Genomic DNA, 142289 nt, shown 5'->3' with positions numbered 1-142289 from the left:
CACACACAATCTCTCCAGCCTTTTCCCCCACTCCTCTTCTGTTAGTCCCATCCTTTCCCCTCCATCTTCATCACCACTCCCCTCCATCACATTATCACCTTCTATTCTGAGTGGTCTCTTCATATTCACAGGCCTCCATTCTCTGCAGTCAGCAGGGACTGCTGAAAACACAAGCCTGACCATTTCGCTAGTAGATTTAAATCCTTCCATGGCTCCTCATTGCTCTCAATATAAAGTCTAAAATTCTTCCCACAACTGGGAAGGCCCTGGACAGCCTGGCCTGCCAACATCTCCAGGCCCCTTCCCTTGCTTTCTGTACCTGTCCCTCATACTCATCAAGCTCCTGCTAACCCTGGGCCACCCACATCTTGCTGTTCCCTCTTTCTGGAACACTCTTCTCTTCCCTCTTTGCCTAGTTGACACCTATTTGTCCTTCCAATCCACAATTCAGTGGGAACTTCCTCTACAAAGCCTTCCCTGACCTCTCTGGTGAGTCCAAACCTCTCTAGTAGAAGCTGCAAAGGTCTGCTCTTTTGGGCTTCCCTGGTGGCACAGTGGTTGAGAATCCGCCTGCCAATGCAGGGGACACGGGTTCGTGCCCCGGTCTGGGAAGATCCCACATGCCGCGGAGCGGCTGGGCCCGTGAGCCATGGCCGCTGAGCCTGCGCGTCCGGAGCCTGTGCTCTGCAAAGGGAGAGGCCACAACAGTGAGAGGCCCGCATACCGCAAAAAGGAAAAAAAAAAAAAAAAAGAGGTAACATAGCTCTTCACTGTACTTATTTCCACGTCACAAAGACTCGGGCTGTTTCTGTTTCTGATCACCATCATGTCCAAAAAGCACAGCAGAGTGCCCAGTCCAGAATCCGGCCTCAGTAAATGCATGTTAAAGGAATGAATGAAAGAAATGAGTACAATCTGCTCAACTGGATTGCTTTTCCCACAGATGCTTTCTCGTCTCCCCGCCTCTGCTCACTCATGTCACTACACTTGATATGCTTTCTTGCCAACTCTGTTTCCTATAAATCCAACCCATCCCTGGCAGACCCTGCCAAGTAATCTTGCCCAACATGTGAGCCTGCAGTGGCTTCCACCTCCTTTCCTCCCCTTGTCCCACCACAAGCATCTAAGTTTGTATGACTTCTTTCTGATTGTGAAAATAATGTGTGCACATTGTAGACCTTTTAGATAATGTAGATAATGCAGAAAATATAAAAGAAAAAACTGAAAACATTTCAAACACCACTCCCCATGATAATTGCTACTTTTATTCTTTTCCCATACATCATCATGGAAAATGTTTAAACCTCACACAAATCAATCTCATTTTTTTAAAAAAAGTTCAGACAAGTTCAAAAACTTGCTCAAGATCACACAGAAATGGTAAAAACAGAACCAAGATGAGGAGACCAGCCTCCAGCCTCCCCTTGCTCTCACCATCCCTCCCAACCCGTCTCCCTCTCCATCTCCTCCTACTCCTCTTATATCACAGCTTACTCCCTTGAAACCCAAAGCCAAACTCCCTCTGACACCGTCCCTTTAATCCAGCAATTCCACTTGAAGGATAGTCACTTTGTACAGTGGTAGGAGACCAGTAACAAACTAAATGTACATCAATACTGGTTTAACAAGTAACAGTACATCTTCACAATTGGACACTATGCTGTTGTTCTAAAGAACAGGGGAGATCTTCATGTATTACTCTGGAATAATCTCTAAAATAATTTGTTAAATTAAAAAACTAAGATGTGGAACAATGTGTATAGTTTGCTATCATTTGTGAATGTAGAAAATATTTCTACAATGTGTATGTACAATATTTCCACACACAAAAATGACACCAGTAGTTACTTCTGGAAAGGAGAATATAGGAATTGAAAGGTAAGAAGGGACATAATTTTCACCTTATATCCACGTATAATGTTTATCTTTTTACCATACCCATGCCTTTAGTAAGTAAAAAAACAAAAACAAAAACAAAATTTTCCAGACTTTTTCTGATCATCCCCCGAGCCCATCTTCACTCTATTATGTAAAGGTGTGTGTGTACCTCCTGGGGACATAGGTGTGCCCTGCTCCCCTCTTCTGATGGGGACCTCCCAAATGAGGCTCACACATGGACCATTTTCAGAGATGGAAGACCTTGTCTCTTCCACCAGAAGAGCAGGAATCTGCAGTCTCTTGAAGGCCAAGGACTTTCATTCTAGCCCTGGCTCTGCCACTCACTAGCTGTGTAACCTTGGACAAGTCATTGGACCTCTCCGAGAGCAAGTTCTGTCTCCTCTATCAGCCAGGTGAAGAGTTCTCCATCAGCCCCCTAACTTCCAGATTTTCAAACAGTCTGTCCCTTCTGCCTATAAAATACTGCTCCCTTCCCTGTCTTGGTAGCTCCTACCCATCCTTCAAGACTCAGCTCTCATAACACTCCTAGAGGAAAACCTCTCTAATCTCTTAGTCAAGGAGACTAAACTTTGTCACAAGCCCCATCACACTTGCTCAGCATGACTTGTTCAGTGTTTCCCTTCTCAGTTAGAGTACAAGCTCCCTGAGGACAGAAACCATGCTGTGCTTATCACACCTAGCACAGTGCGCCTGCCACATGGTTTGGGCTAAGTAAATATTTGCTCTGAGAGTAAATGGACATTGCCCTTGTCCAGACCCTCCCCCCCACCCCCATCCTACATCCTGATAAGACTTTAGCAGCCTTCCCAAGCCACTCCAGGAAGAGGGGTGTCAATGGGGATCAGGCCACCCCATTGCCATCCCCTAAAGCCTCTCTGCCCACCTAGGGCATCAGAGCCTGAGCTCTTCCCCACCAGCACATCCACAGCCTCCTGTAGGAACAAACTCCTGTAGGATCCAGCCTGTTTAGGCCTATCCTCCAGGGCAGGGCCCCACCTAGGCCAAGGCAAGGGCCCAGACCCATTCCCTGCCCCCAGCCCAGCCAGAGAACTCGGTGGTCCAGCCCAGCCGGGCGGGCCCGGCCCATCAATCGTGCTCCCAGGGGTACAAACCAATTTCTCTTGCTTTTCCGAGCCCGTCTCCCTGGCGGAGCCTGGAGGAGCCTTCAATCGCATTAATCCCAGCCTGGCTGCGGTGACGAAGACGGATTTCTCCACCAAACGATCCATTTGTATCTCTCGTGCACTCACTTGGTTTTTTTTCTGTGCGGATGTTCAAAATATCATGAAAAAGGCGTTAGTCGGCTAGCTGTGGCGTAGCGAAATAATAGAGTGATCCGGCAATGCGCTCCTGACCTTGCAGGACAGCTAATCCATCCGCACATCTATCTTAATTATTCCCGGTTACAAAAGAGAAACTCCACCATCCATTCATTCCAGGCTGGCAATTCCATTTTCCACCCCCACTCACGCCCCATCCTTTCCCCACCATTCCCCTAGCCATATAGGCCCATTCACCAGTGCTACAACAGACTCTCCCCATGGCAGCCCAGTCTAGCCAGGCCTGAGCCCAGCCGGTGGCAGCCCAGCCCCTAGCCCGCTGCTCCATGAGATTAGAAGAGAGGCACTCTGGCTCCCTTCCCCAGAACTCTGACACCCCTCCATTGGAGGAAGGCTAGCTACCAACGGGATTAAGGTACAGCCAGGACACACACACACACACACACACACACACACACACACACCACACACACACTGATACCCTCACAAAGGCAGCCATAGACTCAATCTCATCCAGACTCTGATATTCAGGCCACCTCTCACACAGACACCAGCAGACAAGCCCACCCCCTCCCCACCCCACCCCAGGCCATTTTAGCTCTCCTGCTACCCTGGCACAGACGCTAGGACAGATGCTAGGATGGGCATTTTGACTAAGGGCAAGCTCCATAGAGGATGTCTTGGTCTGTCTGTCTCCCACCCCCAAAGCCAAAGACCCCACCCACTATATCATCTCAGTCTACTCATTACAATGCAATACAACCTGGGCAGCTGGAGGAGCAAGGTGTAGTATGAGAGGGGAAGAAAACAAAAGGGGAGGAGTGAGGAGAAAGAGTTTGAGCAGAGATCCTGCAAGTGGGACAGAAAGGAAGAAGGGAAGGGAGTTTGGAGTGGTGTCAGGAGAAGGTCCTTGAAATGGTATGTGGTTTGTGTAACACAATTTGAGCTAATGGTACCAGATTCACTTTGGGGATGCCTGCGCCAGTCTCTAAAGCCCTTTCTAATTCTACTCCTTAATGTACAATTTTCAGATCCCTCATTCTAATGATTTTAATGCAATCAGCAAAACTAGGCATGTAATTGTCTTGGCTCTGTGTTTGGCTACGGTAGCTCCTGGGAACCCTGGCTCCCAGTTCCCAGGCCCTCCTCCGCCAGTCCTTCCCTCCCTTCCCTTTCACCCCTCCCTTCAGCCTCAGTCAACAAGTCCTACTGAGACTTCTTCAGCTCTCAGGGCTGTGAGAGAAACAGAAGGAGGAGTTTCAGTTCCCGGCCTCATGAAGCCCAGATCGGACTGAGGGAAGGCCACAGGGCATCTAGGCCAGAACTGGGCAATGGGGACTGTCTGCTGGCCCAGCCTGGCTAGATTGGTGGGGTTAGAGAAGGAGGAAGGCTTCCTGCAATAGCTCCGTGGCCTCTCCCTCCCCTTCCCAGAAGCAGCAGGCAGCCTGGGCTGGGCCTGGGGGGTGGTGTGCAGGGGAAGGACCATTTGTCCTGAGACAATGGCAGGGAAGGGGTCTCCAAGCGCTGTTGAGAGCCAATTTGTAGTGGTGACGGCCGAGGTTGCTCCAAAGGCTGGGAACAGCTGGAGCTCTGGGTGACTGATGGCTGGGCCCAGGAGAGGGGCCATTGGTCTGGCAGACACAAAGGGCCCGATGGTGCGCGGGTGGGGCCCGTCAAAATCATTAAGTGCCGAAGATGGGAGCCCCAGACTTCAGATGGGACCAGTGAGTCGGGGGAAAGAGGTCAGGAGCCTGCCCCTCCCTCCCTGCAGCCCCTCCTCCACCCTCCATCCCTGCTTTGGAAACTCAGCCACCCACACCTCCATTATCATCTTATTTGCATAGACACCCCACCCCCAGCCTTCCAGGTCCGTGGTCTTACTCCATTTAGAGTCCAGGTTTCAGTCCTATTTGAGCAGCTCTGGCTCTGGGGCCAACCTGGGCCTGGCTGAGCCTCCCCGATCCTCTTTGGAGGACTCGTCCACCCTCAGGCACTGCATTCGCTAGCCAGTGGCCTCATCCACTTATCAGGGAACATGACATCCTTAATTCAACGCCAGGAAAGACCTCCCTCCATTCCAAAGGGAAGAAACCGAGGCCCTGGGTGGTGACTTCTCTCGCTTCTCCCTCCACGTGGGAAATGCTTCCCCCACTCGACCTTCCCCAAGGGGGAGGGAGGGGCAGTGACACTCGAGAAACCCGTCCCCTCCCCATCCTCCAGCCCCGTCCCCGCTCTGCGGCGCTCCCGGCAGGGGAGGGAAGCAGTGACCCGGCCAGGTGGTGATGATGCGGCCGGCCGCGCTGGTCACTCTTGGCCGCTCCCCGCGCGCAGCCCGACCCCCCTCGCATGGGTCACGGCGCCGGCAAAACTCCCTGACACAGAAACGCCTCGGGGCCTGCTCGTGTCGGGAACAATCCTCCGCCTGATGGGAAGCGACAGCCCGGCTCCGCCTCCCTCCGCTCCCTTCCCTCCCGCGGCTCCTCCCCTGCGCCTCGCTCACCCGCCCGCTGCGGGCCCAGCACTGTCCGGCTGGGAGCCCAGCAGGTGCCCCCGGCCCCCTCACCCCAGCTAGACAAGTCGTCACCCAGCCCTCCCGTGCGTCCTGGGGTGGGGAAAAAGGAAGAGGAGAAGCGTCTCCCTCGCTGCGGCCTCAGGGCCTCAGATCCCGGGTGAGGGTATTGGGGACCAGAGGGGCCCGGGAGAGGAACATGGCTGGGGCCAAGCAGGCAGCCGAACAGTTTGCATTGCACGCCTCCGCTTCTGCTTTCACCATGTTCACATAAAGACTGGAAAGAAATATACCAACTTGTAGAGGGGGTCTCCCTGGGTGTAAATTGACAGGTGGGTTTTCCTTTCTTTTTCCTTATCTATATCTCCTGAGTTTCCTTTGTCTTTGTCTGTGCGTGTTTGCAATAAATATATCATGTGTGACACTCTCCCCCCAGGGGTATAACGGCCACACCAGGGCAGAGAGGTTGTTGGAGGGAAGCTCTGTCCCAGACCCCAGGCCCTGGCACTGATTCCGCCACAGGGAGGGAAGCTAGTGCACTCTGGAAGGGCTGTGGGTGAATGACCCCTCACTGGGGGATCCTGCCCCTCCTCCCACTTTCCCTGCAGAGGCTGAGGGTACGTGGAGAGGGGCGCTGGCTGTGGGAGACAGGCCCAGATGTACAAAAGGAGTCTCTCAGCATTTCCTCACACATGGACACTCAGGGACACTCAGGGGTACGCTGACATGCTGGCACACACCCACACACACTCACACATGCATTCACATATGTATAAACGTATCCTTGCAGTCATGGCCACACACCCAAGAATGCACTCACGCACAGGTAGGCGCTCACAGAAGCACCTGTGGCCCTGCTGTACTCACACAGTCAGCCTGCCCTCGAAGTCCCTGCCAAACACCACCCAGTCCTGGCCTCCTGCCCACATCCTTCCTCCAGCTCAGACCCTTCGGGGACTGAAGGCCTCGTTCACTTCACATGCCCTCATTCATCCTTCTCCAGCTGTTTTGCTGCTTACCTCAGCCCAACCTGCTGCCCGCCATCGGGGTCTCCTCTCCCTCTCCCCTAAGCTCTTACTTCTTGGTGCTGAGCTGCAAGGCCCCTCCTGCCTTCCACCTATGCAGTGATGACCTGCCCAGCCCCACCACAGAGCCTTCCTCCTCCTCCACTCCTACTCCTCCCACCTCACTCCTACCCATCCTTTGTGCCCTAGCCTGGGGCCCAGATTCCCCGGAAGCCTCCCCTCCTGAAGACTGGCTCCCCCCTGGGACTCCTATCCCCTGACTTTACCCCTCACTCAGGTGACATTCCTTTTGCACCTTCACCTTTGATTCTCTCTTCATGGTTGTGAATCCTGTGAGCTCCTACAAAACAGGGGCAGATCCTGACTTCATCTTGCACTCCCCTTACCCCACACACCTGCCTAGCAGTCCCTCAGCCGTATTCCTTGATGAACGAATGAATGAGTTTAAGGATGTGTGTCAACATGGCTTGTCTTGGTGTTGAGTGTGACCGTGTGTGAATGAAGAGGGGGTGGGAGCAGAGGCAGCTACATGGGGTAAGTGCCACCGCCTGGTCCCTCTGCTTAAGTACGAACAACCACTGCACTCCTCCCAACTACCCTACCTGGGAGGTGTCCATTTTATAAAGAATCAGAGGCTCAGAGAGGTTACATTATTTCTAAAGGGCACAAGGCTGGGAGTGGAAGACTCTAAGGCCAAGGATACTAGCTGCGCCTACCTCCTTCCTCACGGCCCAGGCTAGTGCAGTGGCAGGGGGTGAAGCTGCTTTCTGATAACCATGATGCCCCCCCAAACCTCTCCAGAATGAGGGGGGCCTCTGGTCCCCTCTCCACCATAGGCCCTAAGTCTCTTTCTTCCCAAGCCCTTTCTTCAGTCCTAATTCCCCTTTCCACCCTCTCTGTTATATAATCTCTGCCCAAGATAACCATCTCCTCAGTGTTCCCTGAACACATTTCCAGGAGCAAGAAAACAAGGACTACAGTCTTGGTTCCATCCCTGACTAGCTTGTGGCCTTGAGCAAATCACTAGTCACAAATTTACTCTGGCTTGGGTCTCCCCGATTGTGTGGAGTGGGATGGGGCTTGTGTAGGTGCTGTCTCAGGTTCCCTGCAGTGTCCGCAATCTGGGCTCCAGTCCCTGGGGACAGGAGGGCAAGAACCAGCCAGCATCTTACCCACCCTGGTCCCCCCCCAGGCCCCCAAAGGGGTTTGGGCTGAAAGAAGGCTGGAAAATGCTGTGAATTAATTACCATTAGACCTCCGGCCGCTGTTCATCTCTGTAAACAAACATTTTAATATGCAGTAATTAATTACATCTGCCACACCAACACTCCTCTCATTCATCCTTCTTCAGCTTTTCTTCTGCTCACCCTGAACCAACCTCCTCCTCCCAGCTGGGGCCTGAGAACCCAGGCAGGGCCCCTCCCACCATCTCCCCAGCCTTCTCCCCGCCCCCCGCCACCAGATGCAGGTGCTCACATCTGCCCTCCTACTCTGCAGCTTTTGTTCCTTTTTCTATTTCTCTAACACTTGTCTGTCTTTCTGACAGCCCTTTGTCTCTAGTTCTCTCTGCCTGGATTTCCCTCCACAACAAAGTTTAATGCCAGGGACACATTCTGGGAGAGAGAGGGAAATGAGGAAGCCAGAGAGAGGAAAATGAGGAAGTCAGTGGATCTGCCCTAGGTGCCTCAGCACATGAGCACATGTTTCAAATCCTTGGTGGTCCAGGACCAGGCTGATTTACAGGGATTATCCAAAAGCCAAAACAGACCCTGTTCCAGAGGTAGCCCTCCCGGCCCTAAGAGCTCCTAAGGGTCTTCCTGTCCCTGTCTCTTCTGTCTCACTCCCAGCCTCCATAGCAGCTCAGTGTGAAAAATAGAGAGGACACATCCACCCAGCTGAGCAATTACTCTTCATAATTACTTTTCACCGTCTCCAAGGGCCAGGAGTACCACCACCACTGGATCCACCTTCGGCGCCCCAGCCCTCCTCGGCCTGCCTACCTCCCAGGGGTAGGCAGCCTGGTACGGTGGGAGTGTGGGCGGCGCCCCCAGCCCGTGGTAGGGAGCGTACCCCATTTCAGGGAGGTTCATTCTGCCCTGCCTGGAGTCTGGGTGGGAGCCTGGGAACCAACACTGGATCAGAGGCGAGAACCCCAGATGAGAATGAGACGAGGGGGGCCAGCTGCCCAGGGTTCGGAGCGACAGGAAGGGTGGGAAGAGGACCGAAGGTCCGAGCGGTCCGGCCCAGGCGGCCCGCCCCTGGGGACCCGGGAGCGGAGTGGGCGGGGTAGGGCGGGCGCCACCAGGCGTGGCGCAGGGAACCGAGCAGAATGAAATGCAGATGCAAAACGTGCTCGTAAGAGTTTCCTCTCTCTCCCCATCTGCCAAAGCCGAGATTTTAATCTTTAATCCATGAGCAATCAGCGAGCAGCGGCGAATGGCACATTACAGATGTTTTACTGTCGCCGGCGCTCTCAGCTTCCGCGCTCCGCACAGGCGCGCGGGGCGCCCCCGCCCCTCTTCGCCTTGCCAGCTCACACCCCTCCCCCTCAGGCCCCTCTTCCCCTCCCCCCACCCCCCAGGTCGTGGTTTAAAGATATTCCCTCACCTGCCTGCTCCTGGTCCGAGGTGGAGCTGGGAACGGGGTGCAAGGCCGTTAACCCTTGCTAGCGGAGCTGGGGCTCCGCTGGTGACGCAGGGGCACTGGCGAGGAGTGGGCAGCCTTCAGTATTGCGTTGAGGCGAATTCCCCGCCAGGTCCAAATTGGAGACGCGAGGAGCGGGGCATCGAGTGCCCTGCTGGCTGAGCTGTCCCACCTCCAGTCCCATTCCCCGACCCCACCTCAGGGGCCGCTCGCGGCTCCTGCGATTAGCGCTCCAGATGTTCGGCTGCGCTGGGGCTATTTCCAGATGTAGCGCATCTCTGTTTTCACGTGTGGGACCATGCTTCCCTCTGCATGATGAGGAAGGAGAGTACCTCGTGCTCCCATCTGGGAGTCTCTAGGGAAATCTGACGGGGTGGCTTCTTGAAGACCAGCTGAAATAACCTCATATCGGTTGGGGGACTAGTGCCCTCTGTCAAATGGGAGTAGGAGTCCCTCCCGCTTCTTGGGAGCTTGAGCTGGAGGAGGAAGATGAGAAGCTCCGGAGTCCTTATCCAGCCCTGAGGCCAATTTGTTCCCGCCAGCTTCTAAAGGATCACCGAAAGCCACGGGAATGTGACTCTGCCTCCAGCTCAGAAATCCTTAGCAGTGATCCCAGTTTGCAAGTTGTGCGATTATTTGACTAATATCTGTGACTTCCCAGTAGCCCATAAGTTCCGTGAGGCCGAGGACTGTGTTGTTACTTATTGCGTTCCCGCGGTCTAGCACTGGGCCTCAGTAGGTGCTCACAGTGGATGCTCAATACATATTTGCTGACTGAATGAAGGCATTCATGTGGTCTGCTGTAGTCTTGGATAATATTTTCTTGTGCCATTATCACTGAAGACAGGCCCTTCACCCCATGCTCCTAAGCATGCACACACAATCCACCTCTGTGGAGACTCTTCCCAAACTGCAGGCCTTGTCTTTCTAGAAAACAGCCCATTTCTTCCCCTACCTCCATGGCGGGTCTTTCCCATTAGACAGAAGAGGACCCCAGAGCAAGATATGTCTGACACTAAGCTAGGGCTTCTTTGGCCAGCTGCCTTCTCCCTCCAGGCCCCAGAAGCTAGGACCCTCTGACTTAGCCTTCCCGTGACTCTTGGACATCCTCTCTCTGCCCCCAGCTGACCCCTTCTGTCTGCATGACCACAGACACCATAACCCTCTCTGATATTCCTGTTCCCTAGTGGTTCCAAACATACCCCCAAGTCCCAACACAGCCCCAACCTAGTCCAAAGCCCTGTTTCACTAAGCACGGTCCATCCCATCACCGAATCTCCCCACCCTCCATCCCAAATGGTTTCTGGTCTCCCGAGAAGAAAAAAGGGAAGGATGTGGAGACTGGAAATGCAGAGGATAAAGAGGTGGAAAAGAGAAAAGCCTGCGAGGAAACCTAGACGACTGGAAGAACAGGGGCAGAGAAGGAAGGGCACAGAGAACGGAAGAAGAGCGCCTTAGAAATAGAGGGCAGAGGCAGACGTAAAGACAGAAGAGGCAGGGCTTCCCTGGTGGCGCAGTGGTTGAGAATCCGCCTGCCAATGCAGGGGACACGGGTTCGTGCCCCGGTCCGGGAAGATCCCACATGCCGCGGAGTGGCTGGGCCCGTGAGCCATGGCCACTGAGCCTGCGCTCCGCAACGGGAGAGGCCACAACAGTGTGAGGCCCGCATACCGGAAAAAAAAAAAAAAAAAAAGACAGAAGAGGCAGAAACAGTGATTGGCAGAAGCAGCCTACGAGGCCCAGACGGACAGACAGAAAGAGGGATAGAAAAGAGGGAGGGTGCGCTAGGCCTGAAGAGTGGAGACTCGCACTCCGGAGCCGGAGCCGGAGCAGCAGCGTCGGGGAGGGAGACACCAAGGGGCGAGGGTCCGGGGTGGGGCGAACCGCCGCGAGCCCGGTCCTGCCCTAGCCGGGCGCCGCCTGTCGGAGCCGCCCCGGGCCTAGGCCGCAGGGCCCACAGGCGGGCGGCCCTGAGAAGCGGCGGCGAGGGAAGCCGGAGTGAGAGGCAGCCGAGCCGCATGTGTGTTTTTATTATTATTATTTCTGATTAAAGAGGAATTCATCTCGTATCTGCCTCCTGCCAGGGGCCCAGGCGCCGCCATTGGGGTTAACGGTGCGGAAGAATACAAAAAAATTTCATTGAGGAGGATTATAAAAGTTACTAGCTGGAACATTAACAGAAGAGTAACTTGTAAAAAATGCAATATTACAATATTCACAAGGACGGCAGAGCGTGGTAAAGCTATAAAATTCAACATTAAACTCTTCCACAGCCTAGATAACCTAGTTAACAGACATGGTTTTGGAACTACTTTTCTGTTGGGGCTGAGGCATAGGAGCCGGGGGGCTGATGCATAGGAGCCGGGGGGCTGATCACACCTCGGTAGCCGCGGGAGGGGGCGGGGCAGCCTTGGGATAGCCCCACCCTTTCCCAGCCTCAGCCTCCTCCCCAGGAAAATGGGGATAACAGCCCCCATCAAGTGTTGGGGAGTGCCTAAGGAAGCACCTCAAAACGTCTGATGGGGCTGTACACTTGTGAGGTTATTTTTGTGTGTGAAGTGCTAATTAAAGCAGACAATTCACCATGGATTTAGTCATGCTGAATAGGACATACATTTCTGTAACTGCAAGATGCGCATATAAAATATATTAAGAAAGGATTGTACGTGTGCGTGAATGTATACATTCCAGGTGGGCTATGTGTGCATGTGCAGGATGTGTGTACCCAGGGCCTCTGTAGATAATGTATGCATGGTATGTAAATATGTATGTAGGTAGGGTATGCAGAGCATAGAGCTTTGGGGTTCAGAGTGTGTGTGTTCATAATACGTGTATATGCCTAGTGAGACTCTATGTAGGGTTTGTATGCATAGAATCTAGGTGCAGGTAAGAAATGTGTCTAGACAGGATAGCTATTTGCTGAGTATACGTGAGTGCATGGTGTATTCATGTATGGGATATGTATGCTATCACAGGCACATAAAGTGTCTTTTTGCAAGACGTGTTTTAAAGAAGATATATGTTTGATTGGTTCGGTGGGCATGCATGTGCAAGGTATATATATCACAGGGCATTATGTGGTTGTGAACACAGGATGTTTGTGTGTGCAAATAGCATAGAAAGTAGGCTCTGTATGGGATAGTATGCATAAATGCATACTTTATATGTGTATGTGTATATGTGTGCAGTATGAGTGCATGTGAGCAGAGGGGATGTCTGTGAATGTGTGTGTCCAGGTATTTTTTGTATATTCAAGTACCTATAGAGTGTATGTATGTGAGCAGAGTACATATATGTGAAGGACATGTGCATGTGTATGTTACATGTGTGTGAAAAATACATAGACATTATGTGAGATGTCTGAGTATGTGAAGTGTCTGTGGATGTCACAGAGCATCTGCTTCTATTAGGCCCCCAGATCCTTGTAGTGTGGTGGTTAAGAACACAGGCTTTGGAGACAGGCTGTTTGGGATTGAATTATGGCTTTGTCATGTACTAAGTATAAGACCCTGGGCAAACTTAACTTCCGGTTGCCTTAGCTTCCCCATCTACAGAATGGTAATAGTGATATCACCTACTTCACAGAGTTGCTATTGGGATTAGATGAGTTAATACTCGCTGTCGTAGGAAGAATAATGGCTGCCCCCCCCAATTCTAATCCCCCAAACTTATGATTATGTTACCTTACATGGCAAAAGAGATTTTGAAGATGTGATCATGTTAAGGATCTTGACATGAGAAGATTATCCTGGATTATTGGAGTATGCCCAATGTCATGACAAGGGTCCTTATAAGAGGGAAGCAGGAGCATCAGTCAAAGAAGATGTGAGGACAGAAGGAGAGATCAGAGTGATGTGGCCACGAGCTAAGGAATGTGGGTGACTTCTAGAAACTGGAAAAGGTAGGGAAACTATTTCTCCCCTAGAGCCTCCAGAAGGAACACAGCCTGCTGATCCATTTTAGACTTTGAACTCAAGAAATGTAAGCTAATAAATGTGTTGGGTTAAGCCACTAAATCTGTGGTAATTTGTTCCAGCAGCAATAGGAAACTAACATGCTTGTAAAAGTATGTACAAAAGTGCCAAGTACATAGCATGTATATTATAAGTATTTGTTAAATAAATTCCTTGGAGGCAATGCTTGAGGCCCTAGGCAAGGCCTAGTTTCTCAGTTGCCAGATTTGCCATCCACATCTAAGGCTGCCTCTGGCTACCCTGGATCCTCCAAGATTCTGGATCCTGCCAGAGCCTGTGTTTTGCCATCATAACTATGGACACAACTTGGGGGGTGGAGGGAATGTTCCTTCAATACCTGACTGCTTCTTCTTCCTTTATCATGCACTGTGGGTGGAGCTAGCTAGCACATGCATTTAGGCCTGTGGCTGAGGGGATTCAGGGGACAGGTTGAGAATCTGCAGACCTTCCCATTTACTTGCTCTTTGGACCAATCTTGGTAGGACAGCGTTGTCGTGGGGAAAGGGAAACTTGTGTGGGAAGCCGGTGCCTGAAGAGCCAGTGGAGTATATACATGGTCTTGTGCACAGAGAGCTACACTAGATCTCTGGTCACACTTGGCCACAATTTTAGCCATACAACTCAAGCCACCAATGGGGGGAGTTCTTGCTCAAAGGACACGGCTCTTCCCCTAGCTCTCTGCTTCTTTTGCTCTCTTCCTCCACCTCCAGCTTTGGGCCCCTGGGGAATGATCCTCCCATGGTTCCCAGATGGGCACAGGAACTCTCGAGACATTGCCACGAGATGATGGAATAAGTGGATTAATTTGTACCACATATACTTTTCATTCTTACAAGTATGTGCATGTGTGTGTGTGTGTGTGTGTGTGTGTGTGTGTGTGTGATGTGTGACCCTCAGTTTCCTCATCCACACAAAGGGAATAGTAATCCTTTCCTGCCTTCCTCACTGGATGTTAAGAAACTTGAAAGAGAACGTGCTCTACAATCACTTGGTATTGTCAGTGCCTGGGCCCTGGAACCAGACACACATTTACCTGGAGAGAAGAGGCAACTCCAGCCACTCTTGGGCACGGGGCAGTGCCAAGGTATAAGTGGGAAGGGCAAGTCACAAGGAACCTGAAGGACCATTGCTAGCAGTTAGATATCCATTTCTTCTCACCACAGAAGATAACAGAGGAAGTCTGTCCCCCGAGGACACCTGCTTCAGGGCTGTGCAGATGTGTTTAAGCAAACAAATGTGTCCATAGCTCCACACTTGTAGGGGTCAGTGTACGCTCATGGCAGGCCCCAGGGAGGTGTGACAGAGCTTTCTGTGGATGAGCCCACCCAGGGTACAAAAATAGGATGGGGAGTTCTCTTTGTACACTGAGGTAGTTAAGCACAGAAATCTGGAGTTAGAATACCCAGGCAGGGAGCTCAGCTCCACCACTTCTGGCCAGTGTAATTCTGGGAGCTTAGTTAACTTCGCTGCCTCAGCTCCCTCATCTACAAAATGGAATAATAATGATGTCTAATTCATAAGGTTGTTGTGAGGATTAAATGAGACATGAAATATTTATCACAGTGCCTGGCATATAACAAGTTCCCAATAAACACTGTTGTTGACAGCGATGATGTTATTGGCATCATCGTTCCTCCCCTCTTCTTTGAGGAGGTGGTGTGGTGTTGTAGCCTGTGAGCCAGAGGGACCTGGTTAGAATCGAAACTCCACTGCTAACCAGTTATATAAACTTCACCAGCTGTGCAACTTTAAGCCTCAGCTTCTTCATCTGTATAATAGGGTCAGTAATATCTACCTCAAAGGGACACCCCATGAGGATCAGAGTTGATAAATATGTGGCCCCAAAGCCATAGCTGGCCTTTAGCTAGGTTTGCTCGGCCTACACTGTAAATACATAGCTCATGCAGTTAATGAAAAAGTGAAAACATGCCAAAGGGTATACAGGGAAAAATAAGTCTTCCTTCCACCCCTGCCCTCTTCCTTGAGGCAACTACTATTTCCAGTTTTTGCATATCTTTCCAGAGCTAGTCTGTACAGGAACCATGTGTGTATGTATATATGTGTGCCTCTTTTTCTTTCAATAAATGGTAACTTATACATTGTTCCATGCCTTATTTTTTTACTTGGTTCACCTTGGAGATCTCTCCTTATCTATATATGAAGACTCACTTCATTCTTGGTTAAGGCTGTGTAGTATTCCATTGAACAGATGTACCATATGTCATTTAACCAGGCTCCTAATAGTGGACATTTAGATTACTTCTAATCTGCAAACAAAACTGCAGTGACTATCCTTACACAGTCATCATTTGCTCATCTGCCTGGTCACGTGCTTTTAAAAAAAATTTTAGATAGTTTCCAATGAATTTCAAAGAAAAAACAAGATTCCTCATTACTCTTAAAAACTCAGACAACTAGCCATCACTGGCCCCCACTTTTGCATGACAATCCTATCCTTTAGAGAGAACTTTGCCCTCTCCAGTTGCCCCAGAACCCCCCTCCCTGCTGTCTTCCCAGCCATTTCTGCCCCACAGGCATTTGTGTTTAGGAACCCCTGGTAAGACTCATGATATGGTGTATGGAAATAGTGTCTGGTAGCTGAGAAATGCTATTGTTACTCTTTCATGGGGAATTACTCCTCTATAGATTTTTTTGAATGGGCCTGTCTTAGGAGCACAGGTTCTTACATTCACACATGTGTGGGTGGGTGGCCTTCTTGTTGCATGTGGGGAACTAGTGGTCCAAACAGGAAGAGAAGCCATGCTCAGAGGCTCCTTGCTCACACTCACCAGCCTTCCACAGCTCTGGAAGGAGGGAGGAAGTTCCTTCACATAGATCCTGTTTCATTTAACGAAATGAAGACTAACCTGCCTGTGAGAACTGTGCTGGCCAGTACAGTAGCCATTCGCCACATTTAAATTAAATAATTAAATAAAATGAAAGTTAATTTTTTTTTTTTTGGCTGCACCTTGTGGCTTGTGGGATCTTAGTTTGCCAACCAGGGATCGAACCGGGGCCCTCTGCCGTGAAAGTGCGGAGTCCTAACTACTGGACCACCAGGGAATTTCCTGAATAAATAAATGAAATTTAAAATCAGCTCCTCAGTCACATTTGCCACACTTCAAATGTTCAACTGCCACATGTGGCTAGTGGCCACCATCTTGAAGTACAGATATAGAACATTTGCACTATCACAGAAAGTTCTGTTGGACAGCACTGCTCTAGACTGTAATCTCCATGGAGGCAGGGGCTGAGTATCTCTTGTCCACAATTGTGATCTCATGCCAAGCTCAGAGCTGACACAGAGAAGGCACTCAGTAATGGTTGTTGAATTAATGACTGAGGAATGAATGACTCAAACAACCAATGACCCACAGGGGATACAGCCACAGGCTTCTCCACAGCACCCCACTGAGGCAGGTTTTTGAGAGGAAACTGAGGATGCTCTAGGTCACAGGGGACCTCAATGTAATGCTGGAGCCTGGCTGTTTCCAGGTAGGCCAACAGGGTCACCCCCAGGACTGAGGCCTAGAAAGGAAGCAGTCACCCATGGATGGTTATTTGAGTCAGAAACCTGTGTTCTAAACATTCCTGCTGTCACTTTTGTTGAGGTCTCCGTCCTTAGAATCTAAACAAAAGCCCCTTCTGAAATGCCCCAGTGTCTGTGGGCCCGAACTGGGGAGATCTCATTAATGCCTTGGGGTCAGGGCAGAGCACTTCCAGTAGCTAGATGGGGCAGCTGAGTCCTCCCCCACCCAAGCCAGAAGGTGTTCCAGAGGCTGTGGGGTTTAGGCTGTGCCTAAACCTCCAGTGTACATATGTGCTGAGAGAGAGGAGGGAGAACACAGGAGCTGAGAACCTGGGTAAGAGGACAGGAGAGGACAATGTGTACACCTGTGTGTTTAGAATGTGTGTGAATTCCTGAACTTATGTGTGTCTGTATGTATTGGGAGCCATGTGTGTGGTAGGGAGCTGTGTATGTATTGGGGGGCTGTGTGTAGAATGAGGGGGGCTTTATGTACAGAGAGATCGGCTACATGAGCATGGTTAGGAGGCTGTGTGTGGAGTGTGTATTGAGGGCTATGTGTTGGGGGCTGTTTGTGGTGTGTGGTAGGGGCCTTGCGTGTATTAGGGGGTGTATGTGGTGGGGGGATGAGTGTATTGGGGGCCGTGTGTGTGGTGTGAGGGGGCTGTGTGTGCGCATGTGTGCGGTGTGTGTAGTGTGTGTGGCTGTGTATGGGTTGTGGGCTGTGCGGGTATTTGTACTGTGTGATGGGCATGGGCATGTCTCTCCTGTAGCCCTGCTTCGCTTCCTCACGCTCCTGGATGTGGGCCCGAGTTGACCCCTGGAATCAATCTGGGGAGCCCCACTGTGAAACACCTTCTCCATCCATGAGAGGAGGCTTCAGCTGTTGTCACAAACGGCCTTTCCTGCGTCTTGGTTCTGGCAGGGCAATGGGATGCTGGGTGGGGAGAAAGCAAAGACCCAGAGAGACAGACAGAAGTGGAGACAGAGAGAAAGATAGGAAGAGAAGGAAGACCTGACCAGGTCCCGGAGACCCGGTGGGAGACACGGGGTGGATGGAGGGGGGGCGTGGAGAGCGTAAGTGAGCTGGGGGGAGGGGAAAAGCAGAGAGACAGTGGTCAAAGGCCAGAGCGAGAGATGAGAGGGAGAAGAGAGAGAGAGAGGGATGAGAGAGAGATTGATGCGGAGTGGGGAGAAAAGAGCGGTGGGGGAAAGCAGAGACATTGGATCAAAGGCCAGAGACCGGGCCCGCTTTGTGTGGGGGAGAGGGAAGAAGGGGCGAGGGGAGGGGGCCCGGCGGGGGAATTGCCAGGCGGGAGCTCGGGCGCTGTGAGCCGCATGGCTCCCCGGGGAGACGGCAGACACTTGGCGGAGATGTTACTCCGGAGTTGGAGACGATGATAAATATGATAATTTGTATAAAATCTGAATGGGTCTTGTTTTCAGGGAGAATGCCTCGGATGATGAATGGGTCCGGCTCTCAGATAGATGGCTGATAAAAAGTGTATTGGATTGTTGAGAGCGATTTTAATTCTCATTCTCTACCTGCAGATGCCGCGGCCGCCGCGCTCGGCCTCCTCCTCCCTCCTGCTCAGGCGCAGGGCGGCCGGCGGCCCGGCCGGCCTCAGCGGCTCAGGAGGCTTCTGAAATGACTCTAATTACAGAGTTATTAATTTTAAGAGGAGGGTGAGCAGGGGGTTTATGATTATTAATCGAGTGCCGGCTCTCGGCGGGCGGGGCGGGCCGGGCCGCGGGCAAGCGCGCTCTGAGAGCGGAGGACGGGCAGGTCCCGGGGCAGCTCCAAGCCCGGAGGGCTCCGCGGCGGCGGCGGCCAGGCCCACCTCGCACACCGGCTGGGGCTTCAGAGGATTCTGAGCGCAGTCCGCACCGCTCATCTCCACCCCCAATCCGACCAGCGGTCCAACCTCTAGCCCTGGCCCGTGCGCCTGCGCAGCCGAGCGCCCGGCTCTCTGCCGGGGAGACAAGTGGGTCCACCGCCCCAGGCCCACGAGGCGCGGCTCTGCCGCAGGAAGCGCACCCTCCCAGCTCCCAGTTCCCAGAGGTGTCAAGGAGTGCCCGTGAACCCCAAGCCTGTGACTGACGCAGTGAGGGCTCCTTTAAAGACATACACTAACAATAGCATTTATGGGAGACCCTACATGTCAGGAGCTGTGCTGAGTGCTTTAATGCTTTAATTTCCCCGTGCAGAATGGATGAGTCTCCCCACTTCTCAGAGGAGGAAACTAAGACTTAGAGAGTAATTTGTCCATGCACCCCTCCCCTCCCCAGACAACTTCCCTAGATCAAGGGTGGGGAAGGAGGAAGGGGGCAGCAAGAGAGAAAGTTCCTCTCTCTAATTCATATCCGTCCAGTCACCTTCATCCCTAGTGTCTGCTCTAAGTGATTTGGCATATTGCCTAATACATTGTCCATCTTGGAGGAAGATGTTCAAAAGACTAGGCTGCAAACTGGGAAGGCAGACACCTAAAAGAAGTCTATAAATGGTTGTGCTCCACGGGTGCTGGCACTTTGGGAATTATATCTGCCTGACCACCGAGACTATTTTAAAGAACTCACAGGTCATTTAGAAGAGGCCATTTGGTGTATTAGGTGGGGAATTGGCTAAATTCCAGTAAAAAAATGAGACCCCCTCCAAACAAAAGGCCCAGACCTCCTCCCCATACACACAACATTCATTTCTGCCTCACTCTTCCTAGATGGGTTAAAGATAGTTCCCACATACCTGAATCATTCCAGAGCTTCTTCAACTCTCATCTTTTGGCAAAGGTAACTCCTGCCCTAAGAGGGAAAAGACAGACCTCTGTGGGCCTAGGGAAAGGAGAGACTGTAGGGTGGTTCCAGCATATAGGAGAGGGCGATTCTCTGGCCACAGTGAGGTCAATTCTGAGGTTCCTGTCACAGGGCCTGTTGTGTGGACCCAGAGGAGCCAGTAGAGAGGATGGGCTCATGAGTAGGACCCTCCATATTCCTCTGTAGTTCTCAGGGCACCTTGATGGGGGGCCATATGGGACAACCCAAGTCAGGCCTGTGACGGGAGGGCATCAGGTTCAGTCCAGGGAATTCTTGTCTGTGTCTGGTGTTGAGGATCAGGATCCACAGAGGCCCCATCAGAGGCTGAGCCCAGCTGGGGTGAAGCATGGAGGAGAGCCTCACACCCCATATTGAGGCTGCAGGCCTGAAAGCTGGAAAAGCCTGAGGGCCCATGGGAAGGGACAAGGCCTGGTTGGAAAACTCTTAAGGTGGGGCTCCCAGCTTTCTGCAAGGCTGGTTGAGGGTTGGTGTACTTGCAGCCTCACAGAATTGGCTGGCCTGGTCACAGAAGCCAACTGTGAGTTTCCAGATTCAGAGACCCTGAGCAGAGAAGAAGGAAGAGCATAGAGATGGTGAAAGGGGACTGGTGTGAGGATCTGGAAGAGAAAGGGGAGAAAGCCTTCTGGGTTTCACCAGCTGGATGCCCTGAAGGAATCTTCTCAGACCCATTCAACTTCTGAGCCACAACTAGTGTCCCTTTTCCCTCTGACTCCCCTCTGGGCACCAGGAATATTTAGCATAGCATGTGCTTAGGAGTGTAGGTTATGGAGGCAGTATCTGGGTACAGATCCTACCTTTGCCACCTACTCGCTGTGTGATTGTGGACACGTGACTAAAACTCTCTGTGCCTCAGTTTCATCATCTTTAAAATAGGGTTAGTAATAAATAGTAGTCAGAATGAATGAAATTAATATATGTGAAGCATGTAAAACAATGCCTGACATGCAGTAAGCCCTCAGACATGTTAGTTGTTTTTATTATTAACCTTGCTCCAATGGGGCACCTGGCCTTCCCTCTGGATCAACAACTTCCCCGGAGTATCTTTATATTACTGCTCCTTCTCTTTCTCTGACACCCTGTGACTCTGCAGGAGACAATGCTCAATGAGTGCATGCAGAGACATCTGGGCCTGGGGTGGGCATCTATGTATCAGTGGTTACTACACCCCATATTTAATACCACCCAATAATTCCATAAGGCAAAATTCTATCCTTGTTTTATACCTGTGGACACTCAGGCACAGGGAGTTTAAGGGATGTGCCCAAGATCACAAAACTGGTATGTTTTGGAACTGAGAAAGGGGGGTGGGTCTACCTCAGGATGACCTGGCTCCATTTTTCACTCTTGGGTGCTGCCTTCTTTGTCTTGGGGTTAGTGAGAAATTTTCCTCTTCTGTAGTGTGCATGAGGCTGCCTGCTAAGGGTGCATGAGATGAGGAGAAAAAAGTTGCCTCCAGACATGATACATGGGGTTTCCACTTCTGCAATCGCTAATGGGGAAGAGTTTACAAGGGGAGGGGAGGGGTCAGAGTTGAGACTGAAGTTACCTAGAGATCTAAACAGACCTTAATTTATCATCTCACCCCACAGCACACACACACACACACACACACACACACACACGCACACGCATACACACACACACACCCCTCCAATCTGTGCCTGAATCCTGACCATACTGCCTCCATCTCTCACATCTACCCTCTCTTCTCTACCTCTCCTAGATGTTTTTCTTCCGAGACCTCTTCTCTTCTATGGCTGAGACTGTTTTCCCAGTTTCTGCTGCTCTCTCTACCTCCAGCTCACTGTCTACACTTGCAGAGTGGTCTTTCCCCTCCAAATCAGATCTTTTCTCTTCCTTGCTTAAAATCCTCCAATGACATCCCATGGCCTAAAGGAGAAAATCAAAACTCCTTAGCAAAAGTGCTCCTTGATCTAGGCCCTGCCTACCTCCCAGCATTATTCCCCTTGCCTCAACTCTCACATCCATATTGGCCTCACAGAATCCTTCGCGGTTTCCCAACTAGGTGGGTTGCTGCCCCCTCCCCATGCCTTTGCTCCTCATCTCCTTCTGCCTGGGAATATTTCACCGAGGTATCCCTGCATCTAGTGTACATTTCATCATCTTTCAAGACCTCATCCTCTTTATGAAGCATTCTCTGACACTCCCTGGGTCTCAATCACCCTTCCAGTCCATATCTTGACACCTTCTGGAGTTTCTTGGCAAAGCTTTCTCTTTGCCACCAGGTAATATCCTCCTTAAAAGCGGGGCCAGTGTCAGATATACCTCTATAACTGTAATAGGGAAGAACAAATCTGACTCCATATTAGATCTGTTTCTTTTACATCAACCTTTGTATTCTACTGCTTTTGCTTTGAGTTAAGAATGTTGCCTATAGCCTGAAATATACAAGATAGCCCGTTCTCAAGGCTCTGCTCTTTAAGAGTATAACACTTTTCCATTAATATGGAGATTTTTTAAGTTGCAGAACAGAGAATAACGCCTTTCTTGTTGGAGGCTTACAGGGAACTGACCTACATGGAGAGCTGCAAGAACAAAGGATTCCAACACCAAGAAATTTGCAACAACCAGCCACGCCCCTCCCTCACCTGGCCTTTAAAAATGCTTTGCTGAAACCCTTTGGGGAGTTCAGGGTTTAGGGGGTGGGATATGAGTCACCCTTTCTCCTTGCATGGCCCTGCAATAAACCTTTCTCTGCTCCAAACTCCAACGTCTTGGTGTTGTTTGGCCTCGCTGTGTGTTGGGCCCATGAACTTTGGTTAAGTAACATAACCCCAGTGTCCATCACAGAGCAGGCCCAGGCGTACTGACTGACTGACCAGTGCCCTCCCACCTGAGCCAGCTTGTTCACTGCCTCCCTGCCTTCTGCAGCCCAAAGGATTCTGGTCTAGGCATCAGTTTCTCCTGTCTCTGTGCAAAAGTAGGAATTGCCTGAGTTGCCCCTTTTCTTCCTGTAGGTATTTTACCCCCCACTCCTCTAGTCCAGCTCTGTGGCTGACCAGGCCAGACAAGGCAGGAGGGAGGGGTAGAAGCCGGGAGGAAGAGCAAAGTGGGTTGGGCCACATTGACCCAGAAGTCCCAAAGGTTGGAAATTTTCCAGGCTCTTGTCATCCCAGGGTCTGCCTGGTAGGCAGGAAAGCCTTCCTCTCCTCAACCTTGGTCCCACGGGCACAGAGGCCTTTTGGGGTCTCAGTCTCCAGCCCAGCATCCTGGGTGCGCCAGAGCACGGGGGCTTGAAATGAGTGAGACCTGGGAGGGAGAGCTCCCTCCTTTGTACACGCAGAGACCTCGTCAGACCCAAGGGGTGATGCCCCTTAACACCCTTGCTCTGCCTTTCCCTCCAGTCCGCATTTCCACTCTTCATTTCTCTCTGCTTCTCTTCTGCACGGCTCCTGTCCCCTCCCCCGCTTCTTTATCTTCTTCCCTCTCCTCCTCCCCACCCTCTGGCCTGAGCAGTCCAGTGCCTGCCGTGCCTGGCCCCTAGAGCGAGCCGAACCTGCGCCGCGCCTCTCGGTCACCGCGGGGAGGCGGTTCAGGAAATGCGCCCTCCGCTGGCGTCGGGTCGCGGTTCTTGCTGAGTTACTTTTTTCTCGCAGCTGTGCCCCAGCGCGCCCGCCTGGGCGCTAGGAATCTGTAAGCGAGGGATGTTCTCTGAGACCCTGCTGAAGGCGGAGCGGGGGATGTGGTTCTAGCTACCGGAAAGCTGGGGGCTCTGCGCTAATCAGCCAAAGCCTGTCCTCCCCGGGTTCTTGCCTCCCTTCGCGCTGGGGCAGGAAGTTCCAGGGGCCCAGTGCGCGCCCAAGAAAGAGCCGTGCGCCTTTTATTTACCCATCTCCTCCCCGCCATGGATCCAGGATGACATCCCACACAAAAAGTCCATTGCTCCCAGGGGCAGATACTCCTGTGCGCTTCGCGCCCTGGAACTTCAACTTGGAGTCTGGTTCTGCGCCGACACGGCCTAGAGCGCGGAGTGCGCAGACTGCGCTCCTCGCCCGGGCCTCCCGGGTCTTCCGCCCTTGAGCGTGAGCCCTGGCCGCCGCGGGGCGCGCTTCCACTGCTGAGCCTCGCAGGGGAGTTTTTGTAGATCAACAAAAGAGTTTGCTCTTTTGAGTTTCTTTTATTTTCTTTATTCTTTTGCCCCCTCCTTCTTAGTCTCCCTCCTTGCTCTTCTTTCGTCCCTAACTTCCCTTTTCCCTTTCTTTTCGTTCGCTTTTCTTTCTCACTGTCTCTGACCCGCTTCTCTCCGTCTTTTTCTGGATCTCCCGCTTCTATTCTGGCCCCCTCTCCGCCTCTGAGTCCCTGTCTTTCTTTGGGTCTCCCTTCCCGGACCCTTCGCTGCCCCTGCGCTAGGGTTGCGCCATCTTCCTGCATCATTTTTCCTGACTCGGCCGCCTCTTTCTCACTTTTTCTTTCTCCCGGCGGCCCCAGTCTGGCGGGCTCGGGTCCGGCTCCCCCGCCGCCGCCGCAGTGATTTATTCGCCTCACCCGGCGGAATCAGGTGCTGAACTGCGCCCCGGAACGAGGGAACAGATTTCTCCCAGGAAGGGTTTTGTGAACTAAACGATGCTAATTACGGGGTGGGGGACGCGCCGCCCCAGGAGGGGAGGCGCTCAGGGCCCAGCGCGCCGGGCGAGGGGAGAGGCCGGGGCCCGGCAGCAGCCCTCCCAGGCCGCCTCCCCTGCGCCTCTTGTCCCAGCATTCGCCTTTCCCTGGGAACTTTCCCGTCCGAGTTAACTATTAACCGCCGGCGAGAGGCAATTTTCTTCGGAATTTCAGCGATTTCCTTTTCGCGGTGGAGGCAGATTAACATGCAAATGGTGAGATGCTCGGCTTGAGCCTGCGCGCGGGTGAGGATGCCTCTGCCCCTCCAAGCAGTGTCCTTCGCGACGGCGGAAAACTACAGCGGAGCCACCCCACTCCCCCGCCCGTGCCTGGGCACGAAGCCATGACCGAGCCACTGCCCGGCCGGTGCCCGGGGTGAAGGTGGAAAAAGCCGAGCGGCTTGTGCTTGGGGGCGGGGTTGAGGGGGGAACTTAACCGGGCACGGCCACCCGAGGATCCCGCGACCCTACACAGCCTGGTCCCTACTCGGAGCCCAGCACGCGGCGACGCCCTTGGAGGGGTTGGCAAACTCGGGGGAAAGCCCTTTCCCGCCTGCAGAACTTCCAGACTGTCCCTCAATTCCTCCCCCTTTGCCACTGCCGAGCACCCCCAACACACACACACCCTGCTCTGGCTTGTGCTCGCTGCAAACTTTGTCAAACTTGAGCCACTGGGCACAGACTCCTCGCCTTTTCCTCCTTTCCTCTTGCCCGTCCGGCTCTTCTTGAAGCAGGACAGGAGGGATTTCTGGGCCTCCGGACTTGAGCGAGGACAGTTTGGGAAAGTCCAGGCCTCGCCCGGATGGGACGTTAGCCCCTGACCGCCCGCCAGGCCGCCGGACACCCAACGCGCTCGACGGCAGAAGGCTGGTGATCGCCGCGGCCAGGCTTCGCGAGGCTTGGCAGGGCCCTGGCGGATAGCCCCGCCGCTGCCCAGGCCGGGCCTTCCGGGGCGCCGGGCCCGGCCCCTCACTACTGCGGGCCGCGCTGGGCTTGGAGGCCCCAGTTCAGGGCTGCCTGCCGCTCGCCGAGCCGTCCTCTGCACTCTCAGCCTTTCTAGCTTACTTCCCTCCAGCCCTCGCCCCGGGTTAGCTCTCTCCCCCGCCCGCCTCGCCGGCTCCATCTCTGGCCAGGCTGCCTCTGTCTCTCCCTATCTCTCTGTCTCTGTCTCTCTTGTTTGTTTCATCGCGGGGACACTGATTGCGCCTTATGAAGTTCTAACTGGTTTTGTGTCAGGAAGATCTTTCTCGCTGCTACCCAGCCTGGCGTGACGGATTAAACATCAACTAGTTAAATAAAAATTAATATCAACTGCCTCCTAACTTCTAATGTCATGTTGTTTATAACTAATGAACTGATTAGGGGATAAACACATCACGGAGACATTCAGCTCTCCTGCCTGGGCTCCGCAGCTGCCCTGTGCCCACTCCCCAGCACTGCCCGCCAGCTGCCAGGCCAGGATGAGGGCGGGGGCTGGAGGGGCTGCCAGCTCCCGGGGGCTTGCTCCTCTGCCTACCTTGCACTCTTTCTCTCTTTCTTTCTCTTTCCCTTCCTCTGTACATTTCTTTTTCTCAGTCCCTCTTCTTTTTCCCCTTCTTTCTTTCTTCTTCCTTCTTTCTTTCTCCCTTGCATTCTTCTCTGTCCTCTGCTTCTATGCAAAGAACAGCCCATCAGACTGACTCCGCGTTGTGTGTGTGTGTGTGTGTCTGTCTGTCTCTCTCTCTCTCTCTGATAGTCTGGCGCCCCCAACCCCCCTTTCTCTATGGGAGTCCCTACCTCTCCCTTCCCACTTCTCCACCCTCATTTGCATTCATTCCTCCCCATAGCACAAAGTGTAATGACTAAAAGCATCCTTGTGACTGGGCTTCTGACCTGCTACAAAGCAGGAGGCTGCAACCTCTCCCTCAGCACTTTGTGAAAGACTGACACCCCCTCCCCAGTTATTTAGGGGAAAGGGGAGGGAGCTAGAATAAGTGAGGTTGTGTTTTCTATTTCTCCTCTATTCAGTCTGGAAGGGGATGGAGAAAATAAGAGTGATTTTTAAAACTTTCACCTCTCCTCTTGTCCCAGCAGCAATTAATACAGGTTCGAGTGCTAAATTTAATTTTCAAGGAAAGAAAAACTACTCTGGTGTCCTTCCTCCAGGGGCTTCAGAGCCCTCTTCACACACATCCACCTTGCCAGCCAGCCCCTGCCTGACCTGAGTGGCCTCCTGCAGGGCCCTTTTCCTAAAGATACTTAAACCAAATCACAATTGTCATCATGACAACAATAAGGCAGGAAAGCGAGTAATCACAGACCTGGCCCCGGTGATTTTTTTTTCCCCTAGGAAGCCACAACATTTTAACTTGGTTTGCCCTGGACCGCAGGGTCTGACAAGACAATAACAACAGAAAAACCTTTTAAAACCAATTTAGCACACGTGAAAATGTAATTCTAATGAAGAATCAATAGGCTGGCGGATCATTTTTCCTGGGACTCCTTGGAGAACCTGAGAGAGTCTTTCAATCAATGGGGCGGGCAATAAGCAGAAGGGCCCTGAGAGGCAGTGTGGGACAAGGGTGAGGGCTGGGAGACAAAGAGAAGCGCGGACTAAGGGAGGAGGCTGGAGGGAGGCTGAGGTGCAGGGCCTGCCCTTTGACTGGCATCACTTTGCAGGTTTCCAGAGTCCCCAAGGCTCCAAAAGTATCAGAGCCAAGAGCTAAGAAAGCTCCTTCCTCCTCTTGGTCCCACGGTATTCGACAGGCTGCTTAGCACAATGGCCTCAGCTGCCTTCCCCTGGGCCTAGGCCCCAGCCCTGGCACTGCCCCAACCCTGGGCCCTGTGTTCAGGTAACTGTGACAAGCTGGCTCAGGAGCAGCAGGGACACTGAGCTGAGTCTGTGAGTGTCCCCCGTTCAAAACACCTGGTTCCCCAGTGCATGCCTCTCTGCTATGTGTGTGTGTGGAATGCTGGGTCTCAACTCCTGTTTCTGAAAACACAGGAACAAGAGCAGTGAATATGTCTGTGGTCGCACTTCACATTTTATCAATCACTTCCACCCAAGTTTCTCAAGAGAAACCTGTGAGAAGGGCAAGGATTATGACCACTATTTTAAAGCAGTGGTAACAAAGGCACAAGGAGCCCTGCAGTGGAGGTGTGACTCAGCAGGTCATGGCCCATGTGTGTGGTTCTGAGTAGGTGACAGAGAGGCTAACTATGTGTGTGAACATCTCACGTGGTGTGTGTAATGGAATAACCACATGAGACTGTGGTGTGTGTATGTGTGCGTGTGTGACTAGAGTTTCATTTATGCACATTGCTCTCCCATCCTTGTCCTTGGGAATGGCGTTCTGTGTACAACAAAAAGCAAAAACTTTTTTTTTTACTTTTAAGTTTCTGTACTCTTACATTGGAAAATATTGTTTGATTTTTAAAAAGAAGTAAAAAAAAGCAAAGAAACACGAGCAAAGTCTGATGTTTTAAATCACATATTGGTAAGACAATAATTTGGCCATGATTTCCTTGAAAGAGTAGAGATTCATGTTCCTGTGGGAAGATTTTTAAAATTGAAGTTGGGGAAGGGAATTTCCTGGCAGACCAGTGGTTAGGACTCCAAGCTTTCACTGCCGAGGGCTCTGGTTCAATCCCTGGTCGGGGAACTAAGATCCTGCAAGATGCACGTGGCCAAAAAGAAATAATTTAAGCTGGGGAACCATGATAAGGGTTTTGCCTCTGGGTGCCTGTGCCTCTCCAGTCCTGAGGTGCACAATTTATCTGAAGGAACTTCAGCTGAAGTGTCTGAGACTCCCAGTGAAGACCTTCCATTCCTAACCTAAGCTGGCTCAGTAGGCCCTGTGGACCTGGGCGTTGACCCTTGCTTTGGTGCCTTTCTGCCTGAGGCCTGGAGGTGTGTGTGCAGGAGACGGGGCCAGCCACAGACCCCTGCCTGCACACCGGGGCTTACCCAGTACTTTCCTTGACGGCCTCTCAGTGTTACTCAGCATGTGGGAGCAAGGGTGCATGAGAGTGGGAGGCCCAAAGCAAGTGAGTGGGAGTGCAAAGTGGGGCAGCTGAGAAAGGGGAACGTGGGGGGTAGAAGTGGGAGCAGTTGTGCTTGAGAGGTGTGTGAGTGTGTAAGAAGGAGGAGTACAAGAAGGTGGGTATGAGCAAAGTGGCGTATGAGAGGTTTGAGGGAGAACTTATGACAAAGGTGTGAGAGGTGTAAATTCCAGATTGAGAGCACGATGTGGGAGAAAGCTCAAGTGAGCCTTTGATCAGGGATGAAAGCGTGAGTGTGCTTGGAGGAGGTGTGAATCTAAGGGTCCAAGAGACTTGGACTGAGAGGACCAGAATATTGTGGAATGGTGTGGTTCAAATGGGTGGGCCTCTCAGCATGGCCAGAGCCAGGGAGGGGTCTGGTAATTCTCCCTTTCCTCAGGGCCTGTGTCATCTCCTTAAGGCAAGGAAGCCAGGACTTTTTCCTTTTATTCTGAATTTTTAAAAAAGGAAAGAAGGAAGGAAGGAAGGAAGGGAGGGAGGGAGGGAGGGAGGGAGGGAGGGAGGGAGGGAGGGAGGGAGGGAAAGAAAAGAAAAGAAAAGGAGAGAATTTGGAGCAGGAGAGGCTTGTGAGGGATTTAGTGAGCAGTTCCACAATGTATCGGCGACAGGGAATGGCTATGTTGCCCAAGAAAGTTGGGGTGCGTCTGTAGGAATCTTGCAAACATGGGCTGAGATCCGGGCGTGTGTGGTCAGGCTGTGGAGCAAGTGCTGGTGGAGGAAGTAGAAGGGGCCGAGCGCTGAGAGTCGTGGGGAAGGGGAACGCACAAAGTTGGGGAGAGCGCGAGAGTGAAGACGCCCCTGCTCGTGAAGCTGTCGACTGACGGGAGCGAGTGACAGCGAGGAAGAGGGGGTGGGGTGAGAGGGTGCGCCGGCGTCTAAGCTGGGGATTCGGTCTCTGGGTGCCTGCGGCAGCGCGGCGGCGGCTTGCCTGCGGCGGGCTCGGGGCCAGGGTGCGTGTGCGCGCGTGTGCGCGGGGCGGAGAGCCCGGGGCTCCTGGCCGCGTGGCTGTGCCTCAGCGCTGCCGGCTGGGTGAGCGCGGGCGCGAGCGGAACGCACAGCCGAGGCGGCGGGCAGCCCGGGTTATCTGAGCCGCTCGGTCTTGGGTGACTGCGCCCAGATCTCGAGGCGGCGGCGGCAAAGGCGAGACGCGCTGTCGGGCCGCGGAGGAGCCGAGAAGCGAAACCCAGGCCCAGACGGCAGCGGCGGGGAGTAAAGCATGGAACAGCTCTCGGGCCGGGCAGGTAAGAGCGAGGAGGACCCTTCGGCGCCACAGGCAAGCGGGGTGTGGGTGACTGAGAGGCATGGGAGCGGCCAAGTCGAGGGACCCCACTCCTCTTTCTGTGCTTGCCTGGCGGCGGGGCTGGGGACTGGGGCTCTATGGCCTCTTCCCACCGCTGAGGCCTCCGGGCCTTTGGTCCCAGTGTCTTCTGAATCAACTAAAAACTTTCCACCCAGAAAACGTGAGTCTTACAACTTCTCTTGGTCACTTTGCCGAACCTGGGCTTTGCTCTCTGTTGTGCGTTTAGGACTTTATCTTTCCACTTTCCTTCAGTGTAAAAATATTTTGCCTGACTTCCTCCAAGTTGGGAGCACTGGGAAGGCCTTAGTTTCTAGTGGGGATGGAGTGTGGATGCGTGTGCATGTGTGCTAGTGGGTGGGGACAGGCTGTGTGCACAAGTTTGTGTGCACATGTATGAGGGCCTTGTGTATTTGAGTATGAACCGAAGTGTAAGCACTGGTGTGGATAATGCAAGTGGAGAGAAGGCTGCTCCCCAAATAAAGGACTCAAGGGAGGCCTGGGGCAAGAGGAGGGATGGCAGTCCCCAGGGGACCCGAGTGGGGAGGAGAATCAGAAGCTGCTAAGGGAGTGGAGGGCTCCTCTCTCTTTTTTTTCCCCTCTACCCCTCCCTCAGGCCTGACAACTCCACTCCATCTGCCCACTAGGGGTCCTGGTGTAGCACAGGGGTGGGAAGCCAAGACCCAAGTTTAGTTTGGGATTGCTGGGGAGGGAGAGGGTTGGATCAGGTTTCCAAGAGTTTTTCAAATAATACCACAGAGGTCAAGGACTAACTCCAGGCCCCTTTTGCCTCACTCCTCTCCTTCTCCAAATAGCCTTCCTCCTCTCCCTCCTCCCCACATCCCCTACCAGCTCAGGCTCTAGTTCTTTCAACTGATAATCCAGTTTCCACCCTCAGCACTGCCATTCCTGTAGCTTCTTGGCCTAGTCCCTTGGCTGCCTCCATTCCCCCTTGGGGGCCTTGTCCTCACTGGGGAATCTGGGCCTCCAGGAGTGTCAACTGTCACCTCCTGGGCTTTTAGGGATCTGGGCCACCCCTCCGCATCAGAGGTTTAAGTAGGGAGATCAATAGCAAACAGTTGTAATGATCTAATTAATTATGGCAAAATTAAAAGCGAGTACAAAATCAATCTCTGATGGTGTTGAAGATGGAATTCAATTGAGAGCCCATCTGTGCACCCCCTCGACCGTATAAATATGCAGCCCAAGGACAGACCTAATGGCTGGGCCTTCCTGGGAACCTCTTTCCCCCTTTCTTTCTCTCCTGCACAGGGCTTCTCTCTCCCTCACTCTGCCTGAATCTATTTATTTTGACTCCTGCCGCCTCCTGACCCCACCCCTCCTTCCTTCCCTGTCCTGTCTGCTCAGGCTCCCGACACTCCCACTTTGCCATTTTTCCTCTTGGAAGGCGGCTCTCACTGCTTCGCAGGCCTGAGGTGTGTGAACCTTGTTCCCAGTCCCTGCAAATCTGCCGGAAGACGCAGCCAGGCCTTCTCCCCAGCGCCTCGGGAAAGAGAAGGAAGATCGGTGGGGGCATCCTTGAGCACCTGTCCGGGCTCTCATCCCAAGTTTCCTGGCGCTCGGGATACTCCACAAGGGACGAGGGCGCTTACCCAGGGGCGCCTGCGCCTACCTGCGTCTGCCCAGGGAGCTGCTCTCCCGGCGCGCTTGGCCGGGCGGCCGGGAAGAGCAGCTGCGCACCGCACTCCGTTTCCCTTCCCTCCTTTCCCCGCTTTTGCGGGGCTCAAACTCCCGCCAGCCCAGCCGGGTCTTGGGGAAGTGTGGGGAGGAGCTGTGGAACTGGGCAGGGCTGGGTCTGAGAGAAGGAAACCTCCGTTCCCTTCCAAGCCGCCTTCTATCTTTTTTCACGGCCCCCCTCCGGCGCCTCGGCCCTCACCTCTTTCTTATACACTTCTGGCCGGGGCACAGCTCCCCCGGGGACCCTGCGTGCCCCAGAGGGCCCCTGCGCCCCTTTTGTACCCATCCAGCTGGTTCAAAATGACAATGACACGCACGCGCGAGCGCGAGCGAGCGTGCTTGCCTCGCGCACGCCCTGGTGCAACCTCCGCAGCCGGGTTTGCGAAGGATGCGGGTTTTATTTAGTCTCGCTGAACCCGTTCGGGAACAGCGAAGACCAGGAAAAAGCGAGGGAAAGGGTTAAGAGAAGAGAATTGGCTACCAGGTCAGTTTTGGTCTTTGGCCGTCGACGCCTCTATTCCCAGCACCATAAAAATAAGCCCTTTATTTGATGACCTTCCTTTTACTCCACTGGCCTGTCCCAGCTGGCTCTCTGCTTCCCTGTCGCTGGTCCCCTGCATCTCCCTCCAGGGGCCCTGGGCCCACACTGAGTTCCCAGGGATCTTTATGCCTTCGGAGACCCTCCCTATTCCCTTGTCCTGCCGCCGGATCCTCAGGGCCTGGGGGAGACACAGCCCTACGCCTCCCCGCCCTCTTATGCCAGGCCTCCTCACCCCGTTATTAATTGCTGTGTTGACCTGCAGGATTGATTGGCGGCCCCGCTGGAAGAGGCTGCGGAGGCCTTGGCCTCGGTGCAGCCTCGGCTGAGGGCAGAGAGGGGAGGGGGAGGTGTGGATATGGGTCCTGAACTCCTATCTCAGCCCGGCCTGGGACACAGCTGTTTGCCTAGACACTCACTCCACCCCGCTCACACACACCTTTATACACCCTCACAAGACTCACACACTCACACGATCCCTTCACCAAGAGGCGTTCAGCCCCCAAGGAGACACATCAGAAATTCTCCTTAATCCATTTAGAAATTGAAAGAGACTTCCTCCCTCCATCATTCATTCTCTTCACTATATTCGTTATCCGCGGGTCTAGACCTCACGACCGGCCTGTTCAGAGACAGCGGAGCGAACTACTGGGACCTGAGCTTTTTTTCTGTCCGAGATTTACTTTGCATCTCCCCCCCCCACCCCCAGGAACAGTTAGTTGCAGAAAGTTAAGAAATAATCCTGGATGCGGGTAACCCTTAAAGTCTCAAACCAAAGCACTTTTTCCAGAAAGAGCCCGTGCCCTGCCTCCTGAGAGATTCGGTTAAGCCCTTTTGTTTCAAGTTCGGGGGGTGTACGGCTCTGGACCGCGGAAAGTGGAGGGCGGAGGCTTGCAGCAGCGTGGGGCAGGGGTCTAACCCCAAAGCGTAAGGCCCTCCCCTCCCCTCCCCCTCTTCCCTAAACCTTGTCGCGCGCGCGCGCAGACACACAGACACACACGGCCCCAGAGCCACAGCAACACCCCTCTGCCCGGATCTCAGGCCACAGGCCCTCCGGCCAGCAACCCAAGCGATAGTGAGCCCCCGGGACATCCCGGCTCCAGGCCGAGGTGGGCGGAGGCGGCAGGAGTAGACGAACCTCGGCCGCTCCCCAGAGAGACCCCTTTTCCTTGGTTCTTTCCCTGTCTCATCAGCCCCTCTCGACACCCCCCCGTGATCCCCTCTCCCCTCCCCCCCATATCCTCTCTCCCCTCCCCCCCCCGTGATCCCCTCTCCCCTCCGCTCCGGTCCTTTGTCTCCGGCCAATTCGCGGCGCCGAACAGCCTGGCCCCCGCCTGGGCGGCCCTGCCCCTCGCTTCCCTGTTTGGCTGACGGGGCTCCCCCTGCCTTCCTTACCCGCTCCCGGCTCTGGCGCGTTCTCCGCCTGCTCCTCACGTCCGCACAGCAGCTGGGAGAGGAGGCAGGGAGGGCGGGCGCGCCGCGGACGGATCCGAGAGAGTCGATTTGGTGCTCGCTCGCAACTCCGGGAAAACTCAGACCGCCCCCTACAACTATTCCTCAGCGACGCAGAGCCGCGCGCCCTCTCCCGCGTTTGGCCCTTTCCTTTCCTCGTACAGTGGCGGTGGCTATTTCGCTTCCCCTGGTCTGCCCAGCATCTGAAGTTGCGCTCCCCCTGCCCTGCACTCCGTTCCGTTTCGGCTGCCCCATGCTACCGTCTGCCCCCTTCCTCCGTAGCCCCCTTCTTCGCCGTGGCGGTGGAGGGTAGCGCTGGGGACGTTGGAGGCCCGCCGGCACTGTCTCCCTTCACCGGCCAGGTCAGGCTTAGGGCTCAGGGCCTGGCTAACAGAGTTAATCATTACTCGCACGGACCCTCAGCCTCACTGGGACTCTCTCACCCTTGGGGAGGAAGGGAGGGCGCAGTTAGCCAGGTGGGGACCTCGGCTTGGCCTAAACCAGCCTCTTCGGTCCTTCCAGAGACAAGTGCCTTCTCCGGTCCCGCAGCGCCTTTCGCATCCCTTTCTTTTCCTCCTCTCTCCCCTCTTCCACACCTCCCCTCGGTCAGGCCTCTCCCCACCGTCTCATCTGCGCTCTGGCTTTGGCAGGTTGACTGCAGGTCCTGGGAGGACCGACTGCAGGCCCTGGGAGGACCGACTGCAGGCCCTGGGAGGACCGACTGCAGGCCCTGGGAGGACCAACTTTCTTTGTTTGGAACCGAACTGGACGGGATTTCCTTCCCCAAGTCTCCACCAACGGGCCAGCTCCTCCCAACGGTTTTGGCCTACTGGCCCAAAGGCGACCGCGCCTGAGGCCACAATTAACCCGGGTGTCGCAGGGGGCGGGTTGGTATTTAACCGATTCTCTAGCAGTTGCGGTGGTGCAGTGGGATGAGGGGTGCAAGAAGTGGGAGTGGAAGAGTGTCAGGAAAGAGACAGAGAGCAGAGTGATGAACACGGACAGGGTGTGGTATCGTCAAGGGAAAGAAAAGAAGTCTGAAAGGGAGGAACACAGAAAGGAAGGCAGCGAGGAATCCTCTGGTTACCTTTATAGGGTAGAAGTTGGATGGAAAAAACCACCCCCTGCCCCGCCTAAGTGCCCAAATCCCTCCTTTCCCTCTTTGTGGACGGTTAGGGTTCAGAAAGTTAGGCACTTATTCCTTTACCTACCACAGAAATGTTTGGTTTTTTAAATGCTTTCCTATTGGCTAGCTCCACGGAGAGGCAAGACAGGTGTAATTATCACTATTTTACAGGTAAGGAAATTGAAGCTCAAAGAGGCAAAGGGACTGTGCGTGTGAGGGCTATTTCTCCTTCCCTGGGCTTTGGAGTGAGTGGCCCCTTTAGCTGTTCAGAGGTCCATAAGTGTGCGTGGGTGGAGGCTGTGTCCAGGAGTACCAGAGCCTCACCGGGCCTCTTGCGCCCCCCTCACCTCCTTCTAGCTTTTTCTCTGTTGGACAGAGCCCTCCACTCCTACCCTATAGATTGCTGGCCCAGTTTCTCCTGGCTTGACCATGTTTTTCTACTCCCCAGTCGGGTGGCCCACCGGTGGCAGCCACCTGGCAGGCCCGTGCGGCTAAGAGGCCGCTTTGGTGGCCAAGTGGCTTGCATTGTCGTTTCCCCTCAAAGGAGCTGTGAAGGGCCGGCAGGTTGCTAGGACCTCATGTGAGGAGAAGCCGGGTTAAAGGAGGAGGGGCAGGGGAAGATGAAGGCGCAGCACGTGCGCCCGGCCTCCTCAGGACCAACAGACAGAGCGGGCGGGGCCAGCCGGGAGTTAGGCCCCCCGGGCTTCACGCAGGGAGCCCAAATATTGGGAACAAAAGCGGGAAAAGAAGAGTGAGAGCGGGAGGGAGCGAGGGAGGGAGGGAGCGAGGAAGCAGAAATTAGGGGGTCTTAGATGAAAAAAAGAAAGTAGCTTTAGGGGGAATGTGCCGTGGAGTGTGAAATTGCAGCCCATGGTGCTCCATATTGTACCAGAAGCTCTTCCAAAAAAAAAAAAAACCATCCTCCAACGTGACCAGAGGGCTAGGAAGGGGGAGGGGCGGGGAGAGAATGGGGAGGAGGAGGGGAAAGGGCCGGCCAGGCTGGAGCCGGTCAGGGCGAGCTGGAGAGGGGCCAGCGTGCGTGCGCCGGCTGCTTGGGCCCTGGTCGCCGAGAGAATGCGCCCCGGGGTGCACGCCGGGACCCTGGGGCGAGTGGGCCGCAGCTGTCCCGGACTTGGATTGTCAGACAAACTTTTTTTTCTTTTTCTTTTTTTCTGGTGGTGGTGACTTCCAAAACTGGGAATAATTCTGCAGAAAAGCTTGGCCGTGGAGCTGCTGCTCTGCTCTACCCTCCGCTCCTCCTTTCTCCGTTTCTGCTTTTCCCTTTGGACTTGTTTTTCCCCCCTTGGTTCTAAACAGCTTTCCCCGCCCTGAACTTTAATGCGTTTAATTTGGTCCGCGCTGTGGGGAGCGTTTCCTAGGGAGATACATTTAATTTCGGAATTTCTAATCCCCTCCCTCAGAGCCCCGGCCCTGGCTCCCCTTGCGGCGCCCCGGGAGGTGGAAGGAGTGGAAGGAGGAAGGCTGGCCCAGGCCACCAGGGAGGGACTTGGCTGGGATGCTCCCCGGGCCCCCACCAGGCGCCCCCCTTCCCCGCCCCCTCTCGGCCCAGCCGCCTTCCTCAACTGCTCCAGGTCAGGCGCCTGGGGCCCCAGGTCAGGGCCCTGCCTGCCGAGGGTAGGCAGCCAAGCCTCAGCTTTTCCTCGCCAGGGTAGAAAGCACTGGGCCAGGGAATGGGGAAACGGAAAAGGAGCAGAAGGGCCGGGCAGGAAGAGGGTGCGATTGGGGGCACCAGAAAGGGTTTACGGAAGCACTTCATGCACAGTCTGCCCAGAAATGCATTTGGGAGCTCAGGGTGCTAGTTGCTCTTGGCTTGGCTTGGGGTGCCTTTGCGTGTGTATACTGTTGGGGAGGAGAGAGAAGCTCAATGGCGACCAAGGCCTCCCGGACACCTACACCCGACAAGCAGACGGGGAGACAACTGGAGAGCCTGGCGGCCGGAGCTCATCAGAGAGGAAGGAGGCAAGGGCGGGGGTGCCCGGCGCCAGGCAAGCCTGGCAGGGAAGGGAGCGGAGAAGGTGAAGGAGCGGAGATCCACAAGGAAGATTTATTGGGCAGATCAGATGCACAGCGGCGGCTAATGAAGCAAATCCCGAGATGGGTATCAGAGCAACTCCCCAAAAGTTTATTTGCCTTTAAATTTCCGCAGCGAGGCGGGCGCCTTGTTTGAAGTGTAAATGCCCCTAGGTTGGGGGGTGGAAGGGCTGCTTTGAAAACACCAGAGAGAAAAGGTTCATTTAGAGGCAGACGGGAAAAGCAACCAACCCTGACAGGTCGGAGCCCGGGTTGTGTTTGGGGTTGGGTTGTTTTCTTTCTTTCTCTTTCTTTTCCTCCTTCCTCTTCTTTCTTCTTTCCTTTTTTCCTTTCTGGCTTTTTTCTCCTCTACTAAGACTATAGGAGAAAAAAGGGAAGAACAGGAAAGGGAGCATCAGAGGGAGAGGCAAGCACCTCTGGAGAGAAATCTGTAGGCCAGCCCTTCAGCCTGGAGCCCTGGGAGAAGGCTGAGTCTTGGCTTAAAGGGTTTCTAATCATCGGGGAGTATTGCTCTTTAATTTTCTAGACACTTGAACAGGCTGGAGCCAAGGAGGAAGCTGCCAGGGGCTGGCTTTGTGGGAGGCTGGATGTCCAGCTAATGCAGTGCTGAGGAAAGTGCCCCAGGAGCAGCGGGAGTGGGGTTCTGGAATCTCAGGGGCTACCTGGGAATTGGACTATCATAGAAGTGTCTTCACTCCTCAGGGGGTACATGTGTAGTATAGGTGTGTGAGTGCAACTTCCAGCACACTTTGTGCACTAAGTCCTCTTCTTTACAAAACATGAAAATCCCTCTTGCTTAGTATGTAAAAAATGCCTGTTGTCTGCACCCACACTTCTTCGTAGTATGTGTAACCTAGGGACATGTCTAGCTGATTCTAGAAAAATCTGAGTCTGTGTGTGGAGAGGGGGTCCTGCCCACAGTCCAGTTTTTCCAAGAGTTCAGACTCCCTAAGACAACTTCCTAGACCAACATAGGGAGACCTGGGGCAAAGGGATCCTTCGGTTCTGAGCTCCTCTCAGTAAGGACCCTTCCTCGATGTGGCCCCCTCATCCCAATTCTGGGTTAATTACCTCCCTGAAAGAAGCCCAAAGCTGTACCAGCTAATAACACCTGAGAGCCCTTTGCTCCCAGGCCCGGGAGCCTTTTCCTTTAGGCTGCCCGGAACTGTTTTCCTTTTTCGCTCCCCACACCAAGTTAGTGCGTGTTCGTGGGGTTGTGAGGCCAAAGCAAACCCGGGAGCGCCATCTGCAGGTCTCGAGAGGAAGAGACTGACCTTTGGGGCTGGACCCTACGCCTTCCACCTCTAGCCCGAGGGAACCAGCTTGGCCGCCCAAAGGAAGTGGGGGTGAGGGCTGGGAGGGAGGGGGCAGGGGGGGAGGGGATTTTTCCTCCCAGAAGTTACTTCGCAGGTGGATTAAGCGGATTGGGCTCCGGAGGATCCAGGAAGGAGAGCAAATGACAGGATCCCAGCGGATCCGGCCTCCTAAAGAGTGGGAAGCTCGGAACCCAGTCGGGCTGAACCTGGCCCGAACCCCGCCCGAGGATGAAGGGAGCTCTGAAAACCCAGAGGCCCTGTAGGCCCTGTAGGAGTTTCCTCCTGCCTGAGTTGGGCGGGTTCGGCCCCCAACCTAGCTGCCGCCTGGGCGCCGGCCAGAGGGACAGCGGCGCGAGTGCGCGGCGCTTCTGCGGGCGCCAGGGTCGGCATGCAGGGGCTAGAGTCGCCTCGAGTACCGGCTGCAAGAGCGCAGCGCCGGCTTCCCTGAGCCGCCCTTTCGCAGACCCAGAAAGGGGAGGGGGAGCGAAAGAGGGAGAGTTAAAACATCAGCTGAAGTGCCAAGATGATTTATGAGACGAGGGAAAATATTTCATAAAGATCTCCCGGATATTCTGTACTTAACCAGTTAGGAGACAAAGGGCTTCTCCTTCCTGGTGCGTGCGAGCGGACCTGAGCGAGCGAGGGAGCGAGTGCGGAGGAGGGCTGCGGAGGCTGGACCAGCTGCTCCGGCAGGAGCGGGTCCGGGCCGAGCGCGCTGCGCCTCCTGCGCTTGCTCTGGATCCACCGAGCTGGCAGCGGGCGGCGCTCAGCCTCGGTCGCAGCCTCTTCTCCCCAGCCGGGGAGAGCGAGCCGAGCCTCGGTCTCCCGCGTCCTCAGCCGTCCGCGACCAGTCGTTCTGCACTGTCTCCCCAAGCCCCCTCCCCGGCCACCCGAGGGTCCAGGAGCCAAGTCCCCGGGCTCTCGCACGGTCCGTTGGGTCCCACTGAGGCAGGTGGGTCCCCGCCGGAGGTCTCCAGTTCGATTCTAAACCGAGCGTTCTGGGCTGTCCAGACCCCGTTAGGCAAGGGGACAACGGAAGCCCTGTGCGCAGCCGTGCGTGGGACGAGAGAGGAAAAACTGCTGGACACTTTGCCCCGGAATGAGAATTGGGGGGTATGTGGGTGGGGAGTTACCTCAGGAGGGACAGGCGAAAGGGAAGGACCAGAGAGAGGAAGGAAGAATCAGGAGGAACGGAAGGGAACTGGGAGCTGAGAGTAGGGGAGATAGGAGTAGGGTTGCGGACCGAGCTCGGGGCCCCGTGGCTCATGCGGGCACTGGCCAGTGGATGGCAGGGCTGGGTGAGTTGGGACTTCGAGCCGGCTTCCGAGCGTGGCGCGTTCTGCGACCCTCTGTCGTTGCCTGAATATTCATTAGACTGGCCGCTCTTTATCCTTATCTAACGTTTATCTTATCGGCGAGTTTCGTTTCTCAATGTAGTTTTAATCCCAGGCTCCCCTCCCCCCTCCCCCTGGCCTGCTCCCCTCCCCTCCCTCTCCCTCCCCCTCCCCCTCCCTCCCCCCTCCCCCTTCACCCGCTCCTCCCTCCCTCCTTCTCTCCCTCCCTCCCGTTTCCCCCTCCCCTGCCCTCCCCTCGCCGGCACCGGAGTGACAGGCGCGGGGCCCTCCTCGCCGAAGCTCGGGGCTCCGGCGCTGGCGAATCACAGAGTGGTGGAATCTATTGCCTTTGTCTGACAAGTCATCCATCTCCCAGCGCGGGGAGAGGGAGGGGGTCTGGAGGGGGCTTTGCAGCTTTTAGAGAGACACACACCGGGAGCCGAGGCTCCAGTCTCCGGCCGAGTCTTCTCGCAAACGCAACCCACCTGGGGCCAGTCCAGTGCTGCCGGCGTCCCTCGGCTCCCTCCCTTCTTCCCTCCCTCCCGGCCCTTCAGTCGCGGCGGAGCGCGCCAGCCTTTTCCGGGGGCGGGGGCCCGGCTCGCGCTCTCCCCTCCCGAAGGCGCCCGCTCGGACATCCCGAGGATTGCTACTTCTTTGCCAACTTCGCCAACTCACCGGCACTTGGAGCGGCCCGGCTCCCCGCCCGGCGCCCTCGGGCTGCCCCTGCTCCTCGGCTACTCCGACTGCCGCCTCTGGATGAACGGGTTCCAGGGGAGCTGAGCGAGCCGTCTCCGCCGCCCAGCCTCAGCCCTGGCTGCAGCTGCCGCGCGCGCCATGCGCCCCCAGGTCCCCCCGGCCCGGCCTGCCGCCCCGAGGCCGTTCTGCTGACCGCCCAGCCCCGTGCCCCGACGGTGGGAAGTTCCGGGCGCTGCGGTTGCAAGCTCCGGCAGGCCCGGGAGGAGTCCCCGCGGGGAGCGCAGCGCGGCGCCCCCCGCCCCCGAGCGCTCCTCCGCAGCCGGGAGCCCGCTCACCCGCACCCCCCCACACACACCGTCCCTCCCTTTTTTCCTCAAGTCCTGAAGTTGAGTTTGAGAGGCGACACGGCGGCGGCGGCCGCGCTGCTCCCGCTCCTCTGTCTCCCCATGGATATGCACTGCAAAGCAGACCCCTTCTCCGCGATGCACCGTGAGTACCGGCGCCCGGCTCCTGCCCCAGCTCGGGCTCCCCGTCCCACCCTGTCCGGTCCTGGCGCGGCCCTGGCTCCCCACGCGCTCAGGTCCCATCTTGGAGGCCACCCTGGCTTCTCCTGGTCACCCCTTTCGTTCTTCCTCATTTCCCGGTGTTTCTAAAGCCCCAGTTTCTCTCCCTTCTGCCTTGTCACTCATACTTCTTCTACCTGCCTTCCTACCTCCCTGATGCCCATCACCCTCCTTCCTTCCACCTGCTTTTTCTTAGGTAGTGGATCCACAGCCCCTGACCCTGGCTCCAACCACTCTACTCCCTAGCCACCCTCTTGACTGGAGCTGGGGGACTAATGGACAGGCAGTTTTCAGGGTTTTGTGTTGTGTTGTATTTTCTTTATCTTCTCTCTTTCTCTCTCTCTGCCTCCCCCTCCTCCCTTCACTCATCTCTACCTTTCTGGAACTTAGAGTGTGGTGGTCCCGGAGGAGACTCCCAGCAAGGGCAGCCTCAGTGTCAGGACAATCAGGCTGAAGAGTGTGGGGGTGGGGTGCCCCCTTCTTACCCTCAGCTCCCAGCACCTCCTGGCCCTGCCAGCCCAGCCAAGGCTACTTGTGAGCTTGTTTGAAATACTTCCTTCCTCTTCTTTTTTTTTCCTACCTTCCATCTTACTCCTTCCCCTCTTGTCCTGGAGTTGGGAGTCTGAGATTGGCAGGACATGGTGGTCATCTTTCTCTGCCTATCGCTGGGAGATGCTCTAAAAACAAAGAGGGATTCCAAGGAGAAATCGAAGTCTGTGAGAGATCACGTAGAATAGCCTTCCAGGCGATCCCTGGGTAGAGCAAAACTCATCTTCTAGTTCTGGAGGCTCCTTGCTGGGCTCCCATTCCCTGGTAAGGATGGTCCAACCAGTAACCTGGCCAGGCGATAGGAAAAGAGGGAGAAAAGGAGGGGGGAAGAACAAAAGGAAGGCAATTGCCAAAGCTGGGGAGAAAGGAGAGAGAAATCAAAACAAGGGGGAGGAAAAAAGAGCATGAAAACAGAAAAAAAAATGTTACAGGAAAAAGGAGAAGGGGAGAAAAGAAATTTAAAACTAGGAAAAGAGAATTATTTTAATGAAATTTGAATTTATCTAATTCTTGTCATATGTCTTTAGCTTGAAAACAATTCAGAGGTATTTTTTGTTTGTTTTGTTTTGCCGCCTTCATTTTTTTTAAAGATAAATAGATTCTAAATAGAAAACTTTCCCTTCTCTGTAGGTTAATAATCAAGGATGATTTGTAACTTTTCACAGGGAAACTTTTTAGACCTGGCTTGGATCTGTGCTTCGGACAAGAGAGCCTAGGAGGGAGAGCTGTATTTTTCTCTAAGCATATACTTAGCATATATATATATATATATATATATATATATATATATATATATATATATATATATGGGAGCTTTAAAAAATACTCCTGTGACAAAATATATTTCCCTAAATAATTTCCAAGCACAGGAAATCCTAGCCAGGGGCCTCCGGCTGCCGCGGGTTTCTGGGAGCCAAGCCTGAAATCCTGACTCCTTTTCGGAGGGAGTGGAACGGGGTACCACGCCGTCTTCGCCCAGCCCGCCGGCCTCCTGGCCCCGCTGCCTCTCCTCTCTTACTGATTCCGCGGGGGATCTGCCGAGTCCTGGCCGCCCACTGGGTGCCACTTTGAAACCGAAAGGGTAGCTAGGCGAGCCGAAGGTGGTCGGAGGAAGGGAGAGACCGCGCGCGGGCAGGCTGGCCGGCCAGCAGCGGCAGCCCGAGAAGGCGCCGGCGGCAGTGGCGCACTCCAGGCCCGACTCAGCGCAGGTTCTCGGCCCCAGCCCTGGACTCCCGCCGTGCCCCCTTCCCTTACCCACCCCTTAGATTGGGGTCGAGGGGCCGGGCCCGGAGCCCGGGGAGGCTGAATTATTCATCTTTAATCTGCCCGCAGCTGCCGCCTTTTCATACCGGTAACGCGAGTTCTCCCGGGGCCTAAATTATTGATGGTCGGGTTTGGAGGGAGGGGAGGGGTGAGGAGCGGGGCTAGAGGTAGGGAGCCTAGCATGGATGAGGGGTAGAATAAGAGGCTCCGGCCTCCCCCAGCCTCTAGATCAGAGGCCTCTCCCCAGGGGTTTCGCCGGCCCCTATTCTCGGTCCCCCAGAAGGGAACGGGAGAGAAGCGAGTCGGGTGCAGATGTCCCCGCTTTCTCCGAAAGTCGCCTGAGGCTAGCAGGACAGGGACTGCAGGTTGCTGGCCCGGTCAGGTCGGACTCTGCCGCTAGAACTCTCTGCGGTTGGATTGCTCAGTAACTGCGGCTGCGGGTTGAGGGCTTTGGGTGCAGGATTTCTAGACTGTTGTCAGCCAGGGAGAATGGGGCGCCAGGCAGCGTCCTCAGGCCTGGCATCCGGCGACCACCTCGGGTCCGAGGTTGGGAGCCTGCGCTGGAGTCAGGTTGGAGACCCAGCACCCTCCTCTTGCCCAGGAGAGCAAACGCCGTTGCTGCCCGGTTTCCTGAGTGGCTGCGGAGGTCTAAAAGGTCAGATGGACACGAGCTGGCTCGGGCTGGCGGCACAGGGTGCCCCGTGCGCCTTCAGCCCGCCTGGGCGACCTGTGCCGTGCGTCCTGAGCGAGGCCGTGGGCCCCAAGCCTAGCGCAGAGCGGCAGGCAGACGAACCCAAGCAGGCTGCGTTCTGTGGCTGCTACGCCGGCACCTTGCCGCTCTCCACTGCCTCCCCATCTCCGAGCACAGCAGATTCTGGGTCCCTGCCTCTTCAGCCTTCCCTCCTCCACTTGGCTTTCTTTGAACTTTAAACACTACAGAGTCGAAGGGGAAATATGGCTCCCCAAATATCTAAAGGTAGAAAACACAAAGGAAAGAAAAGCTCCCCATCAGAAAACAAAACAAAACAAAAACACAGGGAAAGAGGCAGGAAAACTCTAACTCCAATTAAAAATAAATACGAGGAAAGCGGTAGGGAGCAAAAGGGGCGATGTCAGGGACTTAGGCCCTCTCTGTGCTTGGAGTCCTTATGTACAGAGTCTACCGGGCCCAAACACCCCAGAATCATCCGCCTCCAAGCGGGCTCCTACAACTCCCTCTTGCCTGCGGCTCAGGCGGGATTCCGCACCGCGCTCGGTTCCGTCCTCCGCCCGGCCCTTCCTGTCCTCTCTTCCCTACATTCCTTCCTGCTGGCATTAATTCCCACTGTGCTGTTTTTCTCCCCCTCTTCCCTTTTTTCCCCCTCTCGTCCCTCTTCCCCGTTCCTTCCCTCACTTTCTCCCTGGCGTCTCACCGGTCTTAGAGCCACATTCTTGCCCAGCCCTCCGCCCAGCATCTGCGCTTCCGCGTTTCTGCACCTCCTCAGATTCCAGTCCCTAATCCTCTGCAATGTGGTCGGCGGCCTTCGTTCTCCCGCAAGTCCGGGAACATGCCCTTCCGCCCTGCCTGCTCCCTTTGCACGTCCTGGGTCGCGGACCCTGACTAATGGCCGGTCCCTGCTGTGTGTGGGGTGTTGTTTTTTTTTTCTTGTCTCTCCCCAGCAGGGCACGGGGGTGTGAACCAGCTTGGGGGGGTGTTTGTGAATGGCAGGCCCCTGCCCGACGTGGTGAGGCAGCGCATCGTGGAGCTGGCCCACCAGGGTGTGCGGCCCTGCGACATCTCCCGGCAGCTGCGGGTCAGCCACGGCTGTGTCAGCAAAATCCTGGGCAGGTGAGGGCCTCGGAGCTGCCCCTGGGAGATGCCCTGTCTCCTTCCCTGTTTGGATAGCCCTGGGTCTCCAGCCGAGGGCTTGGCTAAAAGTCGAGGTCGCCAGTGGGAGAGGGAGGTCCCTGACTGGGGGCTATCTGGAGAGCTGCTCCTTTTGGAGAGGGCACTCAGGTGGTGACTGTGGCCCCAGAAGCGAGGGTGGAGCAGGCTCATGCAGCACCTGCCCCACTCCAGGGTCCTCACTGGGAGATAGCCCGATTCCAGTCTTCAGAAACGGAAGGATGGCTAATCCCTTTGGAGCCACATTCCTCCCTTTGGTTGGAGGAATAGGGTGGAAGGTAAAAATGGGTTCCTGAGAAGAGAAAAATCAGCTCGGGGGCGGGTAGAAGGTTGGTCCTGGTTCCCATAGGGTCCCTGTTCTCTGTGGGAAAGGTCTGGAGGCCTCCAAGTGCTGTTCCTCCCGCTCTGCCCAAATGAGGGGCCGGGCTTCCACTCCCAGGAGCATTGATTCCAGCTGCTGTGCGTGCAGCCTTTGGTATGGCCACCTCCAGGGAGGGAGCGTCCCCGGTGTCCCTCCCCTCATCCTCCACTGCGTCCCTGCCCTAGCCAAGTGGACTCTGGAAGCCGGTTCAGACACACTGGGCCTTTTCCCTCCATGCCACTGCCTCAGGCAGGAAAGTGGCTCAGCGGCTCCGGCGCCTGCAGCCCCCTGTCCCTGCCACCACCGGCTTCTCGCTGACCACGCCGGTCTTCCCGGCGCAGGTACTATGAGACCGGCAGCATCAAGCCCGGAGTGATCGGCGGCTCCAAGCCCAAAGTGGCAACACCCAAAGTTGTGGACAAGATTGCTGAATACAAGCGACAGAACCCGACTATGTTCGCCTGGGAGATCCGGGACCGGCTCCTGGCAGAGGGCATCTGTGACAACGACACAGTGCCCAGCGTCTCTTCCATCAACAGGTGAGCAATCCACGCCGGGCTGCAGGGTGGGGCTCCTGCTCCCAGCTCCCAGGTCCTTTGGGCAGGGAGAGGGGACCTGGGAGGCAGAGAGATAGACAGACAGACAAGGCTGTCTCCAGCTCAGGGCTGGGTATTCCCTGCCAGGCTTCTCCCGCTGGCGTCCTGGAAATGAATCCAAGTGTTTGTGGTAATTAAGACTCCAAGATTACGCGCCTCGGTATCTAGAGACAATCACAGCCCACAGCCGAAGCCTTTAAAATGACCAGTGTCTATTCATCGCCTCCAAACAGACTTCCCTTTCTAAAGGCATGCTCCCTTCCGCAGGGGCAGCCGCCTGTCCTGGCTCCCCCGCCATCCCTGCTGACTCCCACAAAGCTGGCCTCCCGGGAGCCCGGGCCTTGCTAGCCAGCTCCTCACAAATTTCCGGCCTATTACCACCAGTATCCAGGCCTGCAGAGCAAACGCCAACCACCAGCCAGCCATTGGCAGGGAGTAGAGGAGCTAGACCAGGAGTGGGATGCCAGGTCAGGAGGGAGAACTCTGGACCCTGAGACTGAACCTTAGGAGATGCCTCCAACCACCTAGAGTACCTATGTCCAGGCCTAAGCCTGCGCTGATGACACGCTCAGGCACAGGGGGACAACTCAGGCTGGATTCAGCTGGACATATAGTAGCACAAGATAGTCTCCCAATCTCCGAGCCACTCCAGTGTGCTCTCTGGGACCCGTGCACACTCCATGTATGTACCCTCCGCCCCCGGCCAGTGTACACCTGTGGCAGGTACGGCACATAACAAGAGCACTTGGACATGGGAACCCAAGATGGCTTTCCCATCACAGAACTGTACAACCTGATGTCAGCGGAGACCCTGTGCACATTCCAGACAGCCTTGGCCAGCTTTTCTACCCCCACCCCGCGCATTGTAGGGCAACACCCCAAATGAGAAGAAGGCTGAGGGTTTCATACCCTTGTTTTTCTTTACGCTCTTCATAGGCTCATTATCAGGACAACTAATAATTCAGCTGGTGCCTTTTTCTGAAACTGGCATCATGTATCAAGGGTTGTTTTTTTTTTAATATTTTGCAAATGAAATGGAATTATCCCAAATCATCCTGAAAACAGCAGGTAAAATTAGCTGGTAGAATGTACCTTGGCTAAAGAAGATGCCCTCTGCCACACTCGTGCTGTAACGTACTGCGAGGCGACCCCAGAAATTATCCCAGTGTGTGCCATCTGTATTAAAATGGTTATTCAGTTATGAACAGGGTAACATAATACTGATCAGCTAATTATACACCCTCCGAAAATTCCCCAGCTCCCTGGGCCTGGCTCAGCTAGGTATTGAGAGCACAGCGGTTTGACATTCAGATACCTTCCAAAGGAGCTGGAGAAATTCTCCCGGTGGTTTGGGAGAGGAATGAGTCTTTTGCATTTAAAAGCCAGAGGAGGAAGCTTTGGGGCTGGGGCAGGAGTGGCGGTGAGGGATGGGAAGGGGGCAAAGCATTGTCTCCCCTCAGCCTCTAGGCTGGCTACTGGTCTTGGGAGTGAGTTGGAACCGAGGCCTTGGGGGGAGAGCAGCCCTGCTGAGGAGCAATGTTGCTGCGACTGGGTGCTGGTGTTCTGGAGAACATTTGGTAGAAATCTTGTTGTTGTGATAGGATTTGCAAGCCGGTGGAGGAACCCAAGATATGTTTGGTTAAGGCAATGTGCTTCTCTTGATGTGTGGAGGATTGGAGCAATCAAGGCAGGTGTGGTGGCAGCACCCCTTGCCTAGCACCCTGTCTAGCACCCCTTCTGCCCCCTTCTCCCCAACATGTACCCCTCACTGGCCGAGATGTTTTGGGAACCTGGCTTATACAAAAGTTTGGGAATACTCTCATCCTGAAAAGCCACGGAGAGCAGGGGACATGTGACCCCAGGATCAAGCTCCAGAGGCCTTGAGGTGCGCTCACCAGAACTGGGAGAAAGTAGAAGAGTGAGCTGCTAGTCGCATGAGAGTGGGAGAAAGAACGGCTTCAGCTTGACAGCTCTGACAGCAGCAGAATTTGCTCAACACAGAGCCCTATCACCTGAGGGGCACAGAGGCTACCTTTGGGTGTGGGAAAATAGCCATCTGTGGGCAGGTGTTGCTGGAGATGGCAAGGGAGTGGGAGGAGAAGAACGGGGACGCCACCGGCAGCATGGGCAGCCAGCCCTGGGTCTGCAGCGAGGCTTCCTGGCTTGCTTTGTCAACAAGGCACAGTCAGGGTATTCTTGATTTTGCTTTGGGACAGAATCCTACCGTGACTCACACTTTGGAAATAATTCTGGGGGCTTCCCAGTGTGCTGCCGAGTCAGGACTGGAGGGATGCATCTGGGCCCATGCCCTTATGTCATCCCTCTAGGTCCTTTGCTCTGAAAGGGAGGGTTTATCTGAGATGCGCTGCTTCAACCCTAAAACCTGCTAAAAGCGGGATTTCTGCTGGCGCTGCTGATGCCAGGAACTTTGTGAAACCTCACTTGCTGTAGAAAGAGTCTACAGATTTTCCTCTGTGTAGAAAGTGTGATGCATCGGGGACCGGGTGGTTCTTGAGTTTAGCGCTTTACTGTTGGTGAGGTGCCCACTTGTGTTGGGTACTTTATAACCCTCACGGTAAGGATGTACCCGTGCTGGCCGTTGGCAAGAAAGGAAATTCACACATGCTTATCCACCTGAGCCAAATCATGAGGGTTTTCATCTTCTCCTCCCCATAAAATATGCTGTTGCCACACTTGAAATATACTGTTATGGTTATAAACTAAATTGCTTTTCATGCTTTAAAAATGGTTTGGGCTTTTTCTGATCCTGTCGCGATAAAGGCTTGGACATCCAGACCCCGTTCTCCATTGGCAAATCCTCATAGAAATACCTCTCTGAGCCAATGGAGTAGGTCAGAGAGGACTCCCAACCTCACCCTCACCCCCAGAGACCACCGTCAAAAATCCGGAGGGTTGACTAGATTGCTTAGCATGTGGAATTTATTTGAATGACTCTCAATATTGGGTTACTGATCGCTGAGTGTGGAGTTGCCAGCTCTTCAGCTTGTACACCACTGCTGTAGAGGGCGAGTGTTTATAAACAGGTGACTTGAGATTGGAACCTGGTGTGGGAAATGGCCCGGTGGGGGAAGGAGATGGAGGGAGATCCAAGCTGCTGAAAGGGAAACAACCACCTAGTTACGTTGCTGAGCAATTGGCTGGGCAGGAAGGATTTTCCTGATTATATGCCAGAGTCTTCAGGATTGGCTGTTGCTCTGGGTAGGGAATATAGCTCCTTTGAAGGCACAGGGGCAAACTCCAGATACAGTCTATGGTTACTTGAAGATCCCCTGAGGGCACTGTCTTGGACTGAGCTGACAAGGAGGCCCTCGCTCTCTTAACTGTTTCAGCCTGCCCTATACTCTTTGGGATCAAGGCGCTCTCAGCTCCTAGATCCTTGGAGTGGACCCTCCCAGAGTCAATTTCCCCCCAGTCACCTGCTACCCACACTCTGTCTTAGCCTGTTGGGCTCTAAGTGAGCATATTTACTCTCCTAGCAGTGGCAGCACTGGCTGCAAGAAGGCGCCAGCTCCAGGGCTGTTAAACAGTTCTGTCTTGTATCATCTGCAGGTCTTCATTGGAAATCTGGCACTAGGGTGACAGTGGCCTAGCTGTTCATTCAAAGGCCTTTCCAAGTAAGCTGGGAGCCACTCATCCCAGCCAAGGGAATGCTGCAGACATATTCACGGCGGGGGTCTGTGTCTCTTTCTCAGACACAGGTTCTAGAACATTGCACATTTGACTCTTGGACCTGGCTTGGCACAAAGCTGGGCCAGAGAGGCAGCATTGCCTGCCCATCTCCATACCCTTGCAGTTGTTTGGTGGTCAGGGCTGTTGGTCCAGTGGCAAAGAGCCAAGGCAAGTTGGTAGGTTAAGAAGAAGACTTCTCCCCACAGAGGAAAGGGGAAAAAAGTAAGGAGAGAGAACTTGCTTTCTGTGGCCCTGGGCCTACTGGATCAGGCCACCTATAGTGGACAGACATGCCAGTTTCTGTCTGAAAAGCCTTGCTCACCTGTCCTTCCCCAGAGAGCATCTCCTGCTGCTGAGGCCGCCCGTCGTTAGAATAATGTGTGAAATAGTCATGACTGCTGGCCTTCTTATTTCTTAAAATGAGCTGGAGTTGTCCCCCTGAAAAGGCAGTTTTGTTCCCTTAGTTATTTTAGACTTCTTGGCCAGCAATTGTATCGATCTGTTTCCCTGTGGGCAGGTTCCGAGTGGGCGGGCAGGCCACAAAATGGCTTTCAGGTGAGAGCAATGGCTGGTTGCCCTGAGTTCTTACCTCCACTGGCAACTCTAGGAAAGAGGAAGGCAGGAGGGGTTGTTCCTAACGAAAGCTCCAGGTGGGTTTTGGAGGGTGATGCAAAGAGGAAACGAGAGGGGAAAACCCTAAATAAATAAATAGTGTCCAACTATCCTGAGAACTCAATAAAACAATCACATCAAATATGAAGAGGCATAAATCTTGTATCTGCACAGGTAACCTACTCAATTGCTTTTATTATCGCTCAGGCTGCCTCCATTTATTACCATCCACAGTCTGGGCAAAGGAGGTTGCGTGGAGGGTGGTCTCCAGTGCAATCCTACACCCGGAGAGGCAACAATCAGCCCATACAGCCAGGGATTTCGATGGGAGCTCGGGAAGGGCCCATTTGTCTGCATGAAAACCAATCAATAACTCTGTAACCAGAGCCCTTGTCACAGGGAAATGGACAACACAACAGTTCAATACAGGGGCCATGGGGGGAATTAACCAAGTGGAGATGGGGCCAGGCAGGAGCAGCCCCTAGAGAAGGGAAACGGGGTGCCTGGAGAAGAGAATATTGGGGAGAGGGGGAGATGGGGCAATGGCTTTGTGTGCATATTGGCACAAGGTGGGAATTATTATGCAAAGTAGATCCAGGGGACCAGAGACACCGTTGGAAGTTGGGGTGGTAGGGGGCAGTTGGGAAGTGGGCTTGTTCCAGTACCCATGGGACAGTGTGGTTGTATATATGATGGTGTGGACAAGAATATTATGCTTCCATAGAAAGAATAGCAACAGTAGTAACTGGTGCAGAAGATGAACCAAACCCCCCTACACCAGAGCCTGCATGCTGAAAAGGGGGCTCCCTCTGAGCCCACAAAGGAGCGCCTTAAACCAGAGGCTCCATTCTCTGCCCCCAGCTCCCTAGATCTTCAGCTCCAGCTACTCTGCAACTTTGCCTCCTAAAGTTCAGGTCCGGGGCTTCCCTGGTGGCGCAGTGGTTGAGAATCCGCCTGCCGATGCAGGGGACACGGGCTCGTGCCCCGGTCCGGGAAGATCCCACATGCCGCGGAGCGGCTGTGCCCGTGAGCCATGGCCGCTGAGCCTGTGCGTCCGGAGCCTGTGCTCTGCAACGGGAGAGGCCACAACAGTGAGAGGCCCGCGTACCACAAAAAAAAAAAAAAAAAAAAAAAGAAAAAGAAAAAGTTCAGGTCCGTCCTTGGCCCTTCCTTGTTGCTGCCTGGAGTTGGAATTCTTATATTAAGAGGAAACTGTATGCTGGAAAGAATTCCTTTCTCACTTCCTGTTGTTTAAAAGAATGCCGTAAAGGGTGTGAACGTGGCCTGCCACTTCTCTGAATCCCTGCTGTTTCATCTCAGCCACCCCCCCCCCCCCCCCCCACCGCAGGTCAGATTCTCGCAGGGCAAGTTTCTTGCATTCAGAGTTCAGATTCATGCAGGGGAAGCTATGCCCAGTGCTGCTCACCCAGCCACGTGGGTGAGCCTAGAGAAGAGAGAAGGGGCCCTGATAAATCTGAGGAGTGGGAAACAGTGTCTCACAACCAATGCCCTAATAACAAGTAAGATATTAAACGGGTGGAAAATTAAATCGCCGTGGGTTTATCTGTCGACCACTAAACTACTGCACTGAAATGTTTTTCTCCTGTTGAGCAAGTTGTTTGTTTTGGTACTCTAAAGGTGCAGCTTGAATGTACTCATGATGGTTTGTGGGCACAGAGATTGATATCTTCGGGGTGTGTGGATTTGTGTGTGTTTGTGCCTACCTGTGTCTGCTCTTAGGTAAATGGGCTCTGAGGCCAAGAGGAGGAAAAAGAGGAAGACCTGCCGTCACAGACAAAGGCTGGACACCTGGTCCTTGGGACCATCAGGTCAATCCGTGAGGCAGTCATTGGGTCCTTGGGTAGCAATAATAGGGCTGGGTTGAAGATTTCTCATTTCATAATTTGGGAAAATTGGGGCCAAATTTTTCTTCAATTTTTACTTACACTGTAACACTCCATAGTCTAGTTAGGCCCCAATTAGAGGGGTTTTGCTGCAGCGATGCTGCCAGGAAGATGCCCTTCCTGGTGCACCCCCTTCCTGCAGAGTTACGGTGCAGTGGCCCACCAAGGGACCTGCGGGTCCCCCAGCAGGTGGCATGTGAGCAGCACTGGGACACGGTCACTGTCAGAGCTCTCCCAACGGCCAGGCCCCAGGCTCAGCCTCCAAATCCTTCCCCAGTAATCCAGGTGCCAGGGAAATAAGGAAGAAGCTGGGTGCAAGGAACACATAACTGGGAACTAGAGAAGGCTTGGACACCAGACCAAGTAGAGCATGATGGCAGAGGCAGATGCCTGCGGTCTCCTGGGGAGGGCTGGGCATAGGGGAGCTGTTGAGGGTGTAGGAAACCAGAAGAGGATGACCTGGCACTGGAAAAGAAGAAGCAAGGCCCTGTGTAGGCCTGGGAACTCTCAGGTAGGAGGGGAAGTCATGTAGGAGGGAGACGGGAGAGGCCATGGAGCCAGGCTCCTCTTGTAGCTCATCCTCACCAACCACAAAAATAACCGGACTCTTCCTTTCAGTTTTTGAGAGATAATATGATAAGAAGATATTTTGTGTTTTTCGTGTGAGAGAGAGAGAGGCAGAGTCGTTAGCATTCTAGAGATGTTCGGGTTTGTTGTAGGCTGTAGGGGGAGGAAAGTAGTGCCCCAAAGTCCAGACTGGTGAGAATGTGTTAGTGGAGCTGTCGTGTGGCTGCAGGGGGTCGTGAGCACAAAGGCCTCCAGGACCCCAGCGGGGAAGGTTAGCAGGAGAACCTACGATGCTGAGACAGAGGTGGTGAGAACTGAACAAACAGGAGCAGGAGTGCGCAGGCCCAGCCTAGAGGCACTGAGATTTCGTTTTTTAAAACTCTGTGCTGGTGAAATAAAACACATCTACAGGCCTGATTCAGTTCATGGGCCAGCGGTCTGCAGCCCCTGGTCTGTGTAACTGCCCATAACTTATCTCTCTGCTTCAGACCAGAGCAGTAATCTCAGTGCAGGTACAGGGGATGTGACATTTCCGGAGCCCCTGAGTCCAGAAGCCCCTGAGGAAGGGAAGTGGGGGTGAGGTGTAACTCCCCACAGCTAGAGGAGGGGAGGGGGAGATGCACATGGAAAGGGAAGGACAAAAGGAAGGAAGAGGAAGAAGAGTGAGGAAGGAGGTGATGAGGCTGAGAGGTGAAAGGCAGAGTCCTGGGAGCTGGGACGGGCTTGCCTGGGAGCGGAGCATGTGAAAAGGTTGCAGGGAGCCAGAGCTCTGGGCGGCCGGTACAGCAGGCTGGTGGGGCTGCCTCTCGGAAGGTTATTAAGGAGAAATGGGGAGGCCGGCCAGGGAGGAGAAAGGTGGCAGAGCAAAGGGAGTGGCATGGGAGGTCAAGTCGCAAAACCTGGAGCCCACGGTCACCTGTGGGTGACCGTGCCGGCAAGGCAGGCCGGCAGTGGATGTGGCGCTGCTGCAGTGCAGTAGCTCAAGACTGGTGCCTGGCAGAGAGAGAGTGGGAGAGAGGCCAAGAGGACGGGAGGAAGGGCCCCGCTTCCTGGGTGTTCCAGGTTAGAGCCCCCTCCACCCAGGAGCCTCTGGCCACTTTGCTCTGCACTTCCTCCTCTGCCTGCCTGCAGCCTGCCATGCACTCCTCTGCAGCGAGCCCCCTCTGCAGCCATCCAGCAACAGAGGAAGCCAGAGGACGTGCTGGGTGGCTCCTGGCAGCTCCTGGCAGGAGGAGGAGAAAGGGCTGTGAGACAGGGCAGCAGGCTGCAAGAGGAACTGTACCCACTTTGTAGGCACAGTCAGGTCAGGAAATAGAAGGACTTGGGGAGGGCAGGAGGGCGAGAAGGGAGAGCAGCAGGGACCCTGGAGCTTGAACATATGGGAGTGAGCACTGGGGCAGCTCCCCCTGGTCCACATGCTCCCTTGTGGCCCCAGGGTATTTGCTGGGCCGGTGAAGGAAGCCAAAGGCGACCAGGAGCCTCGTGGACAGCATCTAGCCTGACAGGCCACAGAGATGGTCAGGCAGGAGGCCCTCATTCTGCCCTTTGTCCTGTGACCGTTTGTTCTAATTCTAGAGGACAAGATGGGGCCCGGCCCTTATGTGTGGTACCGAGACGGGTTGGTGCCTCTGTGTTGGCAGCCTCCGTGTGGCTCTGTTTGGGGAAGAGTGTGTGGGCTCGTGGTATCTGGCTGAGCCCGGCATTCAGGCCCTAGGAAACTGTCTAAATGGCCCTGGCATTACAGGGAGCTCTTAAAAGTCGACCGTCTTGTCCAACGAACAATGGCAAACTGGTAGTTTGCCATTCAGAGGGCAGAAGGCATCTTTTGGTCCCAGGATGAAAGCCTCTTCCATCATTGGGATGGCCCGCCTGTTTGGGGTGCTAGCAAATGTTATCTGGAAAGCCTGGGGTTGAATGGATGGTCAGTGTTCCAATGGGTGGATGAGTGGGGGTCCTGTCAGGTACACAGAGGGTCCCAGTTCGTTTAGTCTGTGTGCAGGCACGTGTGCACTTGCTCTGCTAGAGGTGAGGGTGTAGAGCTGTGTGCAGTGCCGGGGTGGTGCATGTGTGTGACATGCTGCTAGGAATACTGGCAGCAGCTGCTTGGCTTGTGTCTGCTGAGGTCCTCATAGGGAGTGTGCATTTAGGTAGGGACAAATGTCAAGCTATGTATCTCCTCTTAGCATCTGCAGAGTGCATACCTCCCCTCCCTCCCCACATCCCTTATCCTTTCTTTTCTCTCTCTTCTCCTCATCATTACTCAGGTTAGCTGGTTTGGGTTAGGAGGCCAATTAAGGGAGAGTGAAGAGAATTTAAGATAAGGAAGGCCATCCTTCCTCTAGGGACCAAAAGAGGTATTGTGTTCCCCCAACTCCACTCTGCTTCCCTGAGGAGCTGACACCGGGACAGGCGGCCTTCCCACGGGCTGGGACTGGGAGAGCCAGAGAAAAGGAGGTGTCTCCAGACTTGCGACTTGGGCTCCTTTGCCTGGTCACCACGGGCCTGGGAAGGAAAGTCTAAGAGAGCCCAGAATGAGGGAGAAAAAAGGGTAGTAAAGAGATGGCCGGGCTTCCCTGGTGGCGCAGTGGTTGAGAGTCCGCCTGCCGATGCAGGGGACTCGGGTTCGTGCCCTGATCTGGGGGGATACCGCATGCCGCGGAGCGGCTGGGCCCGTGAGCCATGACCACTGAGCCTGCACGTCGGGAGCCTGTGCTCCGCAACGGGAAAGGCCACAACAGTGAGAGGCCCGCATACCGCAAAAAAAAAAAAAAGAGATGGCCAAAGACAGAAGGTGAGAAGCAAGAGCCAGCTATGGTTGACACCGACCAGCCCCAGCTGAAGCCTGGTTTTGGCCACAGAAATGGACTGGCTGTGTGTGTTGGGATGGTGGGGGGAGGGGTGTCTTTTTTTTTTTTTTTCTTTAGGGAAGAGGCTCTGAAGTCTTTAGCCAGTCTGCTGGGCTGACCACTCAGCTCTTTGCAGAGGGTACAGCCCTCCTAGAAATCGCGTTCGCCCTCACTCTCACACCCTCTGACCTCCCATCCCAGCACACATTTGTCTCTTCAAAGCCAAGTTAAAGGGAAGTGAGGGTGGGGGAAGAGGCCCCAGGAAGACAGCTTGGAGGGTAGTGCAGACTCCTCAGGAGATGACCTCCCAAGTTGGGTACAAAAAAAGTTGAGAGAAATTCATTTCATGGCCAGTGGCTGCTTTAAAAAGGCGATTCCAGCATACAAATGTGATAAATGTTAACTGAGCATTAATCGCATTAAAGAGGGCCCTATAAACTTTTCATTTCTAATTAAATTCGTCCAGTGATGCTGCCCAAGCGAGTACTCTGGGCCTTTGTTTATGTGGAAAATTAAAATGCAAATACAATGGGGTTTATTTCCAGGAGTGGAGTGATGGGCTGGCCCCCTGGCTACTGGTCTCCAGGCCTGTCAGGCCAGGTAACTGCTTCTTTGGAGGTTCTGTCCCCCTTGGGACACATTCTGGTGTGAAAGGAGAGGCCAGAGTTCAAGGTCAAATAGAGTTAGAAATAGAGGAGAAGGTGTGGAAAGAATTGCAAAGAAGTAGAAAGAGACAATAGATGGCCCAGAAATAGAGAGGCATTGTCCTGGCTTCCTTCCCTCCTCCTCCAACTCCCACCTCTAGGAGAAGGGACCCCAGACCTTGCTTGTGAGTGATGTCATCACAAGCCTCCCCTGCAGTTCAGGGAAGAAGGGTGGATGTGGGAGGGAGAGTTTGGAGAAGCAGCCCTGCCAGGCATTATGTGGACTTGCTCCTCAAAAAACCGAGTGGTCATCAGCACAGAGGACCCAGGGCCTGGATTTATCTCCAGCAGTTTGAGGGTCGGCTGCTGTCCACATAATGGCTTCACTGGGCTCTTCCTGCCAGTGCCAAGCAGCATTGACACAGGGCAGTGGAGCATAGATGCTCAAACCGAGGACGCCGTGCATGCACGCCCGCACGCACGCAGCCTTCTCGAACGTAGAGAGCGCTGATCGCTCATGAGAATAAACAAATGTCCCTTGCAGGGAGTCCTTTAGTGCCGTGATCCCTCCGATAAAAGTGCTAACTCTAAATGCTATTGAATGGAACAATCTAAAGTTCCTATTTACCAAAACGTAAATTAAGCTGAGTGGAGAGAAAACCTGGGCAAGAAAAACCATTTGGGTTTATCAGCAGAGGAACTGAAAGATTGCTGTGCTGCACTATGGCTAGGGAAGTTGTAAATAGCATTAAAAAGTAGAGAGGGAGAGAAAATGGAGGTAGGAGAGATGATAAAAGGCAGAGCACTAAATCACAAACAGGGGTACGTGGACAAAGGCACAACCATATTTATGCCAAGCTTTGCAAAATCTACGGCTTGGACTGACAAAGCGTAGACATACTACGCACACAGGCGTGAGGCATCTGGAGAGTGGATAAGGCCATGTGGGTATGAAGGTGGATTGACCACAATGTGAGCTGTCTGTGCCAGGTGCTGGGACTGATCCGTCAGCTCCTCCACACTGTGATCTGATGGGGTAGGGTTCTGTAGACAGTCAAGGATACAGCCTTATGCGGTTTTTAAAGGTCTTTGAGCACATGAGTCTCTTGTGAGCTGGATCCACGTTCTAATGAATCTCCAAAGCAGCAACCCATTCCCAGAACGGAGTCTGCTTGACTAGTTTTGTCGAATAGCTGCTAACCCTGTCCTCTTTAGTCTGTTTTATTCTGGGTTATTCTTTTCCTCTTCAGTGTTCACTTAGGTCTCTTGGAAATGCATGAGCACTTGCTGACAAACAGGTTAATGACTGTGGCAACTCCCAAACATCTGGATGAAAACCCAAACCTTCAGTCAGTCATCTCTAAAGATTATCAATATGATGCCAAATATCTGGAGACTTAGAGATGTCCACATTATTGATTGAATTTCTTAGTTTTTATCCAGGCACAAAACCAACTCCTGTTTTCATTTCATTGGTGTTTCATTTCATTGGGAAATACCTGTTTTCAGGGGGAAATATTCTAGGAAACAAAATGTTGTGGTTAGAAAGCATCTTTGATGTATTTGGGTCTCATTTCTGGTTTAAAGGGAGGCTGGGTTTGGCCTGAAAGTCAAGTGGAGAGCTGGTGGTCAGGAGCACTTAGTATCTGAGCAAGCATGGCTGATAGACTCTTTCCCCGGAAAGTTGGTTGGGAGGGCAAATCACTTTGTCCAAAGAAAGCTTAAGCTATCTGATAGGCCTGGCTTCCTAAGGGAACCCACTTTGCTATCTTAAGGAAGTATCAGTGTTCTTAATAGATATGGTCTGTCCTTCATTTATTCTTTCATTCATCCATTCAGAAAACCTTTGCTGAGCACCTACTATGTGCCAGACATAAACCTGTGTGGCATAGAAAACATAAGAAAGTGGGCTCTGGGAAGTGATTGCCAGAGTTTGAATCTAGCTTCCCCACTCACTGGCTATGTGGTTGTGGGTAAATCTCATATCTTCTCTGGACCTCAGTTTCCTTACTCTGATCTAATATGCGGATAATCATGTAGCTAGAGCTCTGTCACAGGTTCTCATGAAGATTGAATGAGTTATTCTGCATAAACCTGGCAGATATCAAGTGCTCAATAAATGTTAGTTATTATTATGGCAGTAGTAATAATCAAGTTATGTGTCTGCCAGTGTATGTGAGTTCTGGCTTGTGCGTGCATAAACACTGAAATCTTTTAAATAAGAAAGCTTGAGGAGCCAAATGGATACTCTGTGAACAGAACTGTGTATCATGAATGCGAGTGAGAATTATGGTCCACTGTGAGCCCAGCTGGATTTAGGAAGGGGGCCTGCTCTTTGTACTTCCAGAAAAAAAAAAGGAACCTTTATGACTCAGTTATATGACCATTGAACAGAATTAGATAATTGCCCCCTTTGTCCACTTTTTTTGAGAGCCCAGCCTGTGTGTGTGTGTGTGTGTGTGTGTGTGTGTGCGCATGTGCGTGTGTGCATGTATACTTCTTATGACCGCACACTCCTTCTCTGGGATAAGGCTATGATTGCTTGAGGAGTTGAAGGTTGGCATTTTCTGGGCTTCATGGCATTTTCATGCATTGTGGTGCTTTGCATTTTGTAGTTTTTTTAAAAGATAAAATGAAATGGTAATGGGAAAATAATCCTTATTTGTTGGGTTTGCAGGGTTCCTCTGATGCTTAAATGTCATAGAGGGGAGAGGACAGGGAGGTAAACAGAAAGAGGAGGGGAAAAGAGGAGAGAAAGTTGAGATAGGGTAAAGGATGAAGAAAGAGGAGAGGAGGAAGTGAGCAAATATTTGATAGATTCAAACCAAATCTGTCTCCTGTGGCCCCGCATATCTGGATATTCCAGGGAAGCATGGGAGATTGATTGTCATTGCAGTTATTGCATTGCAAAAGGGTAAAAGATTTTTTAGAAATTCAGGAGAAAAATTCACTTCTTCAGTGTAATGGCTCAAAGTAATTGGGCTCTGTGAATTCTCCTATTTAATCTGTGCCCATGAGCAAAGATGAAAATGGACGTTTCCTAAACTGACAATATATTCTGGTTCACCATCTTTATGGGAAAGCCTGTGGAATAAGGCTGAGGCCCCAAGTTCTCCCTGCCCCTTGGGCCTAGTTAGGTAACCATGTCCAGCCCAATGGACTTCTGTAAGCTCCACACCAAATGCCGTAACATTCACTCCTATTCCTTTCTTATCTCTTCCTTAGTTCTCAGTTTAATGCCTAGATTCTGTTACTCCTCATTGACACCTATTAGCTGGTAAAGGTCCTGATCTTTAAAATTAGAAATAAATGTTTTTAATGAGTTAAATTTGCATCCTGACAGCTCAATCATCCTTAAATATTTTTTTTTATAATTGCAAATGTATAAGGGCCACCATCTTTCTTTCTGCCTATTCATTACCACAGTGCTGGGTGTAGCCCTCTGTATGGAGATGGGTAGTGGTGGATTCTTATCAACCCCCAACCCCCTGCACTGTTCACATGGACAGAAGCCCAAGGAGAAAACTACCCCCTGCCTTCATGCTACCTGACTGCAATTTTTGCACTTCTCTGCTTAAATCACACACACACAACTTGATTTATCTTAGATTTTATTCACATTAACACATGTGGTTATACACACACATAGGCCAATCTTATGGCCACTTTACTTGGTAAGTCCTTATGTTCATAACAATAATAGCTAACAAGTGCTTACTGCAGTAGGAACTGTTATAAGCATGTTAAGTATATTAATTGATTTAAGCCTCATAAACAACCCCATAGGGCTTTATAGGATTGTTTATAGATAAGGCAGCTGGAGTACAGAGAAGTTGAATGACTCATTCAGGTCACAGGCTTAGTAGCACAACTAGGATTTGAACTCCTGCAGTACTGGCTCTAAAACCCATGTGCTTTTCCACTACTCCATACTTCATATCAACTTTGGATCAAAGGAAGTGCAGGCATGTGTGATCTCTTGAGCAACTTTGCATATATTGAAGTCTCATGCCAGGGAGTACATGTATTTATATGTGTACTTACAAGCTCAGAACAGAGACACTGCACCTAGTAGAAAGTCATGCCTAGTACAAGTTTCTGTACTCTTCCTGGTGCGTGTGTGTGGCCCTGTGAGTACAAGCCACAGCTGAGCCACATCATCTGGGGATGCTGGGAAGGAAGAAGATGCTGATGGCCAGAGTCACAGAGTAGAGTGAACTGGGAATTCTCAGAACTAGAGTTCATATTATTCCCATAGGGATTGGGGAGTTTAGTCCCATCCATCCTCCCATAGTCCCACCAGGGAGCTAGACTTTTGACAGGCATTGGGTTTGGCCCTGGGGCTTAACTCTCCAAATTAGGCAGATATAGGGAGGGTAGAACCAGAACCTGTGTCACTGTGGTAAGGTCAGATCTGTTCCGTAAAGCAGGGGCAGCTTGCTTCCAAGAATAATAAAACTGTGAGAATGGTCATCAAGAAGAGATTAGTCCTCCATCTCCTCCTTCTGGAAAGAAGCAGTGCAAACGACCAAGCCAGAGCAAGCTAAAAAAGCTAAAGGATGGGTCTTCTCACACACTGCCACATCAAGAAAGCAATTACCGAATCACACACCACCACCCAGATCCAACATCATTACTCAACCCACATCACCAAGGAGACACCCATTAACCTAATCTCTGAGACATACATTACGAAAAAGAAAGATGCTGATATGATCAACGAACACAATAATTCAAAGCAGAAACACAGACATTGCCACCAAACAATACTCAAATTCCTCCAACTCAGTGTTACACAAAGTGCAGTCACCTTGATACAATACCACAAAACATCAGGTAATACCTTAAGCCAGCTGCCGGAATGTGTCAGCAATACATGGTACCACACAACACAATTCAAGTGCTCCATCCCACAGGCGCACCCATGCCCAAAGGCTGAAATCATGTGGCCACCTGAGCGATAGTAAACACTGGTCAGACATCCACAGAGATGGAGCCAGCAGTGCAGCACCCAGCCCTCCTGCATACCCAGCCGAAAAGGATCATTGCCACAGCCTCCCCAAACCCAGCGCTCTCCTGGTCCCCAGCACAGTGCAGCCTGCCAGAAAGCAGCAGCGCCATCTCATCTCTCCAGCAGGTGGATGTGTCCAGACCATCACCTCCAATAAAGCCTCTGGGCTCTCGTTGCTAGTAAGAGAGTAAACTGTCCCCTGAGCCTGCTTCCTGAGACAGGACAAATCAGCCCTTTCCTGCTTGGGGTTTAGTAAGACTTCGCCATTACTGAAAATGACAGCGCTCCAGGGATGGAGGGCAAGGGGGGGGGTGGCCTGGGAGGGGGCTCACCAAGCTGGGTGCAGGAATTCCCCTTCCTCCACCAAGCACTGCCTTCTGTGGCCATTCCAGAGCTGAAGCCCTCTTGCTGGGTGTTCACTGAGTATCGATTCAGTCTGCAAGCAATTTTAATATTTCTTCAGGGACTTTCCAGCAACAGCACAAGTCATTAATTCACCCTCCCAAATTGCTTATTCAATAGCAGGAACATGGCTCCTGAATAAAGTCCCAGAATTTATGTGACTCGCATGAGTCAGGAGGTCAAACAACTGTTATGGAGCGAAGTTAAAAATCCAAATAAAATATTGACACTTTTTTGGGGAGGGGGAGTAAAGGTATTTAAAATAGGTTTTTGTTGCAATGCCCCCAGGATAAAGAATGGAAGGAGACTGAAGACAAGTTGGAGTTTATAAAATCAATGGAATTTATCGCACATCTACTTGGCATTTAATAATTCTCTCATTTCCACAGTCCCCCACCCCCACCCCATCCTGGCCACAGACAGAAAGATACACAGGTATACAAATGCACATTTATGTACATCAATATTGGTGCACGGACCAGTATAGAAATGCACTTGTGATGTGAGCATCTGAAACACCTTGGGAAGGGAACAGTGATGAGTGTGGAGTCGTGTATGACTGTGGCTTACAGATTTGAAAGGCATAACTGGGCAGAAATTCATGAGGGGACTTTTGATAAATATATCCAGTATTATAAATCTTGAATCAATGCATTAGAGCAGCCATGAATATAAAGATACACTAGTCATAGAAATAGTTTCTAGAAACTGAGAAACACGTCTGTATCCATTTTTGCCACACAATCATGTACACGATTTGGAAAGTAGATAGTTAGATAGATATAGAGAATTTAGAAAATCTATCCCCCAAACCTACCAATGTATATAAAATACAGTGAAACCATAGCCACTTAACCTAAAATTGAAGTTAACACAGACATGATGCTTATCAAATACAGCTAACGGCACATGCACGGGAGAGGGTAGGCATGTTTAGAATCACAGTTACATGCAATCTCTGTTCATTGTCTACATATACATTTGCACAGTTGTCCAGATCATGGATGTGAAAAGACTGAAAGAAAAAAATTGTTTATGCCCAAATAGTTAATAAACACAAAGAAATATTAATATAGAAATTTCCAGAAGAGGTAACATGGTTCAGCCTACAGACACTGGAGTCACGGACCCAAAGTCTGGCTCCACTGCTATTAAGCACATGACCTTGGACAAGTTGCTTAGCCTCTCTGTTGTCTCCTTAGTAAAATAGAGAACACTCCTATCTGATAGAGTTGTAGTTAGGATTTGGATGAGGAAATGCATTTGTTATAATGCCTGTCATAGAATGAATATGAAATAAATGATAGTTATTACTTTTACTATTTTTATATGCAACTCTTCTACTATTCAGACCCAGTTTCTCATGGATTCTACCATCTGTTCTTGTTACGACTGACTTATTCTACCCAGTGGTTAGCAACATGGGTTCTGAAGTCAGGCTCCTGGGTTTAAATCCTGGTTCTGATACTTAACAGCTGTTTGACCTTGGGCAAGTTACTCAACTTCTCTGAGCCTCAGCTTCCACTTCTGTAGAACAGGGATAATAGTCTTCATAAGAGGTTGTGAAAAATAAATAATCCATGTAAAGTACTTTGCAGAGTGCCTTGGCACATAGTGAACATATATTAATTCACTATGTCCCTTAAGGTTGTAACTGTTATTATTAATAGTAATAACATTGATTTGCTATTCAACAAATAGTTTTTAAGTACTTATATTATGCCAGGCACTGTTGCTAGGTGCAAGAAATACAATGGTGAGAAAAATAACCATGACATGTGCACTTGCAGAGCTCAGAGTCCAGGGGAGGACTCACTGTGAGTTGAGTAAGCAAGAAAACCGGTTTCAGCTCTGTGCTGGACCGTAAGTGGGAGAGGGGAACAGAGAGAAATAGATTGGAAAACCAGGGCGGAGCCAGATTGGGAAAGATTCTGAAGGCCAGCCTGAGGAATTCTGAATTTATCCTGTAGGTAATAGGAAGCAATTGTAGGCTTTAGCCACACATCGCATTCTTTCAGGAACAGACACAGAGAGCCGGATGGATTGTTTTTGAATACTGGAGCAAGAAGTTGGGAGGTAGGAAGGGCCAGAGGCAGGGAGGCCAGGCAGCCGCTAGCAGGCCCCAGCTTGGCTGCTGCTGAGGACCCCTTCCCTCCCGGCTCCCTTCTGCTTGCAGAGGGAGATGTGCCTGTGGAGGGAAGGGGAGAATGGACAGGGAGGACTTATCCCAGCAATGAGTCTATAACAGCACCCCTTTCTCCATCATATTAGGCAGTCTTCTAGCCTCTGGACCATGGAGTGGACAGCTGGTAGACCCCAGCTCTAGCCCAGAAGCCCTGACAGATGAGGGCAGGGCTGGTGGCGAGAGGAGCTAGTCTGGTCACGCTCTGGACTTGGCATGCACCGCAGACTGGTTTCCAAATGGTTAGTTAAACACATTGCCCCTTAATTTTTAAACCTATGCATATCTTGAAGTTAAATCAATCCATATGCTTACCATTCATCATATAAACCATCGCTATTGCCCCCTTGGGCCAGCCCCATGGCCCATCTAGCCTGGTAAATTGTATCTGGCCTGGGCTCCCAGGGACACGTGGTAGAAGGATTATCATCCTCAGTGCCAGTCTTGAAGGCTAAATTGATGCAGAAAGTATTCCTGGTATCTAAGGAACCCACTGGAAATCTGTCAGCCTGGAAGGTACCAAAAACTATTTTGAAATTATTTTTATTTGTGGCTTATAGTTTAGTTTCCACAGAGGAACTGAGAGCCTCTTGAATTTTGGTAACCGTGTCAGATGGAGTCAGGATTAGCAGACGGGGGATGTGGGTTGATAGAATAAGAGGAAGGAACCTTCTGTAACTCACTAAGACATTCTCCCAACTCTCTCAAGGATGGTTTTCTTACCCCCTGGCTTAAGTTAGTTTTCTCAAATATTAGAGAGTTTAAGAGTAATCTGTAGGGCTTCCCTGGTGGCGCAGTGGTTGAGAGTCCGCCTGCCGAGGCAGGGGACACGGGTTCGTGCCACGATCCGGGAAGATCCCACGTGTCGTGGAGCGGCTGGGCCCGTGAGCCATGGCCGCTGAGCCTGCGCGTCCGGAGCCTGTGCTCCGCAACGGGAGAGGCCACAACAGTGAGAGGCCCGCGTACTGAAAAAAAAAAAAAAAAAGAGTAATCTGTAGAGTTTGCTTAACTACAGATTCCTGGGCCCCACCACCATTAAAAATTCTAATGCAGAAGGTCTGAAGGGGGCTCCAGGGCTTTGCATGTTAGCATGCACCCCAGGGGATTCTAATGCAAGTTGCTCAAGGACAGTAGTTTGAGGACACCTTTCTGTAAGCTTTTAGGTAGGACTGTCATCTCTTAGAACTCAGTTATGACCTCTGAGAAGCAACAAAAGAGACAGAAACTCTTGACATGTTTAGGGGGAACCCTGGTAACCTCAGAACCTGTGTATTCCAGTTATATCCTGCTACATCCAGAATGGAAGGTCCTGCCCATAGCCTCCCCCCATCGGCAGCCATTCTCACGCACAGAACCCTTCCTGCCATATGGTCAGTGGTCCAAACTGAAACCCGTGAGTGGGCGTGGGCAAACAATTCTAAACTGCACAAAACGTAGAGCCAGGGCCTAGGAAAACAGAATGCATATGAATCACTTCCGGGCTGCTAGGGGGAAGGCTGGGTGGCTGCTGCTTCCTATTGGTTCCTGTGAGGAAGAGGTGGTAAATTTCTGTTCTTCAGTCCTTGGGATGTACAGAGGGGAGATTTCAGTTCCTTAGAGTTCTCAGGAGTAGGGAGAGGTAGGAACCATTTTGGGAAGAAGGAAAATTTTCCTGAATAATCTATGAGATCTCACTTGAGGTTCTGCCGTGAAAAGTCTCCAGCTGTTTTTGTAGCTCTGATTTGCCTCAGGGCAGAGCCAGGGACACGTGCCTGACTAGGCAGCTCTCAAAGACCTGAGTTAAAGCAATTACCTGCATTCTTGTGTAAAATATCCTTTGCTGAGGCAAATATCATTTTGTCCTCTTGAATGATTCAGCCTGTAATACCCAGGCAGCCTGAAGTCACTGGCAGAGGCCCCTCTCAACATCACCTTGTTTAATGGACAGTGGGGCCAGCTAGTCTGAAACATTCTCCACCTTGGAGTTCCTTTGATTTACTCAATCAAGAAAGACTTTCCTGGACTTCCCCGGTGGCACAGTGGTTAAGAATCCGCCTGTCAGTACAGGGGACACGGGTTTGAACCCTGGCCCGGGAAGATCCCACATGCCTCAGAGCAACTAAGCCTGTGCACCACAACTACTGAAGGCCGTGTCCCTAGAACCCGTGCTCCATCCGCAACAAGAAGCCACCGCAATGCCAAGCCCAAGCACCGCAATGAAGAGTAGCCCCCCACTCGCCTCAACTAGAGAAAGCCCTTGCGCAGCAATGAAGACCCAATGCAGCCAAAAGTAAATAAATTAAAATTTAAAAAAGACTTTCCCCATACCAGAGATTAAGTATTTTCTGCAAAGACTCTAGAAGTAGGCAATTTAAACTGATTTATACATGTATACAACACATGTATGTTCATACTTGACTTCTAGCCCCAAACACTCTTTGAGCAAACCAGTGATATGACTGGGCCTGAGGCCAGCCTGCTGGGAAGTAATTCCAAAGTGGAGAAGGCAGTCTGTTCTAGGCAGCCGGACAGGATTTCATGGGGACATGCTTGGAGATCCCATGTGGATATCACGCTGTCAGCAGCTGGTTCCAGCAGGTGGTATATTCCCATTTTATAGAGGGGAATGCTGAAGCTCAGGGAGCCCCTTATCCTTTGTTTCTCAGAACACAATAGAGCAAGAGAGTAGAACCATAGAATCCTGGAGTTTGGGTTCTGGGCTTTTGGGTATCTCTCTCCTGGAGGCAGTGTGGTTTCCTCGTTAAGGGTATGGGCCCTAGGATTAGTCTGCCTGAATTCAAACCCCAGATTGTCCGTTTCTTAAATGGGTGACTTTAGGCAATTTATCATATGTTTTGTCTGCAAAATGTGTCGTTGGGAGGATTAAATGAACTATTTGTTTGAAGTGCTTAGGACATTGCCTAGCTCATAGTAAGTACTCAGTAGACAATAGTTCTTTATTACTGGAGCCTCCGCTAAGGAAGCACTGCTTCTAGAAATCCTGACCAGCCTAGGCCTGGAAATGCTGCCACCTGCCTCCCTCCAAGGTGAGCTGTCTGAGGTCACCTCAATGCTCAGAGGACCTCCTCTTGTCTCCACCTCAGGGGGAGTTTTTGCACACCATTTATTATCATATAATATAATGCAATATAATATCATACATAACATAACATAATATGATGGGTAGGTTAACCTGGAAACCCTGAGGCGGACAGTGGATGGATGGATAGATGAATAGATACATTTGTACTAAGTATACATACATTATATCATTCTATTGATTTGTAAAAAGTTCCCGGTCTGCCTGGCTGTAATGAGATTTTTGAACTTTGCGTGGCGATCAATGAGAGGAATATTATTGGCCTGGAGAATTGATATACCTGCTCTCAGTGGCTTGTTCTACTCCCAGGCTGCCCCGGCCCCCCAGGTGTACGATTCCAGCAGACACTTAACCTTTTTTACAGTGTCATCAGGCTAAAAGGAATCTAATAGTGACACAGGACTTGTGCTCAGCACTCTGCCTCTATTGCTTTCCTGTCACAAATAATTTATAGCCTTCTATTTCCATCCCCGAGCCTGCACCCCAGCCCTGCCTCCCACTTTCCCCCAGCTCCCAGGAATCAATAAGCTCACACAGCCACAGTGGGACTTCAGGGTGCAAAGAGACAGACAGACAGACAAAGGGAAGGGAGACAGAGAGAGGGGCAGAGACAGACAGGAAGGGGAGAGAGAGAATGAAACACAGAGGAAGGATGAGAGGAGGAGGAGGAGGAAGGAGAGGAGGCGGGGGAGGGAGGGGGGCAAAACCAGAAGAAGAGTGAAGACTCAACCCCAGCGCTTTCTTAGAATTGAGAGCGTCTCAGTTTCTTCATGAGTTTAACAAATTGTTAATAGGAGACTCATTACCTGCCTTCATGCTAACTCACAGAGCTGATGAAACTGTTTTGATCTCCAGCATGGTAGGGAGCGGAGACCTCCGGGGAATTTAACCAAAGAGGGAGTGACTTCACCTGCCTTGTCATCCTTTACTCTAAAGCTCTGCCACGGCCCCCTGGCATCTCTTGGGTCCTGAGGGAGCTGCTGCTCATACTGTCTATGGATCCTTCCCAGTGCCCCCAGGCAGGGGTCCCCAGTCTGTCTTCCCGAGAGTCTCTGGTGCATCTCTTTTGGGGTCAGGTTATGACACCTGCTGCTGCTGTCTCCTGTCTTCTCAGTGCTCTTCCCGGGGTCCCTGAAGCAGCTGCATTGACCAGGCTGGGGCATATTGGCCTGAGAGGCCTCCTTGTCTGCACCTGGCTCAGCCCCTCCACAGAATGCAGCCAGTCCTGGGGATCACCCATAGGAATAATAATACTAGTAGTTATTATTATAGCTAGCATTTATTGAGCCAAGCATCATACTAATCATTTTACATGAATTATCCTATTTAACCCTCACAACAGTCCTACCAAAAAAAAAAAAAATTGGTCATGAAGAACCTAGGGGCAAGACGGGAATAAAGACGCACACCTACTAGAGAATGGACTTGAGGATAGCTGGAGGGGGAAGGGTAAACTGGGACAAAGTGAGAGAGTGGCATGGACATATATACACTACCAAATGTAAAATAGATAGCTAGTGGGAAGCAGCCGCATGGCACAGGGAGATCAACAGCTCGTGCTTTGTGACCACCTAGAGGGGTGGGATAGGGAGAGTGGGAGGGAGATGCAAGAGGGAAGAGATATGGGAACATATGTATATGTATAGCTGATTCACTATGTTATACAGCAGAAACTAACACGCCATTGTAAAGCAATTATACTCCAATAAAGATGTTCAAAAAAAAAAGTATCAGAGCTGGGACTCAGACTCAGGCAGACTGAGCCCAGAGCCCATCCCCTTCTTCCCTTTGCTCTTCTCATACTCCTGTGAGTGTGAGATGCTAAGTGCCTGCAAGGCAAAGCCTAGGAGGTTCTCCGGAAAGGTGGGGGTGGGGGGAGAAAGAGCATCCCTGTCAAGGAAAGCATGCTGGAAGGAGAAGTGGGGAGCAGGCACCCTCGCAGGGCAGTCTTTCTGTGGAAATGGGAAATGGCACCTCCCAACCCCCGGTAAATGGGCCCAGGGCTCCTGACTGTAGCCCCGCAAGTATGCATGTGCGGGAACTTGACTCTCCAGGCCAAACCTGTCGGGGGCCATGGTGGCCACAGATGCGTCTGGCTGTCTTTTGGGGCCAAGAATGAAAAAGAATTAGAGAAAGAGGAGGAGGAACAGGGGGCAATAGGATCAGGCAGTCACACAAAGCAACCTCTTTATCCTTTTAACCCTTAGTGATATTCCTATTAGTCACCGGGTTTGTGTATGGGATGCAGGTTTCCACAATCCCGGTTCTTAAATTCCCTGAGATCACCGTTGGGGACTGGTGAGTGTCCACCTCCTGGGGGGCATGGATGGACACCAAGAGCATTAGTAACTCACAGCAGGCACCCTGCCCAGCTCCTCTCCCATGCACCACCAAGCCGCTGTCAGGGAGTAGTGATTTTCCATCACTTGCTGCCTCAGCTAAAACTGCAGCAGCGCCCCAGGGGTCAGAGGCTGTGGGTAACAAAGACAGCAGCTCCACAAGGCCATCCAGTTGTCTGTCTCACCCAGCCTCAGTCTTGGGGTTCCCTCAGTCCAGAGCCCAGAGTCCACCAGCCGTCAAGTCAGAGCCACCCACAGGCCCACTGAGATCCCAGAAACCTTTTGCTGCAATGAATTAGGAGCAGCTGCTCTGAGGGGCTCAGCCTCCTTCTAGACTTTTCCTGTAGACCAGTCGACACCGCCCTTAGCAACTGTCAGCTCTTCCCATTGTGATCATGCTCCAGACCCAGAAGCTTTGGGCCACCTCACCACGTGCTATCTCTTGCTGCCTCGCCCCCGTGGCCGCCATTCCATTCTCCCCTTGTTCTGCCTTGTCTGGCCATCATCCACATTCTCTCAGGCAACTCCAGCCTCTCCCTCTTCACCAGTTCTTTCTCCTCAGCCTACAGACTTATCCAGGTCCTTCCTCCCCTAAACAGCCTTCCCTCCACTTAGGTGCCACTTCCATCCTCAGCTTCCACACTTTTCTCTCCTTTTCTACACGCTTCTGGAGCAACCGTCTACGTCCACTGCCTCCCTCTCCTGCTGTCCACTCCCTAACCTCTTTCTGTCTGGCTCCGGCCTCAGTTGCTTTGTTGAGGCCGCTCTCCCAAGATCACTAGTGGTCACCAAAAGTCCCCAATCTGTGCCCCTTCTTATTCCCGAATTCCCTTCAATCTTTATGTCACCATGGATGCTGTGGATTACGTTCTCCTTCTGGAAATGTTCTTCTCTGTTGACCGAGCTAAAACTGCCTGATCCTGGTTCTGCCATTTCCTGTGTGACCAGCTCTGACCCTTGTGGAAGGTCAGGTTCTTTGCCTGATAGCCTCTGATAGTAGATGTTCTCCAGGGTCTGCTCTTCAGTCCTCTCGTCCCACCCAACACTTCCTTCCTTGATAATCTCCTAAATCCATATCTGCTCTGCTGGCTGGTGCGCAGCCATCCACCTGGACACTCACCTACCTCCTCAAATGCTCGTGTCAAGGACCAACCAGTCACCTCCCTGCATCTCTCTTCCTGACAGTGGGACAAACCACCAGCCTTCCAGTTACACAGAACTGGGGTTTTAGAGCCATGGTTGACTCCATTTAGTTGCCAAATCCATCTTACAAATTCTTCCTTCTCTTTTTTTTTTTTTTTTTTTTTCTTTTGGCCATGACGTGAGGCTTGTTGGATGTTAGTTCCCCGAGCAGGGATCGAACCTGGGCCCTTGGCAGTGAAAGCGTGGAGTCCTAACCACGGGACTGTCAGGGATTTCCCTTTTTTTTTTTTTTTTTTCTTCCTTCTCTTTTCTGAGGCCAGCTACCTATGGCCTTGTGCCTGTCTATTGCTTTACCTGCATCGGTTTGCACATGTCTCCTTTAGTTTAAAAATCATTCATGGCTTGAGATTCTGTAAACCTGGTTCCTATATACTGGGGGGAGTCTGACAAAGTAACAAAAAGCACACATTTTAAATACTGAATTCCGACTCTGCCCTGGCTGGCAATGTGATCTTGAATAAGCTCTTTAACCTCTGTCAGCTTTGGTTTTCAGTCTGCAAAACGAGGATAATAGTATTGCTTTGGAGGTTGTTGTGAGAATTAACAGTAGTATATATACAGTAATATAAACTGCATATAATGTGGGCATATAATAGATGCTCGATAAGTGGAAAATCGCTAGTATCATCATTACTTCCAAGTTTTCAGCCTTATTTCCTCTTGCTCCCTTACATCCCTCCACCGTTCCTGACCTAGGCATTAGCCCCTAACCCAGCGTGACCGCTCGGCTCCTGTGCTTTGCTTCTACCCTCCTCCAGCATCTGCTTCTAATGCCCTCCTCTCCACTTGTTTGTTCATCTTAGAATCATATTGTGTTTTTTTTTACTGGGGAAAGAGACCTTAGAGATTCTGTCGTCTAACCTCTTTACTTTATAGCTGAAGAAACTGAGGCCCAGGAAAGGAGAACGATGAGGCCAAGTCTGTGTGGCCACTTAATGGAAGACTCGGGGCCTCAGCCATGAAACCCGGTGACTTTTCCACTATCCTCTGTGCCTCTGGCTCCTATACATGTGTGTGTATATATATTCAGCCTTACTCTGCTTTGAGGATCTACATCAATTTCCACCTCCTCAGTGACTTCTTTCCCATTTCCCCCACCTGCAAGGGGGATGACTTCTCCCCCACATCCTCCTGGCACTTACTGCCTGGCCCCCTCGGGGTTACTTAGCTTTCTCGGGGTGTGTGTCCTCCCTGCCCAGCTTCACTCCTGGCCCCGGGAGGCAGGGGCCTTGTCTAGGTTGCCTGCAAGTAAGTGTTCCAGTCCACGCTCAGCTTGTGACTCACCTGGCTGGTTGAGATGAACTTGTCTCATACTCCTCTCTGCAGGGAGAGCAGCGCCTTCAGAAAAGTGGCTTCCAAGGGCACCTGACTGACCAGTGGGTGGAGGAGAGTGTTCCTTGGTCCTGGCCGTAGGGTTGGTCTTTTGTGTCGCTGAGCCCTGCGTCCTTGGATCACTAACAATCCCCAGCCCTGGGATGTTTGATCTGGATTCCCTCCCACTCCACCCCAACGGAGTGCATAGGGAAGGTACTAGGCTTTTCACCTAGTCTGGTAAAGAAGGTGTGATCCAAGTAAGGCCTCTGAGAAGGAGGCCAGCGGGCCAGCGAGCTGGGCAGGGACAGGGCTTTGGCAGGTTTGAGAGCCCTAAGCGGGCTCAAGGAGCTGCTCAGGGCCTGACACCTGGCAGAGGGACGGGTACTGTTTTGGAATTCTGGAGATGAAAGGATTACCTGTGACCCAGCCCTTTCCCTGGCTACTTCTGTTTAGCTCAGGAAATGGGGAAATCTCACCCCCTCCCTCGACTCTGGAGGACTGTGATACAGTCCCAATAGGAAAGCCAACTCCAAAATGATCTCCAGACTCCTCTCGGGAGGAGATGTGTGTGGTTGGGGAGGGAAGGATGGACAGCAACTCACCAGGGCAGCCCCCACTCCCAGAAACGGGAAGGATGCTGTGCTCCACTGGCTCTGCTGCCCGATCCTTGCTACCAAACATCAAGCTGCAATTCACGAATCACACAGCAGGACTGAATGCAGACTGTCTCTGCCCAGGGCTGTGCTAGGCTGGATCGCTGAGCCAACAGGAGGGCAAGCTCCTGCCTTGCAGCAGTCAGAGAGGGCAGGGGAGCAGGGAGCAGATGGGTGAGGAGGGAGCTGAGCTCAGGGGAGCGCCTCTGCAGGACTGGGCTACAGGTGACCAGGGCAGGAGAGGGCATGTGATGTGTGAGGCTGTTGTCATGCTGTTACAGGATCATCCGGACCAAAGTTCAGCAGCCTTTCCACCCAACGCCGGATGGAGCCGGGACCGGAGTGACTGCCCCTGGCCACACCATTGGTAAGAGCGCTCGGGGAAGGGGGGAAGCTGAGCCCCCTGAGAGCTGGGAAAAGCAGCTCTGCCCGTGGGAAATGCCCACCTGTCTGAGGTCCAAGGCCTGTGCTCTCCCTGGGCTCCTAGAGGCTCGGGATCTTCCTGAGACTAGCTCGCGAGGACTGTTCTCTGCCTCCTGTGAGCATCTCCTCAGAGCTGCCTTCCCTTTATCAGTCTGTGTGTCTGTCTCTCTCCCTCTATTCCCTCTAACTTTCCTTCCCTTTCCCATCCTCCTTCTTCTCCATCTTTTGTTCCCTGTCCCTCTGTCATATCTACTTGCTTACTCCTTTATAAAAATTTTTTTTTAAGATTCTCCTCCTCTCTTCTCCCCTCCTCTTCCTTCCTCTCCTCTCTGTCCATAGGGCCCTGGACCTGTTCCTCTGTCTCTCTCCCTCCTCCTCATGGTTTGTCTCTACTTGACCTGTCTCTCTTGATCTGTTTGTCTCTCTCATCCGCTCAATCACTGTCTGCTGCTCTCCAACCTCCTCGTTTATTGACCCTCGCTCACAGCCTCACAGAGACATGACCCAGGTCCACCAGAACACCTGCTAACAGCCCCCCCCAACACACACACTATCTTCCCTTTGGCCCAAGGGCGCTTGGCGCTGCTGAAGCCATAGATGAGGTCTGGGGCTTTAGGGGCTGGGATGTGGTTAAACTTCTCCTGCTGCCCCTGTTGGCAGCTGTCCCCTCTCTCTTGACCAGCAGGAAGTAGAAAGTGCTGGTCCCAGCCCCCCTGAGCTGGCAGGAGTGCTGTTTACTAGGCCTGTGTTACAGCATGTGCTGGGAGGGAGGGTTGGGCCAGGCCGTACCAGAGCGGATAACGGGATAACCGCGGAGTGAATGTGTTGTGTTCACTACTCTGTGCCCTGAAGGGGAAATTAGGAACTTCTCAAGTGATTTCAAGACCAGAAGCAACTGGGGAAGAGGAGCTTCACACTCTCGCCTGAACATCAGGACCATTCCTGTGTCTCTAAGAGACTCAGATAGACCTTAGAAAGCCACACTCTAAATCAGGACTGGGAAAGACTCCGCCCAGGAGACTAGAAACAATGGCCTGGGGTTTGTTTAGAAGGATTTGTCGGGCAGGGGATGAGATAGGATGAGCTGTGCAAGGAGGCATCCTAGGAGCTGTGCTCTCTGCACGACCGACCGCTGAGTCGCTTTCTAGGTTGAGTCAGCTTTTGCTGTTTGCTGAACCCACATACTCAGGGAGTGGGTTCAATCTATAGTGAGTGAAATCTCTAGGTCTGCAGAGAAGGCCTGGGGTTGGCTGGTCCCCACTCAACCCAGGGCGGACAGCAGTGAATAGCCTAAATTGTATGTAGCAATGTGTTCCCCCTTAAACCTCAGAGGAAGGAGGGGCCTATGGGCTCCCCATGCCTCCTCATTTCCTCTGCTTCTCTCTGCCCCCAGCCTTGGGGCTTTGGCCTGCGATCACAGCTGCTATCCTGATGGCATTTCCTCCTTACTCTCGTCCAGTTCCCAGTACGGCCTCCCCTCCTGTTTCCAGCACCTCCAATGATCCAGTGGGATCCTACTCCATCAATGGGATCCTGGGGATCCCTCGCTCCAATGGCGAGAAGAGGAAACGTGATGAAGGTAGGGAGGAGGGAAGAGGCTTGGCTTCCCCTGTGCATGCTTTGTCCTTGGACTCAGAGCTCCGGTTTCGGCCTAGCCTCGCAGCTGCTCTGCTGTGAGATCAGTTTTAGTAGCAAAGCCCAGGTCCCCCCACTACCCTGCTGGCTCCTGGAGAGAGGGAGGCAGGCTGCTGGTGGGGCCATCAGTTTCACCATCTGCTCAGCAGCCCCGACTGCCTCACCTTCCGCTGGGATTCATCCCGAACATCCCGGTGGGATGCCAGGAGGGAAAGCATGAGCCATGGACCATGGGAAGGTTTTGGAGGTTGGGGGACAGCTGGTCTCTGACCTGGGGATGAAAAGCCAACCTGACTTGTCCTCCTCTGATCTCAGCCCATCAGGAGATGGGGGAGTGTTGTCATGTGCAGCCGACCCTGGTATCCTTTCTCTGTAACACGTGGACCCTGTGCCCATTCAGACCACTTGGGGAGCTGGGCATGGGCCCTCTCTGCTCTTCTCTATGGGAGGAGACACCCCCCAGGCTCCTCTCTGGCCCTTCCCCTCATTCCCTGTAATTCCTCGGGTACAGCTAGCTATTAGGCAGGGAGTTAAAGGTGAGGAGATGAAGAAGAGGAACAGGGAAAGGAAATCAGAGGAGAGAGTGCTGGAGATGAACTTGGAAGAAGATGTTTTTCAAATATTATGACATTAAGGGTCCCTTGGTGACCATCTGGTTCTCTTTTGATGCATGAGGCCAGGGCGCAGGTCTGGCAGGCCCAGACAAAGGGAGACACCAGTGTCTGGAGCCTGCTTCCTGCCCTGATCTTATGGTCCCTGCTGGGGAGGCAGTAACTTCCTGGTCTAGGAAGGGCATATGATTTTAAGGGTATCTCCCATGAAATAGACAGAACCCTCTAAATATGAACATGGGGGGGGGTGACCAAATATCCCATTAGTCCAGACAGTCCCAATTTATGCCTTTGTCTCTGCATCTTGGCCAGTCAGCATCTCCTTTTTCTCTCAAAAATGTCCTGTTTGGACAGTAAATCCTGTGGTCATCCCAAGCGCAGAGAAGCCCTTGATTGGGGCAGCTCTAGAGGGTAAGGAACAAAGAAAAGAGACAAAGCTGAGATTCCCTAGACCCAGGCTGAGGGAAAAGAGAGTGTGAGAGCCCCGGCCTCCAGCAGAAAGGACAGCATGTAGGAGAGGCCTGGGCCTGGCAAGACAGTGATGACCTGGGGCTGGCCTCCTTCCAGAAGCCCTAATGGCCTCGTTTCACAGGAAAACAGCTTGTCTGGCTCTATTTCTCCTTCTTCCAAAACATCCAAACCCATTTGGCTGCCATGGCCTTGGCCACTCACTAAATTTCATTGTGGTTGTTTTGGCGGCAGCCACTGATGGGCAGGGGGGTGGCTGCATGAAAGGGCCCAAGTCTCAGTTCTCTCTGGGGGTTTCCCACACTCAGGCCTTCGCCAAGCCCCCTGGCACTCTGAGTGATCTGGAAGATTCTGCCTCAGAACCTGAGGATTTCTCCTTTAACCACCAGCACCTGTGAGATGACCAGGGGGCCGGGAGAGGCCACAGGACCCCCTTTGTCCTCTCCCCTATTGGTCTGCGGTTGGAGCCAAGCATGTCCTCTGCTTCCTGGACTCCTCTGGGCCGTGAAAGGAGCTGGGGTTAGAGAGTCACTGGCCTGAGGCTGCGGCCACTGCAGGTCGGGCCCGGCTGGCCCAGAACAGAGTGCTCTCCTCTCTGAGCAATTGATCACATTCATTGTTTCAAGTCAATTCAATTCAGTCAACCTTTCCTGGGCATCAGTCACAAGAAAGGGCTTGGTGCTGTAGGATCCCAGAGCAGAACAAGATATGATTCTTGTCCTTAAGGAGCTTACAGTCTAGTGAGGCATGTAAAACACGTGAGTCCAGAGAGCAGAAAGGCCCATCAGAGATCTAGATATCTGTGTTGTGATGGAGGTCTGGGCCGCAGGCCATGTGAACTCAAAGTGGGGAGGGAGTGAACCTCCGGGAAGGGCTGCTCTTTGAGGAGGGGCCTGAGGGATGGACAAGGGGCACGGTTCAAAGACAACGGTAGTTGAAATTCTATCGGACAGACTGAGCCTTGTGACCAGAAGACACTGTGCGGAAAACACAGGGGTGCTTTGGCTGGGATGAAAGGGCCTGAGGGGAAGTCGTGGCAATAAGGCTGAGCAGAGGGGTTAGGGTCACAGGAGAGCAGGCCAAGATGGGACCCTATAAGGAGTTTGGACTTTTTCCTGCAGACATGAGAAGCCACTGCAAGTGTCTGGGCAGGAAGGGACAAGAGCAGGGCTGGGCTGGGGACGACCCTCCTCCAGGAGGGTGGAGGTGATGTCAGTGGGGAGACATCTCAGGAGGCAGTTGAATTCTGGGTGAGGGATAATGGCAGCCTCTAAGTTTACTCTTGCTGCTTAAATACTTACCCACAGGCCTAGCCAGTTGGCAAGAAGGATCAGAGACCCTGCTTCTTTTTTTGGGGAGAGGGTTCTTTTGCCTTGACTCACCCCTTCTGACCAACCCCAGGCCAGATGGAGCTGTCCTTCCCCTGGTGGAGGCCAGAGCCTATTAGGGAGGCCAGTATTCCCTGATCACGCCCTTACCCCAAACACACACCACCACACACACACTTGATCCATCGGACCCAGGTGGAAAGGGAGGGGAAAGGAAAGACTAGAGCAAAGGCAGACCTTTCACAGCCCATTCCCCGCTTCCCCCATTCTGGGTGCCTCCAAGCAACCAGACCCAGTCTGCATTAGGGAGCAGCTCAGATGATTAAGAACAGGGGAGATAATTATGTGTCAAGATGATGTAGCCCAACTCTGCAGTCAGGCCAAGGTAGCACAGCAGCTGGCAGGCCGGTCGGAGGAGGCAACCTCGGGCGTGGGCTGCACAGACACCCAGGTGTATCCTTCAGCTACTGGGCCAGCACCACAGGCAAAAGAGAGAGCTGACTCGGCGATGAGGGACGCTGAGATGGGAATGGGGACACATGTCAAGGGACTAGACCTCGAGGGAGTGGAGGGGCAGGTCTCTTTCCAGGTGGACCCTGTACCCCTGCCAGGCTGGCTCGATTTTGGCCCCACCCACTGGGGCATCTCCCTAGAAGTGTCATAGCCCAGGGGGTGAGCTGTGAGCCTCTCTGTCCTCAAGGAAACCACTCCCGCTCCTGCCTGTGGGTACAGTTCGGCCTATTCTTCAGCACTAACAATGTAACGGTGGTGGGCATTAGCGAGGACAATCACTGCAGCGTGTGCTGGCATTATTGGAGACAATCTCAGCAGTAGTTATTGGTGTTCACAGTGATAATACCCAGAGCATTATTGGCATTGGTACTCAGAATATGGACAGCGTTATTAGTATCTGCAGCAATCAGATCTGTGGGGACATTAGTGAAGGGCCAATCAGCTGTGACTCTGGGGAAAAAGGAAACTGACAGTAACTGTGAGCCTGCTTGAGACGCCCTCTCATGCTTTGGCCTTTGGAAGAGTGGAAAAATCCCCAGACTTGCCTTTAAGAAATATGCTAGTCAAGAAGCTTTGACCTCCCCTCCCCGCAAGGGTCCAGGAGGTCCCAGAATGAGACAGGTAGACAGACCAGGGATAGATGAGGAAGTTATGTCACAAAGCACCCGGCAGACAGGCTGTCCATCCGTCTGAGAAGGTAGATCCTCGTTCAGTACCCTGCGAAAATCTTTCCCTCTTCTTGACTACAATTATGGGTGGGTATATTAGGGTCCTTTGAAGGAACACTGCCTCCCCGAATGTTGCATGCCCTGGCTTATGTGGCTGCAGAATAGGGACTCTTGTATTTTTTTAGGCTGAAAGACCTAAGTCCTTTACCTTCACCCAGTTGCTTTTGGCGGTGGTGTAAAGCATTGCCGTCCATCAGTGCTGTTGAAGACCAGAGCAATTACATAACTTGTCCAAAAATCTGCATGAAGTCATATGTATGGGTCTTTTGATCTGTGTGAGGGGAGGTGTGTTGGTATCATCCTTTGATGTGTGAGATTGCAGGGGGCCGTGATTCTGCCTTCCATTAATTAGGTGCACAATGAATTGTGCAGTCGAGTGGTGCCAGGCAGGTGCAGTTGTACGTTTGCAGGCAGGGCAGGCTGCATGGCTGCAAACAGCCGAGACCTGTCACTCACTGCCTTTGATAGCCCCTTTCTGCTTTGGATGAAGCCGTAACTTCAAGAAGTGGTTTATTTCCTTAGTTAGTTTCCCCCCAAAAGTCCCCCAGTGTGATGCTCAGATTTGACTTGGAGCAGATGAGGGGATTAGGCTGTGGGAAGGAGCAGCATCTGCTCTGTCTAGTAGCCTGGGCTTCAGGTGAGAGAAGGCTGCAAAGAGCCCCACGCAGAAGAAGGATTCGGGGTGGAGGCCAGCAGGCAGTCCCAGGAGCACAGCAGGGATGGGCCGTGTGGCTCCGTGGGGAAGGGGTCTGGAGGGAGGCGCGGCCGGGTTTGAGTCCTAGTGCCTTGGGCAAGTCACTTAACCTTCATCAGCTCAGTCTTCTCCTCTGTGAAATGGAGACAGTGACGGGGTACTTACTTCACGGGGTCTGTGGGGAGCACTACACGAGATCATGGAGATGGAGTTGAGCCGACTCCATCTCGGAAGATGGCTCTGTGTGTGTCTGGGGGGGAAGGCATAATTGGCAGGCTTACGTTTCAAGGGGAAATGAAGTTGTGTCAGAAAGAAACTTTTTGGGGTACAGCCTTTCTCATCTTGGTGCAGCTCCTTTTAAGTAGGGGCAGCCTAGGGAAGCTGATGCTGGGATAAACCGACCTAGATGGGACCAGGGCAGTGGGGGAAAGATATAAGCCTCCCCTGTGTGACTGGGAGGACCTCTGTCCATCTCTGCTTGCTCATCTGCTCTGCGGTTAACCACTTGGGCCGCATGTCGTCTCTTATTAGCCTCCACAGGCATTTTAGATGTGGGTAAATAAATACGGGACCCCTTCTTCTCTAACGTGGAGGCCTCCCTCCCTCTATCCATTACTGTGTATTTCTGCTCCCACATACAAATTTATTTATTTACCTTGGGAAATGTATGTTTGTTTTGTGGACACATGTGCTTTTTCACATGGGTTATGCAAATGGGGGTATTGTGTGTTCTCTACCTTTCTGAGATCGTTGGGTGAAAGGGGATGCAGAACTGCATTGGGCAGGCATGCAGTTTTCTGGGTAGTGTATACACTCGAAGAGATGTTCAAATGTGAGCAGGTGCATGTCCACGTCCCTGTCAGCAGCTCCAAGGAGCTGGGAGAGCTCTAAGCCAGACCTGGGTGTGCTAAGACTGCATGGTCTTGAGGCATAGGTTCGCGTATGGAATTTTGCCCAAAGGGCCCTGTAGGCATCACCCTGCATTCTGTTGGCAAAAGGATGGGCCGTCCTGATCCTGCCTCCAGGGGTGGACTGGCCCCCAAGGCAAGGGAGACTGAGACTGAGAACCCTTACAGAGGAACCTGGTCTCCCAACCTCAGGGTTTGCCCCCCCTCCCCGGTCTTCGACCTGCCTGTCTTTCGCGATCTTTCAGTGTCTGTCTCTTATTTGCTCTAGTCGAGGTATACATTAGAGGAGGTGGAGGTTTGCATCTGGTCTGGACTTTAAGAGGTATGGGGGCCAGAGGGAACATGGTGCGGGGACCAGGGGAAAGAGCCGGGGTGGGGCCGTTAGAGAGTCTTCAGAGAGCAGAATAGGAGGAGGTGGCCCAGGATTCCACTGGGAAACCAAGAGGCTAACAGAGTCTCAAGGCCTGGCTCACTTCCGCCTTGGGCTACTGCTGGGTTTGGGGGCTGAGGCCTCGTTGCCTGGAGGGTCAGGCCCTCAGTGGATGGGGGACACTTTTTCCAGCCCTTGGAAAAACAAAGAGCAGATCGGGTAGTAAAACAAAAGCAAAGGAGACCTGGAAACACCTGACAGCCCTAATTCATCACGGCCCAAGTTTTTTCCTGTGTTCCCATTATATTTGTTTGTAAAAGTGGAAATCAATTTTGAAGGTAATTTTCTGGAAAGAATGGAAGGGAGGTGGGAGGGCCGGATAAGGCAGAGATGGTAAAAGGAAAAATTTAGGCCAGGCACAGCCCAGGGGCAGCTCTTGGCAAGGTGAAAGAAAATTGCATATTCAATCTCCATCCATGAATCTCCCTCACTGCTGCCCGCCTCCTGCTTGAAAACAATGAAGGCTTTTTCCCAACGCTGGGCAGGGCCTCGGTATCAGCCTCACTTTAACTTCAGGGTCATTAATTCCCTGATTATTGAAGGAGAAGAGAGGGTTGCAGCATCAATTCCAAAGGCACCCCCCACCATGTGATCAGACCCTGGTTGGGGTGGGGTGGGGGGCAGCCAGGGTGAGGTGAGGTGTTGCTTCAGAAGAGCAGAGGGGTGGGAGGGAGAAAGTGGGGAGCCAACTGGACTGGGGGGAAGGAAGCCAGGAGGAGGGGAGAAGGCAGTCATTACTGCATACCTCTGTTGTGTTGTTATTGCAAATTAAAAGTAGCATGTTCCACTCCGCAGCTATCTTTGGGGAGGGAGGGGCACCGAGGGAGGTGGGGGATCTTATCATTGCTTCTTCAGCAGACCAGCCGTGGTGTCACCGTGTGAGGTGACATTTGAATTTACAATTCCGCTGAGAAAAGCCATTAATTCACAAATTAACATTTCTCCCTCTCCCTCTCTCTTTAACACTCCCTCTCTCACATGGATGTGCAAGCAATTGAAAAGACAAAGGAAATAGCCTTAAGGAAGAGACTTTACTGCTAGTCTGTCTGTGCTGAGATTGCTCCCCCTGCTTCCAGATAGATAAACCAATTACCTGAGCAGCTCTGCTCCTGGCCGCCCGAGATCACCTCCTTTGGTAGGCTGCCTCCATGGCTGGATTACACTCGGTGTATCTCATTAATGTAAACCAGGCATGCCCTGGTCACCGGGCTCTCTCCCCTGCTCTCTTTCTGGAGGGGCAGCAGGAGGAGTGCTGGTGTCAGAAAAGGCAGGCAAGGAGGACCCTGGGAAAGAGGAGAGGCCGCCGTTGGCCAGTTGCCAGGCCCTGGGACTCTGGGTGCTCAAGGCCCGGGCCTTCGGTCCTGGAGGAGGCTGCTGGGGGAGTCTGCAGGTGAGCGCTCCTTGGAAGGTTTGCATGGGTGGACAGTTAGAGGCAGAGGCAGGAGCCAGAGCCCGACTCTCTGGGGCCCACAGCGCCTGTTCTCTGTGGCCTTTGGGTCCAGGGGCCGGGGGCTGGCAGAAGCAGAGAGGGGTCTGAATGCTCCCTGCATGGGAAGAGCTTAGGGAAGTTTCGCTGAGTCCACATCATTTTAGTGGGACAGGATGCAGCCTGAAGGAGCTGGGAGGGGTGCAGAGGAGGGCCCAGAAGGCAAGGTGAGGTTGCACTCTGTTGGGTAAACAAAAGAAGGTTGCACTGATTCCTTAACCTAAACCCAGCACTTGGGCGCAGTTATGTCTTCCACTCAGTCCCTCCACACACACTCCCAGCCAACCAACTCCTTACTTAGAGAAGACCCATCCAGGAGCGTGGACCCGGGGTGCCGTGCTCTCAGACCTCTGGAGTGAGCTTACACCGTGGGCAGGATGTCGCAGAGCCTTTTTTGCTTTTACTCTCCTCCAGGCCCCGGCCAAGCACTGCATGAAGATAGTATATTGGCAGAGGGAAGCCAAGCGGAGTTTGAGTTTCTGTGGGTTATTGCTAGAATTATATGATTTCACACACACTACATACTACCAAGCACAGGTGACAGACTCTGAACCTAAGGAGGCAGGTTCTATGAAAGTCCAGAAACAAAATCTGCATGGAGGTAGTCATCTGTCTAGACAAGCACCCAACTTTAACTGTATTAACAAAGCTCAACCTACGTTCATTTTCCAACAAATATTCAAACCCTGGCTACTGTCCACTCCAGCCCAAGAGCGAACTAAGGTTCAAAGGTCAGCATTTGCTAAGACACACCCCTCCCCAAATCCACTGCCGAACACACATTCATTGTTATGAGTATATCTTCCTAGTAACATGGGAAATTAGACCGTTCATACCTGAGGGGGGAGTTTTTCTATCTTAGTTGGATCGCATATTTTAGCCTAACTCTCAGGGTAATGTTGGCTACGAGCCTGTTGAACACCAACCATGTCATTATACAGAGTTAGGTTTAAAGGTTTTATTGAGACCTTTACCTTGCTCCCTGTGCACACCCGGACTTACTTTTTTCTGTAGAGAGATAGCAGGGTTTAGCCATGGCTGTGTGCAGCTGACATAGGTGTGTGAATTTGTACCTAAATCCCTGCGTTTATATCAGAGACTGCAGCCACGTCATTCACCACCTTAGTTTCCCAGCCAGTTCATGCTGTTGTGGGTAAAGAGTTATATTTGGTTTTCTGAGGAAGGATGTTGAGATTTAGCACAAAAGAGTGCATTTTTTTTCATAAAGGGCCAAAAAGTCAGAATGGATGGGTTGACCCCGCTCCCCAGGAGAGGAGGTACAGACTTGCAGTGGAGGGGCTGTGTGTGACCCTCCACCACTGGAAATCGGGGTGGGAATAGCAATAACTTTCTCAGCAGAGGCCTCAGGTCCTCCCCACCCCCGCATCTGTGCGCTCCTGTGCACGTGTATGCACACCCACCGTGTCAGAACACATCTTCAGCCCCTTGCCTTCCACTTGGCAACTACCTTCCAGCCCTGCAGGTAGGTATCGTCCTCCTTCCCCAACAGGCAAGGGCACCAAGAGAGAAATCTGGGCAGGGGCCTGGAGGACTCCTCAGAAAAAGGGTCGGGGAGAAGGTAAGCTAGGGAGACCCGGGAGTGCTGCCTGCCAGAGGAATGGGTCCCAGCAGCCTCCCGACCATTGCTGGCTGCACAAGAGGGGCCCCGGAGCACAGAGAAGGGCCCCTCCCTTGCTTGCCTTCCTCAGGGCCCCGGTGGCCGGGAGGGGGGACCCTCCCCATTCTCCCCCGTCGGGGTGGAAAGGCCAGGAGGGTTGGGGGAGGGCTGGGAGACGGATCACGAGCCTCAGAGCCGAGTAGTTGCAGCACAGCCAGTAATTCAAACCATCCTGACCCTTCGGTGAACTCAAACCTGCTGACCTTGACAGCACCAGACAAGGGAGGCCTCACAGACCTCAACCTGCATGGAGGCCTCTCCTTCTCTCCCTCCCTTCCTTGGAGCCCGTATCCCAGCCTCCAGGTGGCTCCTCATTTGGCCATCGGAGCAGCGAAATGTCAGCATCCCTCCCTCCCTGAGGTGCCCGGCGGCCTGCCTCAAAGCACCCTTTGTGCTCATGTCCGCTGGAGACAAGCGTGTGGACATCTCACGGGGGTCTTTCCAGGGCTGGGCTGAGGCTTCCTCCTTCAGACAGAGCTTTTACACCTTGCCCACCCGTCCTCCTTCTGCCCAGGCTTCATCTTTTTCAAGAGCTCTAGTGTGTGTGTGTGTGTGTGTGTGTGTGTGTGTGTGTGTGTGTGTGTGTGTGTGTGTCCGGGTGCACTGCACACAAGGGCAGGGATAAAATGTGATCGAGACAGAGCAGACAAGGGGAGGGAAGAAAAGCAGGAGGAAAGCAGCCCCAGGAACCTGCATTAAAGTAAATGCAGTTTATGAAGTTTATGCTCTCCTCCTGGGGAGAGTTGGAGTCCATCCAACAGCCTCTTGGAGCCTGCCAGACAGCTCCCGAAGCAGAAAGTGCAGGCAGGAGTGCAAGCAAGCCAGTGACAGAGGGAGAGATGCACGGGGACACACACACACACACACACACACGCACACGCACACAGTCTCTCTGTCTCTGTCATTGGCTCACACAGATCTCCCTAGGCCCCAACAGACTGCAAAGCCTGGGATGGAGGGATGCAGATGGGTGTTTGGTAGAAGGGACCCTGGGAGCTTCCCTTCCCTCTTACCTCCCCACCCCCATCTCCATCTCCTTTGCAGTGTGGACCACTGGGGCAACCAGCTTGTGGAAGCTGCTCTGGGAAAAGGGCAGTGCAGGTGGTCTTGAGGTCTAGGAAGGAAAAGGGACCAGAATGTGGTCTCCGAAGAACCTGCCTTTTTTCTGTTGCTGGGGATCCATTTTTCTCTGGCACCTTGGTCTAGACCAATCAGGTACCCCACAGCTACTGAAGACAGTCCTTAAGAAGAAATTTAAGGAGTCTCTTAAGGAAAAACAATCAGAGACAGTATTTTTTCTGGGAATTCAGAGGAACTAAATAGTTGACCAGGTTAGGATATGGGAGCTCTCAGACGGACTTATAAGCAAGGCGGAGTAACTGCCTTTCTAGACTCTTCTGCATGTGCACAAGCACCTGGGTTCATGTGTGTGTTCACTAATAATATGTAAGTGGCCCAGAATCCTTGACTTCAGACAAAAGGAGAGTGTGAAGAAAGATGACTGGAAAGGGAAATATGTCGCAAAGCCTCCTCTCTGCCCAGGGCAAGGTGGCAACATCCAGTCTCCTGCCCCGGTGCTTCCATGAGACGCCTGAGCCGGGGACGGGCAGTGGGGAGAAGCCTCCCTCCCACCTTTTCCTGAGAACTCCGTGTCGCTATTCAGGTTCTTCCAGGAGCTGGGACAGAGGAGGAAAACAGAGGTAGAGTCATCTGAAGGCAGAGAGTCAAGCAGGAGAGGGTACAAGGGAAGGGGAAGGATGGCAGGAAATTGATTGTGGAGGATGCTCTGGGAAGCCAGGAGACACAAGGCATGGAGGGAGGCAGAAACTGCCCAGGGATGGCTTTTGCCCTTTCTCTCCTCTTTTCTCTCTTCCTCCCTCCCTCCTTCCCTCCCTCCCCCTCCTCATCCCTCCCCTCATCTTTATTGGTTCCAGTAATAGCGTTGATCTGCATGTCAGGCAAAGCTTTGCTACACACACAAAAAGAAAACCCCAGCCGTGGCGGTGTGGCAGTGTCAGCTCTCGCTGTTGTTCGACAGTGTAAAATTAAATTAATAAAGCCCCCAACACAGGAAAACATAACAGGAAATTAATGGCCTTTACTGTCGCTCTGATGCAGTCATTTGCAACCCTGCTTTCCGCACCAAAGACTTCATAAATGCAAGCAGTTTCTCTAAACAAGCATACTTAGAGCGGCCTGGTATGTAATTTTTCGCCTTGCTTGTGTCCTTTGAGCTAACAAAGGCCCCTTCCCTTCTGGCTCCAGAGAGCTTTCTAACGGCGTTCTGGCCCCAGCTGGAGCCCGGCCCCAGGCAGAAGGCCCCAGCCCCTCCTGAGAGCCCAGACAGGGCTGAAGGAGGACTCAGGTCCCACTCAGACAGACCTTCAGCCAGCCCTCCTTCCCCGCCAGCGGCCAGTGCGCCCAGAGCCCCAGCCTCTGCCTGCAGGGCAGCAGGAAGGCTCAGCGTATGCTCTCAGCCAGGAAGGTTGATCTCCCTGGGGAATTCACCCAAACCCACCCAATGCTCACCCCTCCCCTTCCTCTGTGCAGCGGTCCTCTCTCCCACTACCTGTTTGTTCCCCTTCCCCCATCTGTCCCTGCTCTCCGTCCTTCTACTTCTTCACATAGGGGTCACAACCACCACGCTGGCAGCATGTTGGCAGTGGGTGCCCATGACCCACTTTTCTCCAGGTAACTGGGGGCTAACTTATTCAAAACGGGTGTGGTGACAGTATGGATATAATTCTCTGGGGTTCTAGATCTCCCCCGTATAACCCTCTTCTCCCCTGGTTGGTTAGAAAATATGAGGGCCCTAAATGATCATTCAGGCCATCTCTCTGTCCTTGGGCTGATTTCCCATAAACCATTTCAGAGAGCTGAGAGTCTGTGGTTTTGCTTCAGTGTGTAAACAGGTGGGATATGGAGAAAACTTACACTGACCTCTCTGGGGATCTTTGTGGACCCAAGTTCCCACTGTGTTAGGATGTGTAAGAGGAGCAAATAACCAGGTTGTGGATCTCACGGAACTTACAGTCTATGGAGAGGCAAGGCTATCCCAAATCAGACAATAAGCTGTTAATTGAACGCTGAACCATGTGGCTGAGTGTTTAGTAGCAATCCAGGGAAGTGGCTAGAAGAGCAGGCAGGAAATGGGACTTGAAGCTGGAAATGACTGAGATTTGGAGAGGCTGTCTCCAGGGCTATCTCCCCTATGGAGGGAGGCCAGTGGCTGGGCTAAGAGTGGTGACAAGACAGAGTCAGATTCTTGAAGGTCATCTGGTTTTATCTGCCACTTACATGGAACTTGCCCCTCTAGCAGTTCTGTTTGACAGGTCACAGCCCCTGCCTGGACATAGGACATAGATGGACAGTTGTCATTGTTAGCAGTACTGCCTTTATACTGAGTCCGTGTGGTGTTGAGGGAAGAGGATGGGACTTGGAATCCCGATGTCTGGATCGGGCTCCACCTCCTCTCCTTGCTTGCTCTGGGACCTTTGGCTGATTACATAATCTCTCCGAATCTGTTTCCTCATCTTTAAAATAAGATAACAACATTTGCCACATAGAGTGGTGGTAAAGATCTCCACGCAACAGCCCCTCTTTTCTCCCTGCCTCCCTCCCTTCCATTCATTCCACCTGATTTACTGAGCACCTAACACCGGGCTGAGCCCTGGGTGGATTTCACTTTCTCACATGATGTGGTCCCTATGCTTGTGGAAGGCCCTTCACCATCCTGGTTACCCATCTCTGAATTCATTCTTGACAGTTAAAGTCCTTCTTAAATGAACACTAAACTCTAGAGACAGTCTAGCCAAAGCCAAGTACAGTAGAACGCTTGCCATTCTCCACCTGGAGATTCTACATCCATAATGTAGCCTAAGATTACATTCGATTTTTTAGCAGCCATGTCAGGCTCAAACTCATATTGAGTTCGTGGTCAACTAAAACCTTGAGATCTTTTTCACATCAATTGCTATCAAGCCAGGTCTACCCCATTCTACACTTGTGTAATTGATTTTTTTAAAACCTAAACATAGGGCATTCTATTTATCCCTGTTGAATTTCATCTTGTTGGTTTGGGCTCTTAATTCCACCCAATTAAGATCATAAGGATGGGGCTTCCCTGGTGGCGCAGTGGTTGAGGGTCCGCCTGCCGATGCAGGGAACGCGGGTTCGTGCCCCGGTCCGGGAGGATCCCGCATGCCGCGGAGCGGCTGGGTCCGTGAGCCATGGCCGCTGGGCCTGCACGTCCGGAGCCTGTGCTCCACAGCGGGAGAGGCCACAGCAGTGAGAGGCCCGCGTATCACAAAAAAAAAGATCATAAGGATGTCTTCTATGTCATCATCCAAGTAGTTTTTTATTCTTGTTTGTCCGACATCTCCTACTCGTTTTTAAAATTTATTTTTCTTTATTTTACTTTATTTTTTATTTTTTATATTTGGCTGCATCGGGTCTTAGTTGCAGCACGCAGGATCTTCTTTGTTGCGTGGGGGATCTTTCATTTCCATGCGCGGGATCTTTGTTGTGGTGCATGGGCTTCTCTCTAGTTGTGGCACACAGACTCCAGAGCACGTGGGCTCTGTAGTTGAGGCACACGGGCTCAGTAGTTGGGACCCGTGGGCTTAGTTGCCCTGCGGCATGAAGGATCTTAGTTCCCTGACTAGGGATCGAACCCATGTCCCCTGCATTGGAAGGCGGATTCTTTATCACCAGACCACCAGGGAAGTCCCCCAAGTCGTTTTTTTAAAGAGTTATTTTCCTTTAAAATAAAGGAAAGCCACATGGCCCACCAGTGGAGACGTCCCTTCTGGGTGCTTTAGGGACCATTGAGCCCAATAGCCATCAGCCATTTCACTGTTCTTCATCTTGCCCATAAAGTTAAGAAGACTGTGAAATTCTCTGTTACCATTCACTATACCCACAGTGTTTCCTTAATCAATCAATTTTAAAAATCCAATATAAGTTGATGAGAAAATTAAATGTCTGCTATGGATAAAGCATAGCAGGACTGATTTACAAAGGTAAATAGGAAGGACACAGTCCTTGACCTCAAGAAGCGTCTAATCTAGTAGGGAGATAGATGTGCACACCATTACACAAGCAGAATGTGAGATCTATGATCAAGGTATAAAGTGCTATGATAAATGTAAAGAAGCGGGGGGGAGTTGCTTCCCATCAGGCCAATTGAGGAAGTCTTTGTAGGGATGGCATTTGATCTAAGCACTGATAACTAGTTAATGTGCTACCACTTATTCTTGGGGAATGCATGCAGACTCCACAGTATTACCATTTTCTTTTCTAATGCCCACAAATTAACTGCATGATAATTTCTTCTAAAATATTTCCAGACCCTAATATTAAATGTATTAGACTGTTGTTTGCATAAGCTTACCTTTCTCCCCTTTTCACGATGGCATTGGTTTTGTCACTGTGTTGCCCTTTCATTGTGACCACTCAAGGATTATCAACAAAAACTTTAGGATGCTATCTACCTCCCCCCAACCACCACCCCGCCTCACCTGAGTTCTGATATACAAATTATCTGGGCCTAGGAGAGGTAACTCAATTGAAATGGTTACGAGTTACCTGCCTGGCCTCCTCCTGACCTGGGCAACTCCTCCTGGTCCCATTTTGAAGATTCTTTTCTTTGATGGAGAAGACCAAGTCAAGCCAGGGGTTGAGAAGTTCTGCCTTCTCTCTCAGTATTGCATCCTTTCCTGAGCACTGAGCTTAAGCTTGCCTTCCTTTTTGTTCTTTCTCCAGACGTAGCTACCAAGGCCCTTTTTTGTTGTTTCAGCTTGTTTTGAGCTTTTGTCTTCCTGGCAGGCTCCTGCTACTCTCATATCCATCCCTGGTTATGGTCCCCTCCTTCCATCTGTTGTGTGTGTCCTTTATAAGAGGAAAAAAAATAACTTTTGTCTGATAATAAGTGTAATGTATGCTCATTGTAAAAATATTTGGAAGATACAGTAAATTTTTAAAAAAATCACCCATAATCTCATCACCAGGAGAATTTTGGTGATGAGATTTAGAATTTTGGCATATTCTTTACAGTCTTTTTTTCCCTGTGTATACATAATTATATATATATATATATAATTTTTATCAAAATTGGAATGATACTGTATATACATTTTGTGTCTTGCTTTTTTCACTTAACATTATATAGGACCATTTTCACATATCATTAAATATTCTTTGAAAACATTATTTTTTAATGGCTGCATAATCTTCCACTGTTCCATGTACATGTCCTTTTAAAATCTAGGCTCATCATATTTTGAAGCTTATTCATGTGCAACAACAATGATTTCCCTTAAATGCCCTCTCTTTCCACCCTTCCCCCACTCCCACTCCCTTTACTTTGTCAGGTTGATTATTTGAGCTTGTAGCAGCAGAATTTCATTTTTAGAGCATCCTGTCCTCATGGAATTATATTCCCTTCTAGAATCTCTTGCCATGGTATCACACAACCATTCTTTCCCTCAACACATAGCAGTTTGCTTTTCTCAAGTCAGATTCTGTGCAATGCCCCCTCCTTTTGCTACTGTCACCTCTAGACATGGGTGCTTTCTCCCCAGATCCCCAACACTTCCCTTTTATCAGTTTTTTCTTTCTTGTTCAGAATTAAGCAGCCTGGAGTAGCAGAAAAGGGCACGAGTCTGAGAAACCTCTGTTTGTATCCTAACGATGACTAGCTGTGTGACATGGGGAAATTACTCAACCTTTCTGAGCCTCTTTTTTCTTTTCAAATCTCTAAGAGGGAATGAATTAAATTATCTCCATGATACTTTCTAGCTATAAAATGTGATAGCCCTGAATCCAGAGTGGCAATGTCCTACACTGCTTCTTTTTCCTTCTAAAAGGTAAACTGCAAGGCAAGTAAAGAATGGATCAATCTTTGCTTTTGGAATTCTATGCAACAAATCAGCCAACATTTTTTACCACCTACTATGTGTCAGGCCCTGGGCTAAGTTTACATAAATGAAAAAGATGGGTCCCTGCCTTTAAAATAGTCACAGTGTAGTGAAGAAAACAAACATTAAAAAATAAGGACATGGGAATTTCCTGGCGGTCCAGTGGTTAGGACCCTGTGCTCTCACAAGCCGCACCATGTGGCCAAAAAAAATATGATAATAATAACTATGATACATATAGGTTCTAAACTTGGCTTTGCCACTTCCTGGCTGGAATAAGTACTTCGGGGCGAGTTACATAGCCTGTCTAGCCCTTGGTTTCTCCAGATTATGAGCTCAACTGCTCGAGGCATATTGCCTGGGTTTGCTCCTGACTGCTCCATCACATGCTAGCTCTGTAACCTCAGGAAAGTTCCTGAACCTCTTCACTTCCATTTCCTCACCTACAAAATAAATAGGGATAATAATAGGAGCTTCCTGCTTAAGTTCTGGTGAAAATTAAACGAATTAATATATGTAAAATTCTTAGATGAGTGCCCAATATATAGTAAGCACTTAATGTTAGCTGCTGTTATTGTAAGGATTGAATCAGTGGATTATGTTAGGCATAGTGTCTGGTACCATAATAGGAGCTGGATTGATTTTAGTTATTATTATTATTATTTCTACAATAGCAGTTTGGATAGATGTCTGCTGGAACACAGAGAAAAGAGAAGTGAATACTGCTGAGGTAGGAGCTAGCAACCCTCTGGTGTTCATCTGAGGAAACTCAGTCCAGAAAAGCTCGAGGGACTTGGCCAAGGTCACATAGCAAGTGAGGGACAAAACTAGGATTTCAACCCAGGAGATGATACTCCTAGTTCAGTATTACATTAGGGCCACTAATGTAGTTAGTGTCCCCAGAGGCACATGGGTGTAAATGGGCCCAGTAAGACTGAGGTCAGGCAGGCAGGTAGCCACGCCCCTGCCTTCCACCCTATCCTGAACTCACGGAGTGTTTAGAAGCAGGGCTTGGTCAAGATTAGCAGGTTCTCCAGGGCTGGAAGGCTGGGCAGAAGCTGGTCTTGCTCAAAGCCAGAGCTTTGGGCCAGGTTTCCAGGGACTTCTTTATGCCCTCCTCTTGAGCGTGGCTTGGGGCGACTGGCCAGGGCAGTCCCACGGATCGTCCCGTATAAGGACAGGAGGCCATGCGGAATGGTCATCCCACCTCCTCGGACAGACAGTGTTTGCATCAGCTTCTTCCCAGCTCATGGCTCCCCCATTTCCTCCTCTCTCCTCCTTCTCCTGTCTCCTGCCCTTCTCTCCTCACCCCCTCAGGCTCCTTCCTTTTCCTTTCTCCTTCCCACTCCCCTCTGCCCCCTCCCCTCCCCGTTTTGTTAATCCTCTCTCTTCTCCCAGTCTGGAAAGCAGCCCCATCGCTCAGCATCCCCGACCTCTCTCCCCGTTCTCAATCAGATGGGAGGCCAGGGTGGCAGCCCAGACCTCGCGGTCCTGCGCCACCGTGGGGGTGGGGCAGGAGCGGCACAGGCGGGCTGCCCTGAATGACAAGCGGGGGATATTGATCGCATTCTGAACTCAGCCCAGCCGATAGAAGGTAATTAATGACTCCATTTGCCTCAGCACGGAGGAGAACAATTGAGTTTGAAACTGCAACAACTGGCAGCTGGGGAGACTGGGGGCGGCCTGGGAGTGAACCCCTCAGAGGAGGGAGGTGGCGTTAGAGGAGCTAAGACAGGGAGAGGGGGCAGAGGCCACTGGTCAGACTGGGATGCAGCAAAGACCTCCCACCCGGCTCAGCGCCCCGACCCCTCCTGCTCCCCGAAGCCCCCTAGAGGCTGAGGTCCATCACCTACTGTCCCCACTTCCTCCACACATTTCTCTTTTCTTCCTATACCACTTTTTCAGGTCATTTTTGGTCTACAGGTGAAGCGAGACTGACTTTCCCTGGGATCGTGCCTTGTTATCTGTGTGAAGCGCCCACATGTTTTTCACTCTCCCTCAGCTTGTTTCTTCTTTTGTAACATTGGATTAATGGTAGCTCTTCTGCAAGTGTTATGTGGGAATTAGAGATAATGTGTAATAAAGCACCTGGAGCCTGCCTAGTACATAGTTAGTGCTCAGTACATGACAGTGATGATGGTCTTTGACAGGGAAGGCAAATTTGATAGAGTAGAGAGGGCTTTGGAGTCAGACGTTCCTGAGTTCAAATCCAGCCTTTGGCTACTTTCTAGTTGGATGATGTTCAACAAGTAATTTTGCCTCTCATCTGAAGGATAAGAATGATAGTAAATACCTCGTAAAAGTGAATGGATTTAATGAGTGTATGTGGAAGCCCTCATATTGTCAGTTTCCCCATAGATGGGTAGATGTGTGTATTTGGGCTTGGAAAACTGAAGTTAATATAGTTCTTTGCTATACTTTAAAAGAATTCCTCTCAAATGCCTAATCCCTACTTCTTGGGGTTTGGTGGGCAGCCCCTATTCATTCCACTTTGATTTTGATGAGCCTTGGTGCTTTCTTTTTTTGTGTGTGTGTGGTACGCGGGCCTCTCACTGTTGTGGCCTCTCCCGTTGCGGAGCAGAGGCTCCGGACGCGCAGGCTCAGCGGCCATGGTTCACGGGCCCAGCCACTCTGCGGCATGTGGGATCCTCCCGGACCGGGGCACGAACCCGTGTCCCCTGCATCAGCAGGCGGATTCTCAACCACTGCGCCACCAGGGAAGCCCGTGCCTTGGTGCTTTCTGACCAAGGAAATGGCATTATTTCATTCTCTCTATTACCATCACCCCCACCTACCTTTTGGTCAGCACACAAGAATTTCTCTTGTCCCTTGCAGGGACTGCTTTGGAGATTCAAGTACAGTGTCAACACACAAGGAAGACAGAACACCTCTGTTTTGTCCCTTGTCTATAGCCCTCATCCCTAATACGTGGTGTTCAGTGCCTGTCCCCTCCCCCAAGCTGCTGAGACCTCACCTTCGGCCAGCCCTATTCATGATTGGCCGGCAAGAGGGTTCTGGTCTGGAGTCAGAGGGGTGGGAGGTAGGGCTGTGCTCCAGGGTGGCCCAGGAATGGATGGGGAGTGACAAGGTTAAGTGAATGAGGAAATCACCTCTTTTTGTTGAGGAGTAAAAGCCATTTTTATTGATGATTCTAGAAGTGGTATGTGCTTCTTGTACAAAGCCTGGATCCTATAGAAAAACTTAGATGAGAAGAAAAGAATTTGCTCACGATCAGGGAGTAATCACTGTTACCCTGTGGGTGGCTCTCCTTCCAGTCAAGGTGATCTTTGGTTGTACAATTCTCTTCTTTTGCATGGAGATCAGGGCCCCACTGCTGGATCCCAGGCTCTGCACATGGGCTGGGCAGGCAGCTGCTGTTCCTCATTGCTGCTCAGGCCACAGCTGTCCAAGGGCATCTTCCCTGTGCCAGGCTCCCTGGTAGATATGCCCTTGACCTAGCCACTTACCCTCATTTACTCTGAGCCTCAGTTTCCTCACCAGTAAAAAGGGGATTATAATCCCTAGCTACCTTGGAGAGTAGTTAGGAAGCCCAGATAACATAAGGTCTATGAAAACTTTTGTTAACTGTAAGCAAATATAAAGTCGTCAGAGGAGAAGACAATATGAACCTTTGTTCCCTTTGAAAGAATAATCTACGTCAATGTTTTAACTCAGCAGTTTGTTTAATTTAATTAATGTATTTATATCCTGCTTCATTCCAAAAAGGACTTATGGTAGCTCACTCTCCTTCAGAGGCGCTACAGCTCATGCCATAGTGGACAAAGCACCTGGAATGGGCTCCAGTTCTGAGGGTCCTACTACGCAGTTGTGTGACCTTGGACTGGCCACCTCCCCTCCCCCACCTCACCACCCACCCTGCTAGTTTTAATTATCTTAAAATGAGGAGTTTGGACCAGGTGTCCCCTCATCATTCTGGGCAGTCTGGGCTCAGCCAGCTCAGGGGCCATAGGCGGTAGCCTCAGTGTACGGAGGGTGCAAAGTAGAAAAGAGGGGATGCTGGGAGGGGTGCAGTGTCCTGGATGGGGCCAAGTGGCCCTCAACTGGGTCCCCTGGGTTTGGCACCTGGGCAGCAGAGTGAAATGATGTAGAAAGCAGGCTCTGGAGTCAAACAGACCTGAATTCAAATCCCAACTGTCATTTACCAGCTGCATGGCCTTGGATAAGCTACTTAACCTCTCTTTGCCTCAGTTTCCTTATCTTTAAAATGGGTATCACAGCACCTACCTCGCAGGGTTGCTGGGAGGATTAAATGGCATGGACCAAGCTCACAGTACTGTGAGCTGCTACTGGATGGTGGCCGGGCAGGGGACAGCAGGACAGGACTGAATCCTCCATGTATGGGACCAAAGAGCACAGGGTATCTTCCTTGCTCTGGGAGGTCTTACTAAACCTTCGCAGCCACATTTTCCAACCTCAGTCGGAAAATGTGGCCTGAGAGTGGGAAAGAATATTGGAAATCAGAACTGCTCCAGGAAGTCCAGGACATACAGCATCATACTCCAGCCCTCCTTTTGGAGCCCTGACAAGGGAGGGGCTGGTTTTCCCGTCAAGGTGAAGTCTGGGGGCCTGCTCTGTCATTTAGGAAAGGCCTTCCCTGGAACCAAAAATGAGCAGATAGACCCACTTTATCCTATTCTTTGCGACCAGGGCCGTGGTGTGGTGAGTCCAACATAGGGGCCATCTCTGGGCCCAGTTCTCAAGCAGCCTCTGCCGGCTGCCTTGGATGGCAGTTCTGCAGCTCCAAGGTTAAGTTTCACTCTTAACTGGGAACACGGTGTGCTCTGTCCTTGGGTAGAAGTACCAGAGGTGGGCAGGAAGGTGTTGGTGAGAGTGGGAAGGGCCTCTGTGGACCAGAGTCAATGCTGTTGGAAGCTAACAAGCAGTGGGGCAGGTGAAGAAAGGGCATGAGTCTGCCCAGGGGCCTGTCGTGGGTCTTCACATATCTTCTGACAGCTAAGGATGTGTGGGACTTGCCCGACAGGTAACTGGGTGTCCTGGGATGCTAAGCCAGCCAGGTGGCTGGTCCAGAGGCCTTCTGCCAGGGGTCTGGCTTTGAATGTTACCCGGGAGAGCCTCGTTCATTCATTCATTCATTCACTCATTCATCCATTGAGTATCAAGTCTGTGCCCAGCTCCATGCTTGGCACTGGATCTACAGAGATGCACCAGTCATGGTTCCTGCCCACAGGGAACTCCCAGCCTGGCTCCTTGGCACAAGGGGGTGGTGCTGTCTAATTACTTTCCTTGCTGCTCACTCTGCAGCCCAGATCAGGAGTTGCTTCTGCCTCTTCCTCCATGTTAGCCCAGCTCTGCCAGAGAGCCCTTCAGTGCCTGGGCCTGGCAGTGTCTCATAGCCCAGCTCCATCCCTCTCCCTTGCTGCCACCTCTGAGACTCTACCTTGGGAAGCCCCATCCGAGCCCTCTCTCTCCATATCCTGAGGAGGTCCCTGCAAGTGGGTGGTACCGACAACAGCTTTGTTTTCTCTTCCTTTTCAATTCTCTTCTTCCATGTTCTTTTTTCTTTTTTGCTCTTCCTCAACTCTCTTCTTCTTTCCTCCTCCACCCTCTACCCTCCAACCCCACCCCCATCCAGGCCCCAGGCTACCCTCCTCACTGGATACAGAGGCTTCCAGGAAAGCAGAACCAGCTGGGTTATTCCTGTAGCAAGGGCCCTCAGCCCAGCCTGTGCTTCCTGAGGCGTCTGGTGTAGGAAGCTTCTTCCCTTTCTTCCTCTCTCTCTTTCTGCCCTGCCTCTGCCTCTGGGCTTGCTTCTTCCCTGACCTTCTCCTCCTTGGACCTCTGAGCCCAGGTTTCTTCCGGCCTCCTTCCCTCACTCCCTTCCCGCCCTTCCTCCTTGCCTTCACTCCTTCCTTCCTTCTCTAGCTGAGGGAAGGTCACCACCCTGGCCTCTGGGGAGAGCCTGTGGGCCCTCTGGCTGATTTGGGGGACACTGCCTCCCTGTCCCCCACCAGTAATGCCACTGCCCTCTCCTTGGCCCTGTGGCTGTCCTCCCTGTCCCCCAGAACTTTCTTTGTGCTCCTTCGCCATTCATCACGACTGCTGCCTTTCCCACCTCCCTATCACCTTCCTTCTCCTTTGAGGAGTTTCCTCAAGCCTCCTGCAGCCTCCCTTGGCGGTTCTCTCCTACCTGCATCAGACTAGTTTGCTTTTCTTCTCCTCTAGCACCTTCTGTCTCTTCCTTGCCCCACCCCCCTTCCCTCTCCTCTTCCTCCCTTTCCCCAGACCCTTGGCCACCTCTTCCAGTGGCAGCCACCCTTTTGCCTTTCCTTCCTCCCTCCCCCTTTCCATCCTGCCTCTGTAACCTGTTTTATCACCAGGGCCTGAGTATACAAAAAATAAATAAATAAATAAAAAGGTCAGTGAGTGGAGGGAGCAGCAATAACCCCTAAAACAGTACTATCAGTGGAACATGATTGATCAATTGAATTCCATAGCGGCTGAAAAATGTGGGATTAAGTAGTGTATTATACGCACAATGAGTTGAGGCATGATGTTCATTTCAAGTTCATTTCGCCGGCCTCTGCCACCAGATCAGGCAATCAATAGGGGCAGCAGATATCATATATCACCTCTCTGCGGGCTGGGGAGAGAGCACCATAATCTCTCGCAAATTTAGAGTGACAGATTTGTCAAGATCTGAAGGGCCCCTGAATAAATGAAGGAAAAGAGACTCCTCCAGCCAGTGACCTGAGGACAAAGCTTCAGTTCGGCCCCTACACACACACACACACACACGGTCTGGGCCAAGCCACACACAGGCATATACACAAATTTACACAGACGCATAGTATGAGTCTCACCACACATAGGCACACACCCATGCACATAACATGTGAGCCCATGTTCACAGACAAATGCACTTTACTTCCCAGGACTCATTGGTGACACTGCAGTAACCACACACAAAGACACTTGCAGTCTCCCTCTGCTCTGACAGAAGTGCTTCCTAAAAAGGTAGGAGGACTCCAGCAAGAGAGAATTAGACACAATAAAACGTGCAAATAGCTCCAAGGGGGTAGCATTCAGATGATGGCACATCCTTGAGAGAGAAGCAGGCACAGAAGAAACATGGGGGGACGTGGGCTCACACCCCCCGTGCAGTCACACACGTACACATGCACCTTTTCAGAAAGGTTCCTGGACTGTCACTTACACATACCCAGACACTTATTTATCTGGATGTTTATCCATGTAGAAATGCATATATACAGAAAATACGCGAAAGGGAAAAATAAATATGTCACACCCTAACTCATATAGAGAGATACATACACTGCCTCTAAGACAGAAAATCATTCCAGAAGCTTACACAGAAAAAAACACAACAAGCAAGTTTTGTGGCCTTAGGAACATAGGGAACATAGAAATATCATCAAGGCTGTCCCTGTGTCTGTCTGTCCACCTCAGACATGATCCTGATCTCCATTCTCTCTCTCTCTCTCTCTCTCTCTCTCACACACACACACACACACACACACACACACCCTTTCTTTGCTCTCCCACCCCCTCCAGGATCGAGTGAAGACAGGAAGTCCCATTAGGAAAGCAGACCCCCTTGCTCCATCTGGGAGGCCAGCAAGAGAGGATGGCTGCAGGTTGAGGTTAATCAATACGTAATATTTTCTATGCTCTCCTGAATGATACTGTACGGTGTTACTGTATATAATGCAATATTGATTATATCATATCATATAATCACCTATAAACTGATATATATAACAGTCCCAGAGGAACACCCTGGGGCCTACAGCATGGGCGGGCCCCAGGCCCAAGGCTCCCCAGCTGGTCCTGGGCTAGGGAAGCCAAGGAGTGGCCAAGCTGCAGCTGGGAGGACCCAGCTTTGGGCCCAGGAAGTTGCAGGGTGGGGGGTCAGGGAGCGTGGGCACAGCAGGCGCTCGGCCTGCTGTGAACTCTGAAAACTCCAGTGGACCGGGATAGAGGGCAGGTCCAGGGAGGGAGGGGTAGCAGAGTGGTGGGAGGCCTGGGGAGAGCAGCGCACAGACAGGACTGGCCTGCAGCCCCAGGGAGCGGGCACTTTGTGGCACCACCGTGGCTATTCATACATGGGGCGAGTCTCAGCTTCCTGCAGAGACTGCGGGAGGAACCAGGCGGCCAAGGAGCTGGCCTCTGGAGGAGCCTAGCCAGAGTCCAGGTCAGGGACGAGCTGAGGAGGGTGGCCCGGGCACAGCAGCATCTACAGGGACCCAGTCTTCAGTCTCTGCCCAAGTTGCATTTCATGACTCACGTGCCACCTGCTGTCCTCCTGCTCCAGTCTCAGGCCTGGCCCAGTGCAAGCAGAGTGCCTCAGCTGGGCCCTGAGTCCCTCCTCTCTCAGTGGTGAAGTTAATTACTTCACCCAGTCTCCATGTTACACTCAGCCTCGGAGATTTGATGATTTTCCACCCTTGGAGTCAGTGGAACTGAAATTCATCTCAGAGCCGAGTTCAATTCTCCACAGGCTCGGTAATGCTGGCCCAAGACACCCAGCTCCTCCCCCAGGCCGATCCAGGCCAGGGGAAAGAAGGGGCTCAGGGGAGACATGCCCTGGGGAGATGGCCCCTGGGAATCCCTCTGGCTCCACCGCCTCTGACTAGTCCTTCCCACGCCCCCGAGTTGTGACAGCTTCCCTTTCTCTTCCCAGGACATTCAGGGGCTCTGGCTCTCTCAGCCAGGTCTCTGAGGCATGGCCAGCCCCTGGGCCAGCCCCTCCAGCCTGAAAACTGGGAGTAAGGGGTCCCAGCAGGGGTGCAAAGCCCTGCGGGCCGAGCCAGGTGCCCGTCACCTTTGCCCACTGTGTGCCTCTGCTGACCTGCGCTCATGCCCCGAGTGTCCCTGTGTCCTCCAGATGTGTCTGAGGGCTCAGTCCCCAATGGAGATTCCCAGAGCGGCGTGGACAGTTTGCGGAAGCACTTGCGAGCTGACACCTTCACCCAGCAGCAGCTAGAAGCTTTGGATCGGGTCTTTGAGCGTCCTTCCTACCCTGACGTCTTCCAGGCATCAGAGCACATCAAATCAGAGCAGGTGAGGAAGGAGCTTTCTGCTTGCAGAAGTGGAAATGGGGGCTTCCCTGGTGGCGCAGTGGTTGGGAGTCCGCCTGCCGATGCAGGGGACGTGGGTTCGTGCCCCGGTCTGGGAAGATCCCACGTGCCGCGGAGCGGCTGGGCCCGTGAGCCGTGGCCGCTGAGCCTGCGCGTCCGGAGCCTGTGCTCCACAACGGGAGAAGCCGCAGCAGTGAGAGGCCCGCGTACGGCAAAAAAAAAAAAAAAAAAAAAAGAAGTGGAAAGGGACTGGGCAGAGCAAGGCCTCTGGAGGACGTGCACACGTGGGTTAGCCACACGCACACCCAGCATCGTGTGTGCTGCCTTTGGGTGCGCTGTGTGAACACGGTCACACAGGGACATTACAGCAGAGCTAAGAAAATCGTCATAGTATATGGTAGTTAGAAAGGGTGAGTTCTGGGCGCGAGTATGGCCGTAGGTAAATCCTATCCCCTTTCAGTTTCAGTTCTATCCTGTTTCCCCGTCTGTAGAATGAAGAGTGGACAGATGATCTGACAGGGCGTTTCCGGCCCTGCCATTCTGTGCTTCTGGCATAGAGTACTCAGGACCGTCCCTTGCCTGAATGCCCCTAGGGTCCTACAGAAAGTCTGAGTAAGCCTGGGGCGTCAGGAGGTGAGCCCGCCGTGCCTGCCTCCGGACAGCCTACCCCTCAGACCGCATACTTCCCACAGATGAAGAGCAACCCAGAACACACAGCATGGGATGCACCCCACAACACACCAGCACATTACACAGCATAGAAACACATCTCCTAACTGCTCCCATTCACCTGTGTGCCCGTGTTCACAGACCACCGCCACCCACCTGCTAGCTGCCCACCCACCGCCCAGCCCACAGGACTCATAGCACAGCCCATCAGCCAGTAGGTGTGCACGCCCCCACAGACCACCAGCTCAGCGCACTTCCACGCCCACCTCTACACACACACCAGGACAGCCCCCTGGGCACACGCTCCGACGCGTGAGCACACACCCATCCCCCACCTCCCGCTACAGCCCAGCCCAGGTCCACGGCCTCAGCACAGCACAGCCTGCGATGTGTACACACTCAGGCACACGCCCGCACGCGCACGCACCAGCGCAGCCGCACAGCCTGCACGGCGCAGTTCCACTCTAGGACTCCCACAGCTCCCAGCCATTCGCCTTTCTCCCCGCCCGTCCTTTTATCCCGTAAGCTGTTTGTCTTCATAAAACAAAAATCAAAAGTCTTTTTAAGGTGCCCTGAGCCATAAACCAACAAAGGAGGAGCCGGCGGAGGCAGGCGGCTTGGTGCACCCTCCCCGAGTCCCTGGCTGTATTACAATGAATAACCTTTATTTACTTTCATTAGACTATTAAACACCAGCACAGTCATTTTTCCCCCTGAAACTCGGAGCAGGGCCCATAAAGCAAATCCGAAGCCTAATTGAGTTCATTTTAATTTCTCTCCGATCACAGCGAATTACTCTGGTGATAAATCAGGGGGCAGCTTCACCCCCAGTAGAAGGCCTAATTTGCAGCTAATTACAAAACTGATTTCTACAGGAAGATCAATACGAGAAGGAATTGGAAATGACGAGGCAATCCTGTCCAGCCAGGGAGGGGAGGGGGCCCTCTGGGGGGGTCAGGAAGCGGAAGGGGAAAAAAACGGACCCGAAAGAGCAGAAAATCAGTTTTAATTTAACGTAATATTAATCAGAGCAACTTTTCCTGCTTCGTGCAGGCTCCTGGTCAGCCCAGCTCTGGGGTCTGGCTTGGCGGTGGCTGCAATAAAAAGGCAATTACCCGAGTGTTTCAGGCAGGACACCCTTTCAGAGTCAATGACTGGCCCCCTCCCACCCTTCTGTTAGCCATGTGGACTCTCCCCCTCCCCAATTTCATACCCCAGTGCACAGGCAGAGAGCGAGGGGCCCGTGAGGCAGTCTTTGTTTGTTTTTTAAAAAGGGGCTCCAGCACCCGGTCAGCCAGCCCAGCAGTGCCAGGCTCCAGGCCCCACTAGGCCCTTCCGCCAGCTACAGCCTCTGCCATCATGTCAGGGTTCGCCCCTCCTCCCCAAGATTCCCTACCCATGGGGGACCTTAAAACACCGCTTGCCTCTCAGCAGGGGGATTCCCACTGCTAAACCCTGCCTTTGGGGCTTCTTAGACAAGAGATGCTACAGAGATGTAAAGGGTGCTGGGATACCCGCCGAGAATGTACAGGCTGCACCTCAGCTTCCCAGAGTCAGGTCTGCCCCCACCCACACACAACTCTCCATCATCCATCGAGCCGGCCCCTCCCACACTCCCCGCCCTCTGCCTGGCCATCTCCTTCCACCCCATCTGGGAGGGCTCCCCGTTCCTCCTCCCCATCTGCACACCGAGCCCTCTCTCCACATGTGTGTATGTCAATAGTGAGTTGTCTCTTTTCTCTCTCCTCCCAGGGGAACGAGTACTCCCTCCCAGCCCTGACCCCTGGGCTTGATGAAGTCAAGTCAAGTCTATCTGCATCCACCAACCCCGAGCTGGGCAGCAACGTGTCGGGCACACAGACATACCCCGTTGTGACCGGTAAGGGGGCTTCCAGGAGGGTGGGAAACTGCTTTCAGTGGGGGGCGCCTCAGCCCATGCCATCTGGGGCCCAGCGTGACACGTGGGCTTCCTGCCATGATCTCTGTAGAGAGAGTGAGTCTCCAAAGCCCAGGGTGCTTCCTGAACAGATGTGTGCAGATGTGGGAGTAAAAAAACCGTGGTCAGGGTCTCTGTACACTTCAGCCTGGAAAGGTCAAAGCCACGAGGGGCTAGGGCTGGTTCTTTCTGCCCATCCTGTTGCCTCTTTCTTTGCCTTTTCTCTTGCCTCCACCAAGGTGGCCGGAATTATGAGCCTCTTGTTAGGATGTGTGCAGGAGAATGAGGGCAACTAGGCCGGGCTGGCAAGAGTGGAGCATGAGTGCCCAGTGTCGAGTCTCCACACTCCTGTGTCCCCAAGGCTCCTGGGGGACCTGCTTTCCTCTCCTCTGGGCAGCCTGGTGTGCCAAAGCTGTGGCTTTGGGCTTCAGAGCGTGGCATCTGGCTATGTGGTTATAGGTAAGCTCAATTATTTCAGCCCTTCTCCAGCTTCCCAGAGAAATCACTAAGACCAAGGCTTGATTTCAAGGCCAGGCAGGGTCCGGCCCGTCCCTCAGTCAAAATGCAGGGGGAGGGGGCACCCAGTCCAGGCACTGGCATGGATGAGGGAGGAACAGCAGAGGCAGCTAGAGGAGAGGAAGGCTGAGGTGCAGCGCAGTGTAGAGCCCAGCTGATGAAGCTCCAGGCCACAGAGCTGAGGGCTGTGGAAGGCGGCTGGCACTGCAGAAGGGTTTCCGGGCCAGGAAAGTGCCCAAGTGGGAGAGACACACATTGAGGTGTTATTAAAATTCACCTAATTATTCTGGAGACACTAAAGCCAATGTGCCATTTGTTCCTTGGGAGACAGAATGATTGAGAAGGGTCTTGGTGGCGATTGGGAGACACTGAGGCGTTACCTGCCGACAAGGCAAGTGGAGGCGGCCTAGGGACCTGGCAGCAGCCAGCGTCACCAAAGACAGGGAGCGGGCATGGCCCCACTGGAGGACAGCGCACTGGTTCTGACTTGGAGCTGTTCTGAGCACAGCTCAGGTCTGCGAGGGGCTGCAAGTGGCCACCTGGCCTCCACCTGGGGGGCTTGGGAGAGCCTTGTTGTTAGCTCTCCCAGATTCTCCCTAAGGGGTGTCCTGGTACAGCTGTTTCCAGCCTGGACAGAGTTGAGCTCTTTGGCTAGGCGATCAGAGGTTGAGTTCTGGGAGTGTCGGAGACCTAGATGGGCTTTTGGGAGTGACAACATAAGCTGGGTCAGGATACAGCCTATGATCAACCGGCCCTCGGCAAGAACCCTCCATAGCCCAGTTCGGAAGCTCTCTGAGCTGTGGGTATTCTGACCCAAGAAAGAGTGATGGTCCAGGCCAGGCCATGTTTCTCCTGATCTGCTGAGAGTTACAGTGGTCACTTCCCAAAAGTGGCCCACCCCAGGCAGCAGCAAAACAGAGCCCAGGAGACTTTTCTCTAACCCCAGCTGCGCTTCCCTGGGCCCAGGGCCACAGTCTAGAAGGCAGAGGCTTCCTGGGGTGGAGAGAAGGATCTTTGGGGTAGGGTTCCTGCAGCAGGAGAACTCAGGCTGGTGCAGAAAAGTGCCTCCAACTTGAGCATCCCCCGCCTGCCTCCCCCCCATGGCCCTGGAATGGTCCCAGCTCAGCCTGGGAACATCTCTGGCTGATCCATCTGGATCCAAGTGTGAGAAAAGTTCATTTCAGACCCAGCTTGACATTCCCAGGTGGCAAGTTAGCACTAACATCTCAATCTGTATGCGACATTTCAATCAAGCCAGGAGTAACAAAAGCAGAACCATTAACATTCGGAGCTGTTCACCAGTGGTAATGACAGGGAAACTCGCTCAGAAACTGGAAATTACCAAAAAGAGAGAAGTGTGTAGAGAAGTGGAGGAGGGGTGGTGGGAGGGGGGAGGGGGCAGGGAATGGTTTTTCTACACTTAGGCCAAGATCCAATGTTTGGATTAATGGTGCCATTACCTGAGAAAGGGCTACAGATTATGCTCATTCTTAAAATGTTTTTGCTGGCAATTAAATGGCTGCAGTTATTGATCTTTGTTGATTTTACATCCTCCTAATTTGCATATCTATTAAAGATGAATGATTCATGATATGTTTATTATGGGGATGCACAGAATTTGCTGGAGGTACTGTCAAGGTGAGAAAGAGGGCAGTGCCCAGAGGCTTCATGGATCATCTCAGGAATGGGTCCAGCACATTAGCCTTCAGGCCAGGAGTTCGCAGGTAGGGGTGAGCAGTGATGTAGAGAGCAGACCAGAGAGGTGGATTTCGGGTGAGATTTTCTAGAAAGATGTTGGCATCTAGAACTGGGCTCCAAGAATAGCTGGGATATGGGAGGGGCTTTTGGTGTATTTGTAAAAATTGCCCTCCAAGATTCCTTAAGAGTTTATTTGGTTGGAGAGTATGAAGGGCTTTGGTGGAGGAGGAAAAGGGGAGGCACTTTCCGGCAGGTGATTCTGGCGAGGTATGTGCTACAGGTGAGAGAGCAGGAGGGCATCCTGTGACCACAGCCTGGCTTGAGTGTGCCAAGATGTTCATGGAGCCCTCTTCATCCCCCACATCCTAAACCCCCAGCTCATCTTCTTCCCCAGGGACAGGCAGCTGAGGCTGCAAACCTTTGGGAATGAGTCCTGAGGAAACCAGCCCAGGGAGCCCTAGCCCAACCTGAAGAGCTGACCTTATTGATATTCCTGCCACCTCCTGGCACTGGAGGCTGATTTCAAACTTCACCAGCCACTTGATGCAGCTGTTCCACAAGGTCAGGACCGAGAGGAGAGAGGAGCCTGGACTATTGTGTAGAGGGGAGAATGGGGCCCAGTGGGCCAGGACACAGCTAATCACTTTGCAGGCAAGGGTGGCTGCCAGAGGCCGGGGCTCAGCCCAAAAGATTTTTCTGAGTAGTGTTTGCAAGTTCTGCCGAGATTTTAATTTTACTGCATCACAACTCAGCAAGCTGCCAAGTCAAGCTGGTTATTTAAATTTATCACCCACTTTCCCGCCGCTGGGTTGCTCTAGCTCAGCAGCATCTCTTCTCTCCAGCCCACTGCTCTAGGCTGCTGGTCTGGAACGGAGCTGAGTCTCTCCTAAGTGATAAGGAGAAAGGGACCAACTAGATGAGAGAGTGGGTGGGGGGCACTCTGGCCCCAGGCTTCCTCAGGTTGTCTGGCTGTGGCTGGTACCTTCTTCCTCCTTCTTACCCTTCCAAAGGACCCCACAGTGGGCTGCCATCAACCCCTCAGTGGTCCCACAGGCCTCTGGGTCAGGGCCTCTTCAGTGAGGACTCTGACTCCAACTGTGCTGGTGCCTTCAAGTCGCCTGTCGCTGGTAGAAAAGAGCCCCCCTTCCTCATAGCCTCCTCACCTTGACTCCTCCCTTCCTGTGCCTAGCCAGCTCTGCAGCCATAGAGGGGATCTTGGCAGTGATGTTGATCTGGGAGAATAAGATGAGTACTAGTTTCAGGAGTCCCAAAGTCACTTGGAGATGCTTCTGAGAATTCTGAGGGTCCCTTCACCTGGCGAAAATCTACCCTGATAATGAGAGCGAGTTCCCTGCCCTGGAGCCCAAATGGAACGAGACAGTGCTGGAGGAAGTCGGGGATGGTACTGCGGTTCTCCATGCTCACTCTAGAAGCCGAGGGATGCACCGGGCCCCAGAGCTGCTACACCAAGTGAGCAGGCTTCACTGGCCTCTGGTGAGGCTCACTGCCGAGCACTGGGAGAGCTTTGTGCAAGTGTAGTCCTCGCCATCCTCATTTTAGTCCCGGAGGGGTTATAGAGGAATGAGATTGATATCTAGAAACAAGGCAGGCTAAACTCACCAAAACACAGCTGGATAAATATAACAATGAGAATTGCTACCACACAACCAAACCTCACCCTCTGGTGCAAGAAATGCTGGCATCACACTGGAGGCAGACCCTAATTGGGGGAGGCTGGGTTTGTAACACACCAGACAGAAAAGGTGACCTTGGGCCCCAAAGAAGCAGGAAACTAGAAGTCAGCATTCCCCTGAGTAAAGCCAGGGATGGAGCAGGACAATGCTATCTATGCGCAGGAAACACACAAACTCATCCCAGGGGCTCAGGAAAGCACGGGAGGGAAAATAACATCTCCATGAGAAATGGAGACCCCCAAGCCTGACCCTGAGTCCAAATTTATACCATGGGGATGTGGCAGGAACTCCCAGCTAAGAACTTTCATAAAAATTTGTCTAGGATAGTAACCCACTCAGAAACCCCAGCAGGAACAAGAGCAAACCTTCCTTGCAGAGACATTCTACAATCCAGGGCACATGGGACTCCCACAGAAAAAAAAAAAAAAAAAAAATCCATCACTAAAGATGAGCTCACTATAAAAAATTACACACCTCATATGAATACAAACTATCATGAGGGAGAGTTAGCAGAAGCAATATACAGGACAGTTAATACCCCTAAGAACTAGAGATAATAGAACAATCCAAAAACAACTATAATGTAAGCATTTTTAACATTCTAAAAAAGAGAAAAAAGAAGTATGTTTTGTGTTGATCACAGATCTTGATCCCACATCCCCTTCCCCACCACTGCTCAGCAAATGTCAGATAATGGAGATCTTAAAGGGCAAAGAAGGCACCTATAGCACATTGTTTTGGGACTTGGAGGCATGGAAAGAGAGGAGCCCCAGGCAGCCCTGAAAGTAGAGCCTCTCCCCTGCTTATCCAAGTTCCCAGACTGCTAAGTCTCAGCAGAGAGTCTTCCCTTTTCTTTGGAAAAATGTCTGAACATTGGAGCACTGTAACAGGGACAGTCCATTCCTCCCTCATGGGGGAAAAAAAAAAACCTTGTCAGCTTCTCCATACTGGTGGGGAGAAGGTGGTTTTATTCAAGAGCTTGGGAGAAACTTCTCTTGATGCCCGGAGACTGCAGCTCTGCCGGAATCTGTAGCTAAGATCCGGGAGGAGATGTGGATGTGTCCTAAGAGGGGAGTGCCCACGGTGGGGAGAGGGAACAGAAGATAGGGGTCTCCTGGAAGCTGGTAAATTTGAGCAGAGGTGGAGGAGGCCAGTAAGGCAAAGTTCAAAGAAAAGCAGGGGCTGGCCCCCGGGGCCTAGAGAGAGTAGTATGGGCTCGGCTTCTGAGAAAGGGTTGCAGACTCTTAGAAGTTCAGACTCCTTACCCACATCTAGGATGGTTAGTGAAGTGGCCTTTTAGCAGATAGAGGTGTGGACCCTGGGAAACCCTCCTCCTCCTGCTCCAGGAGTCCTGAGGACCTCTAGGAAGTGCCTCTTTCCTGTAGTTAACAACCCCCTTCCAATGCGACTGCATTTCCCTCCATAAAACAAACAGCTTAGCCCTTGGCCAGCCCCTTGGGGGAGGAGAGGGCAATAAAGGCTGAGAAATGTTTCTGAAGGAGGCTGGGAGTCTCCTAGCCTTGTCTGTCAGCTCAAAGCCCGTGATTAGCTGAGGAATTTAGGGCACAGACATCAGAGTTCCTCGCCAACCTTGAAAGGAGAGGGCTAGGGCAACTTCAGACACGCGGCAAGTCGGAGAGCCTGTTGCTGTGGAGGCCAAACCAAGCCAGAGGGCTTCTCCTCAGCTGAGAAGGCCCACTGGGAAGAGGCTAGCCTCCTCCAAACATCCCTGAGGCCTCCAGCTACATCCCCAAGGACCTCCAGCCCCCAGACCTCAGCTCTGATTTAATTACAGGGGCATTTCCATAGCAATGAGACATTGACAGATAATGTGGGTGCCCTGGGTCTGCAGCCTAGGGAGTCACTGGATCAGGGCTCTTTCCCTTCCTTCTTTATCCAGTCCACCCCTAGAGGGAAAAGATATTGCAAAGAGAAGACATTAATTTACTCTAGGACTGGGAGAGTCAGGTCAAATTTGAATAGAACAAAAGCTGTGCCACCACAATCTCCAGCCCCAGTTCCACACCCATGTCTGTGCCCACCAGCCATCCCAGCAGTGACGGGCTTCCCTCCCCAGCAGGGTGCCTTGGGCAGAAGCACATGAGGCTGCTAATGGAGCTACAGAGGGAAGGAGAGGCATGAGGAGCAGGAGGAAGGTATGAAGGGTACCCGGGCATCTTAGCAAAGATGTAGTTCTATGGTCTTCTAAGCTGAGCTCAGCTTTGGCCCATTACCTTGGGCCTTACCTCTTGACTCCTTCCTTCATCTCCTCCCTCTGTCCATGAGACCCAAAGGCTGAGCACACCAAATGGACTGTGCTTGGCCCCCCAGGGCATGGTCTCACTAATTCATTTAGAGATCAAGGAGAGAGGACAGTTTGAATTTGAATCAAAGTATTTTTGAGAAATCAACGAGCTTTATTTCAAATGCATGTAGTAGCCAACTACAAAAAAGTGTTGCCTAGTAGAAAACACTGGGCACTGTTTTCATGGATAGCTGGGTTATAGGGAACCTTTCTGCTGCTGTAGATATTTAGAGATGCTTGGGGTGTCCCAAAGGAGAGCTCTCCAAAGGGGGGGAATCCCCCAGTACTAAGCCTGTTTACTCCATTATTCGGCACTTTCTAAGAAGAAAGAAAAGGTTGGCTAAGTAAAAGTGAAGTCAGCCAACCCAACCTTTTCTGGATGACCAGAAACCCTAAAGAGGGGTGTCCCAGTGAATGTTACAGGTATGTATTGGGACCAAGGGCTCAGAAATGTCCTGGTGGGCTCAGAGTCACCTAGGTAAGACCTAAAAGCTTGTTTCCCCCGGAGAGCCAGCCATCCGCAAGGTGACAGGAAGACCTCCCACCCTCGTCAGGGTGATCAGAATCCTTCCTTCCCCTGCTCAGGACAAACAAGCCAGCACTTTTTCAACCCTGAGCTTTGGGAGGCAAGCCCTGCCACTATTGTTATTTCAGAGAGGGCTTTGCACGCCTTCAGCCTGGAATGCTCCCCTCTCCTTCTCGGGGGCGCTGAGCTGGCGGGCAGGGCGGAGGAAATCCTGTGGCAGGCTCGGAGAGCAGCCTGATGCTCCGGCAGCTTAAGTGGCCGTTTTCCTTGGGATTAGGGTTTCACTTACACAGAGCGCCTGAAAAACGCTGCGCTTTCGGAAGGATTAGAGCTGACAATTCAGTGCTCTCAGAGAACAAAATAAAGCCGGAGAGGAACTGGGAGACCTGGAGTATCGGGAGACTGTGCAAACAGGCTTAACCTCTGCCCACCCAGCACGAGGGGCTCTGAGCCCATCAGTGAGCCTGGGCCCAGCCTCCAGAGTGCCAACACCTGCCCAACTCCAGTCTTCCTCTGCCACTTTCTAGTGGAGCCAGAGAGGGTATCCTGGGGAAGTGAACCATGGGGAGGGCTGGGATGTCTTCCTCTCTCTCCGAGCCTGTCTCCTCCTCTGTAAAATGAGGGAGTAGACTAGAGGATAGTCAAATTCCCTTTCAGCCCTGAGAATGTGATTCTCCCCAACACTCCCTGTCCTTATTCCACGATCCTGAGGCTGCAGCTCCATTCATGGTCCAACTGAGTTAGAAGGAGCACCTCTTGTGGGGCCCTAGGCCAGCAGGCTAGCATGGCCCATGAAGGGCTGCATGCTGGGAGAAGGGGTAGGAACAGCATGACCGGTTGTGTCCAGTTGGTTGGCTGTCGAGGTGTAGACCTTACTGAGCCCACATAGATCTGGGCAGCATCCCTGCCTAGGACACACCGGGGACTAAAGGTCCAGCTGTGGGTGGGAGGTGAGATCGGCTGGGAGTGCAGCCGCCCTGAGCTACAAGCACAGCCCCGTCTGCCGGAGCCCAGGGCAGGCCAGCCTCGGGATGCAGAGCTATGGGGTCAAGACAGAGCCTGGGGCTGGGGACCCTCATACAGGCACCTCTGCCCCCCAGGAGAAACTTCCAGAGAATTTGGAAACCCGGGAAATAAGGAATAAAATGAAGTATGTAGAAAGCTCTTCCCTTCTCCTTTTAAAGCATCTTTTACAGATTTAAAGTTTGTTACTTTGGTGTATTCTGTATAACTTGGATTGGTCATAAAGTGATCATAATTGGTGTAGTAAATGCAAATGTACAGTATATTTAGGCAGTAATTACAAATTTAATAACTGTATTCTTGGAAGTATTATAAATGCTTGTGTCAAATTCAGGCACAGACTGCCAACCTTGAAGCAATCTAATGTCTTCATTTTCACGACCTTATGAGAAGCAGACACAACTTGAGGTTAGGATAGTAAAACAAGAGTTATGTTTTTTGGCCTTAGGGTCCTCCATAGTGTCAAGTGGATAGCAAAAGTGCTCATTTTCAGAGAAAGATACTGAGGGAAAGCATCTCTAAACTGATTGAATATAACTTTTACTGTATAAATCTGTGTCTAATAAGTCTGTTGTCTTGCCATCACTGAACTAAAGCATCTCTGCTGCTTTGGCGGCTTCCTTTTTATTATTTCCTTGGTCTTCTGGACGCTGACATTTGCCTTACTTGAGATAAGCCTCCCTACTTCTTCACATGTTATTTTACTATTCTTTGTATGATCTGGTTTATTGGTCCAATTCAAATAGTTTCAAACAAATCAGTGTCTTTCTTACACCAAAAAACAAAGGTTCTTTGGTCTTTTATAAACACTGCTTATTAATCTTTGAGTCATGAATACTTTTGAGAACATGATAAAAACCATCTAGATATTACATATATGTATCTGTAACATCATATGTATAGCTTTAGATGGACTCCCTGAAGCACATCCATGACATCCTACAAGACTGGTGAACCCCAGTTTAAAACACTTGCTGTAGAAAATGGAAGAACCTGAAACATGCAAGAAACAAGAAGCGACAAGATGTTCTGTTATAGGAAGGATTCGCTTAGCATAATCCCAGGTTACTTTCCTGGGCCAAATACCTATTTTCTGGGTCTACATTATTTGAGAATGTCATTCTAGAATCCATTCCCAAGTATACGGCTTGTTCTGTAGTCCAGGTCCTGTCATCTACTGGCTGTGAAATCTTGTATACTTAACCCCTCTGAGTTTCAGTTTCTCATCTATAAAATGGAGATTAAAAACAGATCAACATCATAGGTTGATATGGGAATTAAGTGAGATAATACATAGAAAATATTTAGGACAGTGCCTAGCATGATAGTAGGTGCTCAGTGAATGCTAGCTAGTCTAGGTGCAAGCAGAAACACAACTCTGCCCTTGGATCTTAAGACCTGACAAAATAGCATAAATTATCCGGTGACTGAAATTTTCTTAATAAAGTCTTTCACTTTGCTTTTCTCTGTACTTGTAAGAGGAACTGCACTCAGATTCTCCAAAACAGTTGATTTGATCTGGCCCATTTGGTAAGGAATGTCTGACAAAAGTGCACTGTCTGATTCAGATGTAGTGATTGCTGTAGAAATTAGCTTTAGAATCTTCAGGGACTTCTGCAGTTGAACTGAGAAGACATCCTCATCAAATACAGTGCTTCTAACACTTCTGGGTACTTTAGATTCTCAACTACTCCTGTTTCTTGAAGAGCCTCTTTGTTTTTCAGAAAACTCTCCAAAGAGATTGATACTTCACCCCATGGGGTTTTACTACAGACTTTCAGTGTCAATATTTTATTCTTTGTGTCCTGTTTTTCTTGCCTCATCCTAATGACAGCAGTGACAATATGAGATTTTGCTTGTCAGATGACTTCTTTTTCCTTTTCTTTGGCTCTTTTGGGGAGTATCTGACTTCATGTTATCATTAAAAGGCAGTGTGGTACAGACCTAGCTTCACACTTTGGCTCTGTCAGTTACTAACTCTGTAGCCATAGGAAAGTCACGATGCCTCTCTGTGCCCCCATTTTCTCAACTTTAAAACAGGATGTGAGACTGATCATCTCGAAGGCTCTTCCATCTTTAAAACTTTGTAATCTTAGGAAGCAGTTATCGAACATGAAATGCCCATCCTCTTGTAGCATGTGGGTTTTTATCCATGTGTAATTCTTGGTGCTGCTTTCATGTTCCTGGCAATTGTCAGTGAGCAAAGCAAATGCTTTACTGCTTCCTATCGTCTGTCGGATGACACATATTTTATAACTGATGTATTCTGCTCTGAAGCTGTTTTTCTCCTCTTTCTGCACTTTTGCCTGTTTGCTTGAAGGAAGTGGCTGTGCTGTCATACAGTTTTAGAGTCTGTCTCTGCTCCCCTTTGTCGGCCCATCGGTAGTAATGCAAGGCCCAGTACTCTGTCGATTCTTCCTTGCACAGATTCCATTACCCGTTCATATTCACTCACTAAAAGAAGTTTGCTCGCAGAATGCTGCTGGGCAAATGGTACGACAGTCTTAGTAATTTGAAAACTTCCTGCAGTGTGTGTTTTCCATTATTGACAATGGTGTTCCAGAAGAATATATGGCTCTGGCAAGAGTTTGGTCAATTTGTTCCTGTTCTTCAGGTGTCACCTGTGTGCTAATGAAGCCATTGAGGGTGCTTTGTATGCAGTGGCTTATACCTTTGTTGGCTCAGGGGTCCTGAATGGGCACCTCTTGGTAGTGATGCTGTACTGATGTTACAGAATCCAGTGATACTGTAATGATGTTACAGAATCCAAAGCAGCAGAATCACAGCCGTATGCTTGCGTGCTTTTTCCTCATCATGGGTCTCTTCTCTCACCCTTGAAAAAATGCTTGAATAGCACTTCCCAGATTTAGTTTTTAAAATAGAATTTGGAAATGTGTCTCTCAATCAACAGTTCTGTGGCTGACTTTCAGCAGGCCAAAGTTTCTATATGCTGGAAGTTGGACCATTTGCAAGAGAAAGATCCAGTGGAAATAAACACTGCAGTGGGGTGCCTCCAGGTAGCTGGAAACACCTTTCTAGTCATCCCACATTTCCTCTTCTCTCCTGAAGCTAAGTAAGGGATTGTGTGACACAACCTTAGAGTACAAGGAATTTGTGTGTGAAAAGCTGAGGGAGCTATGCAGCTGAAAATCAGAATTCAGGTGCATCTAAATTCCTATTTATTGAGAAGGAAGCATCCTTCTCTTCCTGACTGCTTTGTGGACATTAGGATCACAAGACCAAGAATTGGATTTCTGTATTTTTCTTTTCAAAACCTCTACATCCTCACTAACTCTCCTCTGTCTTAGGCCTTTTTTGACAATGAAATGCCATATTATTAATCTCTCTAGGAATTGATAGATGTTGCTGACTTGTCCACTTGAAGTCCTCTCCACTGAGAGATCGTCAGGAGGATTGTACATTTAGTTGACAGTAGAAGTCAATGAAAGAAAACCCACACAGAGCAAACACAGATTCTCTCTGCTATCTCTCTGGGAGTTCAAAATGATCTCTTGTTCGACAGTTCCACTCTGTTGTTTGTTCTTGAGTTTTAAAATGTAAGATATTAGCTATATTAATAAGTAGAGAGAAAATCATTCTATTGCATGATAAAGCTGAGTCACATCGTATGAGTCCCTCACTTTCATCATCCTGTACAAATCTTTCATCATCTTATAAAAATTCATGATCCATTGTTCAAATTATTTGTAGAAAAAAAGCAGATTCAAACATTTACATTTTGCCCAACTTTTACCTCTTCAGAGGACACCAACATATATGAAACAGAAAACAATATAACCCACCTGGAATTGGCTATTAAGTCCAATAGAGCGATAGAGAATTAATCAATACGTTTTTATTGAGCATCTACTGTATTCTCAACTGTATGGCAGAGCAGAAGACAGGGCCTGCCCTCTGTTTGATTATGATCTGTTTGAGGAGGAAAACAACAGGGCTGATGTTTCATGAACTGTAGTGACGTGGTAAACCATGGAGCACAGACACTATAGAAGTTTAGAAGAGAGAAACTTCTCCGATGGGTAGAATAGTAGGGGTTTTAAGCCTTGAGCTTATAAGGGAAGGAAAGGGAAACTATAGCAAGAAGAAGAAAATGAGGTGGCAAAAGCAGAGATTTCACAGCATCCAAGCCAGTGAAAACAGTCACACTAAACCAGAAGGGGTGAGAATCAGAGCTGAGAAAACTTGCTGGGGAAGAGTACCTGGGAGGCTTTGAATGCCTGGCAGAGTGTAGACTGCCAGAGAGACACCCAAACTGTAGACTACAGAGAATCCATGATAGCTCTTACAAGGGAAGTGATGTGATGAAAGCAGCATTTCATGAGGGCTAGCCAAGCAGCCATGTGAGGGACAGAGTGAAGGAGAAGAACGTGGAGGCAGGAAATACAAGCAAAAAAACCGTTGTGGCAGACCAAGGGCAGGTGCTTAGGCGCTGAGCTGTGGAGGTGGTGGAGGAAATGAAGGTGGGACAGATATAACAGATATTGCTAAGGAGAACTGACAACACCCAGCGACTGACTTCAAAGCTGGGCGTGCTATGTCAAGAACGACTCCAGAGGTTTGGGTCTGATGGTCTTCAAGTAGGTCAGTAGAACTGACTCGGGGGAAGGTGATCTCTTTTATTCCTGTCAGGATCGAGGTGACAGTGGGACAGCTAATGAAAAGGTTCACAGGCAGCTGGGAATACAAAAGCCTGAGCTGCATTTCTGTCTACTTAGGGAAGGATGAATCAAGTGCTAAGGTAGCGGTGAGGAAACTCACACGTTTCAGGAAAGTTGCAGGTGAGGTCGACTTTCAGGGGAGAGTGGCAAGGAGAGAGAGAAACGCTTTGGAATAGCCATCGGGAGGATGAGGTCTAGGGCAACTGATGAAAAGAAAGTGGGCCAGAGATGCCTAGTTCCGTGCCTTCCTCCAGCCACACCTCTTCCCAGGGTTGGACAGAGGCACTAGAGTGGGAGAGTGGCACTGGCTGAAGAAGAGTGTAAGGGAAATATGGAGAGGAGAAAGGGGGCCCAGGACCCAGGAAAGGATGAAGTAGTCTCTAGGGCATGGAAGTATGGGAGAGGACAAATTTATTGTCATTAGAGATTGGAACATGCTAAATTGCAAAGAAGGCGGTGACCGCTTCATGGAGATGGAGGGGGCAGGCAAGGAAGGGGGGCCGTTCAGGTACAACTGTGTTCCAGAGATATCTGTGGACCATGGGTATCTCCCTAAGATTGGCTCGCTTTGCCTTCACTCCAGGATACTAGGAAAGCCCTTCCTCCCACTCTCCACACTCTAGCTAATAAACACCTCCAGAGACAGAAGTCTAGCAGCTAGTGGGGAGAGCAGACTTTGCTCATTGGAACTTGATCTGATCCATTTGCACTGTTAGCTCAAAGCTCCTGATTTGCTTCAGGGATGGTTTTCTACCATTTAAATGCCATGAGCACTGACAGCAAAACAGCCCACTGGCTGGCCCCCCACTCTTCACACCTGCCAGGCCCAGCACCTGCAGCTTCACTTGGAGAGGACAAGGAATACCCATCAGCTCCTGTACAGGTGCTGGTGGGGTGTCCTCCAAGCCTGAAGGAAAGATGGGGTGTTAAAGAGGGGAGAGGTGAGCAAGATGATAGAGGTCCATTTGGCTACTGGATAGACCACAGCTGAATATCTCACTGGGAAGGAGGAGTAAAACCAGGTCATCTCCCTCCCTTCTCCATCTGGGTTTGGGCTACAAAGAGACTCAAGCAAAGGCAAACACACATACACACATGCACAGAGAGACACACAAAGAGCTACACAGAGCAGAGGTGCATACACACAGCTGATCATAGGACATTTAAGTAAGCTTAGATACATGTAAGGGCACACCTGGACCTTCTCATTCAGGTGTGCCCCTACATGTCTGCACTCAGCGCTTTCTTTTCCATGGAGTACCCTTGTGTGATCAGAGGCAGGCCCCTCTCTTCCAGGCCTCACCCCTTCCCCTTTGTGTTTTTCCAGGTCGTGACATGGCGAGCACCACTCTGCCTGGTTACCCCCCTCACGTGCCCCCCACTGGCCAGGGAAGCTACCCCACCTCCACCCTGGCAGGAATGGTGCCTGGTAGGTGACAATGCTGCAGCTGCCTAATTTAGGTGGGAGTAGCTAAACTGTGGGTGAGCTGCTGAGTGGTCTGTAGTCTGAGGCTGGGGCTGGGGGAGACCCAACATCTCCTCCCCTGCAAACCACTGCTGTTCTATCCCTCTCTCTCCCTAGAGGCTGCATCCAGGGTCCCTCATCCTCCCTCATGAGTAATCCAGGGAGGGGACTTGCAGAAGTGCTTGCAGTAGTTTGTGCACCCTTCTGTACGTCCTGGCCCCTCTGCAGTGCCCACCCACCCCAGCCTGTGCCCGGGAGCACGCAGCCTCAGCTCCACACTCAGTGCCCCAGCCCACCCCAAGCCAGCTGACACTGCTTGGAAGAGTCTACCCTGGTTTCCATGGAAACTTGGAGCCAAGAACCATTTCCAGGGGTATGTCTGTCACTCAGACAAAGCCACCCTGGTCCACACCAACCCACAGGGAAGACCAGTGTTGAGAGCCGACCCCACCCCAGGGAGAGAAGGGAGTTATTCCCTAAGGAAAGAGGAACAGAAGACAGACTGTGGCAGGAACCAGAGAGACTGGCTTCAGAGAGAGACAAGCTGGAGCTCCTCCACATCTCCTGAGAGGAGCCCTGGGCCCTCATTGCTCCTGGGGGCTCTGACCCGTCCCCATCTGAGAGGAGCTGGGTTTGGGCTGTGTGGATCAGAGAGACAGAGCCACATTTGGGGTCTGGTGACTGCAGCTGGAGGTTGCTCTCCCCAACCCCTCACCCCAGATTGGGAGCTGGGCTTGAAGCCAAAGAGAGTTGAAGTTCCTATTCACAGAAGCACCAAAAAAACTCTTGTCTTAAAGAGGATGAGACTCACTGGGCCTGCTTCCTGTCCTGCTGGCTGCCCTCTGTGTGCCCCTTCCCTGAAGCTCAGCTCTCATGGCGGGGAGGATAGAGTAGGGTGACTGGCCCCATTCCTGGACCGTTCATTCAGGGACAGCCCTGGGTAAGCAGAGGTGGATGTAGGGGGCTGGCCAAGGGGGAGGTTGCTGCTGGGTGTTGTAGAATAGGGGCTGAAGGGAGTTGGAGGAACTGGGTAAGGAGAGCTGCTGGTGTGGGTGAGGGTATCCCTGCCCAGATTTGGGGTAGGGCGAATAGAAGTGTTGGGTGCCAGGAGATTCTTCAGGGAAGGTTCCAGCAGGGAGCAGGTGGAGGCTGGCAGAGGTCTTAGAGAGGCAGGGGGTGAGGGAGGGGGGAGTCTGCAAGGGGATGGGGATGAGGGGAGCCTCAGAGAGCTCATGGTGGCAAGGGGGGAGTCGTTAAACAGAATCTAGTGCTGATGAGGAAATTACACTTGTTTCATTAGCGATGGGGAAGGAGATAGCTCAGTTCCTCTTGGTCACAGTTGAGCTCAGAAGCTCATTATCCTGCTGCACGCATGCTTTCCCTCCTCGTCAATAAACAGGCTTTCCAGTGGCTGCATCCCCCACCCCCACCCCAGCTCCCTCTCCGAGAGGGGCCCCTTCTCCTCTACTTAACCCGCGGTTAGGGATCACTGTAAACAGTCTGGGGTCATCACACAGGAGAAAGGGCGAGGGGGAAACCCGGAGGCCTGGCCTTTCTCCCGCGAAGGAAGGGAAGCAGCTTCCGACGGCTCCCAGCCCACGGGGCCCTCCGCTCACCGCTTGAGAACCGGCGGGCAGTCCACCTGCCTCCCGCCGCCTCCTTCCCCTGCTGCGTGGCCCACCTATCAAATCTCTAGAGGGAAAGGAGGGAGGGGGTGTTTCCCAGCAGAGCTCCCACCCCTGCTACTGGCACCATGCTGAGATGCCATTCTCAGGACTTTCTGGGACAAAGTGTCCCGAGGGCCTGTCTTCGCCACCCTCCCCCGCTTCCACCCTGTGGGGCTGTGGCTCCTAGAACCAGAGTTTCCACTGAAGAGGCCCTGGCCCGCAACTCAGCGGCGTAGGCGCTCCTGGACCTGGAACAAACGCTTCCTGGGTGGCCCGGAGCGCCTCCGCGGGGGGAGCCCCAGGCGGGCACCGCCCCGCAGTTACCTCACCGCCGGTGTGCGAGGCGGGTCGGTGCTTTTGCGCGCACACGCACACACACACCCCATGGGCTCCCCCCATTTGGACCAGGTGGATTGTTCCGCCTCCACCCTGCCGTCCGCCCGCAGTGGGCATTACCCTGCCCGCTGCACCTGAACCTCGGAGACGGGGGAGGCCGCTGGCCGGGCACGTAGGGTCCGCTCTGGCGTTGCGCGTGTCTCACCCCGACTCCCTCGCCCTCCCGCAGGGAGCGAGTTCTCCGGCAACCCGTACAGCCATCCCCAGTACACGGCCTACAACGAGGCTTGGAGATTCAGCAACCCCGCCTTACTAAGTGAGTACGCCACCTGGCTGGCCGGCGGCTCAACGCTTCCGTCCGCCCGCCGGCCAGCTCGGCAGTGCTGCTTCCGGACGCGGGTCCGACTCCCCGCGACCCGCCCTTTGGGTGCCCAGCCGGGCAGGCTCGTTAGCGCAGCACTGAGGCCCCGGGATCCCTAGAGGACGCCCGCGCCTCCCGCCCCTTCCTAACTCTCCCCTCCGCTCCCTTCCCCGTCGCTGGAAGGCTCTGCGCCGCCCCCACCCTCGGGCCCCCTGAAGGTCCGCAGTCGGGCGGCGGCCGTCACCAATCGGGTTCCTCTCCCACCCGGTGAATGCAGCTCTCCTGGGGGCAAACAGCCCCGCAGCCCAGCCAGTGCCTCCCTGCCCGGACCCTGCTAGACCCCAGCCCGGGGAGGTCTTTGCTTTGCTTTTCTTTCCTTTTTTGTTCTCCTGTTTGTCCTCTCACCCAGCCCATTCTTCTCCTGTGTTAACTTCCAGGTTCCCCTTATTATTATAGTGCCGCCCCCCGGGGCTCCGCCCCTGCCGCTGCTGCCGCTGCCTATGACCGCCACTAGTTACCGCGGGGACCACATCAAGCTTCAGGCCGACAGCTTTGGCCTCCACATCGTCCCCGTCTGACCGCCCACCCCGGAGGGAGGGAGGATCGACGCGACAAGAAGCCTCCCGGCCACCGCCCCAGACCCACCCCATCCCAGGACCCCTACAAGCCCTTCACTTCACCCCGTCGGAGGCCGGACAGGACGGGTGGAGCCGCGGGCGGGACCCTCAGGCCCGGGCCCGCCGCCCCCAATCCCGCCCGCCGCCCCTCCCCGCCTGCCTGGACTGCGCGGCGTCGCGAGGAGGGCCCGATCCAGCTCATCCCCGCCTCGCCCGAGCCGACCCGGGAGCCAACCAGCCACACCGCCGGACTCTGGCCAGGCCCGCCGCTGCGCGGGGGACACGTTTCTGTGACACACAATCAGCGCGGACTGCAGCGCGGCCCAGCCCCGGAGCAGCCCGTCTCGGACGCTCCGGCGCCGGGAGGCTTCGCTGGGCAAAGGAAATTAACAACAAAACGATGTTCTGCAGAAGGGGGAAGAGCCTCCTGCCAAGCCCTCGGGAAAAAGTCCGCACCCCGGCGCCAACCGGACTGCCCCCACCTGTGCCCTGCCCAGAAGGTGGAATGGAATGGGGGCGTGAGGGCCGGGCTCTAGGGACGGGGACGGGGGCGGGGTGGGAGGGGCTGGGTTGTCAGGTGTTTCCAAGGTTTGTGACCCAAGGCACGCAGGCCCCAGCAGCCCGCGCCCACGGAGCCCGACTCTTGGCTCTTCCCTACTCCACCTGAACTGCCCAGTTCCCCAGGGCCCAGGCATCTCCTACTTGTGACCAGACTCTCAGCCCCGCCTTGCCCCTACCTCAGCGTCTCTTCCACCTGCCGACCTCGCACTTGCCTCTCCTGCCCGTCCTTTTCCCAGCCCACGACGCTCTGCATCTCTCCTCCCTAACTCGCTGCCCCGCCGGAGGCTCTTCCGTGCCTGCCTCAGGACCAGTTTCCGCAGGCCGCGGCACTGGTCTTCCCCGAGCTTGATGCCCCCCCACTCCCCCGACACAGACTCTCAATCTGCGGGTGGTGGGAGCAGGGTCTGAGCTGGCGTGTGAGCTGCGCGGGGTGGAAGGTGGGGGGCTGCCCACTCCACCCCCTCCCACCCACCTCCAGCCTCCTCCTCTGGCAGGAAATGAACAGGGCCGCAAAAAAAGTCTACATTTATTTAATATGATGGTCTTTGCAAAAGAGGAAAACAAAAACAAAAACCCAACAGGCTGCTGCTTCGTAGAAAGACGGTGTGTGTCGTGTGAAGGCGAACCCCTGTGTATATAACCCCGCCCCGTCCGCCCCGCCCCGCCCCACCGGGTAGAGTCCCAGTTGCCCGCCCGTCCTGCCTGTAGATACGCCCCGCTGTCTGTGCTGTGAGAGTCGCCGCTCGCTGGGGGGGGAGGGGGGGACACAGCTACACGCCCACTAAAGCACAGCACGTCCTGGGGGAGGGGGGCTTTTTTTTTCTGTTACAAAAAATTACGAAAGAAAAGAAATCTCTATGCAAAATGACGAACATGGTCCTGTGGACTCCTCTTGCCTCTGTTTTGTTGGCTATTTCTCTGTAATTCCCTGTTTTCGCTCTCTCCTCCTCATCTCTCCTCTGCATCTCTCCCCTCTCCATCTCTCTTCTCTGCTTCTCTCCCCCTGACTCTGTCTCTCTCAGTCTTCGTCTCTCTTGTCTCTCTCCCTCTCTCGGCCTCTCTCCCCATGCCTGCCCTGGCTGCCTTGCCCCCTGAGACTAGATCAGAGGTGGCAGCTCCAGCCCCCAGGGTCGCCCCTCGAGGCCGTGCCCCGCGCGCCCTGGGGCGCCGGCGGCCGGGCCGCCCTGCCCCGTAGTTGCTCTCTCGGTAGCGGCGATGCGCCCTGCATGTCTCCTCACCCGTGGATCGTGACGACTCGAAATAACAGAAACAAAGTCAATAAAAATGAATAAATAAATAAATAAATAAATAAAAATCCTTGAACAAATCCGAAAAGGCTTGGAGTCCTCGCCCAGATCTCTCTCCCCTTCGAGCCTTTTTATTTGAAAAGGAAAGCGAGAGAAGAGAATAGTTAAGGGAACTGCCGGTGCCCGGCCAGGCTCCAGTGGCCCGAGCCGGGCAGCGAGGGAGCTGAGGTTCAAACTCCGAGGCCCGTCCCATTCCAGTCCCTGTGGGGCTGGCGTGACAGGGGACCCAGACCCAGGACCCAGCCGAACCCTCGAAAGATCCCCCGATGGCTCTGGTCTCCTTGGCCGCTTTCAGCGCGTCGGTTCGTTTTGATTCTTTTCGTTTCCTTTTTTTTTTTTTTTTTTTTTTTGCACATGACAAATAAATAATAATAAATAATAATAATAATAATAATAAAATTTTGTATGTCACTCCCCATGGCTCCAGGTTTGTCTCTACCTGTCTCTGGGACAGGCCTTCCCTCACACTGGTCAATCTCAAATAAACCCTCAATAATCCTCCCAAGGGCACTTCCATTGCGACACCCCTGCCACCCCTTTGCTGAAACCCTCCTCCCACCCTTTTGCTGAGACCCTCCTCCCACCCCTTTGCTGAGACCCTCCTTCCACCCCTTTGCAGACCCTCTCGTCGGCAGCTGAAAGCCGGCAATGGCCCAGACGAGTCTGCCTGCCCCCCCACCCCAACCTCGGGGCGAGGAGTTTTCGCTTTGCAAAACTTGAAACTACCTTCGAGTCAGTGATTTCGTCTCCCTACCTCTCCACCCACACCCAAACTTAGGGTGCAGGCTCTCAGAACGCGACGTTGGAAGCCCTCTCCGCATGGGTGGGGGGTTGTCTGCTGTCCCATCTCCTTCCTCCGTGCCTCAATTTTTATCCCCCAGGTCGCACAGATACCACAGACGCTTGCCACCAGCTTCCTCGCTGCTCATTTATTTCCGGGCCGAGACAGTGTCCAGCCCTGCCAAGGCCGGGGAAGAACCAGAGGGCTCAAGCGACCTCGCGCACCCCTGATTCTGGCAGAGTCCCGGCCTGGGCGAGCAGCCGCTAGGATTGGTGGTGCGGTCTGGGTGTATCTTGAGGGCGTACAGGCGCCTATAATGTGGGTCGGTTGGTCGGTCGCCGGCTCCCATTTCTGTTGGTCTGCGTGGGTCTGTCTACATGTCCCTGTGTGAGTCTGAGGGTGGGGAAGTGGGAGAACTGTTGGTTTTCTCAGACACCCTTACTGTTCTTGTGCCCGGGTGTCCAGTGAAGGATGAGTGTCTGTCCCTGGGTCTCTCTTTTCCTGTTTGGGGGAGAAATGGAGTGATTGTCCAGGATTGTCCAGGCTGCTTCTGAGATACTTGGAAGGGGTTTGCTCGCCATCCCTTCAGCAACCTCCCAGTTCCAGTCCTCCCACAAAGGCCACGGCCTCCACCTGTTCTCCGCCCTTGGATACTTTCCTTCTCTGCCCCTGGGAAACGTTCCCAGCTCAGCTTCCATTTCTGTCTCCTCCCACTTGAAAGCCTCTTGAAGCTCTGAGCTGCCAGGGGTGGCTGGGCAGCTGCAAGCAGAGCCTAGAGGCACACCTAGGAATGACCTTTCCCATTCGCTGTGGGCAGTGTCTCCCAGGCACCTCCTTTCCATCATGATTCCAACAGGCCTCTCTTTCCCCAAGCCTATTTGCCCAGCCTACTCACATCATGACACTGCGGGACCCCCAACAAATCAGCAAGCCCTTAATCACGTCCATCCCCTTCCTTCTCCCTCCCCACTTGTGTCTCCTCCCTATTCCCATCTTAGCAAATGACAGTCCCACCTTCCATCCTGCACAGTGCTGCTCCTTTTAATCACCAGTCTCTTAGAAGAGTGGTCTTCGGGACTTCTCTGGTGGCGCAGTGGTTGAGAGTCCGCCTGCCGATACAGGGGACACATGTTCGTGCCCCGGTCCGGGAAGATCCCGCATGCTGCGGAGCGGCTGGGCCCGTGAGCCATGGCCGCAGCGGGAGAGGCCACAACAGTGAGAGGCCCACGTACCGAAAAAAAAAAAAAAAAAAAAGAGTGGTCTTCAAACTTCTTTGATCATACACCCTATCAGTAAAAAGCAGTCAATGTGCACTTGCAATATAAGTATATTTACTTGTTTACAAATTCCATAAATGTACTACTAGACTAACATATTATGAATCTTATAAGACATAAAATAGAAAAAGGATGAGATTGGAATACATAGAAATTCCAGTGTTCTCTTCCCATGTATAAATAATCTTGCTCCCCCTGGAAGATGTGCACCCCATTTCAGAGAGCCTGCTCAGAACCCATGGAAATCCAGCATGGCAGAACTCCTGATTATTGCCTGGTGCACAGCGAGTGAATTCCTGGAGGTCGTCAGGGCACTGGGTTGGCCCAGTCAATGCTGTGCTCACCACGTGGAGCAGGCTATCTGGCCCCCACTGCCTGGCTTTGCCTCCAGGTGCCCCAGAATGGGAGCCCTGGCCTGCTCAATTCATCAGATTGGGAGCCAGGGCCTCTTACCTGGGTCCCACCAGAACTTCTTACCTTCTGTTCTATTTCTGGTCTCCTTCATACCAAATTGGACAGCAAGGATCCGCCGTCAACAGTAACCACCACTGCCTGGCTTTCATGCTGTGTCGCTCTTGGGCTGCTGATTTCTGCTTGGAATCAGCCTGAGGGCCCCCAAAACATATTCTACAATCTATGACCAATTGCCTGTTCTAACTGCAGTCCCATTTACCCACCCCAAACACAAACAGGGCTTAATTCTCCAGCTTCGTTGTTCCTCAGAACTCACTTAATTCTGACTCTGCTAGCCCTGTCCCCCCACTCTACTCCCATAGAGTTCCCAGCTGAGATTCACCAAGTATGACAGTTAGAAACTGTCCTGGGTTGAGGGAACAGCAGGAGCAAAGACATGGAGGCATGGAAATATACCAGATAAAATGGGGCTGGAGTATCAGCTGTCTGGGGAAAGACAGAGGGGGTTGGGAGGTGACAGGAGATGAAGCTTAAAGGTAATTGAGAGCCAGGACACTAGAAATGTCCAAATAGTATCCATCACTTGACAGCTACTTTAAGGAAGCTGCACCACTCACATCCCTCCCTGCCCATGTATCCACCAATAACTCTGTTACTAGAATTGGACTCATGCACAAATCCAAGCTAAGCCAATTAGTCCCCCTCTCTCAGGACACAGAACTAGGAAGTACGGAGAGAAAGAGGCCATTTACCACGACAGTCAAAGCCCAATGGAGGCCCTGAGGGGATTCCCCAGTCTTCTTCATCTCAGTCAAGGACAACTCCATTCTACCAGTCACTCAAGCCAAAACCACAAATCTTCCCTGTTCTCCTCCTGTCTCTCCCATCACATATCTGATCCACCAGCAAAACCAGACAGTTCTACCTTTAAAAGATCCAGAATTTGACCACTTCTGATTATCTGCACTCTACCATCCCAGTTCAAGCCAGTATAATAATCCTTCACCTCGATTTGCAAAAAAAGTTCTAATTGGCCTTCCTGTTTCCATCTTTGCCCCACCTACCCCAGCCTACTCTCTCCCCATCAGCAGAGTGATCCTCCAAAACGTAAAGCAGAGCATGCTCCTCCTCTGCTCAGAGCCCCCCAGAGGCTCCCCTTCTCCGTCAAAGTCAGAATCCTAAAACTGATCTATGAGGTCCTGAGTGTTCTGAGTGTCCCCTGTCGCCCCACCTCCACCCCTACAACCACCCCCAGCTCACTGTGCTCTGAGCCTGTTGCCCTCTGTGCCGTGCTTCGCCTACACCAAGCATGAGCCTTCTCAAGACATCAAGACATTTGCTTTTTTTTTTTTTTGGCCATGCCATGTGGCGTGCGGGATCTTATTTCCCTGACCAGGGATCAAACCCATGCCCCCTGCAGTGGAAGCGCGGAATCCCAACCACTGGACCACCAGGGCATTCTCAAGACATTTGCTGTTTTTATAAAAAATTTATTTGGTTGCTCTGGCTCCTTAGTTGTGGCATGCGAACTCTTAGTTGCAGCATGCATATGGGATGTAGTTCCCTGACCAGGGACTGCACCAGGGCCCCCTGCATTGAGAGCATGCAGTCTTAACCACTGCACCACCAGGGAAGTCCCAAGACATTTACTCTTTTTTTTTTTTTTTTTTAAGAAAGAGCATCCAATATTTTTATTCTTTTAATAAATTTATTTATTTTATATATTTATGTTTGTCTGCGTTGGGTCTTCGTTGCTATGCGTGGGCTTTCTCTACTTGTGGAGAGCAGGGGCTTCTCTTCATCATGGTGCGCGGGCTTCTCATTGCAGTGGCTTCTCTTTTTGCTCAGCATGGGCTCTAGGCGCATGGGCTGTGATGCGCGGGCTCAGTAGTTGTGGTGCACGGGCTTGGTTGCTCTGCAGTATGTGGGATCTTCCCGGACCAGGGCTCGAACACATGTCCCCTGCATTGGCAGGTGGATTCTTAACAACTGCACCACCAGGAATGCCCAAGACATTCGCTCTTGATGTGCCTTTTCCCCCTAGCAGCCCCATGACTGGCTCCCCCACTTCCTTAAGATCTCCACAGCCCCCTTCCACTTGAAACTGTCCCTCCCCCATCCTGTGTAGTTCTTATGGGACTGTCAATCAGAACGGCCCATCAGCTCCTGACCATAGATGTGGTCCTGAGACCTATGTCTGGCCAATGGGGACCCCATATCCCAGTTCAAAGCACATAGATTTCAAGTTATGAAGAGTCCTCTTAGAAGGCTTTTTATTGGGGACTGGAAGAGAGAGGGTCTCTTCTTCCTTTGGACTGTGAGCTGCAACGATGAGGGCTTTGGACCCCTAGGGACAGCTCCCCACCATGTGGAGAGTCCCTGCCTTAGAGCTCAGTGCAGTCACATTCAGAGTCAAGCAGGGACACGCAGAGCTCAGAGGGAGACAGAAGGGGAGCTCTGGAGGTATCATTCGAGCCTCTGGAGCCAGCTAGGCCTAAAGCAAGTCCACTTTGGGACTTCCAGGGTCGTAAGACAGTGCCTTCTCCTTTTTTTTCACTTAAGCAAATGTGTTGGGTGTCTACCAGTTGTAACCCAAAAGTTCTGACTTAAACAGTTCTGGGGGGCATGGATGCCCTGTTAAGAACTTTGAATTTTTTTCTATAGGCAAGGAGAGTCATGGAAAGTTTTTGAGCAAGAGAGAGTGGCGTAATAGACCAGCATTTCTGTAGGAGCTCTCTGTCCGCAATGTGAGGAGTGGGATGCAAGGAGAGACAGTGGGTATGGGGAGACCTGTATGAGCCCACTACAGTGGTCCAGGCAAGAGATGATGGGGTCCATGGTAAGGATTAGCTCAGGGAGGACTCTGACTTGGAGACACAACAAGGTTAGAATTTTAAGTAAAAGAAGAAAAGTACAGAGCAGTGGACACATTGTGTGAGAAAGAGGGAAAATAAGGATTTTAACACATTTGCTTATATATACAAAAACATTGAAAAGATTAATAATCTAATAAAAAATGGTTATCTCTGAACAGGGAACAGTGTGGATGGGGACTAGGTAAGGGTGAGATTTCTGTGAGTACACTTTCTTAATGTAGTTTTGAGTTTAAAAAAGTTTAAATTAAAAAAAAAGTAAAGAGACAACCAGTTCCTTGACACATATAGGCATAATTGTTTGATGAATAAGCTAGATTTTGCTTTGTTTGTTGCATGACTGAGGGAAAGACCATTGGATTTGGAGAATAGGGGCCACCTGGTGACCAGAAAGCTAGTGCTTTCTGAAGGTGGAGGGAGAGCTTCCGGGGGGAGGGGTGGCTGAGAACTGGGGAAGTAGATGAAGGCAGAATGTAAACAATTCTTTAGAAAAGTTTGGAAGGGAAGGGAACACAAGAGGGTCAGGAGATGCTGCAGTCAGTGAGCTCAAGGGAGGGTCCTTTCAGGCTAACTGCTATGTGCGCAGGCCTGCGGGCTGAGCAGAGGGTGGGGACTGGGCAGGGGAAGAGGGGGTGTTCAGAGATGGACTGAGGGGCTTATGGAAAGAGGCCTGAAAGAATGGGATGGAGGCATAGGGGTGAGGGGTGGGGAGGAACCGAGAATTCTGCGGGGAGAGGCAGATCATGAGGGGTTAGGAGCTCCTATCGCTGCTCAGAGGGAGTGCAGGAGACACGGTTGCTATCTGCTGAGAGTCAGGGGAGCAGGGCTGGGCCCTGCCTTGTGGAGGGTAAAGAGCTTTGGAAGACTCTTTCTGGGAGATTTAGAAGGTAGTCTGTGAGAGCTGAAGGAGCACTTTGCCAGGCTGCAGCAGGGAGAGCACACATGGGTGGTAGATCCTTGCCTTGATCCAGGGCTCCCCTTACCCTGGCTGGCTCCATCTCTCAGGATTCAGGGTTCAGGGCCCGAGATTACACTGCTCTCCCCTCTCCCATCCCGCTCATCCATGTGGCCTCCCTACTTGATTGAACCCCAGCAGCACCTTGGGCCCATTCTCATGGTCTGATCTTTGTGACTGTCCATCCCCAAGTGCCCAGGCTCAACCTCAATTTCCTGGTAGAAGAGGCCTGTAGAAGAGCCACCCCCTCCCTAAAGAATTCTCAGCCCCCAGCTGCAACCTAGAAGCAGCGCAAAAAGCATGTGTGTATGGAGGAATCTCCAAGCTGAAAGCAGAAAGGACCCAGAAGTTGGCTCACAAGAGCACTGTGTGACCTTCAACAAGCCCCTCCCTCTATCCATGCCTCAGTTTCCTCGTGTGTAAAACCAGCCTCTAGGACTCCTTCCCACTTTGACATTCTAAGCTTCTGCAGTTGTATATGGTAGGTGGCCTGGCAATCTCTGTGGCCCGGAGAAGGTCAAGAAAGCTCTGTGGAAGTGGGGTGGATACATTCAGATGGGGAAGGGGACGGGGGACTTTTTAAGCTAGAAAAGGAGGCATGGATTTATTAATTTGTTGCCATCTCTCCCACCTGGGAGTCAGTACTTCCTTTTGCTATCTCTCTTCCCAGTATCTACCCAGAGATCTCTAGAAGAATGGTGGGGACCATTGAGGGTGCAGGGTAGAGGACTATGGGAGGGAGACAAAGGAAGCAGCTATTTGGGGCCAACTACATTTCCTGCCTCCTCCCAACACCCACGCCTGCCCAAACCATTCCAATACCCTAATTAGCCAGTCCCTTAGGCCCCTGTTAGCCAGGCCGGCTGAGCGCCCAACTCCCTGGGGACCAGCCCCCTTACCCCCCAGACTAATCAGTCCCTTTGCTCCTTGAGTGCACGAACATGCACATGCATACACACACACACACACACACACACACACACACACACACACACACACTCCCTTATTCTCTCCCAGAGCCCCAGGCTCCATTCCAGCCTTCAGAGGGTTAATGTAGGGTAGTGCTGAATTCCCCCAATGAAGATACCCTATTTGAGATGACTGAAGGATCTGGAAGAAGTCAGACAAAGTTTGGAGGGTCCTCTCCAATTTAGTGTTTTCTCTCAAACTTGTGGGATCAAGGATGTGTATCAAAGCATGCAACCATGATTGGGGGTGCTCTACGGTACCCCAAACCCTTGGGCTGACACTTCTCAAGGTCCCTATCTATGGTCAATACTCACCCCAACCCAGACCCCCTCCTCCCCTTCATCTCAGCCCCCTCCATTCATCTCTCCACCCCCTACCCCCCGACACCCGCACTGTCAGCCCAAACACATGATAAATTGCCCTGTCAACAGAATTCATTCAGGGACCAATTAATTCCACAGAAATGAACCAGGAGCCATCAGTTGCTGAAAAACTCAGTGCAGGGAGCAGAGGGAGGGGGTGCAGGCGGGGGGTGGGCGGCAGAGGAGGGGACAGGGAGGCTGGGGAAGTTAGTCTGACAGAAATTGGTCATTTAATGCTTAAGTGCACGCTAGACAGCCCTGTCATCGCCCGCGGCCCCCGTGCGGGATTAATTATCAGAGGAGGAGAGGGCAGCCCAGCCCAGCCCAGCCCAGCCGTCTGTCACCAACCAAGGCTAGAGTCACCTAGGACTTGGCCATTCTACGTCCACTTCCAAGTCTCCAGGCGTCCTGCTCCCTCAACTTCCAGGTGCCCCCAGATCCAAACCCTAGGCCCAACCTCCTGTCTTAGACCCTCAGCCACATTTAGTCAAGGCCTCGCCATCATCTGTCTTAATCAGGAAGGCGTCTTTGGCCCCTTGACTGTGTTATAGGCCCCATAACTCCCTGTGCCTCCCATCATTACCCTCAACCATCTTGGGTGACTCTGTGCAGAGTCCAAGGCATGACTGTCCCAACCGTTGATCCTAATCTGAGGGAATGGCACCATTTCCCGCTCAACTACTTAAGTCAGAATCCCACAAGTCGTCTTTGACCCCTCCCTCTCCCTCATCCCACTCAGCCAATCAGAATCCAAGTCCTGTCAGTTCAACCTCCTGGAAACATAGCAAATCTGGGCCACCTGCTTCTAGCTCCTCCTCACCACCATCAGCAACTCTGCCTGCTCTCCTGATTTAGGCTCTTTCTTGTAGCTAATGTTATCTTTTAACATGCAAATAATATCCTGATGTACCCCACCACACTCATACACATACACACTAACTTCCAGTTTAACACTCTTTGATGGACCCCCATGGGCCTGCAGGGGTCAAGTCCAAACTCCTGATTCACAAGCCACAAAGCCCCGACCTCTGCCACTAGCCCAGCCTTGCCTCCAGCACGCTTCCCCTGCTCTCTCTGCTCCAGCCCCACGGACCTTCCCCTCCTGCCTTTGCACATGCTGTTCTTCTCGAAGCCTGAAAAATTCTACCCTGCCACGCCCACCACTCACTTGACTAACTCCTATTCATCCTTGAGATTTCAGATTAAATGTCACTCCCTCCAGGAAGCCTTCCCTGAACCCATGAGGTGCTTTTACAGTTCCCAAACTTCCCCATTCATCAACATGTCACCCTACTTGTTCATTGTCTCTCTTTCCACCAAATGTTAAGTTTCACAAGAATGGAGTCCATGTCTTTATCCTTCGAGACTGGCACTTAATGGATACCAGAAAATACTTGGTGAATAAATAAATGAATGAATAAAGGCTTAATCTTGTCTTGGCTCTATCCCTGGCCTGACTCTGGGGCCAAGATCCCCAGAGTCAGATCTCTCCTGGCAGCCCAAGACATGCTGAGGTGGCTGGGAAGATAAGAAACCCTCAGAGAACACTCAGTCAAACTGTGAGCCCATCAGACTGACTTAAGCCAGTTGTTCTGGGTGGGTTCAGATGAGGCTGCAGACAGTTGGAGGTTAGAATGGTAGAGAGGATGACTGGAAGGACTTGCTAGAAGAGCAAAGCCCAGGATGTGGAACTTGCTGCTCTGTGCAGCAAGTTGGGTGCATGCGAAACATGGGGCTGCCCAGGGGAGGAGAGGGAGAAACGGTTGGAGAGCGAACTTTCCAAAACTGATTTTGATATATTTACCTAAGTTTGAACTGACAGGATGAGGATACTGATTGGATGAAAAGGATGAAGGAAAGGGAGACCAGTTTGTGAAGGGCAATGAATGCCAGGCAAAGTTTGGCCTTTCTCCTGCCCTTGACGAGGAAGGGGGTCACTGGTTGCTTCTTAAGATGGCCAGATGCAAAGTTTTGTTTGCAAAGGTAATTCTGGATGCCAGACAGAGTGGTTGAAGGGAAAGGTTAGGACAAGGAGAACTTTAGGAGGCTGGTGCAGTTATGAGAAATGAGGGAGAGAGATTGATCTGTGGAAGGAAGGTTTGTGATGGAGAAGTCTTCCATGAGGGACAGAGGGGGATGAGGTGAACTGAGTGGGCTCCATAAAGCAGCCCAAGAAGGTCTAGTGACAGCCTCACTGGTATGGCATATCTGGACCTGGCTGCCGATTGGACCTGAAGGTGAGGAAGAGAGATAGGGCAAAGATGACTGCTTCCAAGAAGCTGGGTGGCTGATTGGGGTATCAGCAGAGGTAAGAAGAGAGGTCACCTTGGGACTAGAAACAATGAGCATAACTTTGTATGCTGAGTGTACGCATCTGAGCAACATACGTGGGCATGATGTCCAATAGACAGAATTATAGGGAGCGAATCGGCTTTGGGATGTAGAATTGGGAGATATACTTTCCTGCTCCCACTCTCCTATCCTCCAAATTTGTATTTTAGTTTGGATGAGCCAATGTAATTTTGTGACAAAGTAATAGTATAATACTGAAACAAAGTGGTTCTACAATAATATAATGCAGTAAAGATGTGTCACCAGGTATAAGTGATAGGGTAGGGCTGTAATGGTGTAATCCAGAAACAGGATAACCATACAGTAATTTACTAATATCAATCAGGAAATGATGGGTCGATTTACTGGTTAACAAATGGGGCTATATTGTGGTAATACGGTAACCCTGTAATCAGGGACACCGTAGGGCTGAAATGACTATAAAAACCATGCAGCCAAGCAATGAAACGACAAACTTACAGTGTAATCATGTTAACTCAGTAACAGCATACTAATATAGTGACGTCAGAATGGTGATGATGTCACACAATAATAAAGCCTCAAGGACAGTGGAAGGGAAGAGGGAGGAACACTTAGCCTGAGCCCAAGGCCCCGAGAATGGAGGGAGAGCTCCTTCTAAGTTTGAAAGAAGCTTGCTCAGGAAACAGCAGAGGTCTGGAAGCAGCTTCTGCAGGGATGATGCACCCTGGGACAAGAAAGAGCTGAGTCAAGAAGGGAAGTTGGGGAAGCAAGAAATAGTGGCCCCTGTTGGGCTTTGTGGGCCAGGACACCGATCTCTGAGGCTGGCCAGAATGCAGGGGCCCAGGCTGGGGTCCAAAGGAGGCAGCCCCTAACTGCAGAGTAGTATCTGAGCAGCCCAGCAGCATTCAGTGTTCTGAGTACTCACGTGGCCCAAGGGGTATCTGCTTCTTCTGGAGCTAAAGGGATGGTAAATCACATTCAGTAATTGTAAGATTCTTGGAATCATCAAGTTAACAAAAATACGAAAGAAAACTCAGAGCTAATAATAGCATGATTGAAAACAACTCACATTTATCCAACCTTTAATATGGACTAGGCACTGAGCTCAGTGTTCTTTCTGCATTATCCACAATAACCCTATTAAGAAGGTTTTATTATTTCTATTTTACAGATAAAGATAATGAGACCAAGACATATTAATACATTTGCCCAAAGTCACAAAGCAAGTAACAAGTAGAGGTGGAATTCAAACCCAGGTCCATTTCCCTTTTAAAGTACATCCATGCCTTGACATTGGGTATCTGCTTTAAGAAGCGCATGCCCTTAGGTAAGAAGCAAAACAGGGAGCAGGCTGAGTCACAACATAAACATGTAACATATTCCTAGACATAAGTTTTATTAAAAGACCAATATTAAGGTGGATAAAAATGTGTATAATAGGCAAACATTTATATAAGAAAGGAGGAATATGAATGCATATGCTTTTTAACTTACATTTTACAAAATGGAAAGATAAACAAAAAAGGTTTTTTTTTAAGTTCATCTATTGAAGAAGGGAGGAAACAAAATGGAGAGGACAGGGTAGCAGGTTGACATCACGGATATCTCATATTGCAGATTTGACTTTAGAACCATGTAAATATTTTACATAATGTCACCAAAAAAATTAAGTAAATAAATAAGCAATCCCCAAAGAAGCAAAAGTAAAATAAAAACAAATGAACCTAACTCTCTGTTGAGCTGGTATCATAACCACATAGAGAGAAATTATTCCAATAATTTAAAACCTAGTAGTTGACTATATATGCATTGCCTAGTGGGGCATACACGGATAAAGCAAATATGTAATGATATTTATATTCTTGGAGTTTTTTTGGTGTGGGAGAAACAAACTAAACCAGACGGAAGATCAAGGAAGAGAAGTAAAATCCCTATAGTCTTGGATTGAATTGGATGTATTTGTAGTAGCTCTTGATGCATTTTACCTTTTAAAAAATGCATTTCCTGGCTCTGTGCACTGAAAAGGACAAGAAACTGACCAACTCGGTAGCAGTAAGCACCTCTAGTTCCCAGATTGTGGTCTTTAAATACCAGTTTGCACTAAAAGGAACCAGGACTCTTTGGGGAAATGGAAGATGTCAACTCTGAAACAGGAAATGTACAAGATGATCCTGGGAATCTTGTCATAACAGAAAGCAAGGAATCTATTAAAGACTACAAGGGTCGGGGCTTCCCTGGTGGCGCAGTGGTTGAGAATCCGCCTGCCGATGCAGGGGACGTGGGTTCGTGCCCCGGTCTGGGAAGATCCCACATGCCCCGGAGCGGCTGGGCCCGTGAGCCATGGCCGCTGAGCCTGCGCAGCTGGAGCCTGTTCTCCGCAATGGGAGAGGCCAAAACAGTGAGAGGCCCGCGTACCGCAAAAAAAAAAAAAAAGACTACAAGGGTCATGTCAAAAGGACCTAGGTGCCAATTAGAGGCTCCCACTGACCAATGATGAGATAATTGAGCATCAATGAGAATAATAGCTGCAACTGATTGAAACTCATCAAATATATCTGAGTCATTAGTATATAATTATACTTAAAAGAAAAACCTTTTCGATCTTCTTTAGAGGAGGGAGGGAACTAACGCATTATTTGGAAAACTGATAAATAAAAAGAATTGAGCATTTCTACTACCTTTCTTATAAGACCTGTACCTCAGGAAAATCAAATAGTGGGTGAAGGGACATTTCTCTTTATAGAAGTCTTCCAACTAATAAATGAATAAGGAATGGATAGAATTAGAATATCACCATTTTGCAACACCTAATGGAATAATAGATCTGGGCAATGATCATCAATGGCTGTTAATTTCATGAAAAGAGTAACGACAGACAACTATGTGTCTCTTGATGAAAGTACAAAGAAACAAAAAACAAAACGAAAAATTATTAAAAGTAGTATTTCCAAAATAAATCAAACCTGAATCTGATCAAGCCTTTAGATGTAACTACCATTTTACAGAAAATACTATAAACAAAGAAACCACAAGGATGCAATCTGATCCAAGCTCTTGCTTGTATAGTTTCCACAGATTGTGAGAAACTTTAGTGCAAATAATCAGCTTCTTCAGTGAAGAAATTGCAAAGGGGAAAAATGGATAGACTAAAAGAGACTTAAGAAACATATCAACTAACTGCAATATAATTGAATCCTGCAAGTAGTTAAAAAGAAGAGGAGGAGCAGGAAAAGGAGAAGTTATGATGTAACCAAGGAAATGTAAATACCACACTAATTGCACATTATGAAGTCTTTTAGCTGTGCTAGTGATATTACGATCATTTTAAAAAGCGATTTTATTTTAGAAATGTATACTTAAATATTTATAGATTATATGATATGATGTCTGGGATTTGCTATAAAATAATCTGGGGGTTGGAGTGGTTGGGAACTATATAAAATAAGACTGGCTATTAATTGATAATTGTTAGAGTTGGGTTTGTTATAGTAGCCTATTTTTATATATGTTTGAAATTTTCAACAATAAAAATTTTAAACCATTGTTATATTAAAATGAACTAGATAAATTTGGGGGATCGCCATCACCCCCACCTTGACTTTCAGAAATTCAATTGCTTAGCTGTCCAAGATGGAGACAGTGACCAGCCCAAAAGAAAATACCTCCAGATTCTGGCAGTTGGGTCTTCCACAAAAGTCTAGGTCCCCACCTTACCACTTTTCAGTGATATCTACTAATCAACAGATCCCAAATATGCACTCAGAGTTTCCAGTCTTTTACTGCTTTACTTTTGTGTGTTGATGGGCTGGAAAGGATACTACTGGTTTAAAATAAGCTTCTAACATGAAAAATAAAGGACAGAATTAACTACCACAAGAAAAAACACTTGAAAGAATCAAAGCCAATTCAGGGAAGAGAAGAAAACTAAAAACAATCCCGCCCCCCAAAACCTATAATAGCCTCAGATAGGAAAAGGAACTCATATCTATGAAGCAAAAATAGTGTATTTTTAAGGTACATTCAGAGAATAATAATAATTTTTAAACTCCTAGAAACTAATATATATGTATATGTGCATATATGCATATGTGTATATGTATTGATATAAATATGATATCAAAAGTAAAAATATTTAATAGAAGGTTTTCAAGGTAAAGTTGAGAAAATATCCACAAAGTAGAATGAATAATAGCCTCAGAGATAAAATTAGAAAAGAAAAAAATAAGAAAAATAAGAGGATAGATACAGAAAGTATAAACATCTGACTAATAGAAGTCTCAGAAAAAGAGGACAAAGAAAATGAAGGTGGTCGAGCGGTTAGGACTCTGCACTTCCACTGCCAAGGGCTCAGGTTCAATCTCTGGTCAGGGAACTAAGATCCCACAAGCTGGATGATGTGACCAGAAAAAAAAAGAAAAGAAAAGGAAGGTGAGAAAATTATTTTTAAAATAATTCCATAAATTTTCCCAAATTGAAGGGCATGAATTTCTAGATTGAAATGGACTATCAAATACCCAGCACAAAGGATTTACAAATTCCCACATCAAAACACATAATGATAAAATTTTAGAACACCAAAGGATAAAGAGAAGCTTCCAGAATGAGAGAAAGAGGGGAAATACAATTTGGAAATAACATTGGCAGCAAACTTCTCAACAGCAACAATGGAACTATTAAAGGAGCAATACCTTCAAAATTCTTAGGAAAAAAATGATTTCAAGTTTAGAATTCTATACTCAGCCAAAATATCAATCAACTGTGAGATTAAAATATTTTTCAAACTTTCAAATATCCCAAAATTTCCCATGCATTCTTCCTTTAAAAATTACTGGATAATGTCCGTCAAAAATGAATGACTAAACCAAGAAAGAAGAATACTCGGGACTCAGGAAGCAAAAGATCTAACATAGGAGAAGAGTGAGGGGAATTCCCAAAATGATGGAGAAGGAAAAATCTGTAATGATAGGTGTACAACATATCCATGCAGTAACCAGTACAGACAGCAACTAGAACAGGTATACCACATACAGTTGTGTAAATTGTTCACTGACAAAAGATGTCTCATTTGGGGGCCATATATGAGAACCAAAGTCCATCTTGCACTCTGTTTGCCAAGCCACATTCGTTGTGAAGGGCTGCATCAAACCTAGAGGGAGAACACACTCTTACTAATTGATTTTCACAAAGATAGCACTATTCTGTAATTTGTCATCCCAGGAAGCTCCTTTTTACAATCCATCTGTCTAGAAGGGGTGCCTTTTTAAAAAATTTACTCGAAAGGGACATTTGTGTTAGTGATGGCTCTGAATGGAAAAACTGTAGGTCCAAAAAGGATGCCACCAATAAAAATATGGTATCAATATTACAAAATATGCTTGACAAAAATAAAATGTTTTATATTTCTGCAGGGAATTTGGACATGAATTAGGAATAAGTAACTAGGAAACTTAGCAAACAACTGGTGGGGGCGGGGGGTGATGACCTGAGGCTTTTTTAAAAAAAAATAATTTATTTATTTTTGGCTGTGTTGGGTCTTCGTTTCTGTGGGAGGGCTTTCTCTAGTTGCGTCGAGTGGGGGCCACCCTTCATCGCAGTGCACGGGCCTCTCACTGTCGCGGCCTCTCTTGTTGCGGAGCACAAGCTCCAGACCCGCAGGCTCAGTAGTTGTGGCTCATGGGCCCAGTTGCTCCGCGGCACGCGGGATCTTCCCAGACCAGGGCTGGAACCCATGTCCCCTGCATTGGCAGGCAGACTCTCAACCACTGCGCCACCAGGGAAGCCCCTGAGGCTATTATTAACTCCAGAAAAAACAAAAAGTTATGCAAGAAATGAAATGTAATGAAAGTCACAACATGACTCAGCTGTTTAAAAAAAAGAAAGAAAAGAAATATTTACACATTTATATGCATAAACACAAAATATTGATTTTACTCCAAATTGTGATGTAAGTATATTGAGAGAATGAACAAAGATAAAATGAATATAGATGGTGGTATAAGAGAGCCCAATTCTCATTTTCCATAATAGACTGTCAATAAAAGTATCTAAAAAATGAAAAGTCAAAAAAGCAAGATAAACATGATATTTTAATAGAAATAGGGAAGCAAATATCAGAAGATGTAGCTAAACAATTTTAAAATGGTAGCCTATGGGGAGCTAATAGGGGAAAGCTATAACCTTGCATTAGTTTAATTTTTGAGTTACATAAATAACTATCTTTAATGGAAATTTCAAAGATACATGAAAATAGAACAGTACAATGAATTCCCATATTCTAATCACTCAGACCTAGCCAATATCAAGATTTTGCTACACTTGCTTCGTGTAAGCATGTTAGTTTAAATTTTTTAAAATAACAAATGTTTAGAATACACACAGCAAATTAATAATATGGCTACCTCTGAGGCACATGACTGACATAGCGGATGGAAGGTAATGGGAAAGGGGAGAACTTTTTTTTATTTTAAACAGTTATATTTTTAATTTTATCTTATAAATTCTTATGCCATGCACTGTTCATTTAATCCTCATAACAGTCTGAGGTAGATACTAGTATTGTCCCCATTTGACAGAAAAGATTCGGCTATCATTTGAATTTTTTTCAATGAGAAGATATTACTTTTTAAATAATAATTTAAAAAAATAATAGGCCATAGAAATCTAGTCCCCTTCTGATACAACAACGATTTGGCTATTAGTATTCTTTTTTTTTTCTTTTCTAGTACAAAAAGTCCCAGTTCTTCCAATGATGCCTCAAAAGTAGAATTATTATACATTGCAGTTGTTAATAACACTTTTTTTTTTTTTTTTTTGGCGGTACACGGGCCTCTCACTGTTGTGGCCTCTCCCGTTGCGGAGCACAGGCTCCGGACGCACAGGCTCAGCAGCCATGGCTCACGGGCCCAGCCGCTCCGCGGCATGTGAGATCTTCCCGGACCGGGGCACGAACCCGAGTCCCCTGCATTGTCAGGCGGACTCTCAACCACTACGCCACCAGGGAAGCCCTTTTTTAAAAAATATTTATTTATTTGGTTGCACCCAGTCTTAGTTGTGGCCCTCGGGCTCCCTAGTTGTGGAATGTGAACTCTTAGTTGTGGAATGTGAACTCTTAGTTTTGGCATGTGAACTCTTAGTTGTGGCATGCATGTGAGATCTAGTTCCCTGACCAGGGATCGAACCCAGGCCCCCTGCATTGGGAGCGTGAAGTCTTAACCATTGCACCACCAGGGAAGTCCCAATGACAATTTCTTTTACTCTCAAATGTATCCCAGTTTAGGTAATATCTTATGGTCACTCTACTCATAGCTGTCACATAAACTCTGTCTTTTTCAAGTGATTCATTTCTAAACCAGGGCTCCCAGCCCTATATTTGTGCCTCTGATCTTTTTAACCTGCCTGTAGGACTCCATATCCACCCTCCTCCAAATGTCATTTGTTCATGTAGGATCCTTGTTCCAACCTGTCAAGATCATTTCTAATCACAATTCTGTCATCCAGTCTATTAGTGAACCTGCTCCTCTTTGTGTCATCTGGAAGTGTGATGAGCTGGACGCCTACATCTTCATTTGAGCCACTGATAGAAACATCACGTGACCAGGGCTGAGTCACAGATTCAAAGACCTCCTACTGGGAAGATATAAACCCTACCCTCATCACACCTCTTTGGGTACAGTGAGTCACCAGTTATGAATCCTCCAAGCAGGGTCATCATCAGCTCACATTTCTTCTTTGTATCCACAAGGATAATATGACAACTGCTTTGTGCCCTGTTGAAAGCAAAAAACAGTATCTTCAGCATTCCCCTAAACTCCTCATTCAGTGTCCTTATCAACAAAAGAAGCATGATATTCTGCTCTTTGGCATGTGTTCTTAAAGAACTCATGCTGGCTTGCCAAAAGGTAGATCTGTTTTCCTTGTTAGGCATTGCCACACCCCATATATAATAATCATTTCTAGAATTTTGCCAAGAATCAGTATCGATCTTGACAATCTGTTTTTTGGAGGGGGGGGTGGGTAGGAGTTTATTAATTAATTTATTTATTTTTGCTGTGTTGGGTCTTCTTTTCTGTGCGAGGCCTTTCTCTAGTTGTGGCAAGTGGGGGCCACTCTTCATCGCGGTGCGCGAGCCTCTCACTATAGCAGCCTCTCTTGTTGCGGAGCGCAAGCTCCAGACGCGCAGGCTCAGTAGTTGTGGCTCACGGGCCTAGTGGCTCCGCGGCATGTGGGATCCTCCCAGACCTGGGCTCGAACCTGTGTCCCCTGCATCAGCAGGCAGATTCTCAACCACTGCGCCACCAGGAAAGCCCTTGACAATCTTTAATTTCCAAATCCACTGTCTACTTCTCGCTGAGTATGTTGGTAGTACTTGTCCATTTCCATCCCATAGCACCTCTCTGATCCTCCATGATTCCCCAAAGATCACTGAAAGCAGATTCCTGATCACATGTGATTTTGACACCTTTCTGGACCTGGATTTTTTAATCAAAATTTTTCCTACTATTTCTGGTTTGAAGTCATTCTTCTCAACACTCTAGAAAGAAGGAAAGGATAGGTAGCAGCTCTTTTCTCTGTATTTGGTTAACATCATACATGACCTTCTACCCCAAAGGTTGTTCTGGATATTAAACACATTTTACAAATTTATTTACTTATTTATTCATTCATCAATTCATCCATCCATCCATTCATTCATTTATCTTTAATCACACAAGTAATACATACTTATTAAAATGCAAATATTACAGATAAAGCTAAAGCTATCATTGATCAGTCCTTCTAATTCTAGTCCATTCTGTTTTTTATAATCATTTTGTATATTTCTCATTTTTATTTTATTTTATTTTTATTTTTATTTTGGGAAAGACTTTATTTTAAATACAGCAGTTTGTACACGTCAATCCCAAACTCCCAATCTATCCTTCCCACCACCCTTCCATCCTGGTAATCACAAATTAGTTCTCTAAGTCTGTGAGTCTGTTTCTGTTTTGTAAGTAAGTTCATTTGTATCTTTCTTTTTAGATTCTGAATATAAGCAATATCATATGATATTTGTCTTTCTCTGACTAACTTACTTAGTATGATAATCTCCAGGTCCATCCATGTTGCTGCAAATGGCATTATTTTCATTCTTTTCAACAGCTGAGTAATATTCCATTGTATATATGTACCGCATCTTCTTTATCCATTCATCTGTTGATGGACATTTAGGTTTCTTCCATGTCTTGGCTATTGTAAACATTGCTGCAATGAACATTGCAGTACATGTATCCTTTCAAACCATGTTTTTCTCCGGATATATGCCCAAAAGCGGGATTGCCGGATCATATGGTAGCTTTACTTTTAGTTTTTAAAGGAACCTCCATACTGTTCTCCATAGTGGCTGTACCAGTTTACATTCCCACCAACAGTGTAGGAGAGTTCCCTTTTCTCCACACCCTCTCTAGCATTTACTGTTTGCAGATTTTTTGATGATGGCCATTCTGACTGGTGTGAGGTGATATCTCATTGTAGTTTTGATTTGCATTTCTCTAATAATTAGCAATGTTAAACATCTTTTCATGTGCCTCTTGGCCATCTGTATGTCTTCTTTGGAGAAATGTCTCTTTAGGTCTCTGCCCATTCTTTATTGTTATTAGCTTGGTGTATATTCCTCTATGCATTTACACACATATATGTACATAAAGAACATATACTTTGGGTTTTTTTTGTTTAACTATGTTGGCATATCCTGTAGAACATATTCCCCATTAACATTTTCCTGGCAGAACATCTCTAGGCTTTTAGCACCCAAACTTTATAGAACACGTGTATCTCACAATAATGTTTCTCAGTTGTTGCTTATATAGGGAAAATATATACAGTATTTGCATTCCCAAAGCTCGATATGGCATTCTAAACATAATGATGGATGGGAAAAATCCCAAATTACATTTCAAATAGAATTGGTAGGGTGTCAGAATCACATGACATTTTGAAAAGTGTCAACAAAGAGAATGTGATTCTGGAGTGTGGCTGACGCTGAGAGGCCTTATTATTGCTAACAAAGCAACCATTCATTACAGTCTTATTTGTTGTTTGGTAACCAGGAAGCAATATTCTGAGCATTTTACCTCCTAACATAATATTATGTTAATTCTATATAGGCATTTACTGGGACTTAGTTACATTTTAGGAAATCTGTTGAGAGATTCAAGTTGACCCATAACCTGTTACAATTTTTCCCATTTTAAATAGTGGAAAACAGGCTCCTAGTTAGTATTTTCACAAAGAATGTTTGATTTGAATAAATGGATTTCTTATTTAAGAGGGAAAATGCCTGTCCATCAACAGGCAAAGGGATAAACAAAATGTGGTATATCCATACAATGGAATATCACTTGGTCATAGAAAGGAGTGAAGTTCTGATATATGCTACAATGTGGATGAATCTTGAAAACATCATGCTCAGTGAAAGAAGCCAAATACAAAAAGACAAATATTGTATGATTCTTTTATATGAAATATAGGCAAATTCATAGAGACAGAAGAAAGTCAATTAAAGGTTACCAGGAGCTTATGAGAGGGGAATGTGGAGTTATTGCTTAACAGGTACAGAGTTTCTGTTTGGGATGATGAGAAAATCTTAAAAATAGATAGTGGTGATGGCTGCATAACATTGTGAATATAATTAATGCCACTGAATTGTACACTTTAAAATGGTTAAATAGTGTATTATGTTATACATATTTTTACCACAATAAAAAAGGAAAGGTATATATTTTTAAAACTTTTCAGCACCAAGATTCTTATTTATATTGAGTCCTACAACATATGGAGAAATTCAGGGAGAATCTTGTTTTTACCTTCTTAAGCTTTTTATTTTCCTTGAAAAACAAAGAGGTATGATGCCTTTATATACACAAATGACAAATATTTTGTTCTGTAACTTGCTGTTCTCATTCAGAAATATCCCTGATGAGCTCCCGTGTCAGTATCTGGCAATGCCTCCCTCTGTGATTGTCTATCGGATAGATGTACAAAGGGGTTATTATCAACCTCCACTCTTTTCAAGCTCTAACCTTTCGGGTGCTTCTCACAGTGTATTGCCAATCTGGTGTCCCTCTCCCTGGTCACTCTTCCTTCCTTCCATGCTGTATGCAAGGCCTTATCAATCTGACCTCATTAGATACCTTCCCAGGCAGTCACATTTGTATTCTCCCATACCTCTCTTGGATACATGTTCAGGGATGTTCCTTACATTATTGTTTATAAAAACAGAAAGTGTGCAAGTGTTCATCAATAACAGATTATTCAATAAAGCTATCCTTTATTATCCTTTATAGTAGACTACTATGCAACCATTAACGACATTGGTATAGATTATAGAACTATAGTTATTGTCATGAATATGTATTGGGGTTTTTTTTAATTTATTTATTTAATTTATTTATTTTTGGTTGTGTTAGGTCTAATTCACTGTGCACAGGCTTTTCTCTAGTTGCAGTGAGCGGGGGCTACTCTTCCTTGCAGTGTGCAGGCTTCTCATTGTGGTGGCTTCTCTTGTTGCAGAGCATGGGCTCTAGGCTCATGGGCTTCAGTAGTTGTGGCACATGGGCTTAGTTACTCCGGGACGTGTGGGATCTTCCCGGACCAGGGATCGAACCCACGTGCTCTGCATTGGCAGGCGGATTCTTAACCACTGCGCCACCAGGGAAGTCCCTGAATATGTATTGTTAAGTGAAAAAAAGTTTCCAAAACAATATTATATAATACCATTTTGTTTAAAAAGTTGATTATATGTGTAAAAATAAAGTCTGGAAGGCTATACACCAAAATGTTAACAGTAGTAATCTGGGTGATAGGATGACAGATGATGTTTTATTTTGCATATCTGAATTGTCTAGGTTTTCTTCAATTAACATTCATAACTTATGTAATGAAGGGAAAAAGTTTCTTTAAAAAAAGTCAGGATTGACGTCCCAGACTCTGGTAACTGTACAGAGCTCTCCTGGAGCAGAAATAACAATCCTCACACTCTCCTCTCTTTCTTCTCTTTCTCCCTGAGAGTCCCAGTCTCCAGTCTAAGGAAGACAGGGGCCGGGGGTGGGGAGGCGGGGAGGGGAGGGGAAAGGAGTGGGGACTCCCACTCACAGGCACAGGGCTGAGCTTCAGCCAGGGGCTTTGTCTCTGTCATTGTATTTAATCCTCACAACAGCTGAGGGGGGTAGATACTACTCACCCCATTTTACAGATGAAAACCTGAGGCTCTGAAATGATAATTACCTTCAACCATGCAGCTAATAAATAACTAAGGCAAAATTCAAAGCCAGGTCTGCCTGACCACAGAGCCTTCCTCCTTTCATGAGTTCCAGTAGCGTCCATTTTTACAGATTTATCTCAACTTTGCTTTTCCTGACAGCTTATTATTAACTTACGGTTTATGGCTCTTTTAATCAAGGAGCAAGTCTCTTCCCCAAACTTTCCAAACACCCATGCATAGCACTTCCAGAGCAAATCCCAGTCTTTAGTCTTTAACGCCATCTGTAAGCTCACTGCTCACATCTCTTCTTCATTCTTCCTTCCAG

At 51.0% G+C, this 142289-nt stretch overlaps 1 protein-coding gene across 4 annotated transcripts; it reads left to right on the top strand.

Moving 5' to 3' along the window:
- The first annotated feature begins 40291 nt into the window (after positions 1-40291).
- PAX2 (paired box 2) lies at positions 40292-119752 on the top strand. Of its 4 annotated transcripts, none has more exons than XM_059052452.2 (11): positions 40307-40349; positions 43895-44063; positions 44823-45020; positions 71805-71890; positions 73406-73525; positions 79100-79153; positions 98230-98405; positions 100844-100970; positions 114796-114897; positions 117166-117252; positions 117754-119752. In XM_059052452.2, exons 1-11 carry the CDS (start codon positions 40307-40309, stop codon positions 117873-117875), a joined length of 1284 nt encoding a protein of 427 aa, XP_058908435.1. In that variant the 3' UTR covers positions 117876-119752. The 4 variants fall into 4 exon arrangements, with proteins under 4 accessions (XP_058908438.1, XP_058908435.1, XP_058908437.1 ...); XM_059052454.2 differs by having other exon boundaries at positions 117735-117862; XM_059052455.2 differs by lacking the exon at positions 79100-79153 and having other exon boundaries at positions 40292-40349; positions 117735-117862.
- The last annotated feature ends 22537 nt before the right edge of the window (positions 119753-142289 follow it).

The sequence above is a fragment of the Kogia breviceps genome, chromosome 2 (genome assembly GCF_026419965.1).
Source record: "Kogia breviceps isolate mKogBre1 chromosome 2, mKogBre1 haplotype 1, whole genome shotgun sequence".
Classification (NCBI taxonomy): domain Eukaryota; kingdom Metazoa; phylum Chordata; class Mammalia; order Artiodactyla; family Physeteridae; genus Kogia; species Kogia breviceps.
Note: the sequence above shows the minus strand (reverse complement) of the source record. Positions and strands in the feature narration are given on the sequence as shown.

Bases quoted from the DNA above. Each gene is read 5' to 3' on its own strand.
- PAX2 (XM_059052452.2), top strand. From the start codon at position 40,307: ATGGATATGCACTGCAAAGCAGACCCCTTCTCCGCGATGCACC. The intron at 73,526-79,099 runs GTAGGGAGGAGG...TATTTGCTCTAG, and splicing joins GAAGAGGAAACGTGATGAAG to TCGAGGTATACATTAGAGGA. The intron at 114,898-117,165 runs GTAGGTGACAAT...GCCCTCCCGCAG, and splicing joins CCTGGCAGGAATGGTGCCTG to GGAGCGAGTTCTCCGGCAAC.